Here is a 121,896-nt window from a genome sequence, read left to right on the forward strand (position 1 = left end):
TACACAGAGGCTTATTTTCTCTGCCTTTCGGGCCAGGGGTGTGCTCGTAAATTGTGCAGTCGACGACACATTTATCCCGCGGGCGGCTGGCGGTGTGAATTTATGGCTGCACCCCCTTCCTGGCTGAGGCAGGACAGGGGCCGGGATACCTCTCAGGCAGGAACCTCCAGTCCACTCCACTGGGCTGTTGTGGGGCCATGGGGGCAGGGGCTGGGCTGGGAGGGCTTAGGAGTGCTCCCAAGGTCTGGTCTTGCACAGAAACCCTGCAACTTCAGGGTGCTTGGGGCAATGAGAGGCGAGGCCACTCTGCCTGGGTGAGGGCTGGGGGCACAGTGGCTGCCCACATGCCAGAGGCATGGAGGCCCAGAGCCCAGCCTAATGTCCCAGCCTCCATGCCCCCTTCCAGTCGGCTTCTCATCTTCCCACCTATGAAAGGGGACAACTTGGATGCCCCAGGGACAGCAGGTGTGGGGGTGGCTCCCCTCAGGTGCTGAGTCAGCCACCCACTGCCACTAGGCCCACTGGGAGTATTGAGATCTGGGGAGGACTGTCAGAAAGGGTGGGGGCCTCGAGGGCAGCTGGGGCTGCACACAGGGAAGAGGAGCGGAGATACTGTCGAATCAGAGCAGAGAGCCCCTCAGAGCTCACCTGCCCTCCTCTGCCTTGTAAAGATGGGGAAACTGAGGCCCAGGGAGAGCAGAGGTCCCAGGTCACATGGGTAGGATAACAGAGCCTCAAGATCCTGGATTCCTGCTCCCTAGTATGCAATAAGGGGGGTCCTAGGCACACCCCTCCCCACGGAGCTGCCTTTGTCCTGCAAAGTCTGGAGGTGGGGCCTCCGGCTGAAGCCTCAACAGGGAGCTGATGGAGCAAATTGGCAAGCTGGTCCCATCAGGGCCACAGCTGGGGCCTGGGACCTGGCTGCCTCCCCTCCGTCTGTCGGTCTGTCTGTGTGCAGGGTCGGGTCTCCAGGGGACCCTCTGTCGGCTCTCAAGCTCCCTCCCATCTCGGCCCCAGCCCCCCCTCACCGCCCGCTGTCAGGATGAGCGATGGCCATGCCCCTCCCCGGCCCTCAGCCCCAGGCCCGGTTCCCGCTCATTAGCCACTGACACTGTTTGCTTTCCCGCCATGGACGCCCACCCCGTCACAGGCCATTTCTCCCGGCGCCCCCCACCCCTGAGGACCTGCCCAGGGGTCCAGGGTGCCGGGTCGAGGGGACTGCCGGGTGCCAGGCAGGACCTGCATTATGCTCCCAGAGCAATGGCCACATGGAGTGCCGGCCCCACCCTCACCTGCACCCCAAGAGACGGGGAGCCACGGGCCACCCTGAGTCTCCCATGGCCCTGCCCACATCACACAGGCCAGACACAGCCGCTGTGAGACTGGGCCGTGCCTCGCAGCTTGGATGGCTTGGTGCTGCACACACTGGGAGGCTCTCTGATGACAAGTACCGGGCCCACTGCACCCACCTCTGTCTCTCTTTATCACTGCCCCTATTTCTGTCTTTGTCTCTCTCCTTGGTCTCTGCCCCTAGCCCCATCCTGTGGAATGACCACTGAGCCAGCAGCCCATTCAGAAAGTACATCCCTCACCTGGAGCCCCTCTGTCCCCTCAGGCAGCCCCAGTACACAGCCTGGGGGGTGGGTCCTGAGGCAGCAGGCACCCCTCCCTCCTGCACCACCCCCGCCCCCAATATGGCCACAGCTGGGCGGCATCAGGGCCCGCAGGCCAGTGGCAGCCAGTCCTTCACTTAAAAATGTGTTTGTGATTTCGGCAGCGAGGCAGATAACGGTGACGAATGGCCCGCCTGCCCCCCAGGGCCCTCAGCCCATCTGGTTTGACTTTGGCCTGTCGGCAGTGCCCTTGGGCCTCACTCCTGCCCTCTGGCAGTGCCCTCCGAGTGAAGCACCCCTCAACCTTTGCACACTCTGGTCCCTTTGCTGGAAATGCCCCTCCTCTCCACCCATCTGTCCCCCCATCATGGGCTCCCCTGGCTATGCCCATAGGAGCCACCCATGCAACACTCGGGGTGGCAGGCCCTGGGCAGTGCTGGGGTTTGCAGGGTGGGGGAGGGCACAGGCCCAGCAGGGAGGGGGCATGCCTTGCCTGGGCCCTGCATCCCCTCTGTCTAGGAGGGAATAGTGAGTGCCCACCTGAGGCCAGAGGGGCCGAGGCTAAGGTGACGGAGTGGGCCAGGACCGAGAGAGGTGGGCCAGGACCGAGAGAGGTGGGCCAGGACCGAGAGAGGTGGCCCAGCGGCCAGGGCAGGGCCTAGCCCTGTGAGACAGCCCATGTGGTCATTGTCAGGAGGAATTTCTGACAGGGCTCGGGACCCTCCTGACCATCGATTATCCAAGCAGGAGGAGTGGCTTCCGGGTCCGGCTGTGGGCTCAGCTGGGAGGTCACTGAGGTCAAGCCCGAGTGCCCCTCCTCCTCCAGTCTCCCCTTCTACTCCCTTGGGGCTCCCCAGTTGGGCAGAGGTGCCTGGAAGGTTGCTCCTGCCCAGTTTGAATCCTGGCCAGCTACCACAGGGAGTGGTCAGGGGTCCACTAGGGACTGGGGCTCATGCATTCCTTAGCACAACTTCCCAATCAACCCCTGCGTGCCCAGGTCACAGACGGAGTCAGACCTGGCCCTCAGAGAGGAGATAAGGAGAGGTGGGGGTGCTTAGAGCTCCCCTGGCCCATCTCAGGGGTTGGGGAGGGGCTTGTGTAGAGGGAGGGCATTCGGGCAGGATAGAGGAGGCAGCCCTCCCTGGGGGTCTGGGGTCGCCTCCAGGAGAGGCACTGCTCCATTCCCCACTGCACCCTCCAGGCCCACTCCCTGCCCTGTGGCGAGGACAGCTGTAGGGGGAGGGGAGGGGCAGCGCCGTGTCAGGACTCCCACCCCCTCCTCCAAAGCAGGAAAATCCCTCTCCGTTAGTATCACATTGTTGAGAATTAACTTTGTTGAAATAAAAATTGGTCGTGGTATTAACTCGGCCTCGAGGATTTTCTCTGGGATCCCGGAGGCCGCAGAGGGGTCAGACGCCCATTCCCAGGGCCAGCCGCTGGCTCGGGTTTCGGGGACTCCAGCGACCTCAGATCCTTGGGACACGGTGCCTGGTTCCTCGGGATTGAGGGAGCCACCCCAGCCCTGCCTTCTACAGCCCCGGACACGAAGGAGGACGGCCCAGACAGTGTGGGTCTTAGGCATCCATCTGTGCCCCTCCCCCATGTCTCCGTGTCACTTGCAGCCATGGCTGTTGAGCCACAAGATGCCCCTCCCGCTCCTCAGGGGTCTGCCACGGCCTTAGTTTCCCCACATGTAAAATGGGAGCTTCACCCCAGCACAGGGTGTGGGGGGCCCTGGGCACAGACAGACAGCCGGATGCTCAGACACCCCAGAATCCTGGGGGAGGCACGGGTAGGGACAGACCCACCCAGGTCTCTCCAGAGGGCACCAGGTGGCCACACAGGCACTCGTGGCCTCAGCACAGCCTCGCTGGCCACAGAAAGAAGTTGGCACCCCCGACTGTCTGCCAGCAGGGCGTGGGCACCTGCTCCCAAGGAAGCAAGCAGAGAGCCCACGCGTGCTGCCAAGAAGGGACGGCAGCCCTCAGACGACACGATTCCACACAGACAGATCCGCGCAAAACTGCTCTGAGAATTGCTGGGGTCCCGCCCCCCCGACATGGTCCCCGCTGGACAGGGGGCGTGAGCACTGCCGAGTTCCCACGCCCCCACTCTGGAGTGTGTATTCCTACAGAGGGAGTGCCCACGGACACAAGCACAAGGGATGGAGGTGGGGCCTCCTCAGGGCCTGCGGGTGGCTGGTCCTGCGTCCCGGTAGCCAGGGGACAGGCGAGACCTCCCAGCCGGTGGTCCCCTGGAAGCCTCCTCTGCCCACATCCCAGGCAGTCTGTTTTCGGGGGTGGGGTACAGCCTGGGAACGGGCTGGTTCGGGGGCCTGGGAACGAAGGCAAGGGCCCCTGGCGGGGGATGCACCAGTGGGCCCAGCTGTTGCTGCCTGGCTCCAATTCCCACTCTGCACCAAGGCCTATCCCTGGGGCCAAGGCCGGTGGTCTGCCTGGGAGGGAGTGAGGGGGTGTGGGGGCCATATCTTCCTCCAGTCAGTGGTCCCTGGGCAGCAGAGGTAGGAGAGAACCGCCTTCGAGCTGAGTGGCAGAGCCCGCAAGCAGGGGGTGCTCTCCTGTCTCCCCAAGCCCAACCGCAGCAGGTCCCAAAGCCTGCTCCAAGCATGGAATCACCCTGAGGCCCCATCCCCTCACCCAGCACCCAAGCCCACCTCCTCCCTGGGCCTGTGTTGGCGGACCAGGGCCTCCATTATACACCATGAGCCTGGCGCCAGCCCAAGCCCTCCAGGCCTCTGCTGTGGCTGCTCCTCCTGTCGAGGGAGCCTTTGCACCAGGGCCATCCTAAAACTCCTACTTAACCTTCAAGACCCCATGCAAGTGTTCCTACCCCAGGACCCCACCCCGAATACTGGGCCCTGCACCCAGCTGGTGTCATTCTCTTTACAAGACTCCTGATGCCCCTCATCTGGCACAAGGCCGGACACCAGAGTGGGGGGTGCACATTTCCACCCCCAGGAGCAAAAAAGGCTGACTCCTCAAGGAGGCCTCCTTCCCAATGCCTCAGTTTCCCCATCTGAACTGTCCTTGGCTGACAGTATCCATGGTCCTATGGGAGCAAGTCTGAACTCTGGGCAGGAACCAAGGCCAGTGTTCTGAGCAGGGTGGAGGGACCCTGAAGAGGACAGGCCAACTGGGGGCTCCTCCAAAGCAGGAGAGTGGGTGCCCAGCCAGCCACCCCACAAACATTTGGCTGGCTTCAGCTGAGGCCAAGGGAAGGCAGAGCTGCTGGCAGGGTGGGGGCCAGAGCGGGATTCTTCTTACTCCTAAAATCCCTCCCGCCTGCCCAGCGGGCCCCGAGGGAAGCCCCATGATGCGGGAACCTGATATTTTAAGACTTAAAGCAAATGTTTCTGGAGCCCGAGCTGGGCCTCGGCGCCCGCCCGGGCCTTGTGGGGGCAGGGCCAGCGAGGAGGAGAGGACCCCTCCCCTGAACCAATCCTGCCCCTCCCTGGACTGCAGTTTCTGGTGACAGGAGGCAGGGGCAAGGCTGGAACCCCTTGGGCACCTTGAGGTTCCCCGAAACCTGAGGGTGGGGGCCCCGTTGTCGGCTCTCCGCTCTGCTGGTCCCTCTCTCGGCTGCCAGCACCAGATGAGGCTCACCGGGAGCCCTGAACCCCTCTAGGGCTGGCTTTGCCTGACCCAGAGCCCAGGGATACTCCCTTTCCTACCACTAGCAGGGTGGGCGTGTACAGGTGCTGCTTTTGAGCCACTGGCAGGAGCCACTTGGAGCTCAGAGCTGACACCTGAAGCTTCCTATCTGAGAGGACAGGAGATCTGGGACTGACTGGCGATGTCTGCCTGGGGTGTTGCAGGATTCCTGCGCTTGGAACCGCAACAGATGGGATCTCGCTCTGTCGCCCAGGCTGGAGAGCAGTGGCACAATCACAGCTCACTGCAGTCTTGAACCACTGGCCTCAATGGATCCTCCCACCTCAGCCTCCTGAGTAACTGGGACCACAGACACACACCACCGTGCCTGGCTAATTTATTTTTTTATATTTTGTAGGTGGGATCTTGCGATGTTACCGAGGTTGGTCTCGAACTCCTGACCTCAGGTGATCCTCCCTCCTCAGCCTCCCAAAGTGCTGGGATTATAGGCGTGAACCATGGCACCTGGCCATGATAGGGTTTTTTTCTCTATATATAGAAGGGACTCCCCATCGCTTGGACCATAGGGCAGCCTGACGCTCAGCTGAGGCTGAGTGAAGCTGGCCTGGGCTCAGGGGCATGAGTTCCAGGCTCCAGGCCCCACACTGGGACTCAGTGGTGCCACCTCCTTCTGGGAGCCTCCTTGGGGGCCTTTGAGAGCAGGAGCATCACAAGTGGAGGGGTGACTGGGTCAGGGACAGCAGAGCAGGGAGGCAGGGGCCGTGTTGGGCAGTGAGGAATTAAGGCCTAATAATGAAGGCCGTATCTCCAAAAAATGTTTCGGAGGCAGGGCCATCCGGGCCCAGCTGGGAATGTGGGGGTGTAGGGGAGAGATGTTCTCCAGGTTCTCCCAGAACAGGCCATCCTAAGGACCCAGCCAGCCCAGTATCCAGCCCAGCCCTCCAAGCACTTGGCACCAAGGCCCTTGTCTGCTCTCAGCTGGTGGGGCTGGGCCAAGCTCCTACCCACTAGCTGACAAGCCTCCTCTGGACCATCTCCACATTTTACAGATGGGGAAACCAAAGGCCAGGGTGGAAACAGTGCTTCCAGAGAGCCTACAGCTGGCCTGGCTGTGTGGACCCTTCCTCACCACCCCTGAGGTCCTCCTGCCTCAGTCTGGAGGAGGGACGGAGCTCTGGCCAGCTGTTTGGGTTCGTGCAGACCTGAGCGTGAGTCCACCTCGGCCATGTCCCGCCTCCAGGCACTGTCTGCTCACCTGAAGCTCTGGCTGTCTCATGGGGCCTTGGAGGGTGTCACCACCTGACTTTGGTCTGCTCCTCGCTGGTCCTACTGCCCTGGTGGACTCCTGTGCACCCTTGAAACCCAATGGAATCCTGCCTAAATCGTGAGCCCAGGAATGCCTCCCACTTCCTAGCTCCAGAGCAGGCACTCAGCAACCCTCCCCTGACGGGGAATTCCTTGTCCATTGCCCCCAGGAAACCCACCAGCCCCCGCCTCGGGCAGTCCCAGGCTTGGCCCCGCCACTTACCTCACTGGACAGTCTTGGACTCATGCTGTGAGGACAGACACATGACGTCACACCGCCTTAGTTTCCCCAGCTCTGAAATGGAGATGGTAAATGTTGGGTGGGTGTTAAGGTTGGGTGTCCTGAGCTGCCCAGAGGAAGGGCAGCTGGCAGGAGAGCTAGGGGTGGTGCCCACCCTGGGCCTCTGCAGCCCCACTTCCCACTTTAGGGGCCCAGATGCCATCCGCAGATCCTTGGTCCAGCCTCTCACTAGGCCTGGAAGCCAGGCTGCTGCTGTGGGTAGACTCCTGCCAGGCTGTGGGGGCTGGGGAAGTGTGCCCAGCGGTGGCTGAAGCCAGGTTGCCTGGGGAAATCAGTGCTCCCCAGGGGGCCTACTGCTGCCTCCAAGGCCCCATAACACCCCTGCCCACAGCTCCACCCAAGCCCCCATTGCTTTCCCTCAGCATTTTCTTTCATCCTTTGGGCCTCGGTTTCCCCACATGTGTCTCGGGAAATGACAGATGGCAGATTTGGAGGCGAGGAAAGGAGAGGGTATCCAGGCACTTTGTTAGGATTGAGGTGGAAAGAAGAGGTGGTCAGTGGAACATGGGGCGCCAGGGTGGGGAGGAAGGCCGCAAGATCCCCATCTGTCCCCTCCAGAGGCAGAGTGAGGTTAGGGCCTCGCCAGACCAAGTGGAGGAGCCAGGATTTGAATGGGGGGGCAGGACGCCGCCATGTGGGTGGAGGCTCCTTGTGCCTGGGGCCTGAGTGCTGGCCACCACCTGCTGTCTGGCGCCCTCTCCAATCCGCACTGGCCCTCAACCCCTGTCCCGGGCTCTGGTTCCCCACCTGTCAGGTGAGGTCCTTTTGAGCCCACGGCACTAGGGCGGCCTGGGTGGAGTCCCTGCCCCCTCCCAGCCTCAGGCAGCATCCCAGGCACACAGAGCTTGCTTCCCAGGCCTTTTTGAGGAAGGTCAACGGCCGAGAACTAAGGCTAGGGATCACCGGAAACCTGTCCCATCCTCGCCCCCAGACCCTCTGACCGCAGAATCTCCTGTGGGGCTGCACCCTGGGTCCCCTCCCAGGCCTGTGACCCGGCCAGAGGCTGGAGGCAGACAGGCTCAAAACCAGGCCCCCTACTCAAAGCCTGTGGAAGCCCGTGAGATGTCCCCCAGCACCCCAGGGTGGAGCTCACCCACCTGTCCACAAGCAAAGGCAGGCGAGGGCAGGAGGTGGCAGTGAGGCCAGGCCCAGGGATGACCTGGCACTAGGCCCAGCCCCTACCCACAGCCCCCCTCTGCCCATCCCCAGCCCCCTGGCCCAGCTTGGGCACCCAGGCTCCAAACCAGAAAAACTAGACGGAGAGCAAACAAGCCCACGGTGCAGACTCCCATGTCTAGTGGACCAGTGTGGGCAGGGCCTTGGAGCTGGGGTTCTGCCCCGGCAGAGCCCTGAGAGCCAGGGCAGGAGTGATAGCCCCGTCCAACCCTGAGTTCAAGGCCTGTCCTACCAGGCACCCCACGTTGGCCCTGTGCATCCCTCAGTGGAGGGGGATTTCCACCCGCCAGCCTGCAAAGTGAGCACTGCCATGCCAGCTGCCCCAGATGCCACAGGCTGCTTCTGGGGAGTGGGCTTCTCATCACTAGGGGTGTGCAAATGGTGCCAGCAGCCACGGCAGGCTGGCCGGGTAGGACTGACTCCCCAAGGTTCTGTTCAGAGTCCCTGGACCCAAGACTCCAGAGCCTAAGGCTCTGGAATTCTGTCCCCTGAGATGGTGACATGTTTCACAGTGGGCACAGTGGTGTGCACGTCATAGGGGCGGGACAAACACCTGCTTATTCAATCAGCACACACCTCAGTGGGGTCCAGGGGTGGCTGGGTGCCTCAGGCTCATTGCCCTTCACCCTCCCCTCCACCAGCCCTCCCCATTCCCTCTCTAAGGGTCAGGCCGACCACTGCAGCCTGCAGTGCCTCACACAGGCCTCTCCTCCCCAGGAGTCGCTGTTCCTGCCCCAGGACCCTTGCACAGGGTCACCACTGGAAACCGGGGAGGGTCCATCTCTCCCAGGTCTGCTTGGTATTTTCCAGTGTATTCGCAGATTCTTAGCATGACACTTCCACTCGGCAGAAAGGACAGGGAGAGAAGGCTGTGCTTTAGGGCGACGGCAGCAGGGCCAGCTGGTGAGAACCATGCACAAGGGTGGCTGGCAGAGGGATGTGACATGGGCTCCCAAACAGGCCAGGGGACCTGAGGCCCAGGATGCCACCTGAGAGGCTGGGGAGGGCAGCTGAAGGAGGGAGGGGGCAGGGACTCCCCCCGGGGCCAGCCCACCTGCTGTTCTCGCAGCCCTGGGCCCAGTGATGTGGGGCTCAAGGGGGCCTCACCTGACGGTCAGTTGGGGAGCTAGAGGCCGGGACAGGAGCTGAGGGCCAGAGGGGACTCCGGAGGACACTGGATCAAGTGCCATCAGCTGGGCTAGTTGAAGAGTTTTGTGAGGGTTTTTTTTTGTTTTTTGTTTTTTGTGTTTTTTTGCAGGAGGGGTGGAACAAGGACCAGCATGCAGGGCAAGATGAGGCCTGAGGGTGGAGGGGACAGAAGAGCCCTGCCGGGACAAGGGACAGAGGGACATCGGTTAGGTTTGGACCCATGCACAAGAGCTCAGCCACGCTGCCAGTGCCAGACTGGCCCCCCTTCCTGGGGCGTGGCAGCACATTCAGTCATGGGCACAGGCAACGGCAGGGGCCAGGGCTGCCTCGAGCAGGGGAGGCTGGGCACCCAGCTGTCCTGTGAGGACACACCACCCCACCCTCAGACCGTGCCACTGGATACTCACATGACCCAAGTCTGGCCGCTTGCTCACTGGCACCCCTGCCAATCATGCTGACCTTCTTCCCACTAGCACCTGCTGGGAGCTGACAGAGGTCTCTATTCCCAGCGAGGCGCCTGCTTAGGTTATATTTAGGCCACAGGGGTGGGAGCTGGGCCTCTGACCCCCACCATGCCCAAGCAGGGGCAGCTGGGCTGACGCCGTGGGTTGCTCACTGCCTGCAGGGCCCCTCCCTCCAGGCCTTGTCCTCTCATCCGTCGGCCATGTGCAGGCTGGGAGGCGCGGGTGCTGGCCATGCTTCATATGGGAAACAAGCTAGTCTGGCTTTGAGCTCCTGGCCTCGGGACGATGGGGGCTGATGGCACCAGAAACTCTAGGGAGGCCAGGACAAGGGGACAGGCCCGGGAGCTCAGTTTGGGTGGGGGGCTGGCGGGAGGCCCAGCCCAGCCTTTCAGCTCCAGAGGCTCAGACGTGCCATGAGGTCATTCCCTCCTGGGAGCTCCCAGAGCCCTGCCCGAGGGGATGCTGAGCCCCAGGCCCTTCCTGCCCAGCCGGGGCTGGATCCCTCTTTTCCCTCCTGCTGCCCAGGCAGGATGTTTCCAGGGAGGAAATGGCTCCTGGGAGGCCACCCCACCCCCGCTGGAGTCTAGGGCCACTTCCTGCCCTGCATGGGCCTTGGTTCTGCCCCCAGTCTGCCAGCCTGGGCCAGACCCCAGATTTCCTGTCCCTACAGCATGGAGAGGCAGAGGTGTCTCGGCCTCAACCAGCCTGGGAGGCACAGTCGGAACCTCCTGGACCCCAGGACCTGAGAACTTCCCCCTGGAGCCCCACTTCCCTTGCCCCACAACCCTGGTCAGAGGGAGGCACGACCTGCCCTGCCCCCATGCCCAGCCTTCCCCAGCGCCACAGAGCCTCCTTCAGATAGGTTCCGCTTGGGCACCAGCTGCTGCTCCACCACGTATCTCCATGGGGCCCACGGGCCTGGGCCATCCCCAGCCCACCCCAGGAAGCTGAATGGCTGCATCGAAGCTCCCTTTTGGCTACAATCCTGCAGGGCTGGCCTTGGACCAGCGGGCTAGCCTGGATCTGATGGGCCCTCCTAGCAGAGGTCATCACCCGGCTCCGTGGGCAGCCCCATCCCCAGGGGAGGTCAATCAGCTCAGTCCTCACCCACCCTATTCAATGGGGCTTCCTGCCGACCCCAGATCTGGGTGAGTGTCCTGGTCACCGCCCCCTCGACCACCACCCCATGCAGCAGGAAACACGTAGCTGGGGGGTTGTGGGGCTTCAGGACTGGGATTGGAGAGGCTGAAAGCAGGGCTCAGGGCTCTCGGCGGAAGTGGGGCCTCAGCCCACTCAGAGGTCCAGGAAGTGGGGGTCTCGGAAGCTTCCTCTCGGCCAGACGAGCCGGAGGGTCAGAGGCCTGGCCGCAGCTGCCCCTTCCTCTTCGGCCAGCCAGCTGCTGGGTGGCCCGTGCTGCAGCAGGCCTCAGGTTGGGGAGCTGGGTGTCCTTCAGCCCCCGCAGGTGGCCAGCATCAGGACCGGAAGGCTCTGAATCAGCCTGGTCTGGAGGTATGGGCAGCTGTGGGGGCCAGTGGACAGGTGTAGCAGAGCTCAGGGCGCACAGCAGAGGCCATCTCAGCCTGGGCCTGTGTTCCCTTCAGTCAGACCTCTCTCCAGCCTCGGCTTGCCCATCTCTCCAGTGAGGTGACAATCCCGGGCCTGACCAGACAGGCTGACCAGGACAGAGAACCCTGGGGCCTTCTAAGGCCACTGCCATGTGGGCCGGGTCCTGTCAGACACCCCCAGCCCTCAGCCCCTGACCCATTTCTGTTCATGCCCTGGCCCTCCTGCATGCCCACCCAACCCCACTGGAGCTCAGAGACCCGGCCCCTCCAAGGCCTTTTCTCCACAGCCAGGATCAGGCCCCCAGATCTGGTGCCCCATCAGTCCTGCAGGTACACCTCTCCACAGAAGAAGCCCAGACCCAACCCAGCCTGCGTGAGCCCTGCTGGGGGGCCTGGGCCATGGAGGTCCCCAGCCCCATGCTTCAGGGGACTGCAGCCCAGTCAACCCAGACTGCAGAGGTGTGAGGAGGGGGCTCTTGCCCTTGGCAACTGGCAGGAGCTGAGGAGGTGCCCGGGAGACCCCATCCTCACAGATGCTGTCATCCTGGCACATCCCTACCTGCAGTGGGGACCTGGACAACTCATGGAACCAGTGGGAGCTGGAGGCTCCAGGGATTGATGTGCTGGGCCTCAGTCCCTATGGGTCCCCACTGCGGGAGTGTCTCAGAGTGGGATGAGGAGTCTGTGTCCGTGCCTGGGCCGAGGCCTGGACAGGCCCCACCCCCGGCCCACACATGATGGGCGGTCGTCCATCAGCACAGCCAGCCCCTCTGGCCATCCATCACCAGCCAGCAGCCACAGGAGGAATGGCCTGTTTGTTTTGCCAGCTCCGTGTCACTCCCTGGGGCGGGGGCTGGAGGAAATGGCCATTTTCTGCCTGGGCGGGCGGGTGGACAGCAGGGGTGGGCAGGGCACCAGGGACAGGGATGTGGCAGGACCCTGGCTCATCCCGGCCCTGCATAGATGCCCACAGCCTTGCCCTGTTCTGTGCCTCAGTCTCCCCTCTGGCATCAGGGTGAGTGACACTGGGATTTTCTGACTGTTCCCATGGCAGCTCTCTCCAGCTGGGTCACTCACCCCTGCCCCTTGCCACTGGGTAGGGTGGGCTCAGGTGTCAGCTGCCACCAGGTGGGGGGTCCCCCTATCTGAAATCCAAGATGCTTGATGCTGGCTGTTCTTATAAACCATGGGGGGAGGCTCTGGGGCTAGGTCCAGGCCATAGGCCAACTGTTGATTGGGGTTGGGGTGGGGGCTGTCAGGAGGTCTGAAAGGGCCTGGGCACCGATTTGGAGACTTCCAGCCTTAAGATCAGAGCAGGGGACAGTTGGGGCCATATTAAAAAAGGTAGCACGTGTAGAATGAAGGGGGAGACATCCTGTACCAAGAGGCTGGTGTCCAGACCCCGGGACTGTGTCCTCAGCACCTGCACAATGACCCTCACTGCATCCTCATGGTAGAATTTGCAGATATGATGTAGAGGTGTGCGTATATGTGTGTAAAGGGATACATGGCAGGTATAATTTGCTGACACCATGCTAGGGACTCTACAATCATTTTCTCACTTCTCACAACACCTACAAGGCTCTGGGGAGTCAAACTGGGATATTTCTTTTACCACTGCAGCCTCAGACCTCTGCCCTGGTCCCTGATCCAGAACACAGTCACCCCACACTCCCCTGGTCCTGGGCTAGCAAGGAGGGCTGTGGAGGAGGCAAGCAAGCTCCAAAGTGCAGCACTGAGGCCGGGGCGGAGACACTGAGAGTCCGAAGGCACCTCCATCCCTAGGAAGCAAAGCCAGACACCCAATTCTGGAGTCAGAAAAAAGCCCTTCAAATTCCATCCCTGCAGCCCAGTGTCCCACCACCCTCAGGGGAGAAGGGTCGCTTTGCTCTCCCTGGGGCACTGTATTTGCTTACCTCCCAGGCAGCTCTGATGTTGCATAGCTCTTTTTCATTTAGGAGCGGTGACTTCCTTCCCGAAATTTCTTCCCTTAGACCTGGGCTGCTTCCTCTGACCCTGCACAGCCCTGCAGATGTTTGCAGGGTATCGCCCTATTTTATCTCCCTAGACTGAAACATACTCTGTCCTGAGTTAAGACTCTGGCTGGTTGTAGCAGACTTTAAGGAAAGAACTTAATTGCAAAAATTCACTCTAAGTGTGGGCGTGACTAAGACTCATTGTGTCTTGAATGTGAAGAGATGGATAGGAGGAGCTCGGGGGTTAGTGACATTGAGGCCACGTGAGGGAACTGTCGTGAACACTCAGTTGAAGGGTTCTGGATTTGGGAGGCTAGTGAACCAGTCCCACCAGTGCAGGGCTGACGGCCCTGTGTCCAGAGACCCCCAAGCCCAGCCTGTTCCTTGAGCCAGGGCTGCCGTGCCTCTGCCCAGCCTCCAGCTCACAAGGGCTGGCTTAGCGGGATTCATGTGCCACCCCCTCGGTGACATCTGAGACCATGCATGTCTTGGTTGTGCCTTGTTGCTCCCTGCTGCTCTACACAGGGAGACAGGCCGGCTGGTCGCCTCGGGGGTTATCTTCCCTGGCCCCCAAAGCCCTGGTGACCCTGAGCCTGACCCAGGGGGAACAATGACACAACAGCAAATGCCCTGGGGCGAGTGCCACCCTGACAGCCCCAAGGAACAGAGAGAATCAGCAGGGTGCAGGGCTCAGCAGGTGCAAGGGGAGAAGGCTGGCTTATCTGGTGGTGCGGACAGGGCACAGGGCCGGGAGGGAGGGGACAGGTGGCCAGGGGCTCTGTCTACATGCTAGCCACATGGGGGTGTGGGTGGGCACTGCAGAGAGGGGCCCTGGTCATGGGGTCCACAGGAGAGCCAAGCCAGCCTAGAGGATCCAGGGATGGCCCAGGTGCTCCTGCCCCACCTGTTCTAGGCCAGCTGTGTCGGGGGTACTGCCTCGGTTTCTCCAGGCTGGGACCTCCACTGCAGTGGGTACGTTGGACACTCAGACCAGCCCCAGGGCCTGGCAGTTCCTGGTGAAGACAGAGACAGCCCGACGCCCGTCCACACCCCCGCCCAGGATGGGGTGGCTGCTGGGTCACTCGGTCCTGGCAAACACGCTGGAGGGAGGGGCTGGATTGGCTTTAGGGCACCGGCAAAAGCTCACATCCGTCTGTCTGTCCACCCAGAAGAGCTGGTGCCAAGCACCCACTTAGCAGGACAGGGCAGCCCGTGCCTCCACACTGCCCATGCCCCCTCCTGTCTCCCAGGACGTCCACACAGGAGCCACATGTGTCCTGGACCCACGCCACCCCCCGCACTGTCCCTCTGTTCCCTGAGCTGGGCTGGCAGGGGAAGCTGAGGTGTCCAGGGATGGCCAAGGCCTCCTCCCTCCCCCCTGTACCCCCTAGCCCCACTGGCATTACCTCAGAGCAGACAACAGCTTAGTGGGGACCCAAGTGAGGGGGTGTCAGTGGCCCAGGCCCTGCCCTGCCCAGTCCTCAGGCAGCTAAGAGAGCAGGAAGGGCCCAGACGACACCCCCACAGACACATGCCAGCCCCTCCGGGTGACCGAAATCATCTCAGTAAAGGCAGATGAGGCCAAGCGAAAAGGGATGGGTGGAAGAACCGGCTCCGAGTCTCAGCCCACAGACACTCGGACACTCGTCGGCCCGGTAGGCAGGGGTTCCTGGCGGCCTCAGGCTGTTAGGCCCGGCCCCCTCCCGCAGCTGTCTCCAGCTCCCACCTCCCCTGCCCACCCCCCAGGACTCCTATTTCACTGAGGAGATTAAGACCACCTGGCGAGAACCCCTCCCACCCCTCCCCTCTCCCCAGCCCTCCCTCCTAACCCTGTCGGTCCCTTGAGGTGCCCTCCCGGCCCTGGCCCTCCTCTCCCATCCCCACGTTCCTCCACAGCAGCCTCCACGCCCTGCCCTGCCCTGCCCTGCCATGGGCCTGAGGATGTCCCCACCCGCTCTGATGGCCACCTCGGGTCACTTCTCCTCAGCCCATACCCTGGCCTAGCCCCCACCCTGAGCTTCCAGTCCCTCCAATCCTCACCCTTCATGTCCCCCAGCCCTGCATAGATACAGGCATCGTCACCAGCCACGGCAATGGATCCCGTCCACCTCCCACCGGGCCACTCCAGACCCAAATTCAGCACTGGCTGCAGCCTCCTGCCATCCTTGCTGGGTCTCAGGAGGGAACCGGGCCAGCCAGGTGCTGTCTGGGACTGTAGGCTCTGAGCCCGGTCCCTGCTCAGTTCCAGCAGCCAGTGGGCCAGGGGTGCTCAGCTGAGGACCCCCACTCCATCCAGCCTGCCATGGGGCAGCCAGCCTGGCCTGATGCTGGCTCAGACAGACTCATGAGGAATCTGAGCTCTGAAAACCGCAGCTCCGAGCTTGCCTGTTTGTTTGCTTTTGAGAAATTCCAACCTGGTTCAGCAGAGCCTTGGAGGAGGGAAGGGATTGTCAGGTCTGGGGTGGGGCTGGGGCAGGCTTATGGATGTGGGGAAACCAAGGCTGAATCTGGGCACAGGGACCCAGTGGGGAAGCCAGGAGAGGGTGCCTAACTGGGCCTCCTGGGGGATCCAGCTGTGATTCCCCCTCCCCAAACCTCACGCCAGGCCTGGAGGCTCCACAGGGGCTATGGAGGCAACAGCCACCCTACTCACAGTGCTGGGAGGACCTGCGGGGCTGGGAGGGGCCCAAGGGGGCCCTGCAGCAACAATAGTGACATCAGCTGGGGAGCTGCAATTGAGGGCCCACATGTGCTGGCTCCATCCACCCATGGGGCCTGCAGCATTCTCCCCACTTCTCAGATAGCATCACTGAGGCTTGCAGAGGCCAGGGTGTGTTCCCAGACACAGAACCCTGAAGGGTGAAGCTCACTCCTGGACCCAGCTCCTGAGACTGGGCAACATCACCACCCTGGTTCCTCCCTGTGCAGAAGGGCCCAGAGTACAGGCGTCCTGCCGAAGCAGTCCTGTTCTCCTTTGAAATGAAATATTCCCAGCCTTCTCACCAGCTCCTTCCCCTGGGAAGGCGGGAGACCAGACAGGGTTGGCAGCCCCCAGCCCTGCATCGCCACCCCGAGCAGGGAAAGCTGCCTGTGCAACTAATCTCTCCAGACCCCGGTCCCCCTCTGCCCACGGGCTTGGGGATCCTCCACAGATCTCAGCAAAGGGGTTCCCGTGCTAGAGCCTTGCCCATCAGGGACACTCCCCAAAACCTGCCCCAGCCTGGGCAGCCCACCTGCCTTTGGCCCCAGGTCAGTGAGGGCGCCCCAGGTCAGTGAGGGCACCTCAGGTCAGCCCCCACAAGCACAGGGGGAGATATGAGCAGGGTCTGCCCAGAGCAGTGGGCAGGGAGGCTCAAATGCCAGCCTGGGCACCTGGGCACAGTCCTGGCCTAGAAGGGACAATCCAGCAGCCTTGGGGGCTTGGCCAGGGAGCAGAGTGGACCGAGAGGCACAGGGTGTGGGGCCAGTCCTCCCCTCCACTGAGACAGGATTTCCACACAGTCTCTCCCAGCAGTCACACTGGGATGTCACAGTGACAGTATGGACTACTTGAATCAATTGAGCATTTAATGAAAACTGCAAGTGTGATATATTTGACTACTTTAAATGCTTTAAGCATCTTTAAAGAGAGATACAACATATCCAATGTTTACGGGAGCATGGCCTCGTTAGGACCCATTAACAAAGGTGCTGAGGTCACTGGCTTAGTTGTCATTCCTCATTGCCTCTGGCCCTGTCCCCAGAGCCTTCCTTCTCAGAGCTTCCCAGGGCTCATTCACCACCAAGCAGGGTTCAGGGTTGGGGTCTGAGCATGGAAAGTGGCCTCCCAGGGAGTTCCACCCAGAAGGTTCTCTGTAGACCGATCTTGTCTTGAGAGTCTCTTCCAGTACCAATGTCCAAGGAAGCAGGCTGGCCAGTCGGATGCCATCATCCGAGTGCATCCCCTTCAGAAATGACCCAGCAGGAGAGGACTGAAATATTGCATTCTTCCTTCCTCACACAGCAGCAAACTTCCACAGTGCTTCGCCCAAGTCAAGTCAATCCAAGGCACATGTGAGCATCGTCATTATTGCAGAAGGGTTACAGTGGCCACTGTGAGTGATAAGCCTGCACATGTGTGCGCCTGTATGTATATCTGCTACACGTGCAGTGTGTGCACACTCTCTCACACTGGTGTCTGTGTTGGTGTCTGCTATGTGCATGTGTGTGCCCATGCTCACGTGTGTCTATGTACAGAGGTGCATGCATGCCCGTGCTCACGTCTGTGTACATGTAGAGTGCCCATGCTTGCGTGTCTGCAGGCAGTGTGCATGTGTGCATCTGGGCCCAGTCCGTGTGTCTGCGTGCAGTGTGCCTGTGTGTGCCCATGCTCACGTCTGTGTGTCTGGTGTGTGCATGTGGACACATGTGCCCATGGTCACAATATTGGTATGCTCACATGTGTAGGCATATCTGCCCACACTCCCATGTATGTGTGCCTGAGTATGAACATGGTGTGAACACACACATACACTCATGCTCATGCTCACGAGTATGTGTGCACGTGGTGGTGTGGGTGCTTGAACATTGGCAAGTGGGAGCTACTGTCCAGTCAGGGTTCCCTGCTGCCCAGAGGAACTGGAGGGGCCTGTCTGCACGTGTCCATCTTCTGGCCACTCGCCCTCAGCCAACACTCCTCCAGGGTCTTTTGGGACAAGTCCCTTCCCCTGGCAAGTGTGGCTCCCCCTGCTGGGGCCACAGAAGGGAAGGGGGCTAGCAGGGACTGGTTCCTCAGCTGGCCCCCCAGGCTGAGATCCAGCCACCTCACCAGCCTGCACATAGGTCTTCCAGGGTCTCAGAGCCTCACCTCTGCCTGGCTGCACCTGGGGTGGAGGGGCTAGTGTGGCCAGGAGATGGACAGACAGATGGACAGCCAGCTCCCCATGTGGCTGGGTCCTCCCACCAAGTGGGCAGCTAAATCAACAGCCTCAGAAATTGGAGAGGGGTCCAGGGCTGTGCTGTCCATCAGTCTGTCTGTTTGTTTGTTTGTTCTGGAGTTGTGGGAACTTCCAGTCTGCAGGGAGTCCTGGTGCCTGGCGAGGTTGGGGGGCAGAGGGTGCCATTACCCATCCGGCCCAGCCATCCCTCTCATCATCTCCCCACATCTGTCCTCCTGGGAACTTGGCCCAGAACATCGCACCCATAGTTGCGGGGGGACAGCTAGGCCGGGTGACAGGAGGTTGGGGGCCAGCTGTATGCGGCTGGCTGTGCAGACCCTGGCCCGTCCCCTCCCGGCTGGGAGGAGGCTGGTGTCACAGGGCTGTGTGCTTCCCTGTCCAGTCTTCTCTCCACCCATTACCCCATCCCATGTCTGCCTCTCTCAGGGTCTCGCTGTTCTCTTTGTCAATCCTGCAGTCATTTGTCCCCCAGGATCCAGGCACTAGGACTCTCAGGAGGGTCAGACCCTGCCCTGGGACCAGGGAGCAGATGGTGCTGGGACCTAGGAAGAGTCCCAGGGGATGCTCTGGGCCGGGTGAGGGGGCCACACCTCCTGTCATCCTGTCCAGTGTCCTCCCAGCCACAAGGTGTGCACACCAGGCTGTGTCTAACTCCCAGGCCTTTGCCAGCTATGTGGTCAGCCTGGTCCTGACCAGGCTCACAGGGACACCTCCTCCAAGCCCTGGGCCCCTTCCTGGGAACGTGGCTGCGGGCCTGGAGCTCCTGGGCAGGGTTCCTGCCTGCTGTCTGGCACACCCCCCAGAGCTTGGAACCAGCCAGAGTACCCACCACCCTAGCAGTTTGAGTAAAGGCCCAACACCAAGGAGAACATGTAGGGGTGGGCTTGGTGAGGACTTCCGTGTCAGGAGGCAGGCACCAGGGAGGAGAGAGGTCCAGGGAGGGCAAGGTCAAGGAGCAGTGGGACCACCTGAGCCACAGGTTGGGGACGACTCCCATTGAGACCCCAGGCTGGGTAACAGGAATGGCCTCCTTCCTCATCGCAGGCAGTGTCTGCGGTGGCACAGGAGATCCGGCGGTGGACCCAAATGCGCCCTGCCCTGGCAGGCAGGGAAGTAAACCGCTTCTGTCTCCAGCCCTCCCTGGAGGCGGACCTGGCCCCTGTTCTGGCTCTGGCTTGGGTCCCTCCACTCCAGGAGTCCCCAGCCCCCAGTTCTAACTCAGCACCCGCCCCAGAGGCTGCAAGCCCACTGCCTATGCACAGAGGGAGACAGCACTCCCGCCAACACCTCCGCAGGCAGGACCTAATGTCCGACCCCGGCTTTGATGCAGATCCCAGCTCGCTCCCGTGCCGGCTCCCGCTCCCGCTCCTCCCCCGCCGCCCCCGCCCGCGGTTCTTCTCTAGGCTTGGCGGCTGGGGTCCGACGAAGGGGCAGAGGCCACAACTCAGCGGCCCCGCGGGCAGCCCCGGCACGCGGCCCCACCCGCCCGCCTCCCAGGCTCGGGGTCTCGGCTCGTCCACGGCCACGAGGGTCGCCCGGAATGTCGCGTTCGCCGGTGCTGTGGGCCAAGCACTTTCGTGGGATGGAGGGACGATTGGGGAGCGCCCGAGGCTGCTGTGTTGGCGCCCGCCCCCGAGGGCTGGGAGTCAAGAGGTGGGAGTGGAGAGGGGAGGAGAGGGCAGAGCTCCTGGGCGCGCGGTCCTGTCCGGGTTCCGGCGAGGTTTGGGCCCCCAGCCGCCCGCCCTTCTCTGGGGCCCGGGGCTGAGCTGCTGATGGCGGGAGGGAGGACGGTGAGGGCAGCTCCTGGCGGCGGGCCTTCCCCGAGACCCCGAGGCCGCGTCCAAGCAGGCGCTGTAAGCAACTCCAGGCGGTCCATCCTAAAACGAATTAGCAGGGTCAAGTAAAGTCCGGCTCCTCAGTGCTTCCCTTTGCACGGTGCGCGGCGGAGCCCGATTCTGCTCTCTCCATACTCTGAGGCCTAGAGGAGGAGACCCCGTGCACCTCGAACCTCCGGCCGGTCCCTTCTGTGTGTATATTTGCCCCAAGTAGCCTGGGACCAATGCTGGGGGCGCAACTTGCCTGGGAAACCCAGCCCAGCCCAAAGATCCTGGTATACTGTCTGCCCACCAGGGACGCACGGGAGGTGAAGGAGGGTGCGCGGCAACCCAGCGGTGCTCAGAATTCTGAGCAGTGGGGAGGTGCTGTGCCTTTATGGATAGGAGGGGAAGGGGGTCCTGCTGGGTGGGCGTGAGGGTGCCTGTCTGAAGGCTCCCCTGAGGGAGCCACGTGTGCGCAGGGGAGGCGGAACTGGGCAGACAGATGGGCGGCCACAATTCTCCAGCGGCAGCCTACCTGCGCTAGGGAAAAAAACTTCTGGAATTAGGGTTTGCTTCACCCACAACTACGAAGACTGGGGTGGGGGGCGAGTCTCAGCACACTGGACTCCCTTGGGGCAGGGCTGAGGTGCAGCCCAGACAGCAAAGGCCGCCGCGGGTCCTCGGTCGCATCCCTCCCTTCAGCCTCCTGCACTCAGCCAAGCCTCTGCTCCCCACCCCTTACCTACCCGACCCAAGTGGAAGCCAAGCTTCAGTTTTCCGGCCTGTAAAATAGTATCATAGCTCCCATCTCGCCCCCTGCGCTGGGAGAAATGGGCGTCTTGTCTTCGCTGCGCATTGCATGCGGAGGAGCAGATGTCTCAGCCCAGACCCTAGCCTTGCATCGAGCCCTGAGGAATCAGACCCTGCGACCCCTAGCCGCGCCTCACCTTCCTGATCCACGCAAGGGAGCTCCGGGTCAGGCCTCCTATCGCGCGGGTGTGGAGGTGCGGCCGGCAGGGGGAGCGAGGAGGAAGGGAACCGCGGCCGGGCCAGGTGAGGGAGGGAGGAACACTTGCCGCGGGCCGTGCTGAGGCGCTGCGTTCGCGTGCGGAACCCGCGTGTGTCAGGCTAGGGCCATCCGACGGGCGCGCTCCCTCCGGGCTGCGGGAGGGCACGACGGGTGGGGTGGCGGCAGGTGAAGAGGAGTGCGGGCGGGTGGCGGGGTGGCGGGGCGGCGGAGCGCGGCGGGGCGGTGCCCTAGGCGGGAGGGAGGGTCGGAGGAGCCCTATCCCGCTGGGCGATGGAGGCGGTGGAGGCGGCGGCTCCGGCTGGAGGCTGGGACGGCCTCGCGCTTCGAGGGCTTCCGGGCCCCTTTAGCCGAGGGCTCCTGGAGGGTCCCAGCGTTGAGCAACGGGGTCCGGGGGTCCGAAATCAAGCGAGTGAGTATAGGCAGCCGGTGGGGTAGGGTCGGCCGACGGAGCGGGCTGGGTGGGGCCCCTCACCTCTTCCCGTCGCCCTTCTGGTTGACCAGGGTTTCCTCCACCCTGACGGCCTCTTCTCTGCTGTGGCAAGCTGGCCGCCCCTGCCTGCCTGCAGGTCCTGCTGAGGCACGAAGGGGTTAATGGGGGCTGGAAGGGCTCTGCTCCTCCCTACAAACCTCAGGCACAGAGGTCTGGGGACCTCTGGACCGATCCTTGAGCGGCTGACCCAGAGTCTCCAGGAGGCCCCAGGGTTTTTCACTTTCACTTCTCCCTCCTCCATGTTGGCCTCACCCACAGGCCCCACATCTGGCCACTGCCCTGAGGTGTGTGCAGATGTGCACAAGACACAAGCTTGGGCATACCCTCAGGCTGGGGCACATGCAGGAGCCCCACCCCCATGCCCCCACCGACCGGCCCAGGCCTCTCTGGGTGCAGGCTGCCAACACAGGCACGTCTCCTGCAACACTACCAAATCTGCGGCCACCAGCATCCCTACCACTCGCCTCCACTGGACTGTCCTTCCTGCAGGAGCAGCTCCTGGGGGCAATGGCTGGTCCTGCTCAGAGAGGAAGGAAAGGGGCCTGGAACCAGCTGGTCCATCCCCACACAGCACTCCTCACTGGACTTGTCCCTGGGTCCCCTCAGTGACACTGAGAGGCACAAGTCATTGTCACTGTCATGGCCCAGAATGACTACTCAGGGCAAGAAAAATGCACTAAGGACAGCTTCCCTTTTCTGACATGGCCCACAAAGCTCCAGCTACAGGCGGCAGGGGTTGTGGGGGGCAGGACATGAGGCACCCCATACAGGCAGCAACACACACCACATACCAGACAGGCAGCACTATTCGTATACTCACCCACTGCGGCCCTGGACTCACATGCGTTCCTGAACCTCAGGCCCAGGGCCAGCCTCCCCACTGGCGCCCAGCCCCCCAGCCCGTTATTGGGCCTTCCCAGTTCCCAGCCAGCATCCTCTCCAGCCCAGGGTCTGAGGTCCTGAGATCCTAAAAACCCTGGGAGAGGTTGCCTGCCTCCCACTCCCATCCTGAGCACACACAAGCGAAGGCTGCAATGAGGTTGTATACAGAGAGGCCTTGCAAACAGTGGCCCTGACCACCAGCACCAGGGAGGCTCCAGCAAGGCACAGAGGCTCCAGCAAGGCACAGAGGCACAGAGCTGAGGTTGACACCCAGCTGGAGAGGCCCTGTACAGGAAAGCCATGGGTGCGCTGAACTGGTTAGAGGAGACCCTGGAGACAGTAGGTGGGGAAACGCACAGGCCAAGTCAGGCCTTGGCGTCTGGGATGCCTGGGCCTAGAAACCAGGCTGAGCGGCGGGCCTCGGCCTCACTCTGCCCAGCCTGGTCGGGCCATAGAGCTTCTCCCGGCAGGCAGGCTGGCTGCTGGGTGCCGGGGGGCAGCATACGACCCAGTGGCCTGAAGTTCTCCAACATGTCCTCGTGTCCTCGGCTCCCTCGGCTGGCCAGGCTCCGCCCCCGGCCCTCCCTGCGCCCGGCCGGTGCGCAGGGAGGTCGGAGGAGCGGGCACTGCCCACCCTCCGGATGTATAAGCGTCCTGGCCAGAGGCGGGCGGTGCGCGCAAGTGCGCGTGACGCTCGGGCTCGCGGGCTGCGCAGCCTGGGCAGCGTCCCTCTGCTGGGGTCTCCAGCGACGATAGTGAGCCAACTTCAGGGGGCTGTTGGGCATTTACTGGGCTGGGTCCTGTCCTGCTGCGCCAAGGAACAGAGGACGCTGCGGCCCTGGGGCTCCTGTCAGTGGCCGGTGCGAGAGCCCAAGCTGCCCTCTCCTCACCCAGGTGCAGGGGCAGCCAGGGAGGAGGTGGAGGCGGGAGGGGCCAAGGGCAGGGGCAGGGCTGGGCTCCGGCAGCCACTCGGTGCTTCATGGGTGCCCTGCCACCTCGGGCTAGGGCTGGGTGCTGCTGGCATAGACACCTCTCCTCGGGGGGCTGTAGAAGCTGACGGTGGCTTCGCTGCACAGAGGAAGGCCGTGCCTTGGCAGGAGCAACGGGATGTTCAAGGGGCGTTGGTCATGGAGGTCCCTGGGAACGGAGGAAGGGGGCAGGGAGCTTGGAAAGCAAGAGGGCCCTGCACTTCCAGGGTGCTCCACCCGTCTGGGCCCCTCGGCTGCTACCAGTCCCAAGTGGGGGGCCCATGACGCCATAATCCTCTGGGCCAGGGGCCCCTGGCTGTGAGTGGCACCACAGGCCCCCGCCCCCGGACTCCGTGGGCTGGGCTGGGCGCGGTGCGGCTGGGCACACGCAGTCGGAGGCGGCGCCGGCCAGGCCGCCGGGCGCCTATGGACGCGCGGAGCCCGCTGTCTCCCCGAGCCAGTGCGTTCAGCATCGCCTCTCTGGTTGCAGCCGAGGCGGCGGAGCGCACCGCCCACCAGGGCTCAGGGTCCTCCGACCGGGTGAAGCTTCGCTGGCTGCCAGGATCCCCAGCAGGGATGCACTTCAGCACCGTCACCAGGGACATGGAAGGTGAGCCTCCAGGCCGTGTCTACACTGGCCCGCCCGCCAGACCCCCTGCCTCAGCTGCTGTGGGGCCCGAGTGCAAAGTAGGTGGAGGCAGCTCTTGGTAGGGTGGGCTCCAGGCTTCTGGCTGCGATTCTGGGGCACAGAGGAAGAGCCGGCATCTCGCCCAAAGCCTGTCCCCTCACCAGCCTGGGGGCCCAGCTTGGAGATGGGCACTCAGGTATACACAGGCCCGGAAGAGGGCGAGTGAGGCTGGGAAGGAGAGCAGAGGTGGCCGTGAGCCTGGAGAAGGGGGGAGGAAAGTTAGTAAGAGAGGAGAGAGCGGGAGAGTTTCACAGGAGAGAAAGCCTCGAGGAAGCCGTGGAGACGAAATTGAGCAAAGGGGAGAAAACACAAAAAACCCAAAGAAGAAGGTAGGGGAGAAACAGAAGGACACGAAAAGGCAATAAAAAGCAAGAGCGAAAGAGAAGAGAGAAAACGGAGGGAAAATTTAAGACAGAAAGTGAAGTCATAAAAAAGAAAAAAAGGAAAGACTTTAGTTTTTATTTTTTTAAAAAAGAAAAACATAAAAAACAAAGGACATACAAAAATAAGAGGAAAGGCGCCGACTAAAAGAAAGACAAAGAATGATTAAAAATAAAGTGAAAAGGAAGGCGAGGATGGAGGAAAAGGGGAAGAGGCGGAAAGTAAAACAGAAATAAAGAGAAACTACAGAGATAGGGGAAGAAAAAAAGATGATCGGGAGGGAAAATTTAAATGAGGACGACAAAGGTAAAATAACAAATTAGGAAAAGAACGTCTGGGAGAGAGAGAGGAGAAACGCACGCGGGCGGGCGGCAGAGCGAGGGCCGGCCGACGGGCCCGGCGCACCGGTGAGCCGGTCCGGGCGGTCGGGGGGCCCCGGGCCGAGCGAGCCGCGGCGGGCGGGCTGGGGGCCGGGGAGGGGGAAGCGGCGGGGGAGGGGCGAGGGCCGGGGGAGGGAGCGAGTCCATTGTCTCGGCGCGGGGGTGGGGGGGCGCGGGGCGGGGCGGGGCGGGGCGCCTCCTCGGGGCCGGCCTGCGGTGTGGGGCTGCGCGGCCCGGGGCGCACGCAGCGCGGCGCCCGCCACTCGGCCCGCGGCGCGGGGCAGCGCTCAGCTTGGTGGCGGGGGCGGCGGCGGCGGCCCGCGGGTCATGATCTCCGCCGTGTCCAGCCCGTGGCTCACGCAGCTCTCGCACTTCTGCGACGTTGCAGCCTTCACGGCCAGCAGCCTGAGCAGCCTGGGGGCCGCGGGGGGCTTCCCGGGCGCCGCGTCGCCCGGCGCCGACCCGTACGGCCCGCGCGAGCCCCCGCCGCCGCCGCCGCGCTACGACCCGTGCGCCGCCGCCGCCCCCGGCGCCCCGGGCCCGCCGCCGCCGCCGCACGCCTACCCGTTTGCGCCGGCCGCCGGGGCCGCCACCAGCGCCGCCGCCGAGCCCGAGGGCCCCGGGGCCAGCTGCGCGGCCGCAGCCAAGGCGCCGGTGAAGAAGAACGCGAAGGTGGCCGGTGTGAGCGTGCAGCTAGAGATGAAGGCGCTGTGGGACGAGTTCAACCAGCTGGGCACCGAGATGATCGTCACCAAGGCCGGCAGGTCAGGGCGCCCCTCCCCACGCCGCGACCCTCCCCACGTGCTGCCGCCAGGGCTGCGGGCCTCCCCGCCTGATCCGCGCGAGCGGGGCCGAAAGCCGGGTCGGGGGCGCGGCCTGGCCACCTGCGGGCCCCTCTGGGCCCCGCTGCCTCCTTCGCTGTCCGCCGTCCCGGCTCCGGCGACAGCCGCCCGGCGCTCCCCTCCTAACACCTATCCTCCGCCTGGGCGGGAGGAGACGGCGCGGGCCGCACGGGAACGGCGAGGAGCCCCGCGGGACTCGCCCGCCCGCCCCGCAGCCCCAGGACGCCGCGCGGCCCAGAAACCGGCCCGGCTTGGGGCGCACCCGGCTGGGGGCAGGCAGCGGCGTCCAGGGGGCCTCGCCGCCTGAACGACTCCTAGTAAATCCCACCTCAAGAAAACCCTGGTTCAGTTCTGGAGTTCAGTCTATGCGGGCAAGATAAAGAGCGGCAGCCGGGCAACTCTCTGGACACTTTCAGGAGAGGATTACCCTTAAAAACAGCGTGCACTGTTGCGTGGAAGTTGCTACCCAGTTTCCTTCAACCTAGATCCCCATAGTTGTGGGGCCTGGCTCTGTAGCCAACGGCCCGTCACCTCCCAACCGGCCTGTATTTGTTTTAAAGACCAAGAGACAAGGGGAACAAGTTTTGCAGATGCACCCGATTTGACCGGTAGACAAAGGCGGGTGCCGGGCTGTGTCTAATGTACACACCAGCTCGGAGTCCGAACAGCCAAGGGGAGCTCAGGGCCTGTTTGCAAAGCCTTCTCGTGGTTTCTGTTTCCCTGCTGCCGGCGTCCTTCCTGAGGAACCTGGGCCTGTGCTCTGCTCCAGCTCTGTGGTTTTTTTCCAGGCCCTCCTTGCTGTCCCCAGGCACACAGGCCCTCCTGAGGACAGCGGCAGCCCAGCCTCTGGCTCAGGCCAGCCCGGCAAGGGCCTTGTCGGCGCTGGGCTTCACCCGGGAGCCCACGTCCCGCAGCACCCTCCAGCCTGCAGAGGCTTCGGGTGGGGGAGGGAGCGGGCCTGTCCTAGAGGCTGGCTCCTGGCATCTGTCTTCTGCCCACCGCCTGCAGGGAGTTGCTTGTGAGGGGAGGCAGAGGGGACGGCAAGTGAGGGCCAATCCTTGTGTTGTCCTGAAGGGCCCCACGGCCACTACTGCTGTGCCATCATGTGGGGGCAGCCCATGGCCTACACCCGTCCAGGCACTGCAGAATGTCCTTTCAAGAGCCCTGACTGGTCACTGAGCCAGGGTCCAAAGCGGGGGAGATTTGAGGAACAGGAAAGACACAAACTGAGTCCACTCTGGGTAGCTGCGTCTTGGGGTTATGTGTCTTAAGGGGAGTGGAAGCTTGCCCTGTGCCCTGAGGAAGGTGGGGAGACTTTTATCATGGGGCCATGATAGAGTGGGGCCCTGAGAGTCAGGGGAGGGAGGGCTCTGAGCCTTGGCCTCACTGAGGGGATTGGGTAACAGCCGAAGACCCAGCTAAAAGGGCAGCGGGGACGCCTTGAACTCACACAGGACTACCCGGTTTCACTTTGTTGGAGCCGGGAGCTGCTTCGATCAAGCTGGGGAGGCTCTGCTAAGGGCGCACGTTAGGCACCCTGCTGCCGGCCGAAGCTGGGACCAAGAGGCCAAAAAGTCAGCAAGGGCGAGGCCGGGTTTATGTAGGCCAAGGTTGCCGAAGGTGGGGGCTCCAGCGCTGGGCCGGCCATTTCTGTGTCCAGGAACGGCCCAGGAGGCTCCCCTGCTGCGCCAAGCTCCCAGTTGAGTAGGGGCCTGCCCAGATTAGAGCAGCTAAGCCAGGAAAGATGGAGCCCAAGGGCTGGGACGACACAGCAGCCCCCAGAGGCTGGAGGGAGGGGCCGAGCAGAGGGGCCGCCAGCCCCAGGCAGGTCAAGGGGGGCTGCCTTCCACCAGCTAGGGTGACCCAAGGCCTCATCACCCCCAGGCGGATGTTCCCCACCTTCCAAGTGAAGCTCTTCGGCATGGATCCCATGGCCGACTATATGCTGCTCATGGACTTCGTGCCGGTGGACGATAAGCGCTACCGGTGAGCAAGTGGTTGTAAGCGTGAGGGACCGGGAGGGCACCCTGGAAAGTGGCGGGTCTCCGCCTGGTGACCCAACTCCAAGGGTCGTCTGCACCATGAAACTCTTTAGGCACCTGCGATGCTGCCCGATCAACCCGCTCCCTCCTCCACTCCCATCTGACCCCAGACCCACAACCCTACTCCATGCCCTCTCAGAAGCCGCCTCTGGAGCCGCAGGCTGCAGACAGCTCTTGCTCCCCTGGGCTGGTGTGGCCCTAGGGTGGTCAGCCAAGTACTCAGCCCCGGACTTCTTCAAGTCTCCCTCTCCCAGGAGGCCGGCCTGAGCGCCTAGTCCCCTTCCCCCATCCCCAGGGAACTCTGGATCCTGGAGCTGGGCCGGAAAGGTGGGGTGGCCAGGAGAGATTATGCAGGGCGGGCCTCAGCTGCCCGGACAATTAACAGCAATTAATAAAGAGAACGCGCACTGCCTTGTGCCTGAGGCCCGGCAAGGCCAAGTGTGGGCTCCCACCGCAGCGGCACCGGGGCGGGAGGACCCGCATCCAGCGAAATGAGATGGCAGGAGCCCAGCCTCCCCCTCTCGGTGCCCCACGGGGTGTCCAGTTCCTTGATTGTTTTGAGTGTTGGGGTGGGTGGGAGTTCTCTGTTTAGTCCATAGTCCCCCTCGGAAAAGCTCCCAGCACATGTGGCAGCAGAGGGTTCAATCCCACAGGTGGGGAAACTTCTCAAAGGCACTTTTAGGGTTCGCCCAGCACACGGGTCAAGGCCCTCTGGGTTCACCTCCACATGCACGACCCCACCCCGTGCCGCTCCAGGTACGCCTTCCACAGCTCCTCCTGGCTGGTGGCGGGGAAGGCCGACCCTGCCACGCCAGGCCGCGTGCACTACCACCCGGACTCGCCTGCCAAGGGCGCGCAGTGGATGAAGCAAATCGTGTCCTTCGACAAGCTCAAGCTGACCAACAACCTACTGGACGACAACGGCCACGTGAGCGACTGCCTCCCCAGGCTCCCAGTGTCCCCCAAGGCCTCAAGTCCCGAGGCACCCGCCTGTCCCTAAGAGGCCTGTAGAATCCCCAGGCCCCCGGCTGTCCCCAGGCAGCTCTGGGCTGTCCCCGAGGAGGCCCTTTAGAGTCCCTGCGAGGCCAGAGGCTGAGGCGGAGCTTGCGCAGTGCTGGTGTGCCGATGAGGAGAGCGGCCTCTGGTCAGGGGTCGCACAGCCTAGTGGGCCTGGGCCCTGGGAGAGGGGTCGCCCTCCTTCTCTCACCCCACTCCTGATTTTATGCAGGAAGCTTTTTTAATGGAAAAGATGGGGCCCTGCAAGGGGGCTGGAGAAAGAGGCTTTATGGAGTCCAGGCCAGTGAGGTCGCTGGGCAGGCACCTAAGGAAAGAGAACCTAAACCCAGATCTTTTGCCACTTGGAGCTCATTCCTGGCAGTTGCCAATGGGTCACAGCCTCCTCTTGGCCCAGTGACCCAGCCTCGTCTTGGAGTTAAGGGTTTTGCCCAACTCATCCAGGAAACTCATTGCCAACTCAGACCTCAGCCCATTTCCTGGCTCCCACCCCAGATCCTCAGCCCAGCCCGACCGCTGGAGCTGATTCCCCACCTTGTCTTCCAGATTATTCTGAATTCCATGCACAGATACCAGCCCCGCTTCCACGTGGTCTATGTGGACCCACGCAAAGATAGCGAGAAATATGCCGAGGAGAACTTCAAAACCTTTGTGTTCGAGGAGACACGATTCACCGCGGTCACTGCCTACCAGAACCATCGGGTGAGGGCCTGTGGGGAGGACCTGAGCAGATTCAACGCCTCTGGAAAAGCGGGTGTAATTTTCAGTTGCCGTTTGGGGACAGTGGGTCCGCTTAGACCTGCAGGCTGTGGTCCCAGTGGAGCCCAACCCAACTGGAGCCCTACTCCCAAGGGCCTCAGGCAGCCCCCTCCCTCTCGAGGCTGGCTGGCCCAGCCTCCTATCAGCTTGACCTCTCCAGCGGCAACTGTCACTTCGTCCTGAAAGTTTGTTTTCCGAACCATTCCGGAAACTCCCCATCAGGGGCCTGATCTGAGGTTTACCCAGATTCCTAGGGAACCCGCTCTGTTCCCCACCCCCCACCCCACTGCACGTGGGGGGTGGTGACCACATTCCCGTCCCAGCGAGGAGCACAGGGCCTCCATCCCCACCCACTTGGGGGACACCAGAGAGGGGTTCCCTAGTGAGAGAGGAGGTTCCTCAGACCCCCGCCCCCCTGCAGGAGGGAGCACCAGCTCCGTAGAGGAGGGGCAGACGTGGACTGGTTCTTGTCGGGGCAGCAGAAAGGCCCTTGGTGCGCTTCTCCTAACACTCCCCTATCCTCCGCCGAGGTCGGGTGGCCCAGGCTGCAGGGCTCCAGCGGCTTGCTCACACCCACCTCCCTGCAGATCACGCAGCTCAAGATTGCCAGCAATCCCTTCGCGAAAGGCTTCCGGGACTGTGACCCTGAGGACTGGTGAGTGTCCTCCCCCGAGAGAGTGAGCGCCGGGCGCCTGGCGCAGGCGCCGCCCTGATCCGCCTCCCGCCCGCAGGCCCCGGAACCACCGGCCCGGCGCGCTGCCGCTCATGAGCGCCTTCGCGCGCTCGCGGAACCCCGTGGCTTCCCCGACGCAGCCCAGCGGCACGGAGAAAGGTAGGGTCGGGGTCGTGGGATCCGGGTTCCGGCCCTGTGCGCGCTCTACCCCGGGCCGGCGGCCTCGCCCGACCTCGCCTGCGCCCCCGGGGCGCTCCAGGCTTTCGCGCCGGTTGCACAACGGCCGCGGCGGCGGGCAAGCGCGCACTCGCCCGCCCGGCCCGACGGCTGCGCCCCGCCCGCCGCCGCCGCCGCCCGCAGAGGGGCGCGGGCCCCGGGGAGGGCTCGGGGCGCCGGCGACTTGGGGTCTCGGGCACGCTGGCACCGACTGGTCGGGGAACACCGAGGACGGCCAAGAGCCTTCTCTCCGCCAGGGCCTCGCGTGGGGCGTCGGAGCTCCTCGGCGGCCCCGGCCGGCCGCGCTCACTCCTCGGCCCTCTCCGCAGACGCGGCTGAGGCCCGGCGAGAATTCCAGCGCGACGCGGGCGGGCCAGCAGTGCTCGGGGACCCGGCGCATCCTCCGCAGCTGCTGGCCCGGGTGCTAAGCCCCTCGCTGCCCGGGGCCGGCGGCGCCGGCGGCTTAGTCCCGCTGCCCGGCGCGCCCGGAGGCCGGCCCAGTCCCCCGCACCCCGAGCTGCGCCTGGAGGCGCCCGGCGCATCGGAGCCGCTGCACCACCACCCCTACAAATATCCGGCCGCCGCCTACGACCACTATCTCGGGGCCAAGAGCCGGCCGGCGCCCTACCCGCTGCCCGGCCTGCGTGGCCACGGCTACCACCCGCACGCGCATCCGCACCACCACCACCACCCCGTGAGTCCAGCCGCCGCGGCCGCCGCCGCCGCTGCCGCAGCCGCCGCGGCCGCCAACATGTACTCGTCGGCCGGAGCCGCGCCGCCCGGCTCCTACGACTATTGCCCCAGATAACGCGGGCCCTGTCGCGCTCCCGCCCCGGCCCTGCACAGCCCCGAAGTTCGCCGGGCCCGGCCACCCTGCCCCAAGGGCCAGCAAGGAATACGTTCCCCCAGCCCCAGGGGCCACCGCGGCTCTCCCCTTTCCCAGCCTCGAAGCCATGGGGGCCCCCTCGCCACCCCCCAGCCCCTTGGGCTATCGAAGTATCCGGTTCCCCAGTCCCTGGAGCCACCGCGGGTCCTTCCCCGGCCCCGAGGGCCAAGGGGGTCCCCGCCCGCCAGTGCCAAAGCGCCCGGTCGGAGGCGGAAGGAAGTGATATTTATTGTTCTCCCCGAGACCGCGTCGCCCGCGGCCCGGCCGGCAGTTGCAGTGTAGACAACCCGAGAGCCCCGCCTGCAGGCGGTGTAGATACGTGTAGATACTGTAGATACTGTAGATACCGCGCCGGCGCCGACTTGATAAACGGTTTCGCCTCTTTTGGAAGCCGCCTGCGTGTCCATTTATTTGTGCCCAGTTAGATCGCGTTGGGAATCTTCGGGACAGCGAGCCCGGGCTAGCTCAGGGCCCTCAGGGCCTCCCCAGCCCCAATCCCTGCCGACTGTAGGTCGGTCCCGGTCCCACAGCGCCCTGTCCGCCACGCCCCCTGCCCTCTCCCCGCCCCATAGGGGCTCCCACTGCCCCTCCCCTCTCCGAGGCCCCTCCTGCCAGGCCTGTGCACTCCCCCCACCTTCCCACCGTCCCATCTCATCCCAACCTCCCCAGGGCTGGTGGTACCGCCCAGGTGTGCATCCTGCCTTTTTACTTAAATTCCTCCCACCTGCAGTTGTCCCTATTCTGGGACTTGGGCCTGCGCCCTGGCCTGTTTTCGGGACAGATGCTTGTGCTTTTCCATGGAAGCTGGGAAGAAGGGTCATGACAGACACTGCCGGTCGGTGCTGGGAGGGGGAGAAGCCCCTGACCGGGATGGGGTCATGGAAAGACAAAAACAGGCAGCACTGTTCTGCTAGCATTTCCCCTGCCGGCCTAGCCCAGGCCCGCATGTTCCCTCCTTAGTGACTTTATTTGCTGTGAGTGTCCCTACGGAGTGACCTGGCCAGGGGGCACAATGACAGTAGCCATGAGTCATCTTGAGACCTGTGTATGAAGCATTTTTCCCAGGCCAGGTGGCTAAGGGACCTCTCTCCGTTAACTCAACACCAGGGATGGGGCGAGAGGAACTCTTTGATCCCTCCCTTCCTGAGCGCAAGCAGGAAGGGCTGACAGCCGGTCAGCGCCAAGGCTGCTGACTTGGACACAAGATGAACGGGAAGTGCACGTGGCCGAGGCTCTGTCCCCCACCTCCCGTGCCTGTCCCAGTGTGTTTGTGGCAACTGCTGCCTTCTAGGCCACTCGGCTCATCACCCCACGTGGTAGCGGCAGCCTGAGTGCCACCTCTCCGAGGGCACAGCCAGGAGTTTCCAGATGTCCACCCTCGCGGACCTGTTTTTCGTATACATGTTTGCTCTGGCGGCGTGAAGTGAGTGGGGTCTTAGTAATTGAATGGCAGGAACCATTCCCAGAGGCCAGTCTAGGGTGGGAGGGGGTCTCCAGGGGCCATCCAAAGCCTCAAAGGGCATCTAGCACCAGAGTGTGAGGACCTCTGCAGCATCTGCCCAGGCTCCGGGAGCACGGCTTTGGAGATGCATTTGGGGGGACGGCTGTGGATGCCCATTCCCAAGTCCTGATCCCCACCTGCGTGAACTTGGGGCAGCCATTACCCATGTGCCCCACGGTGGGCGGGGCTTTGCACTGCAGAGGGCCTCCCTCTCTTGCTGTCAGAAGGCAGCCATTCCGTACTCCACATCCAGGATGTGCGGAGGGGCTGCCATTCGAGACCTCCGCCTTGGTTTTGTTCAGAGCTAAAGGGAGGAAAAGCCCTCCCCTGACCAAAGAGCAAACACAGTGTTTGTAAATGAGGGTGGGACACACAGCAATGTGCAAGGACCCTGGGTGTGCAGCAAACTGGCCTGTTACCGTGCCCCTCCTGTTGGGATGGCCATGCAAGATGGAGCACCCAGCCGTCCAGCAGGGCCGCTGGCCATCCGGGGCTGTTCGCATTCTTTTTTTTTTTTTTTTTTTTTTTTTTTTGAGACTGAGTCGCGCTCTGTCGCCCAGGCCGGAATGCCGTGGTGCGATCTCGGCTCACTGCAACCTCCGCCTCCCGGGTTCAAGTGATTTCTTCTGCTTCAGCCTCGGAGTAGCTGGGACTACAGGAATGTACCACCATGCCCGGCTAATTTTTGTATTTTTAGTAGAGACGGGGTTTCACCATGTTGGCCAGGCTGGTCTCGAACTCCTGACCTCAGGTGACCCGCCTGCCTTGGTCTTCCAAAATGCTGGGCTTTCAGGCATGAGCCATCACACTCGGCCACACGTCCTAATGAACCAGGATTCATTAAACATTCAGGTCCTCACTGGCCCCATTCCAGGTGCTCCGTGGCTCACAGGCCACGGGGTCACCACACTGCTGCTGTTGCTGCTGAGGGCACTCCCACGCTGGGCAATGGCCCCCAGAAGTGTGGGTTTCCTCCCCTCCACCTTTGTAGATGAGTTTGTGCATCTGAGAACTTCTTGTAAATGAGAGCTCGCAGGCCGGCGCCTGGGTGGCAGCTTCCGCTGGCTGTGTGTCTGCAAGACTGGCGCACGCCGCTGCTCACCGTCCCTCATGTGCTCAGTCCTCAACCAGTGCCCAGTGATTGCCTGCCCGCTGCGGGGGCTGTCTGGCTGATGCCCCAGCCACTACCGTTCCTGTGGAGGTGACGTTCCCATGGGCAGCTGCCCTAAGGCCTGGCTTCCAGCAGCTTCCTCTGTGACAGCTGTGATCTGAACGTTCACCCCCAAGGTGATGGTGGCAGGAGATGGAGCCTTTAGGCGGTGATTAGGTCACGAGCGTGGAGTCCTCATGAGTGGGATTAGTTGAGTGCTATGCTGCTCACAGACCTCCAGCCTCCAGAACTGGGAGAAATAACTGTCCATTGTTTATAAGCCACCGGGCCTATGGTCATTTGTCCTAGCTGCGCTACTGGACTGACAGTGGCCGTTCTTCCGTCTCCTTCTTGTTCCCTGTTTTAGGTTCCCCGTTGAGCACACCTGCCCTGCCCCTTCTGTAAGCTGCTGTGATGGGCAGTATGGTGTAGGGGATAGGGGGCTCGTCCCACCGCTGTTCCCCCACAGGCTCCCCCTCAGCTGTTGGACTTCCCCCAAACATCCTCCTCCAGGTTCCCTAGCTGGTCCAGAGGCCCCGTTCCCCTCCCCTAGCCTGGCTGCAGACGTCCAGCTGCCAGGACTCAGGAGGACGAGAGACCAGAAGGGCCCCCAGACTCCTCACTCCCAAAAACTCTCCAAAAACAACAGATGCACAATGCAGGAAATAGATAGATTCTTGACTAAGCGGGGGTGGGGACCATCCACACCCCCTTCACACCACTGCATCCCACAGAAGGGTTCTAGGACCCCAGGGCCTGGGGGTGCAGCTGGACGATCTTGCAGTAGCCCCGCTCCCTGTTTTCAGAGGACCCCCCACGGCTGCCCTCTGCAGCATGTGCCCCTTTGTCGAAGGGACAATGGGCACTCCACTGCCCAGAGAGGCTTCCCACCCAGGAAAGCACTGGAGGTGCAGAGGCAGGAGCATGCGGGGGCTTGGCTGCGGGACAAGGCGAGTCTGTTTGGTGGCACCTTGAGCTGCGGAGGAAGACAAGACCCTGGCCTGGTGGAGATGAGACCCTGGCCTGGTGGGCTTCAGGCCCCACCCTGCGGCGCACCCTCCAGCTGGGGAAGTCCATGGGGTGTGTGGGATCCATGCGATGACAGTTGTGTGAGGCTGAGGCCCTGATCTCCAGGTGTGCCGCAGATCAAAGCACCCGCATACCAGAGAATTCCACGTAGCCACAGTTGCCAAGGGCAGAGGCAGCCTCACCTCTCACTGGTGGAGGGAGAGTGATGGGCAAGGAGCTGCTTCTAGGACGAAAGGGATGGCTCCAGTGTGGCAGGCAGTGCAACCCAACCAGGAGCTGGGCACCAGGGGAGAGCATGTGGCCCGTGTTCCAGAGACTCTGTGTTCCAGAGACTCAGTTTTCCCTTCAGCTGTGGTGCTGACCTCCGCCCTGTGTGGAGATGCTCTCTGTCAACAGTGGAGGCCTGTGTCAGCCATGGGCACGGGGACGTTCATTCCTGCTTCTCTCCTCCCTGTGGGTTCCAATGAGGCGGTGTGCTCGGGCAGGGTCCACAAGCATCTGCACCATCCTGCCTCTCCTCCTTGCCAGGCTCCTTCACCCCCCGCCCTGAAGGAGCATCCTGCAGAGCCTGGCCAAGGAGCAGGTGGGGGCATGGCCCCCCAGCCTGGCATAGTGGCACCCAGGCCTAGGGAGGGCAGGATGAGACCTTTTTCCCTGGTGCTACCTCACACATTTTCTGGATTTCAAAAAACACAACTGGCGCCTTTGATTCAATTCCCTTTCCTGCTTGTTGTACTACTTCAAACCAGATGGGCTCCTCAGATGAAACTCCGGAGACTCAGTGTCTCTCTTTAACCGCTGCCAGGTCTGTGTGTGGGAAACAGCAGAACCAGAAATATTTTGCTAAAACCAGCCCATGTGGGGGGAGAGGCTTAGGTTTTAATAGCAGTAATTAAATTATCTTCTTAATTATAAAGGGTGATGGCATTGTCAACATGCTTTATCTATCAGCTTTCAATTGCACAAAGTAAGCACGTAATCCTCTCCTCCCGGCCCCACTGGCATCCTCTGCTCTGTGGCCAGCCCAGGCCCCCTTCCTGCAGTGCAGACCCCCGGAGGCTTTGGGGTGCATCTCCCCATTTCACCAATTCTGAGGTGCACAGGATTTTTTGCCTGCATTTCAACACCTCTGAAGTTGGTACTCTCTTATTCAAAGTGGGGGGTCTCAGCCTAACTGAAGGATCTTGGCTGCACATGAAACCATGGTGCAGTGGCAGTTGCCAGGGTGCTGCAGTTGAGGCCCATGTCTGTGCGCCCACTGTGGCCTTGGGCAACGCTGGGTGCCAGCATCTTGCTCTGGGTGACTTTCTTGCAGGTGGTGACTCCGGCTTCTGTCTCCAGCCCTTACAGTGGCCCTGTCCTTCCAGGACCTTACTCTTCATTCACATCATTTCTCAGGACACTCCTCCCTGCACATCCCTAGTCTTCCCCATCTCCTCTTCATTCCTCTGTCATTCCAGCCTCAATTCCTCTCAACAGTTTTTTTGTTTGTTTTTTGAGATAGAGTCTTGCTCTGTCGCCCAGGCTGGAGTGCAGTGGCACAATCTCAGTTCACTGCAACTTCTGCCTCCTGGGTTCAAGCGATTCTCCTGCCTCAGCCTCCCAAGTAACCGGGATTACAGATGTCCGCCACCACGCCTGGCTAATTTTTGTCTTTTTAGTAGACATGGGTTTCACTATGTTGGCCTTTTTTTCTTTTTGAGACAGGATCTTGCTCTGTTGCCCAGGCTGGAGTGCAGTGGTGTGATCACGGCTCACTGTAGCCTTGAACTCCGGGGCTCAAGCCATCCTCCAGACTCAGCCTCCTGATTAGCTGGGACTACAGGCGTGTGCCACCACACCCTGCTAATATTTTGTAGAGACATATGAGTCTTGCTATGTTGCCCAGGCTGGTCTTGAACTCCTGCCTCTTGAACTCTTGGCCTCAAGTGATCCTTTGGCCTCAGCCTCCCAAATTGCTGGCATTACAAGCGTGAGCCACTGTGCCCAGCCCTCTTCTCAAATAGTTTTTTTCCCCCTCCATTTCTGAATTCATCCTTTATCTCAGAATATGTTTTCTGGATTACTCCCCAAGACAAGCTTTTTTTCTTGTGACGTCATCACAGAACGAAGATGGTGACAGCAGCAGGGCCACAAAACAGTCCCCAGTCTACCCAGCTGCTCATGGCTGTGGTTTGGACCTTCAGCCATGAGGCAGTACGTCTTCCCAGGGCAGGGTAGGGACCTTCACCGCGGGGCTGGGTCTCAGGAGCTGCCGGGCGCCCTTCTCCAGCCCGCCTTTGTGATAAGGGACAGAATCGGGGTCACTGGCAGGACACAGGTCCCCTTCCCTGTCGCCTCAGGCTGGTGGGATTCCTGCACTCGAGTGCTGCTGGGGCTGCAGGCGAGGCCTGGGCTACACAGGAAGCCCGGGCACCGCAGAGTGGCCGCTAGCTGGTGGCATTGTTCCTCCACGGATTCAGAGCTTACGAGCACGGGCGTTGAGCTGAGGCAAAATACGGAAACAGCCACTTCCATGCAAATAATCACCCTTCTGATAACAATAAGTCAAGTCTCAAGGGACTAAGAAAAACAAGCAGCTTTATTAAGATGCAGCTGACCGATCTGAAAGCCTGCCTGCTCCGCCACCTCCTGGGAGAGCCTGCAGGGCCCGAGCTCTGGGGACAAGGGCTGCTGCTCAGGCCCCAGAGGAAGGTCTAGGTGGGAAACGGGCCGCCAGGAGGTGGACACCAACACATAGGAGCACATCCCAAGACACCCATCACCCTGTGTGGTGGGTGCTGGAAAGAAACAGCCTAGTTATGAGAGAGACTTGCAACTGGGGGCACCCTAGCACCCCACAGAGGCATTTCCAGGTGGCCCCTCCAGCTTGGCTGTGTGGGCTTCCTTGGAGGACCCTCCCTCCAGGCGGCCAGCCAGAAGGGGCCATCTCCAGGCAGGCACCCCCTTCAGGAGAGCCCATGCCCAGTCACTGCCTGGGAAGCTTACTGCAGGGCTGGCCCCCACCTGCCACTGTCACCTCCTGACCTCCACCTGCTCTCCTGGGTCCTCAGGCCTCACACAGTCCTGTCCCTCTAACAGGTGACTGCAGGATGGAGCCCCAGGCATCTCGGCACCCTGATGCGGTCACTGCCAGGAGGGGAGTGGTCTCAGGGTGGGCCAGACCCCTGGACACCAGCGTGGTCTCCTTCCTGAGCTGCCGAGGGAGATTTGCCTGGCAAAGCCCACCTGGCCCCTCTGCCCTCAGCCGCCGAGTTTCCCTCCTGCAGTGGGAGGTTTCCCATGACTGGAGGGAAGCAGTGGCTATTCCAGTAGTAGCTGTTTCTCATGCACAGGTCTCTTCCCCAGAAAGAATTTGAGCTGCAGGACAGAGATCCTATCACATGTATACCCAGAAGGTGATTCAAGGTGAATATTAAAGACTTGGACATCCATTAGGATGATGATGATTTTAAAAAACAAAAACAGAAAACAACACGTGTTGGTGAGGACATGGAGCCCCTGGAAGCCGTCTACACTGCTGGTGGGACTGTAAGATAGTGCAGCTTCTGTGGGGAACAGTGTCATGGGTCCTTGAAAAATTATACAGTTGTTAGGGAGAGTGAAGCAGGAGGACTGCTTGAAGCCAGGAGTTCAAGACCCGCCTGGGCGGGCCCAGGCACCTGTAGTCCCAGCTACTCGGGAGGCTGAGGCAGGAGGATCGCTTGAGCCCAGGAGTTCCAGGCTGCAGTGAGCTACGATCACACCACTCCACGCCAGCCTGGGTGACAGAGCAATATCTTGTCTCTAAAATCAATTAAAATTCTACATAGAACCGTATGTTCCAGGAATTCCACTTCTGGGAAAATACCCAAGAGAACTGAAAGCAGAGTCTCAAAGAGGTATTTCTCCACCCATGTTCATAGCAGCATTACTCAAATAGCAAAAGGTGGAGGCGAGCCGAGCGTCCACCGATAAGTGAACGGATCAACAAAATGTGGTGTGTGTGTACCATGGAGTATTATCCAGCCTTAAAGAGGAAGGGAATTCTGTTACATGCTACAACAGGGATGAACCCTGAGGTCCTTATGCTCCGTGAATTGAGCCAGTCACAAAGGACACATTTTGTACTGTACAATTCCACTTGCATGAGGCACCTCAAGTAGTCAGATTCAAGAAACAGACAGGAGAATGGGGATTGTTAGGGACTGGGGGAGAGGAATGGGGAGTTGGCGTCTAGTGGGGACAGAGGTTCCATTTTGCATTCATCTGGAGGTGGACGCACAGCATCGGGAATACACTTAATGCCACTGAATTGTGTACTTCAACATGGTCACAATGGCACATTCTTTATTTTTTGTAGAGACAGGGTGTCACTGTGTTGCCCAGGCTAGCCTCAAACTTGGGTTCAGGCTCTCCTTCCACCTCGGCCTCCCAAAGTGCTGGGATTATAGGTGTGAGCCACCACACCTGGCCAAATTTGTGGGTTTTTTGGTTTTTATGTTTTTGAAACAGAGTTTCTCTCTTGTCACCTAGGCTGGAGTACAGTGGCGCGATCTTGGCTCACTGCAACCTTTACCTCCTGGGTTCAAGCGATTCTCCTGCCTCAGCCTCCCAAGTAGCTGGGATTACAGGCACCTGCCAACACACCCAGCTAATTTTTTCTATTTTTAGTAGAGACGGGGTTTCACCATGTTGGCCAGGCTGGTCTCGAACTCCTGACCTCAGGTGATCCGCCCACCTCAGCCTCCCAAAGTGCTGGGATTACAGGAGTGAGGCACTGCGCCCGGCCAAAATTTGTGTTTTTAAATGTATGTTTCACAATTTAAAAATCCTAGATCATCCACAGTTTGCAAAGGCCACTGCTATCCATCTTGGATTGACCAATTCCCTACCTGCCTCTAAAGCGGTGGTTTTTTAACAGGAGCAGTCTTGCCCCCTGGGGTGTTTGACAGTGCCTGGGACACTGGGTGGGGGTGCTTCTGGCATCTGTGGGTGGAGGTGGGGTATGCTTTTCACCTCCTGCAATGCACGCTCGGAACCACAGGTCCGGAGCCACGGGGCTGCTGTGGCGAGGTCTTCCCACATGGCCGCACCCTGTCTGAAGGAGCTAGTGGTGGGGCCCCGAATATTCTGAGGCCAGGAGTTCCCAAGTCCCACCTGGCATGAAGCGGTGCCCCAGGGCCCTCTCCGCACTCCTCCCCCTGCCCAAGTGGGCCCAGACTCCCCAGTGAGGCCGCATGGCCTGGAGTGCTCGCCTGGAGCCTGAGGGGTCTGGCTGCTGTGAGGTGGGCTTGGAGGGTGGCTGCCAGGCTGTGCTGGAGAGGGCTGGGCATCAGAAGGCTGGTGACAGCCTTGCAGGGAGACGGAGGGTTACCGGAGCCATCCCTGGAGGTGGCCCCTCCAAGTGCTCGGGTCCCAGGCAAGTCCCACCGGCTCCCGAGTGGAAGGTGTAAGCCACATGGGCATAGGTGGGAGGGAGTTCTCACCACCCATGGCTGCTAGTGCCCCTGAAACCACCTGGAAGTCCCAGCGGCTTCCCCAGGGACAGGCAGTGCTGTGGCCCGTGTCCACCCCAGCTCTGGGGCCTGTGCTCGTGGCTCCGTGCCTGCCCGTGGTCTCCCTCTCTCTCAGGGGTGGTTTCTCTGTCCCTACCCAATATGGTGCTCTATAGCTTTCCTTAGGATCCTAGCTCCTCAGGAGGAAGACGTGTGGCCCCCTGCTCCAGGAAGGCCCAGTCCTCCCTCACTGGGGGGTGGGAGGGTAAGGCAAAAGTGCCAAAGTGTCCATCCCATGAATGCAAGACACACAGTGCCTGCTCTAGAAGAGCTCATGTTCCAGCAGGGAGGGACAGCTGACACCCAGGGGCCTGCACGGGGTGGAGGGCTCTGCAGAGGCAGGATCACCTCGGAGATGGGTGCAGGGGACCTCGGGCCACCCCAGGGCCAGGCCTGCTTGCCCTGCTTAGGAGCTGGGTCTCCCACTCAGGGAGGGAGGGGTCATGTCTCAAGGGCAGCCACTGGGCCTGAAAAGCAGAACCGCGTGTGATCAGTCTGGGTGGACAAGACTTCAAGAGAGCACGCCTACCCTCAAGGGATGGAAGCAGAGGCTGGTAGCCGACGTCCATGCCAGCCACCAACTCAGAGCCAGCACACTACCCACATGTGCCTCTGCCAATGAGTGGATGAAAAGCAGCGACCTACAGATGCCGGCAACCTGGATGAGTCTTGACTTTATCTCACGGAGGGAAGGAAGCAGGCTCGGGAGGCGCCGTGCCGCGTGGCTCTGTTTATAAGCTGTCTGGGAAAAGGCAAAACCACAGTACAGAACACAGATCAGCCAGTGCAGGCAGGAAGGGCCAGCACACGGGGTGGGAGGAGCTTCCTGGGTAACGCTCAATCCCATACGCTACGGAGGGCGCATGTTATTGAACATTAAGTTCTTTTTTCTTTAATTTTAATTTAATTTAATTATTATTACACTTTAAGTTTTAGGGTACATGTGCACAACATGCAGGTTTGTTACATATGTATACATGTGCCATGTTGGTGTGCTGCACCTATTAACTCGTCATTTAGCATTAGGTGTATCTCCTAATGCTATCCCTCCCCCCTCCCCCCACCCCACAACAGTCCCCGGAGTGTGATGTTCCCCTTCCTGTGTCCATGTGTTCTCATTGTTCAGTTCCCACCTATGAGTGAGAACATGTGGTGTTTGGTTTTTTGTCCTTGCGATAGTTTGCTGAGAATGATGGTTTCCAGTTTCATCCATGTCCCTGTGAAGGACATGAGCTCTTCATTTTTTATGGCTGCATAGTATTCCATGGTGTATATGTGCCACATTTTCTTAATCCAGTCTATCGTTGTTGGACATTTGGGTTGGTTCCAAGTCTTTGCTATTGTGAATAGTGCTGCAATAAACATACGTGTGCATGTGTCTTTATAGCAGCATGATTTATAATCCTTTGGGTATATACCCAGTAATGGGGTGGCTGAGTTCTACTCTTATAAAGAGTGTGCTGGCCTTTCCCACACCTTCTCGTCTGTTTTGACCCATTCTGGGTATCAGTCCTTTTCGTCTTCCCCTCTCCATCCTCTCTCAGCCCCTTTCACTGGGTTTCAGTGTGCTGGGCACAGGTTCAGGGTGTGTTGTTACTCTTATTTTATTTTATTTTTTTTTGAGACAGGGTCTCCCTCTGCCTCCCAGCCTGGAGTGCAGTGGTATGATCATGGCTCAAGGCAGCCTCGACCTCCTAGGCTCAAGTGATCCTCCTACCTCAACCTCCCGTGTAGCTGGGAACACAGGCACGCACCACCGTGCCCGGCTAACTTTTAAGTTTTTTGTGGAGATGGGATTTTGCCATGTTGCTCAGGCTGGTCTCGAACTCCTGAGCTCAAGTGATCCTCTTGCCTTGGCCTCTCAAAGTGCTGGGATTACAGGCGTGAGCCACCACACCCAACCAGGATTTATTACTCTTAACTAGTAAAACAGCACATTCCTGCTCCTTATTTCAAGAGACAGGATCTTGCTCTGTCACCCAGGCTGGAGTGCAGTGGCATCGTGATCAAGGCTCACTGCAGCCTCAACCTCCCAGTCTCAAGCAAACCTTCCTCCTCAGTCTCCCGAATAGCTAGGACTACAGGTGTCTGCCACCACACCTGGCTTTTTTGATGTTGTTGTTGTTGTTAGAGATGGGGGTCTCACTATGTTGCCCAGGCTGGTCACAAACTCCTGAGCTCAAGTGATCCTCCCGCTTTTGCCCTCCAAAGCACTGGGATTATAGGTGTGAGCCACTGCACCTGGCCATTGCCCCTTATTTCCTTTCTTTCTTTCTTTTCTTCTTCTTCTTTTTTTTCTTTTGAGACGCAGTTTCATTCTGGTTGCCCAGGCTGGAGTGCAATGGTGTAGTCTCAGCTCACTGCAAACTCCGCCTCCCGGGCTCAAGCAATCCTCCTGCCTCAGCCTCCCAAATAGCTGGGATTACAGGCATGCGCCACCATGCCTGGCTAATTTTTGTATTTTTAGTAGAGACGGGGCTTCACCATGTTGGCCAGGCTGGTCTTAAACTCCTGACCTCAGGTGATCTGCCCACCTCAGCCTCCCAAAGTGCTGGGATTACAGGCGTGAGCCACTGTGCCTGGCCTGTTGTTCCTTATTTCTAAAAGTAGGTAAGGGGGGGCCGGACACGGTGGCTCATGCCTGCAATCCCAGAACTTTGGGAGGCTGAGGCAGGCGGATCATTTGAGCCCAGGAGTTTGAGATCAGCCTGCCCAACATGGTGAAACCCCATCTCTACTAAAAATATAAAAGTTAGCTGGACTTGGTGGCAGGCGCCTGTAATCCCAGCTACTTGGGAGGCTGAGGCAGGATAACTGCTTGAACTTGGGAGGTGGAGGTTGCAGTGAGCTGAGATTGCACCACTGCACTCCAGCCTAGGCAACAAGACTCCGTCTCAAACAAATAAAATAAATAAAAGTAGGTAAGGGGGAGATCTGGTTCCCTGATCTGACGTCTTTCCTTGGGGTCACTGACTGTGGGAAAGGCCTGTGCTGGGCTGAGGTGGGACCTGGTGTGGCTGTGGAGGCCGTGTCTGTGTCCTGTGGGCGGCTCGGCTCGTTGGGAGCTGCAGTCCTGTCCTGCCCTTCCATGCGGTTCAGACACTGGACATTTGTGCAGTCTCATCTGCAAGAAAAGAGAGGCACCTCTGACATGGTACTTCATCCACTCTCATTGGATGGAGTTGTCACCCAGGTGAACATGTCCTGAAGGACAAGGAAGTGAAAGCTGAGACGTCCAGGAACACACCAGAGAGAGAAGTGGAGCTTCTGAGGGATGCAGGTGGCTGTGTGAATCTGGGGCTCCCCTGCCCCGCAGAGTGCCAACCCTTCAATACCCAGGGCCTGGTGGCCGGGAGGACCGCAGGTGACCGTCTTTGTTGAATGCTGAGGCCGGGCCATGGGCACATGGAGTTGTCGTGTTTCCCTTCACTTTGGTTCATGTTTGAAATTTCCAAAATTAAAAAAACAGTGACTTGTTCAGTAAATTCCAATACGAATAAATTGCATGTTTTGTAATAAATACTTCTCCATAGAGTCACATTCCCAGTTGATAAATCAAAACTTGTTGGATAAAACAAAGTAAATTTCTCCTGACATTTAAACATTGACTGTAAACTCATTATAAACACTTCTAAATATTTAATGAAAACTACAAGCTTAACATATCTGATCCAAAAATGCCTTAAACACCTCAGTACAGACACCCACACACTATGAGGATGATTCCCTCAAACTGGTTCTGAAAGCAGTAGCTGTGCTTTTCTCTATCACGTTCTTATTCTTTCTCCGACGTGCTCTTAGCACCCTCCTGGGGATTAGCATCCAACCCACATCACTCGGGAAAAGCCCTGGCCGGCGGCTCCCAGGCGGGGGCACCACGGTGAGGCCAAGTGCTGCTGTCCAGTAAGCCTGACTGCCCCCTCAGGCTCTTTCCCTTCACATTTACTTATTTATTTTTTAAATCGACATATAAAATTGACGTATTTATTGTGTAATGTTCTTACCACAAAAATGAGAACTATGTCAGGTGATGTATTTGCTAGTTAGCTAGACTTAACCAGGCCTTTAGTTTTCAGTTTTTAACATTGAGGGAAAATACACGTAAATCAAATTTACCATCGTAGCCCTCTGTAAGTGTACATTTCAGTGGCATGAAGTCCATCCACATGACTGTGCAGCCATCACCACCAGCCATCTCAGAACTCTTCATCTCAGAAAACTGAAACTCTGTCCCCATTAAACAAGAACTCCTCATTCCCCTCCCCTGGCAGCCAGCATTCTACTCTCTGTCTCTATGAATCTGACTACTCTAGGCGCCTCATGTAAGTGGAATCACACGGCATTTGTCTTTTTGTGGCTGGCTTAGTTCACTGAGTGTAAGGACCTCAAGGTTCATCCGTGTTATAGCCTGTGTCGGAACTCCCTGCCTTTATAAGGCTGAACACTATTCTGTTGTATGTCTGTACCACGTTTTGTTGATTCATTCTTCTGTCAACGGACACTTGGGTTGCTCCCACCTGTTGGCTGCTGTGAGTAATGCCGCTATGAACGTGGGTATAGAAATATCTTTGCAGCCCTGCTTTCAGTTCTCTGGGGTATTCTGCCACAAGAGGAACTGCTGGCTCATATGGTAATTCTATGTCCAGGATTTTGAGAAATGACCACACTGTTTTCCATAGCTGCTACTCCATTTCTACATTCCCACCAATAGCGCACAAGGGTTCAGATTTCTCCACACACTTGTTTTCTGTTTTTTTTTTGTTTTTTTTTTTTTTTTTTTTTTTTTTTTGAGATGGAGTCTCGCTCCGTCGCCCAGGCTGGAGTGCAGTGGCGCGATCTCGGCTCACTGCAAGCTCTGCCTCCCGGGTTCATGCCATTCTCCTGCCTCAGCCTCCCGAGTAGCTAGGACTACAGGTGCCCGCCACCACACCCAGCTAATTTTTTGTAGTTTTAGTAGAGACGGGGTTTTACCATGTTAGCCAGGATGGTCTCGATCTCCTGACCTCGTGATCCACCCGCCTCAGCCTCCCAAAGTGCTGGGATTACAGGCATGAACCACCGCATCCGGCCCTGTTTTGTTTTTATTTTTGGTGTACCCATCCTCATGGGTGTAAGGCAGTATCTGTCTCATTATAGTTCTGACTTGCATTTCCCTAATGGATAGTGATGCTGTGCCTGCTGGCTACTCATACATCTTCTTTGGAGATATGTCTACTTAAGTCATTTGTCTATTTTTTTTTAATTTTTAATTTTTAGAGACAGGGTCTCACTATGTTGCCCAGGCTGGACTCCAGCTCCTGGATTAAGTGATCCTCTTGCCTCAGCCTCTTGAATAACTGGGTACATACCACGGCACCCAGGATGGCCCATTTTTGAATCGGCTTTTTTGTTGTTGTTGAGTTTTAGGAGTTCTCTATATATTGTGGATATTAATCCCTTATCAGATATATGGTTTGTAAAGATTTTCTCTCAGTCTGTGGGCTGCTTTTTTACTCTTTTGATGGTGTCTTTTGATGCATACAACTTTTAAATTTTCATGAAGTCCAGTTTGTCTATTTTTTTCTTTTGTGAAATGTGCCTTTCGTGTCATATCCAAGAATTTATTGCTAAATTCAATGTCATGAAGCTTTTGGCCTATGTTTTCTTCTAAGGGTTTTATGGTTTTAGGTCTTAATTTAGGTCTTTGCTCTATTTTGAGTTTATAGGGTATGAGGTGGGGGATCAAACTGCATTCTTTTGCATTTGTAAATCCAGTTTTCCCAACATCATTTGTTAAAAAGACAGTCTTTTCCCCCATTGAATGGTCACCACATTAAAAATCATTTGGCCAGCCAGGTGCAGTGGCATGTACCTATAGTCCCAGCTACTTGGGAGGCAGAGGTAGGAGAATTGCTTGAGGCCAGGAGTTCAAGACCAGACTGGGCAACACAGTGAGACCCTGTTTCTAATTAAGAAAAATATCACTGGATCATATACATGATGGTTTATTTCTAGGCTGTCTATTCTATTACACTGGTCTTTACATCTGCCTTTATGCCAGTACCACACTGTTTTGATTACTATAGCTTTATAGTAAATTTTGAAACCAGGAAGTATGAATCCTCCAAGTTTATTCATTTTAAGATTGTTTTAGCTATTAAGGGGTCCTTGAGACTCCATATGAATTTCAAAATGGCTTTTTCTATTTCTACAAAAAATGTCATTGGGATTTTTGAAGGGAATGCATTGAATCTGTAGACTGCTTTGGGTAGTATGGATATCTTAACAATGTTACGTTTTCCAATCCATGAACATGGGATGTATTTCCATTTATTTATGTTTTAATTTCTTTCAGCAGTGTTTTATAGATTTCAGTGTACAAGTCTTTCACCTCCCTAGTTAAGCTAATTCTTAAGTATTTTATTATTTTTAATGCTGAGTCTCTTTTGATAACAAAACCTCTTGTTATGTTGAGGAACTCTTTAGCCCATCTTTTGTATTTGCTTTCAGTTTGTGACACTTTAGCATCTCTTCCTGAGATAAGCGATTCTTTGGGTTTCATGGATGGGAGAGCCCATTGCATTGTCCTTTCATTTGGAGATATTGCCTGGTGTGTTGGGACAAGGAAGGACTAACCTTCCTTGTCAGTGTCTTATCACACCCGCAGGGCTGAGTGACAGGGTGGTCCTGGGCAGGCTGCCTGTGGCTGTGCAAGCTGAGTGGGTGCACACTGGACTCTTCCCACCTACTGATGGTGTGTGAGGCTGATGTGCATGGATTCTAGCTCCTTCCCTGTTTCTGGGGCCTCAGCTGTCTGTGTTCACTCTTTCTTGCTACGCAAAGAGAAACAAGGACAAGCCTTATTTGATAAAGGCCACAAACACTTTGACCTTCCTCCACCCAGTGTAGGGATCTGTTTCCCCTCTCCTGGACTCCAGGGCTGGTCACAGAAGGCTCTGGGCTCCAGCCTGGCTTGCTGGACGTGCTCTTGAAGCCCCCAAGTAAGAAGTCTGAGTCCCTGAGACCACCACACTGCAAGGACACTTGAAGGTACTCAGGTTGGTGGTCCCCACTGTGCCCAGCCCCTGAATGAAGCCAAGGCTCCAAGCACCTGAGTGAAGAGGCTGTGATGGAAGTGAATCCTCCAGCCCTGGCCATCACCCCATGGAGTAGACAAACTGCTCAGCCCAGCCTCTCCTAAATTCCCGACCCACGGATTCCACGTGCCCAGAATGGCTGTTATGCTGCTCTGTTTGAGGTGGTTTATTAATGTAGCAAGAGATAATGGCACCAGGATGAGGCCAAATGACTCGATTTCTCTACACCCCACATTTTACAGGTTTCAGAGCCCAAGTCAGGAGGTCAAGTGTGCATGCAAGAGGTGGCAGGGGACAGATGTGCTGCTGTTCCCAGGCCATCTGCACAGCTGGATGGTGGAAGCAGTTCACTTAAAGGCCATGAGTTACTCGGGAGGCTGAGGCAGGAGGATCACTTGAGCCTATTAGTTGGAGGCTGCAGTAAGCTATGATCATGCCACTGCACTCCAGCCTGGGTGACAGAGTGAGACCCCCACTGTCCCTGGTCTCTTAAAAAAACAAACAAACAAACAAACCAAAAAACAAAACAGCTTATGAGCACCTCCTACTAATTTCCTCAGCTTAGCACACCCTGTGGCCGTTGTCCCCATCGTCCGTGGCTTCATCCCTCAACTGATGCTTTCCTATGTGGACTTCCCGGCCAGTGCTGTGGGACCTCCCCTGTAGAGCTGGCTAGCCTCATGGGCTGGGCTACCCGTCCCACTCAGCAGTGGCTGCCTGGCCTCCCCTCTGTCCCTCCTGCCCAGTTCCTAATGGGCCTCCCATAAAAGCTGATGCGTGGGAGCCAAGCCACAGCTCACTGACCTGGGGAAGCTGACAGAGTGACAGAGGGTCTCAAGGACTCTCCACCCACAAGGCGGGAACGGGGATGCTGGCAAATCTGGTATGAAGGTTGAGACCCCGAGGAGAGGCAGGCCTGGGGGACCGTGCAGCAGCTGTGCCCACCTAGGACCACAGGGCTGGTGGGGCTGGCGGCTTGGTAGAGGGCAGGTGCACAGCAAAGTTTTCACCGGTGCCGGCTTGTTGTCTTCCATGCTGGGATTTCACATGAAGTTCTAGCTAATTGAGTATAAGCATTTCTAAAGAACCCCCGGAGGGTTGTTTTTCTTTGTGCAAACACTCCTTTTGTGCAGAGGGTATTCTGTGGCTTCTTGGCAGAGACACAGGTGGGAAACACCTGATTGAACATCATTGCCTGGGGAGTGGAGACACGCACAGCACGTCAACATGGAGCGCCCAGCAGCGGCGGCGGGTCCTGGGCTGTGCTCCGGAGCCCTTCCCGGGATCATCTCCCAGCATCGGCTGACCCCTCGGTGTCTACGTGCCAAGCCCAATCTGCCTGCAGGGACACCCACTGCCAGAGGCGGAGGCAGGTTCTCCTGGTCCCAGACCCAGGGCCGTCTGTTGGCCTGCAGGTAACACGCAGAGAGGAAGGAAAAGGCTCTAGGCACAGCTGCTTGTCTAAGAGGGACCCTGTTGGCGGCGCAACGCTGGGTGAGTGCTGCCCGCCCGCGGATGGGGTGCTGGCCGAACCTACCTTGTAAAGTGGGGCTGCACAGAGGTCAGCACATGGTGGCGCCCACCGTCAAGAGGGGAGGCCCCTTGGCACTGGAGGCAGGGCCTCACCAGGCAGACGTGCCAGGGCTTGCGTCCCTGCACACAGCTGCCCGCCGGCCAGTGGAGTGGGACCTGCTGCCCCTCTGACAGCTCCTGGTAATCAGAGGGGCCCACTCCACCTGCACCGGAGGCAGTGGCTGGGAATGCTGGAGCATACGGCTCCAGCCACTCAGGATGCCACTCTGGGCCGTGAAAGTTACTCCACAGAACACCCCAAGGCTACCCCTGCTGGCTGTGAAGACACCACCAGGTGGACAGTGCCCAGGGCTGGGGCTCACAGCCACGAGAATCTGGATTTGAACAGAAAAAGCCCCCAGCCCCGCTGCCACCCTGACGCAGCCTTGTGGGGCCCTGAGCAGAGGTCCAGCCACGTTGTGCCCGTGCCTCGACACATGGAAATTCTTCCAATAAGAACAGGATGGTGGGCCGGGCACAGTGGCTCAGGCCTATAATTCTAGTGCTTTGGGAGGCTAGAGGCGGGAGGATCGATCGCTTGAGCCCAGGAGTTCGAGACCAGCCTGGGCAACATAGCGAGACTCCTTCTCTATAAAAAAAAATAAAAAATTAGCTGGGCATGATGGCGTGCACCTATGTGGGTGGTCCTGAGCTTCTCGGGAGGCTGAGGCAGGAGAATCGCTTGAACCTGGGAATCAGAGGTTGCAGTGAGCCGAGACTGCGCCATTGCACCCCAGCCTGGGGGACAGAGTGAGACTCTGACTCAAAAAAAAAAAAAACACCCCAAAAACACAGGATGGTAGAACACACCTACCTGAGTTGGCACTGAAAATGGCAAGAAATGTCCACCGTTGTTTCCAAACACCAAGTTCTCTCTGGCTTGAGAGGCCTCACTGCTACCCAAGAGCATTATGGAGGAAGATGTGGAAGGGCTGCCTCTCCCAGTTGGTGGGTTGGCCAGGGGCATGATGGCAGCGACCAGCCATGCTGCCAGGAGTCGCCTCTCAGGTTCATCCCAGGAGCTGCAAGCTGACCTTCGTGTGCTGCCTCCAGGCCACCCCTCCTCCCCACTTAATGCTTTCACTGCTGGCTCTGTTGGCGTTCCTGCCAGCCTACAGGAAGCGGCTGTTTGCTAGGAAGAGAACGCCAATGTTCAGGTGCATCTTTTCCAAGCTGGATGTCTGGAGCTGAGACTCTGTTTCTTCTTCTGTTGTGGGGGTTTCAAGGCTGGTCAGACGCATGGTGATTCATCATGACCCAGGTTCTGTTGACACAAAGGCCGACCTGTCCAGAGCCACATGGCTCTGCTGTGGACACCATGGAGCAGCTCAAGAGAGGAACAGGACCAGGAGGGCTGCACTGCTCTTGGCCGGCTCGGACCCCAGCACCGGTTCTGCTGCTCTCCCAGGCAGCTCAGCCAGGTGAATGAAAGTCCTGGGCCTGCCCTCCACAGGACGTCTATAAGGCCTCAGAAGCTGGATCTGCCTGGCAAGGGGGGCCCTATCTGCCTGGCCACCCAGATGCGGGCACGTGGCCCCGTTGTGCACTGGAGGGGTGAGGGCTGTGTTAGGCATGCAGGACTCACGCTGTCCCAACTCCATCCCTGCACACTGAGATTCAGAACAAGATGTGCCTGGACACTGCTCAACGCCACATGGCCTGGGGCAGGGAGCTCAGGGCCAGGCTAGGGGGCAGCCGCCTGCCATCCACCCTGCTTGTGCCTTTGACTGAAAGCACGAGGGCCAGGGGCCAACTCAGGGTCTGTACACCCTGCCCACAGCTCTTCATGGCCTCTAGGTAAGACACCAGCAGGCAGTGCCACTCGCCAACCTCATGCTGGCACGCACATCTGGGCCCTCATGTGGGATACCCACCTTGTGGCTGTGGGATGTAGGGAGTTTTGTAACTACAGTGATGATGCCAAAGATGACAGGGACATAAACAGGGGAAGGGGTAGAGGCCCAGAACCCTCAGGGTGGGAGCTGAGGCGGGGCAGATGTGCCTTTGGCAAGGCTGTCAAGGACATGCAGGGAAACTGCAAAGCCAATTCCCACTCCACCTACCCTGCCGCTGTCATGGGGATGTCAGAACCTGACACCTTCCCTCGCTGTGACAGCCTGTGATGAGCACCCAGGGCACAGCTCCCTCAGCACCTGCAGTCACTGCAGCCTAAACCCAGGACCCTTCCCCTCCCTGACACCTCAGTGATATGAAAATACCTCCCGGAGTGCCCTACGCATACTGGCGGCTATAGGACACTCGAGGAAAAGCAGCAGGGCCCCCCTCTCCAAAGGTCCTGGGCACCTGGTGGCCACCCTTGTCCAACGGAGCCAGGCCAGTACCCGAGCCAGGTGGTCTCCAAGCTTGGGCCAGGGGCCGCTTTCCCGGCCAGCACTGACATTCCCGTTTGATGGAACGGTCCCCATGGTACCTCTGACCAACAGAGAAGTGTGGTCACAGGACTCCTCGAGGACTCCGGGCCCCCCAGCAACCATGTTCCTCATAGTGGGGTTGGGGAGGCACGGCCTTGGGACCCCCTGCAGTGGGTGCACAGGTCTCACTGACAAATCCAACACCCCCATCCCCAGGCCTTGGAAGCCCTCCTCGGCCGTACCCCACAGCGGCTGGCCACGTCCACTTCACTCAGTGCAGCCACCCTCAGGCTGTAATCCAGCCCCCACCCCCAGCCCGGCACTGGAGCCTTCCTGGCCCCAAGCTGCAGCGCCCAGTCCAGCCCTCCGTTTGGCAGGTCTGTTCCAGGAACTCCCCTGATCCACCCCTGCTCCGGCCACCTGGATCCCACACCCTTCCGATCCGTCCCACACACATTCAGATTTCTGCCTGGAAACCTGGAAATGCCATGTGGTCCTGCAGGAGGCTGGTGCCACTCTCAGGGTCACCCTCTGTATCTCATCCTGGGGGTCTGCTGGACTCGAGTCTAGTTCTAGGACTAGAAGCCCAGGTGGGGGTCCCAAGGAGCATCGGCAGGGCCTTGCAGGGCAACTGCCTCAAGGGAGGCCACCCCGGGCCTTCAGCTAGAGGGGCTCTTCCGGCAATCCGGGCAAACACAGGCGTTTGTGGTCCCAGCTTCTCTGGATCTGCCCATGGGCCCCACTCCAATATTCGGGGTCATGGTTCTTTCCCAATCAACACCCGCTTTTAGGAGGAGACGACCGGCCAGGCTGGGCCCGGCTGCATGCAGTGTGAGGCTCTGGCTGCTAAGTCCTGTTCTTGCTGTGTTGTGCCCTGGGGGCCACCCTGTGTGCAGCTGCAGCTGTGACTGTGGCCTTGGCCACTGTGAGGCGGTGCTTGTCACACTCCCTCGCTGCTCTCGTGCCTTCTGCCCAGCACTCACCTGGAGGCGCACCCTGTGCGCCTTCCCCACTGCACCCTCTGTGGGCAGGCGTGCCCTCCCGGATCCCACATCTGGCCTAGCCCTGTGCGCTGCAAGCCCCCCTTGCCGTCCCTCACAGGCACCTTCCTCTGCTTCGCTCTTTAGGGAGTTCAGTTACTTCCTGATCCTGATCCTGGCCTCAACCTGTGTGTTGGGAGCTCCTGGCCTCCTCGGGGTGAGGGGTCATGTGGACATCGACGCAGCTATGGTTGGGGCCTATCATCTCCTGAGGCCTGGCCCAGGAAACCCACACTCGGGGTGGCCCATTCAACAGCAGGTGTGAGGGTGGGGCTGAGCATCCTGCCTGGTGGGGGTCTGAGGGCACTGATGCTAAGTGGGGGACCAGGGCCTCCTCAGGGAGCTCCCACCTCAAGCCTGCAACTTGGCAATGGAAATTTATTATAAAATACCCTCAGCTGGCAACACAGCAGGCCCAAGCCAACGTCTCCTGCAGGCCTCGGACGGCCAGGGCTCTGGCTGGCCCCCAGAGTCACCGTCCTGTGATGAGGCACTCCACAAAAGGAAATACCAACCTCGTGAAGACAGCGGGGACTCCATGGTCCTTGGGCCATGACTTGCTGGTCCTCAGAGGCCCTTGAGGTTTCAGGCCGAGGCTGGGGCCTGATGCCCACCTCCCTGCCCGCCCTCCTCGTCTCCCGGGAAGGGAGTGGGTGAGTCATGCGCGTGGGTAGAGTGACCAGAGGCTGATCCGCTGATCCTTGGAGCCCGCGGCCAGCAAGCCATCGGCGGTGAAGGCCACGCACTGGACAGCGGCACTGTGGAAGGCCAGCACGGCCAGCGGCTGCATCGTCCGCCAGTGGAACACGCGGATGCGGTGGTCCCAGCCTGCGGTGGCCAGGATCTTGCGGTCTGGCCGGATCGTGACCTCGGCGATCCCGGGATTGGTGAGTTCATGAGTCCCACGCACCTGTGAGAGTGGGGAGAGGTGTTAGGCCACTCCTTAAGCCCACAAGGCAGTGCTGCCCCTGGTGCCCCACCTGCAGCTGGAACCAGGAGAGACGCAGGCCCACAGGCCCGGGATGTGAGGGCCACACGCTCCCACCCAGCTGACCTCCCACTCTTCCTAAGGCCACGATGGGGGACTCCAGCCCTCCCCTCAGAGTGGTCTTCGGCCCTGCCCTGCTGCTCCTCGCACCAGCTCTGACCGACTCCTTCCCCAGTCAGAGAGCAGCAGAGACAGGGAGGTCCCAGCTGCAGGAGAGGGGCTGGGTCCCGGGGCCCCTCACCCCAGGGAAGCCACTGCACCCTAGTGCCTAGTGAGAGGCCACGTCCCGGGCTTGATGGCAGCAGAATGCTGGCACTCCTCCCAGAAGAACCTCACAACCACCCCAAAGCTGACGAGGGTGAGAAATACAAACTCCATTTTCAGCAAAACCATGAGGTATGTGAACCCCCAAGCTCGACAGGGCTGGGAGCGCTGCCAAGAGCAAGACCCAGTGGGGGGTTGGCAGGATGACGGGGGGACAAGGGGGAGACGCCCTGGAGGCGGCAGGAGCCACACAGTGTACCTTGCCCAGTGGGGGCAACATCCCCGGCTGGGTTCTGAGAGGGGGTGGGGCACTGCACGAGACCCGGAGCCACACAGGCAGGTCCTACGTGCACGGGGCCGTCGGGGTGCTGGCCTCTTCCTGGGCCGAGCGTCCCACACTCAGCGCTGGGTGCACAGGAAGCCTTCTGCCCGGACCCCTCCCTGACATTCTTCTCCTACAGTGAGTAGGGAGCTGGGAGGTGGGGGGATTAGTGCTGCCTCTGTGGCCACCGCACTTCTTGGTTCCACAGGGCTGTCCCATGTGCTGCAGGGCATTTGGCACCTCTGTGCCCACACACTGAATGATAGAGCCACTTTGCCACCATGATGACAAGCAACAAGGGCCACTTCCTTCCAAATCAGCCCCATGCACTGCGAGCTTTCCATCAGCACCCTTTTCTCTAAGGGCCTCCTGATGGGGCCACGCTGCCCTCAGTTGAGAATTGCACACCTCTGCAGAGATAGCACAAGGAAAAAGGAAGAAGAAACAGGAAAAACAATGGCAACATTCAGCAGAGGCCAGTGGAAACTGTCACCAAGCAGTGCTGTCATAAATTAACAAAAGAAAACTTAATGAATTAAGCTCTGGCTCTGCATCCACTCTGTAAAACCAGAACCCAAAGCAGCAGAATGCAGAGGTGGAAGCTGACCTGGCAGAGTGCAGGGGAGAAATGGAAGAAAAACTCAAAGCAATGAAGGAGAATCAGCAGCAGCAGCAGCGACTCTAACAGGACAGCCAGACACAAAAGGCAGCAATGACAGAAAATGAGCAGAATGCGCTGGGCATGGTGGCTCATGCCTGTAATCCCAGCACTTTGGGAGGCTGAGGTGGGAGGATTGCTTGAGTCCAAGAGTTTGAGACCAGCCTGAGTAAAACAGCAAGACCTCCATCTCTGTAAGAATTTTTTAAAAAATTAGTTGGGGGTGGTGGCATGTGCCTGTAATCCCAGCTACTCGGGAGGAGGCTCACCTGAGCCCAGTAGATGGAGGCTGCAGTGAGCTGAGATCACTGCCACCGCACTCCTGCCTGGGCGACAGAGTGAGACCCTGTCTCAAAAAAAAAAAAAAAAAGATACGCTCTAATAAAATTATTAGACTTCATAGCTAAAAAACCTTTGGTGGCCAGACAAAAAGACCGTGTTGATGAGGGTGCTGTTTAGGCCGTCCTCAGAATGCTCCACAGCCACATGGGTGCCAAGGGATGACGGGGTGATGCCTGCAAGGCTGAGGAGGAAAGCGAGGTCCAAGTATTTTATATCCAGCCAAACTGTCGCTCAATTATAAAAAGAACAGACCAACGTTTCTGAACATGTAAGAACTCAGAGAATCCTGCACCCATAAGCTGTTCTTGAAGGACTAGAAGATTAACTCCAGTCTCGTAAGAGATAACTGGAGAACTGCAGCAAATGGTCTGGCAGGGAGCACTGGACCCACTTGCCTATAGGATCAGCTCTAAGACAATATGGGGATTACAGCTATGGAACCGGTTATATAACTCACAGAAATATGGGAGGCACTGAGAGAGATGGGATGGTTGTTAAGTTCACTGATTTAGCTCAGCTTTTGTCCTTTGGGGCCAAAGATATAATAGTCAACCTCATCCCCGAGAGATTATCTGAGAACCCCCCACCATAAGGAATGACAAAAATAGCATTATTTCCTTCTCCTCTCCCACCTCACTGTAGGTGCCTATGTTTCCTTGTATAGCTGCATAAAGTAAAAAAAAGATCTAAATATACTCAACAGGCTGAGTGTGGTGGCTCATGCTTGTAATCCCAGCTGCTTGGGAGGCAAAGACAGGAGGATTGCTTGAGGATGGGAGTTTGAGGCTGTAGTAAGCTAAGATCACACCACTGCACTCCAGCCTGGGCAACAGAGTGAGACCCTGTCTTTAAAAAACATTACAAATTAGCCAGGCGTGGTCGTGTAGTCCCACCTACTTGGGAGGTTGGAAGATCATTTGAGTCTAGGTTTATGATTGAATTTCAAAGTGAAATCTAAATCTATGCTAGGTACAAGGGAGATGCCAAAGGAACTCTTGGCAAAGATATACTGGGAAAATGCAAATAAGAACAGGGTAATCTGAATAATAGGAACATTTGAATTCAGGGCCAAAGCATTAGGTAAGATTATATAAAAGACTTAACAATGATAAAGAGTACAATTCCCAATGAAGAGCCATATAATCCCAGCACTTTGGGAGGCCAAGGCAGGAGGACTGCCTGAGCCCAGGAGTTCAAGACCAGCCTGGGCAACATAGAGATGCTGTCTTTACAAAAAAAATTTTTTAATTAGCTATGCATGCTGGCATGCACCTGTAGTCCCAGCTTATTGGGAGGCTGAGGTGGAAGGATTGCTTAAGCCCAGGAGTTTGAGGCTGCAGTGAGCTGTGATCACACCACTGTACTCCAGCCTGGGTGACAGAGCAAGACCTTGTGCTCCCCACCCCCCAAAATAACTGTAAATATCTGTTTAGCCAGTAAACTGACATATCATCCATAAAGCAAGAACAATAGGAAAGTGTCTGTAATTGAGAAACTGGTACCAGACTAGTCTTCTTGCTGTAAACAACCATAAAAAGTGGACAAAATACACAAGGCAACTGTTTACAGGCAGGGAGCACTAGGCAGAGAAGGGCAGCTGATGAGGTGGGCTTCCCAAATGCCCCCACAGCTCTCTGCCTGGAGATAATGCCATGAGCATGAAGTCCAGGCAGAACATAGTGGTCACATTAAGCTGAGGAGGCAGAGATCATAATCTGCAGTAGCCAGAGGGCTGAAATCCATGGGGCAAGGCAAAGGAACAGAGGGAGCTGAAGATTGTCTGAGGGGTCCCTATGAGTCTTGTGTGAGGGCTGGACTGCGCATGCTCACGGTGGACTCCACAGGGCTTACCAGAGCTGCACAGTTAAACAGAACAAGTTCAAGAGGTCAACAGTGCCGGGGGTCCAGTCAGCCTGAGTGTGAAGACTGTGTGACAGCCTGAGACCAGCTGAGCTACCAGAACGGCTTCACTTCAGGAATAGGATTTTATCTTAGAGTATGGCCTACCCTAGATCTACCAGAACAAAATTAGAAACCAAGCCCTGACAAGGTCTGCAGGAGAGGCAGAGTTTGGAAGTTGAGTTCCACCCCACTTAACAAGCCTGGGAATGAACTTTCCACAGACCTGCCCTAACAAAGCCAAAAGCCAAGCCTGCACAAGCTCAAGGTGAACAGTCAGTAACTGAACTCCATGCCAGAATGAAAGCAAACACTCTTCAGAGCAAAATAACAGAACCCAGAGATTCAGCATGTATCATTTACCATGTCTGGCACACAAACAGCAAATCAGTAGACATGCTAAGAAGCAGGAATATATGACCCATAGTCAAGGGGAAAAAGCAGTTAATAGAAACTGACCCCAAAATGGCAGAGATGTTGAACATATCAGATAAAGACTTTAAAGAAACTCCTTAACTATGTTCAAAAAATGAAAGGAGCTCTCTCCCACCGCCCAAGATGCCAAAAGGAAAGAAGGCCAAGGGAAAGAAGGTGGCTCCGGCCCCTGCTGTCATGAAGAAGCAGGAGGCTAAGAAAGTGGTGAATCCCCTGTTTGAGAAAAGGCCTAAGAATTTTGGCATTGGACAGGACATCCAGCCCAAAAGAGACCTCACCCACTTTGTGAAATGGCCCCACTATATCAGGTTGCAGCGGCAGAGAGCCATCCTCTATAAGCGGCTGAAAGTGCCTCCTGCAATTAACCAGTTCACCTAGGCCCTGGACTGCCAAACAGCTACTCAGCTGCTTAAGCTGGCCCACAAGTACAGACCAGAGACAAAGCAAGCGAAGAAGCAGAGACTGTTGGCCTGGGCCGAGAAGAAAGCTGCTGGCAAAGGGGACGTCCCCACCAAGAGACCACCTGTCCTTCGAGCAGGAGTTGACATCGTCACCACCTTGGTGGAGAACAAGAAAGCTCAGCTGGTGGTGACTGCAGACGACGTGGATCCCATCGAGCTGGTTGTCTTCTTGCCTGCCTTGTGTCGTAAAATGGGGGTCCCTTACTGCATTATCAAGGAGAAGGCAAGACTGGGACGTCTAGTCCACAGGAAGACCTGCACCACTGTCACCTTCACACAGGCGAACTCGGAAGACAAAGGCACTTTGGCTAAGCTGGTGGAAGCTATCAGGACCAATTACAATGACAGATACGATGAGATCCGCCGTCACTGGGGCGGCAGCATCCTGGGTCCTAAGTCTGTGGCTCGTATTGCCAAGCTCGAAAAGGCAAAGGCTAAAGAACTTGCCACTAAACTGGGTTAAATGTACACTGTTGAGTTTTCTGTACATTAAAACAATTAAAATAATACAAATTTTCCTTCAAAAAAAATGAAAGGAAAGTGTATTCAAATAATTACCCAAAAAATGGTCTTGAGTGAGCAAATAGGTACTCTTAGCAGAGAAATGGAAATTATAAAAAAGAGTCATAATAGAAAATATAGAACTGGAAAGCTCAATACTGAAATGAAAAATGTATTGAATAGGCTTAACAGTAGATTGGAAATATATATTTTTTAAAGTCAGTGAACTAGAAGACAAATCAACAGACATTGCCCAATCTGAAGAGGAGAGAAAAAACGACTGAACCAAAACAAACAGAGCCTCAGGGGGCCATGGGATGCTATCAAACTGTGTACTCATAGAAGCCCCAGAAGGAGGAGAAAGTGAAAATGGTCAAGAAGAAACAGTGGCTGGATATTTCCCAATTTTAATGGGAAACACGAATACATAGATGAAAAGCTCAGCAGAACCCAATCAGGACAAGAAGAAAAATCTATCTAGGCACATGATAGTCAAACTACTGAAAACCACAGATAAAAAATAATCTTGAAAGCAGCCACGGAGCAAGACATATTACATGCATGGGAATGATAGGATATCATGAGTTCTCATCAGAAACAATGGAACAACATCTTTACAGGGCATGAAGAAAAATAAAACTATCATTCCTAAATTCCATAGCCAGGATTCTGTAAAAATGAGGGTGATAAAGACGTTTTTTAGATAAACAAAAGCTAGAGAATTTTTTGCCAGCAGAATTGCACTACAAAAAAATGTAAGAAGATACTTGGGTCTACAGGATGAGCACCAGAAATGGCAAAGGGGTGAGTAAATATAACATGTTATGTTTTTTATTTCTTGTAAGTTTTTTTTTTTTAAACTGATGATTTAAAGGAAAACTGGCCAGATGCAGTGGCTCATGCCTTTAATCCCAGCATGTGGGATTGCTTGAACCTAGGAGTTCAAGGCCAGCCTGGGCAACATAGTGAGACCCTGTCTCTACAAAAACTTATCCAGGCATGGTGATAGGTGCCTGTAGTCCCAACTACTTGGGAGGCTGAGGCAGGGGTTTGAGGGTGCAGTGAGCTGTGATTGCACCACTGCACCCCAGCCTGGGTGACAGAGCAAGACCTTGCCTCAAAGAAAAGGGAAACTAATATTGTAAGGTGCAGTTTTGAATGTGTGTAGATGTCAAGTAGATCACAACAGTCACAGAAAGACAAAAAAGGTGAGTAGAAGGTATTGCACCAGCACAAGGTCATCATGTTTGTGAGGCGGGATGTGAACAACACTGATTCTAAGGAGACTTTGAGAAGGTTGCACACTGTTGGAGTGCAACCACTTAGGAACAAAAGTGGCAAGAGGTCTAGCTAAGAAGCCAAGAGAGGAAACAAAACAGAATACTAAAAAATAAATATTTGATTACCACAAAAGAAGGTAGGAAAGGAGGAAAAGTGGTCAAAAATGGAAGTGACAAGTAGAAAATAAGTATAGAGGTGTTAGACTTAATCCCAGACATGTCAATAATTACAGTGAATGCAAACAGACTAAATGCACCAGTTAAAAGGCAGAGATTGTCAGAAAGCATCACAAAGCAAGACACATCTGTCTGCTAAAGATGCTTTTTATTGGGAGGCCGAGGCAGACGGATCGCAAGGTCAAGAGATGGAGACCATCCTGGACAACATGGTGAAACCCTGTCTCTACTAAAAATACAAAAATTAGCCAGGTGTGGTGGCGTGTGCCTGTAATCCCAGCTACTCGAGAGGCTGAGGCAGGAGAATCACTTGAACCTGGGAGGCGGAGGTTGCAGTGAGCCGAGATCACGCCATTGCACTCCAGCCTGGTGACAGAGTGAGACTCCGTCTCAAAACAATAAAATAAAATAATAAAATAAAATAAAATAAGAGATGCTTTTTAAATATCAAGAGGTCAGGACAGGTTGAAAGTAGAAGCAAGGAGGAAAATGCAAAGGGCAAACCTAAGAAAGTCGATGCTACTGTTCAGTATCAGACAAAGCCAACTTCAAGACAAAGAGCATTAACAAGAGACAAGGGACACTTTGTGCTGAGAAAAAGGCTCTGCACCAAGATGAGGTGACATCTCAGCGCCTATACACCCACACTCAGCCCCAGAGCTTCAAAGCTCATGAAGCAAAACTGGCAGAGACAAAGGAACAGGCACGTTGCAATCACAGTTAAAGATTTTAAGAGCCTTCTCTGCGTAACTGGTAAAAAAAAAAAAACAAAACTAGACCAAAAGATTGGTAAGGATATTAAAGACTGGAACCACGTCCACTGACCTGGGTCAGGCTGACGGAAGGCTCCACCCCACAACTGCGGAACACACGCTCCTTTCAAGTCCATGTGGTGCACTCCCCGAGACACGCCATGTGCTGGGCCAAAAGCAAGCCTCCATAAATTTCTAAACACTGCAATTGCACTGCGTGCATTCACTGACAACAGAATTAAGCTAGATTAAAGATATAGCTACAAAATCAACGAATATTTGGAAATTAAATAACACACCCCCACCAAGGAACCTACAGATCAAAGAGAAAATCACAATATTCTGAACTGAATTAAAATGAAGACACAGTAAGTCAAAGCCAATGAGACTGAGTCACATGGAAGGTAGCCAGGCTGGGAGCTGAATTCTCAGCAGCCCAGGGAAGTGGCAGGACCTAGACCCATGGCCCAGCAGCTGCTGCTGCTCAGAGAACGGCCCCTCGGCATCCAGGCCCGTGCATCAGAGGCCACCAGCACAGCCACCAAGAGGCCCCTGCCTGAGGAATCCCTAAAGGGTGCGCTTTTTGGCTTCCAGAAGGAGGTCTTGAGATGTAAGAACACCCAGGGCAACGCTCACACACGAAATGCAATCATTGATGTGAGAACTGGCTCCATAAGAGATGTGTCTACGCCTGGAGGGCCAGGAAGGTTGGAGGTAAAATGATTAAAATGTAAAGGCTATAAAGGGAAGTAGTGACCAAAAGAAACCTGGACTGAGCCATATTAATAGTTGGAAAAATAGGCTTTGGGGCAAATGTCCTTTCTAGAGATGATGAGGGGGAATGAAGAAAAGACCTCATTCACCAGGAAATCACCATTTTAAACTGGCATGTTCCCAGGCCAGCTTCAAAGTGCATAAAGCAAATACAGACAGGCCCCCAGCAAAAGGGAACAGGACAGGCCTCTCTGCGCCTGCTGGGGACCATGGTGACCTGCAGGATGACTTAAAGGGCTAAGAATCAGTGGACACACGGGCCTGGCGCTCACGTGTGCAGCGGGGCATCTGACAACCAGCACTGCCTCCCTGGCACATGTGCAATGCTTATGAAAACTGGACGGCCCCACATTTCAAAGAACTAATATCATTCAGACCTTGTTCCCAGACCACAATGTTAATTAAGTTAGAAATTGAAAACTAAAAAATAACTGGGGAAAAAAATCAAACATTCAGAACCATAAAAACATTCTAATTAACTCAGCAGCCAGAGAACAAATAAAAATGGGGTCTTTGTGTCAAATGAGGAATATGGGGAAAAAATAATAAAAATGGGGTCTGCCTGGAAGTGGGGGGAGGAAGACAATGTCTTCTTGCACCAGGGAGCCCAGCTGGACAGTCACCTGTGGAAACAGGCTCCATGTGGGGCTGGCAAGGGAAGGCTGAGTGCCGATGGGCTGTGCACCTGACCCCAGGCAGGGCAGCAGATGCAACCCAGGGGACATGGGATGGAGGGAGAGCATGGCAAGGACAGAAACAATGAACAGAAAGATAGAAATGCTCAAGGACAAATGCATACAAGACTGATCAGGAATAAAGCAGGGACGGAGCTTTGAATGCGGCAGAAATTTAAACAATCATCACAAGCAGTCCAAAAAAGGTCACTAGGAATACAACCTTCAGGATTTGTATGCCCACAGACAAATTCCTAGAAAAATTCCCCAAATCAGGAAACCTAAATTAGTCCACAAAGAAAACAACCTGGGCAGAGAAAATAACTGCCCAGTAATGGTGCAGGCGAAGACCAACCTACAGTCACTCACGACCCCCCACCTCCACCGCCCAAATGTGTCCATCCATCGGGAGAAGAGGGAACGCTCCCCACCAGCTCCCTGAGCCTGGGGCTCCTGTCACTAGGCAGGTGGTGGGAGAGGGAGGCCCAGGTCCGTCTGTGGCCCTGGGCAGTTCTGGCCCAGCCCAGCAGAGTGGGCGGAGCACATGTCACACACGGGAGGGGGGGCGGGGGTGCAGGCGGTGATTTCAAGACTTTTCCCTGAGATTCAGGGACAGACTGAGGATTTTAGTTGTTTTAATGTTTAAGAAAACTCCAACAATGCAATGAACAGATTCAAGAAGAAAACCTGTATGAGTCGGAGAGATGCAGTGAGATCATTTAGTGACATCAGGCACCCATTCAAGACCCAGATTCTTTCCCCAGGAGGGGTGGGAGGAGCCTCGCCTGGCGAGGAGATGCCACCAAACAACCCACAGCCAGCGCAGCCCTCACCCTGGCCTGGGATACCACCGCCTGTGCCCCCGACACTGCTCTAGGCTCCTGGCCAGTGAGGTAGGCGCCTTGCCATGCCCTCAGCCACCTTGCCGTCCTACCTCAACACCAGCTTGTCTCTCAAGGCCAAGCCCCTGCAAGCCCATCATCCTGCCCTTTCAAGGCCTCTCCAGGGCCCGGGGCCCCCCGGTTCATGGACTTACCAAGGCCTGCAGCCCTGACCCCTCTCATGGCCCCTCCCCTCCCACCGCGCACTGTAACCAGCACAGTCCCAGCACATCCCAGACGCTCTGCCTGTCCTCTACCTCTCTTGCCTGGCAGACCTTGGCTCTGGGGGTCTCGGCGGTATCCTGCCTGTGCACACACAAGCAGCTGAATGTGCTGCAGCACGACACACAGCCATTGGTTGGCAACCGCAAGCCCAGCCTGGCCTCAGTGTCCAGAGCACCCGGCCTTGGCACTGCCTCCCCTCCCTCCACACCAGCCCCTGCCTCCCCACTTGGCTCCCTGTGACCCGGCTGAGGGGCTGTCAAGGCCAGCACCTGCTGCGCGGGGCCGTCAAGTCCAGCACCTGCTGCGCAGGGCCGTGAGGGGATGCTGGCATGTACCTGTCATGCGTGTGGGGTTCGCCGCCTGTGCTTGCAGACCCAGGAGCCCCTCCCCAGCTCTCAGGGACCAGAACACAGTGGCCCAGGGAAGGAACTGGCGGCTGGGAAGAACAGGAGGCTGATTTGACGCCATCGTCACCCATTTCTCTCCTGTGACCTCTGCCCTAAGTCAGTGGTAGAGAGGGAACACCAGGCCGCACGCCATGGGCCTCACTGGAAGCCACTGGGGCCTGCTCAGGGCCCTCTTGATAGGAATTTGCTGGCAGGTCCTTCCCAGGGAGAAAAGAGCTGCCAAATGCCTGGAGCCACAGGCGTGTGGGGAGGTTTCCGTAGAAGTCCTGACCAGGGATCTTCACCTGTGGAGGCTGAGATGCCCAGTTCCTCCTGCCCAGCTCCTGCCCAGCAGCCTGGCTGTGCCTACCCACCAGCCAGGCGGCCACTGCCTGCAGGGACAGGAGCGACCCCACACCCACCTCAGCCATTCTCAGAAAGCAGTGACAGCATCAAGGTAAAGAAAACCAGGTTCAAGGACCAGCTTCCCGCAGGAAATGAGGATGATGCGGGAAGCCTGGTGTGGCCTCCTGGAGAAAGACTAGGGCCTGCTCCAGCCCTGTGTTCCTGAAGAAGAGGAGGACTGGTCCTGGCCCTGAGTGACAGCAGCCAGGGCCCTGCACTACCGTGCTCCTGATGGCAGATGGAAACATGTCCACGCCCTGCACAAGCCTCTCCTCCTGATGCGATGCACGGGGAGCTGACCCGGGGCCCTTTGGCCTCCCTCCTGGCTGCCCAGCAGCTCTGCTACTGCCCTCTAAAGGGAAGCCTCTGGCAGATGGCGCAGCAGCCACCACTGCTGTGCAGATGGGAGCGCAGCTGGGACACCTGGCCGTGTCTTGTGGGAGAGCCACGGTTGGTCCACTTCCCAGACCAGGGCTGCCTGGGGTGGGGGAGCCTCATTATTACTTAAAGGCCTAAGAATATGGCTGGCTGTAAATCAGTCCCCACTTCAAGGCTGTGGGCACTACCCCAAAATGTGGGAGGGAGAGGGCCTGCGTACCACCTGTATCTGATGACAACACAGGCTCTAACTGCGACAGCTGACGGGAAAGCCGCCTCAGCAAGGCAGGCTCAGGGCTCCAGTCACCACTTGACCCCGAGGCACCCTCAGGTGGTATCCTGATGTGGGCAGCCTCCTCGTCACCACCGTGGCCCCTGGCCAAGCCCCAGCCTGGACCTGGGCCTTCCAGGAAGGATCTCTGGCCACCAGTGGCTCTCGTAGCGCATGACCTCAGGTGCCAGGAATGCGTGGCGCGGCGAAGCCACCATCTGGTTCCGATTACCCATGCTCTGCTCCGGGAACCTCATTCGCGTCTCTACTCCCAGCACCCGCCGGGGGGAGACTGATCTGGGCTCATCAGAGGCTTCGGCAGGAGGGTGTGAGGGACACACAGCCGTGCCCACGTGGCTCTCAGCCAAGGAGTCACAGTGCAGGCGGTGGGTGAGGACACCTGTGGGTGCTGAGGACCTTAGGTCACCTTGCTTGCTCCCAGGTGGCAAGAACGCTCTCAGGCAGCTCACCTCCAAAAGCGCCCCCACAGGCTTTCTCTGAGGCTGGGGCTTTACAGAACCTGCGATCTCCAGGGCCTCTAGGATCAACGTTAAGATGTGACATTGGGCAGAGGGTGGCGCATCAGCCTCTCCGGCTCCCTGTCCCCTGTTCCTGGAGTCGCCTGTCCCCTCCCAGGCCTCCTCCTGGCCCATGCAACACAGGGCTCAGCAGGGGGAACGCCTCTCCTTCGATGTGCACCATGGGCCGATGCCCTGCCCAGCACGCCACAGCCACGCCAACCACTCCCTGTTCCTGGTTCTCCCTTCTGCTCTCACTTTCCAATTCATTAATACCTGGTCCCCCTTTTGCTTTAACTTTTCAATTCATCAATCCGGTCAAGTTCATCTCTGGACTGGAACATGCCCCATAAATTACAGTCTTAAGTTCCAGCAGCTGTTTCCCAAACACACCAGGAGAGACGAGGCAGATCTGGGCCTGGACGGCAGGAGGGCCCCTTCCTGGGGTCCTGGGCACAGAGGTGGAAACTGCAGAGAAGAGCCCTCCGGGGGCTCTCAGGGAAGCTGTCTGGGTCTTCAGCCCTTTGCTGTCAGGCTGGTGAAGGACAAGCCAGTGCCAAGTGAACACTGGACCCCATGGGGGCAGCCCTGCAGGATCCCTGCCAGGCTTGAGGAGGAGGGAGGGAGTGCGAGGGAGACGCCCCTTCCAGACATGCAGACCCAGCACCCAGAGTGGCTCAGCCTCCCAGCGCCCAGAGCAGCTCAGCTTCTAGCTGCTAAGAATGGGCATCATGATGATGACACATCCACCCACCACCCAGGCCTGCTAAGCCTTAGGAGACCCTTCCTTCCGGGGAGACATGAGAAGCTCTGCCGCTTACATCAGGGCCTTGTGCCCCCATCCCCAGGACAGCTGATGGATGGGTGATGGATGGACACAGCTCTCCTGCAAGTCTACCATGTGCCCGCACAGGTTGGTGATGCCCACAGGGCACTGGGGCCGCTCACAGAACCCTGCCCCTCTGTGTATCCTGGTCTCACCAGGGCATGTCCTTCCGCAGCTCTACCATGTGCTTCAAAGACTCTGGTGGTGCCCACTCAGGGGTGGGCCTGACGGACCCGAGGTGAACCCTCCCCGCCCCACAGGGGCCAGGGCTGGGCAAGCGTGAGGCGCAGCAGGCTTGCTGGGGCTGCCGGCAAGGCTGCCCTGCCTGGGGGGCCCGAGGAATGCCCTCTCTGTGGCCTCCTGTTGTACAGACAGCCTGGACCACAGCCCTACAGAGAAGGGCAGCCCCAGGCCCTGTCCTTGGTGAGGCTGGGAGCTGTTGCTGCTTCTGCCAGTAGTCACCTCACGGGACATGCAGCTCCCCCTGGAGGCCCTTCACCCACTAGACTGGGCAATCTGACCACTCGCTGGCTATGGGTCTCAGGCTTCCAAGACTTCTGGTGAATGGGGGCTCCTTGTCCACCCCCCAGAAGCCAGGATGTACCCAGGCCACACCCAGCACCTCATCTCCCATGGTCTCTGCAGCCCCTGAGACTTGCACCAGAGTGAGACCTGGACAGGAGACTCCCCTTGCCCCCACCAGCCTGACCTGATCCCTCCCATCCCAAACAGGGCCACGTGTAGGCCAGGCCACCCTGGAGCCACAGGCCCAGACAGGGACACCACGGTGCCCCTCGAGCCATGCCAGCCAGGAGAGCCCAGGAGACACCATGGGAAGATCTTCAGCAACCGCCAGGTGGCCCTGAGGCCTCCCAGCCTTCCTGCTGGGCTTTCCTGCTGCCCGTGAGCAATGGCCTCCCTCAGGCCAGCTCCAGACCACCACAGGGGCTGCAGCTCCTCGCAGTTTTCCACACTGGTTTTTTTTTTTTTTTGATTAATCAGTTCCTTACTGACCAAATTCCTCTGAGTTTTCACAAAGGGGTTTGAGTATTCCTGGACTCTGCGTGCCTTTCTCTAGATGGACAAGATGTGACGGCATGAACCCGAGGTCTGGGCGAAACCCAAACCATGTGAATGGTCTGCCAGCGCCCACGCCCCCTTCTTCCTGCGCCAGCCATGGACAGCCCCCCTGCACCCGCCTCCAAGTGATTAATTAGCCAGGGATCTGCAACAACTCCTCTTCATGCCTAAATATTGTTTCAGCCTATCAGACTGTTAGTGCAGAGCAGGATAAATGAGACCCGGGGCCCGGCGCACTGACCTGCAGGGCTTGCTGCCCGTCCAGGCTCCAGACAGCCAGCGCCTTCCCCGCGGAGCCTGAGATGCCCCTGGCCTTCTGGGAGTCAAAGTCAAGGTCCATGACGGGCTCCTCATGGCAGGCGATGCGGCTGCACATCTTCTGCTCAGAGACGTCCCACAGGACCACCGATCCATCCTCATAGCCGGCCAGAAGGAGTGGGCGGGAGCTGCAGTCGGCCTGTGGGGAACAGCAGAGCAGTCAGCTCCTGGAAGGACCCTGACTCCAGTGAGTTTCGGGGAAGAAGGGGCTCTGGAAATTCCTGCCCCTCCTGCTGGCTGGGGCTGTTTCCCATGTCTTCCACGTGGCTGCCACAGCTCAGAAGCTCTGCACCGCCAGTGCCCTCCCACACAGCCCCTGGATGGCTGATGCTGTCAGCATGGGACTGGCACGGCTGCCTTTAGGGCACCCCAAGGACATAGGGGCAGAGGGCAGAGAGCCAAGCCCAAGGCCTCCCACTGCTGTACCACTTCTCACCAGCCCTGCAACCTGCATGTGCCCACCCTGGGTTCTGCCCAAAGGGGTGATGCTGGGCACCCACCAGCCACTGTGAGTGCTGCCGACCCTCTCCACTTCTCCCATGCACAGGGACCTGTCCTCCTGCCTCCTTTCCCCAGGCCTAAGATGTGTGGCCACCACTTACTGGGGCTGGTCACCTGTCTAGAGCCGCCAGCCAGAAGAAACCGTGAGCTCCATCTCCATGAAAAATGAACTCTCTGTGCTTTGTCAGCGTGGCTGCCGAAGCCCCTGCCCCTGAAGCCTGGTGCGAGCCGCCCGAGCTCTTGTGATGAATGAGGGCGCGGGTCAGAGGGCTCCAAGCCCTGGGCAGACACCTCGTTTGTTAAGCCTCTGGAATAATTGCAGGAGGAGAGCACTGCAGGATTCCGCATCACCCTGGGGACACAGCCGTCAGTCCCCGGCACCAAGAATGACAGCCCAGAGAAACCTGGCATGGCTGAGCAAGGAGACCTGGGGGAGCCAGAAGGCACCAGGGCGTGTGCCTAACAAAGGGATGCTGAGTCCTCAGACACCACAAGGACCAGGGCTCGCTGCATCAGAAGGCTGGTGATGGGAACCGGGGTAGCCAGGCCCGGAGCCCGAGGCCAACTGCCCTGACCTGGAGGGGATGGCCATGCCAGGGACAGAAGGACACTCACTGTGCCCTGCAGGATGTGGGCATGTGAACCCGAGGCCAGAGCTGGTCCAGTGGTCCTCATACATGTCCCTGGAAAAGACTTGTAAAACCACTGGGTTCTAATAACAGAGTTCACACAGACAAAACTGAGAAGAGTGAGGCTCCAGGAGGAGGCAAGTGGCGGTCAGTGTGTCTTCTCCCGGGGCACCTCCTCCCAGGCCTCATCCCAAGTCATGCCCCGCTGCCAGAGTCCACATTGTCCCTGGGAGGCAGGGCTGCCCCAGGGCCCCGAGTGTACTCAGCCCCCTGCCCCTCCCTGCAGAAGTCCTGGCCACGCTCCTGCGTGTGCTGTTTTATCCCTGGGAGGAGTTCCATGTTGGCACCTTTCAGATCACCTGCTGGGAAATGAGGCGTGCAGGGACCCACAGTACTTTCCTTCCAAACATGGGCACCATGCCCTCTGCACAGAAGCTCCTTGCAGGCAGCCCTGGCTCCCTAGAAGGGCCTCCCCCTGGTAAGTGGTGTGTCTGAACTCACAGTGGGTGAGGGCCAGGCGAGAGCAGCGGGGAACACTCTGCATCCCAACCAGGAATGCAGGCCAACCCCAGAAGCTGACTCCAAAGACTCTCCTCATTGGACCCACTCCCCTCAGGCAGCACTCTGTGGTGGCACCTGTTCCCAGCCTGTGCCACCCTCCTCCCCGGCACTTTCCTCCACTGCAGGAGCTGAGACTGCTTGGGGCTGCTCCCATCACCGATGTCCTTCTGGCAGTCTCAGAGCCTAGAGCCTGTGTGAAGCCACTGCCTCTGAATTCAGATGCCATGGCCAACGCAGGGACTGTGTGTGTGACTGACCCGCCTGTCGTGGTGCCACAGGGTGGCTGGAGCAGAAGCCAACCTGGCCTGGAGGGGCTTGCCCTGTGGTTGCCAGCCCCTGCTATGCCCCTGGTCCCTGCAGCCCCCTAGTGACAGATACCACAGGCCGGGCAGTCCTCTTGTGGCTGGAGCACTTCGGTGCCCACAGCCTTGATGCTGCCTGACCTCTGCAGGGGAGAGGATCTGAAGTCTCCTGGACCTGTTCTTCTCTGCCCCCTCCCTGCCCGCAGATGAGACCTGGAGGCCAGGCCTCATTCTGCACCCCTCCCATTGACTGGCACCCCCAGAGGGACACAGCAGGTCGGGGGCTGTGGGAAGCCCTCCATGCACCATACCCCAAGAAGCAGGGCAGGGCTGGCTGGAGTGGCCCCTGCCCTGAGGGCTATGCCAGTGACTGCCTCAGGCTTGACGTAGGTCCTGACCTTTTATATATTAATAGCAATTATTCTTATGTTGCAGGTCAGCTGCTTAGAGGAGCAAAATAAGAATATACTAAAAATTAAAAATTAAAAAAAATTTTAAATAAATAAAAATGTGATTGCCCCCAAAAAAAGAAAACCCTCAATGTTTCAGAAAAAAAAAAAAAAGCAAGTCAGGCCACTGTGCCACAATTGGATTGATAAATTATAACCTGACCCTCAGGCTTGGGGATGGAAAAGGGAACATGTGGAGTTAATGTCGGCTTTTCTTAGCGGAATGCTTCACGCTGGATCTCCATCACCAACAGAAACACGATTTGTCCTCTGTCAACTACATTAATTACCTTAACAAGTTTGTACATCCCTTTCTACGCATTTTTCTGTTGGAATTTTACAAGATTGTGCAATGACCCACGTTTCCCAAGGGGTGGAACAGGAGCCGTGCAGACTCGGACACCCTTCCCCAGGACCTGGATGCCCTGCCCACTGCCTGCGGGGTTGCAGCCTTGGGGGGCGTTTTTCCTCCCAGCGGAGCCCCTGTCAAGCCCTTGGAGGAGCCTTGTGTGGGCACATGGAGCCCAGTGACCCAGGCTCTGCTGCAGTCCCTGTGGCCCGGCTGTGAGCCTGCTGGCGCCGTTTCATCATCTCAGGTGAGCCTCCCGGAAGCCACCCTGCCTCCTGTGAGGGCTTCTCCCCAAAAGGCCACAGCCACAGAAGCAGCACCACAGGATCAGTCCACGGGAGACCCCAAATTCCAAGTGAACCTTCTCACTCAAGAAACCACAGGGGGAAGCTGACTGCAGTAAGGGGCGCCCACTTTCTGGTCACGTGGAGAGAGAGAAAAGCTGGGGGCAGGGACTCTGGGGGTACCCATCCTGGTGGGCCTTGCAGGGCATGCAGATGCCCACAAACTGCACAGGCCCGTCCAGTCTCGCTCTCATGAGGAGGTCAAAGAGGCAGCGAGCCAGAGTCACCTCCCGGTAAAGGCCCAGCCCAGGGCAGTTCTCAGAGCCAAACAGAAAAGGAGGGTGCCTGGGCCGGGCGCGGTGGCTCACGCCTGTAATCCCAGCACTTTGGGAGGCCGAGGCGGGCGGATCACGAGGTCAGGAGATCAAGACCATCCTGGCTGACATGGTGAAACCCCGGCTCTACTAAAAATACAAAAAATTAGCCGGGCGTGGTGGCGGGCGCCTGTAGTCCCAGCTACTCAGGAGGCTGAGGCAGGAGAATGGCGTGAACCCAGGAAGCGGAGCTTGCAGTGAGCAGAGATCGCGCCACTGCACTCCAGCCTGGGTGACAGAGCAAGACTCCATCGCAAAAAAATAAATAAATAAATAAAATAGAAAAGGAGGGTGCCTGGCATGACTTAGGGCCTGGGAAGAGTGCTGCTGGTGACCCCTTACCGTGGGCTTCCGAGGCAGCTCAGGGCTGAGGGGCTCTTTGCAAGTGAATGCACGGGATCACTTGCTCTGCAGCCCTGGACATGAGCGGCCCCGAGGAGGGCAGCTACACCTTGAGCCAGTGCTGGCCTGAAGGGTGATGAGGGAGGAGACTGGCCTCGAGGAAGCTGTGCTGCATGGAGGCAGCTGGCCCAGAAGAGTCCCTCCCAGCAACCCCGACCTGTGCCCCGGCTGATGCCTTCCAACCCTGTCTAACCACAAAGAACAGTTGAGAAGGAAGGAAATGTTCATGGATCAGAAATTCCAAATGTGGCCTCAGGGAATGTCATTGTGTTAAGTCCACTCCTGCCTCTAAGAGGCAAAGAAGTAACAAAAATCAATCCTAAGCAAAGCGGGGGCCGTGCAGGCTTGCTGCAGTTAGTCAGCGTGGCCTGCCCTGCCCTAAGCACGGCCCAAGTACTGAGGCGCTGGCAGACCCCACTGTCCCCTCCTCACCGCTCACTGGAGGGCACCACGAGCTGCGGGGTGAGCCCACCGGAGCTTGCAAAGGACGAGGACCTGCTGCCACTGCTGCTGGCTGAAGCCAGGCCTCTCCTGGGGCGCTGACAGGAGGCCCCTTGCAGCAGCAGGAAGCAGAGGGCCGTGGGGACACTGAGGCAGCTGCACAGGTTCCCTGCGGCAGGGGGGTGGGGTGTTGCCTGAGTGGCTTGACGATAAATCAGATCCTGAATGGAGCATGACTCATGGCCGTGGGTGTGGCCGGCAGGGCGTGGCTGGTGCACGCGGGGCCTTACCTGCCACAGCCGCAGGCACATGGGCATGCCCAGCTTGGCATCTGCCTTCGGCTTCAGGGCGCACACTGACGTCTTGGATGGCATCTCCAGAATCTGAACCTGACAGTAAGAAAACAAGTTGATTTGGGCCGTCGCCAAGTCGAGTCTGCGCTATACAAACAAGAGACACTTAAGGCGATTAGCCAGGGCTGCTGTGAGTTTCTGTCTGCTCCCCTCCCCGTGGGCACCTGGGAGCCCAGGCTCCTAATTAGGCTGCATGGGCCCTTGCAAAACGCTCTCACTGTTCCCAGGTCACCGCCTGGCAGCTGCCCCAGCCTCTCCCGACGTTACCGTGCACGCTGAGCAGGAGGCTGGTTCACTGGCCCCTGACAGAGCCCACCGATTCTCTCTCCTTCCTGGTGTAGGCTTTACATACGAACCAATGTGAGTGATCTCAGGCATAGCCATGGTTCTAAGACTCGCCCAGGAGCACCTAGGGATTTGCCACCCACTTGAGAAATGAATGTGATGTGCGTCCTCTGAGGGCAGCTCCGGGAAACCTGGCTCCCCCACCTGGACACCCCGGTGTCCCCTGTGCATCAAGGCTGCATTCCACGTCCCCTGAACACAGGCCAGGGCCCCCCTACACCTGGGCTGGGAGATGTGCCATGCCGGCTTGTGGGGTGTAGGCTCGCTGGTCACACATCTCCTGAACAGCCAGGTCAGGGGATGGCCGAGGCCACAAGCAGCAGACTGCCAGGTGGTTCTGCTGGAATCCAGGTCCGCCTGCACCCTCTGCCCTAGCTCTGGGAACTGGGGAGGCTCAGCCAGCACTGAATTTCCCCAGGTACGAGCGAGAGCAGCTCACTGGCCCCTGACAGAGCCCGCTGATTCTATCTCCTCTGTCTGCTTCTCCTTCCTGGTGCATGTTTTACATAGGAACCACTTGGAATGAGCTACCGATAACACAGCAATAATATCAATGCACAGCCACCTTGGACAGAGCCTGGCATACATGGGGCATCACCCAGTTTACACACAAGGAGTCCAAGCCCCTGAGGCTGGGGGCTCTGAGTAGGCAGAACTCATACCAGTTGGTCCAGCGGTCTCTGGCCCCTCTATTCTCCTGAGCCAGGCAGAGGGATCGTGTCTTAGGGGCCTCTGCCTGTGTGGGTGAGAAGCTTGCTGCCCTCACTAACCCACACAGAACAGGCCCGGGACCCCAAGTCTGAATCCCAGATCTGCCACAGGCATGCTGGGGGTGTGCTGAGGTCACCTCCGGGCAGGGCAGAGAGCTGGGCCCACAGCCCGGTCCTTCCGGCTACAGAGACCTGCTGAGGCGCCCACCTCCAGTACACGGACCAGGGCCACGGCGCTTCTTGTGCAGGCTGCTCTTGCCAGGGGCCCCCACAGCAGCTCAGCCTCTGCCAGCAGGGCTTCTGCTCCACTCAGCACCAGGAGCTTAGCCTCTGACAGCAGGGCTTCTGCTCCACTCAGCACCAGGAGCTCAGCCTCCAACACAGGGCTTCAGCCCCACTCAGCACCAGGGATGGCTCACAGATCTAGGCCCCACACAAACGCATGCACACACACATGCATGGGTAACATGTACACACCTGCACACACAAATAGAGCCTCCTGCCCATCAAGCCCAGAAACCAGGGGCCTCAGGGGGAGCCAACCATCTGACGAAAGGGGCCCCCGGGGAACAAACAGAGCAACATAATGAAGAGGGCAAAAAAGAACTCAGTAATGGGAGAGGTGATTATAGTCAGGAACCAAGAGGCTCAGTGACGGTGAGACCAGGCCTGCGAGCTCTGGGGAAGGTTGTCAAGCCTGAACTCCAAAGCCGGCCAAAATGGTAAGCAGGAGGGTAAAACAGAGGTCTCCGTGGACACCAAGGATTCCTTGCGGAAAAACCGCTCAAGGAGAAGCTCTAACAACATGGAAATATAGGAACATTGATGTCCAAAAACCAAGACGAGGTGCCACTGAGCCTGGCACAGAAGAACGTGGAGAACCCAGGAGAAGCTGGGGCGGGCTTAGCCGTTCTTTGTCTTCTGCAAGTAACAGCAACTCCGGGACAGGGTTCCTCCTCTTAGAATCAGCATGGCCACTGAGTGAAGAGCTAGAGACAGCAGGGCGGCCTGCAAGGACCAGAGTTATGACCCATGTGCCACCTCTGTGATCCCAGCTAAGGGAGCAGCGGCAAGCTGTCATTGGGTGTTGCCACCATTGTCCCTTTGCTGTTTTCAGGAAGGGTCTGTGAGAGCCACCGTCAGGGCTGTGGGGAGGGTCTGGGAGGGTGTAGACCACACTGCCTGGCTCACTCCCCACATTTCCAAATGATACGGGAGAGGGGCAGGGAAGTGCTGGGAAGGGAAGTCCCCTGGCAAGGGCTCCACCCCTGGGCCTGTCCCTATAGACCTAGGTGAGGACAGGCACTCCTGCCTTCGCACCCAAATGCTGCATTTCCCAAGACCACCCTGGCTCACCACACCCCCATTCTGTGCCTTTAAAAACCCCCAAGACCCTAGCAAGCAGAGACACAAGTGGCTGGACGTTGAGAGGACGTTGAGGGGAGCACGGTGGTGGAAGAGCACACCGACAGAGGCTGGCATGCTGGCAGGCCATCGACCAGCGAGCGGAATGAGGTGGAATCTGGCCGGGCAGTTGGAGGAGAGCCCAGGCCACCCAGCAGCCCAACTCCAGGGGAAAACCCTCTCCCTGCTGGCTCCCTCATCTGCTGAGAGCTACTTCCACTCAATAAAACCTTGCACTCATTCTCCAAGCCCATGTGTGATCCAATTCTTCCAGTACACCAAGGCAAGAACCCCAGGATACTGAAAGCCCTCTGTCCTTGCAATAAGGCAAGGGTCTAATTGAGCTGACTAATACAAGCCACCTATGGACAGCTAAACTAAAAGAGCACCCTGTAACACACACTCACTGGGGCTTCAGCTGTAAACATTCACCCCTAGACACTGCTGTGGGGTCGAAGCCTCACAGCCTGCCTGTCTGTATGCTCCCCTAGAAGTTTGAGCAGTGGGGCACCGAGGAAGCGAAACACACTTCCATTGCACGCCCCGGGAGGGGATAAGGGAACTTTTCCCGTTTCATGACCTGTTTTCCCCATATTAAATTGAGAAGTTTTGTTTTGTTTTAAAGTCAGAGTCTCACTCTGTCACCCAGGCTGCTGCCATCACAGCTCACTGCAGCCTTGAACTCCTGAGCTCAAGTAACCCTCCCACCTCAGCCTCCCCAGTAGCTGGGACTACAGGTGTGCAGCCACCAGGCCCAGCTAACTTTTTGCAGAGATGGAGTCTCACTGTGTTGCCCAGGCTGGTCTTGAATTCCTGGGTTCCTCCTGCTTCGGCCTCCTGAGTAGCTGGGACTATGATTTCCTACTTTTTGCACTCCTCTGTGCCAGATTTCTTAAAATAAGATCTGTTCTTCTTGTCGCTATATCAGGAGGATGGGCTAGTTCCAGCAGTTAATGGGGTGGGGAGGTAGGGGACTTAAGCCAGGGGCAGGAGGAGCCGCCCTGAGCACACCTGTGCCTCTGTGGGGTGGGGAGGGCTGCAGAGGAGGCAGGCACTGGCTACACAGCCTACACGGCCATACACAGTCCCCAACCAAGGAGGGCCTGTCTCAATTTGGGCTCAAAAAGACCCCTCTGGGGACAGTGAGGGGACATCAAGGGCAAAGGACTTGAGCAGGCCAGTGAGGGCAGGGGCAAAAGACGGGGAGAGGAGGGGTGCAGTGAGGGCAGAACCCAGGGCAGCCCTGATGCCCCACTCTGGGCACTGCAGGAGGGAGCAGGGGTGGCAGCACCTTGAACCACATCCTGGGTGCAGGGGAGCGGTGAGCCCTGGGCCTGAGCACCAGAGGTACACACCACGTCCACCTGGCCTGGGTCCTCAGCCCGGGGCTGTCCCTGCCTGCGCCTGTACTTGGAGCCTCCTACAGACACCCATGAGCTTTCCGCCTGGCACCTGACTGCAACTTTTGTTTCCAGAAGGAAAAATGTTAGGTTTGGGCAAGTGTGGCCACCCAGCCGGCCGAGTGGGGTGGGAGTGCGGCTCCCTGGGCGTTGTCTGGGTGCAGGCCAGTGAGGCTTTCTCCCGCCCAGTCTGACAGATTCCAGGTGGGAATGTGGAAAGCAACTGTTTTCCCAGGATGTGCGAGGTCCCCAGACAGGCTGCCCCGGGAAAAGACATGCTGCCCCACAGGGAGAGCTGAAAGCCAGGAGGAGGGTTAGACAGCCTTGAGCACAGGGGACGTGTGGCCGGGGGCAGCGCAGGCTGACCGAGTGCTGGCTGGCGGCCTGGGGGTGGCTGAGACCAGCGCATGGAGCACAGCAGGCCAAGGGAAGAGCTGACTCAAACTCCTGCAGCATTCCTGTGGGTCTGTAGACCTTGGGTCCCGGGGGAGGAAGCACGCCCCTCTTTCTCACATAAATACAACTTGTAACAGGTTTTTTGGCAGATTGGCAAGAAAAGTGTATGTAGCTCCTAATTGGTTATTTAAATGCAATGAACAAATAAATGCCTGTTCCTATCTCATTATTTCTGTACTGGATCTGCCTGAAGACAGAACGACTCTCCTTGGGCAGGGGCCAAGCCCAGCTGTGCGTGGGGGCCGTCCTGCCCAGTATCAGCCCCAAAGACTGCCGGGGTACAGCGAATGGGGAGGACTCGGCAGTGGGCATGGACAGTAGCCCCCACATGTGCGCCCCCTACTCCATGGTATGTCCTCCCCATGCCCCGCCCTCGGGCCACCATGCCCCACTCACCAGGTGGGACAGTCGCCACTCAAAGGCTCTTCTCTGATTTCCCTTCAGCTCCCCCAAGAGCTGAGCCTCCAGCCACACCCTCCTCCACTATGACACCCTCCCCGCACATCTTGGGCACCCCTCCCTTGGCAGACCCTGCCTCCTGTGCCACTGGGGGTGTGGATACCACTGTCCAGCTGGGCCAGTCCTGTGTTACCAACACCTCTGGTCATTCTGGCCTAAGCTCCACCTAACAGTGGCCTCCCTGCTTGGTGATCCCCCCACCCCCTGGGTGTTCCCTAGTTCACCTTTCCCGTGAGGACTGTGATCACCACCTTGTGCCTGCACTCACCCATCCCAGCCCTGGTTCTGTGCCCTGAGATACCACCCTCCCTGCTGCCCTGGCTCAGCCCTCCCCAGGCCTCCAACTTCACCAGGGACTTGGTCTCTCTCCCACCGCCTCCTGCCAGCTGCCCCGGAGCGTTCCTCCCACTTGGGTCTAAGGTCCTCAGGGCCTGAGCAGTCTCTCCCCTGCCGTTCCTGCCGGCCTCGGGCCTCCATGCTTGGCCATCACACGCCACTGTCCTCCATGTGCAGAACCATGCTGGGTGCCCAGGCCTCTAAAACACCGGCCCCTCCCCCAACGCCTCCTGATTCTCCCACTGCCCTGGGAGGATGGCTCATCAGCAAGGCCACCCCAAGGGGACAGGCCCAGGCCTAGCCGGCTGTGCATCAGCCCCAGCTGCTGGAGCTGCTGTCAGGTGGGCGGCTCCATGGAGTCCTGTGGGTAGGCGCAGGCGCCTCCTAACCAAGTGCAGAGGATGAGCACAACTGTTTGGAGAACATGGGGCCTCAGGCAGGCTGGCTCTCACCTCGTCACTGCCCTTCCCTGGCACGGCAAGCATCCAGCGTGGCTGGCCCCCGGCCAGGATGCTGCTCCGGCAGAAGCCCACACTCTCCAAGCACACGGAGTCTACGACAGCGCTCCTGCCCTCCGCGAGGTCCCACAGGCACAGCTTCAGGTCCCGGCCCTGACTGCCAGACAAAGAGGAGACAGGCCTGAGACTCCCCTTCACAAGTGTCAGCTCCCATGGCCCCTGCAGCGGAAGGAAGGCAAGGCCATGTTTCCAGAGAGTGGGTGCCGTGAGCTTGGATCATCGCAGGTCGGGAGCCTCAGCTTAGGAAGGGCCTCACCGCTCTGGAATTGACACTTGAGCCAGCACCAAAGTGCCCGAGGCCAGGACATGCAGTGGATCAAGGCTGTGGACCGATGGCTGTCCAGCGTGGCCCCGGGGTGGGGGACACCAACCCTGCAGTGCTGCACAGCACAGAGAGCAAACTTCACTGTGTGCACCCTAAAATCAGCAAACACTCAGGGTGCCAGGACCCCAGGAAGGACTGCAGACTGTGACAACGGGGAGAACAGAGGGGAGCCAACCTGAGGCATTTTGGGGTAGTGCTCATGACTAGATGCTTATGAGGTTAAAGACAAAAATAACTGTGCAGAAACTGTTCCAGTGGGTGAATTAGTTTCTCAGAGGGGTGCAGGTTACAGTTCTGAATCCTCTCCATGTGTACACCTGGTAGAACAGATGAGGAAACCAGTGGTGGCTCACGGGCCCGGGGTCTCACCAAAGGGAGATGTGACAAAGAGGCACAGGGGAGACATGGGCCGGCGGAGTCGAATTAGAATTGTAAAGTCAATATGAGCAACGAGTGTTTGAGCAGATGCACAGACAGAAATGAGTACAGACGGGTGTGTAAGCACAGGTCAGCGGGCACCCAGGCGTCTCCCGGTGCTGTCCACTGAGAACACCTAGAAGCAATGACCACACCTAACCCAAGTCTTGGTTTCTTATGCTGTTCTCCAAAAACAGGAACCAGGGCTCTGGAGAAATGGCTGAGTCTGGGATGGAGTGGAGGAAAACCAAGAGGAGTCTCAAGCATCCTGTAGTGCCAGGCAATGAGAAATGCTTCAAAAATAAAATAAGGCTGGGTGCAGTGGCTCAACGCCTGTACTCAGCACTGTGGGAGGCCAAGGCAGGTGGATCACCTGAGAGGTCAGGAGTTCAAGACCAGCCTGGCCAACATGGTGAAACCCCGTCTCTACTAAAAACACAAAAAAATCAGCTGGGTGTGGTGGCACGCGCCTGTAATCCCAGCTACTTGGGAGGCTGAGGCATGAGAATTGTTTGAACCCGGGAGGCAGAGGTTGTGGTGAGCCAAGATTGCACCATTGCACTCCAGCCTGGGTGACAAAGCAAGACTCTGTCTCAATAAATAAATAAAAATAAAATAAAGACTGGGTGCTGTGGCTCACACCTATAATCCCAGCACTTTGGGAGGCCAAGGCAGGAGGATTGCTTGAGCCCAGGAATTCCAGATCAGCCTGGGCAAAATAGTGAGACCCCTATTTCTACAAAAGACACAAAAATTGGCCAGGCATGGTGGTGCGTGCCTGTAGTCCCGGCTACTCAGGAGGCTTAGGTGGGAGGATTGCTTGAGCCTGGGAGGTGGAAGCTGCAGTGAGCCATGATCGAGTGACTGTGCTCCAGGAGACCCTGTCTCAAAAAATAAAATAAAAATAAAAAAGGATCGGGGATGTCAGAAGGACACGGACTCTGAAGCTGGAACAATCTGAGAAATCAAATAAATCATGGTGGTATTAGATTTTAGCCCAAAGAAAGAAGTAAATCTGCATGAGCCCATCCTCATGAGTGAATGTGTATTATGTATCAGAAAGAAGGAATAAACCTTCCTTCCAGCTTCCTATATTCCAGTTAAAGTAGAAATCTGCCATGGCTGGGAGCGATGAGGGAAACGAGAATACCCCAGTAACAACAGGTGCAGGCAGAGTCCACAGATGGATGCTAAAATCAGCGGCAAAAGGGTAAGGGTCTCAACATGTTGCCCAGGCTGGTCTCAAACTCCTCGGCTTAAACGATCCTCCCATCTCGGCCTCCTGAGTAGCTGTAACTACACTCCCCAGATGTTAGTAATTACTGCAGTGGTTTTAACACAGGGCCACACATCCTTGGCTCTCCTCCCCCCAGGAGGTGAAGCTTCCTTTTCCCTTTGCATGTGGACTGCAGCTAGTAAGCAAAAGCTATACCTTGACAGTGGAGTCAGGCAGACACTTCCTGCCCCAGTGACCAGGGTTGTCCCCCCCAAGCCATGGGCCATCAGGGACCCATGTGTTCAGCATGGACTCCGGGATGATAGGATGAGAAACCTCACTTCTGTGGGTTTCTTCCCAAAACCCATCACCCCAGTCTTAACCTGAGAAAATATCAGACAAACCCAACCTGAGGGGCATTCTACAAAACATCGGGGCAGTAACTCTTCAAAAGTGTCAGCTAGGTGCAGTGGATCACACCTGGAAGGTGGAGGTGGGAGGATTGCTCGAGCCCAGGAGTTCAAGACCAGTCTGGGTAACATAGTGAGACTCCATTTCTACAAAAAATTTTTTTTAAATTAGTCAAGCTTGGTGGCGTGCACCTGCAGTTCCAGCTACTCAGGGGGCTGAGGTAGGAGAATTGCTTGAGCCTGGGAGATTGAGGCTGCTGTGAGCTGTGATCACACCACTGCACTCCAGCCTTGGTGACAAAGCAAGACCCTGCCTCAAAAAAAAAAAAAAGACCAAAATGTTGAGGTCACAAAAATAAGTGATCACACACCAAAAGGGACTAAGGAGACGTGACAGCTCAGAGGATCCTGGAGCAGAAATGTCACTGGTGGACAAACAGAAGAAATTGAAACAAAGTCTGGGTGCCAGTTATTATCATGCACCCATGCTCTGCCAGGAGGGCCGTGCGGTGTGCGGTGTGCAGTTGCGGTTGTGGTGTCCACGCCACAGAGAATTCAGCACCACAAAGGCCGATCTGGGCAACTCGGTCCCGTCCAAATCTCCATTGGGGTTTTGGAGAACCTGCCAAACTGATGTCAAAATGTACCTGGACATTTGGAGCACAAAGACGTGCACAGCCCCCGTGGCTCTGCTAGGCGGCAAGGCTCAACATGACACTGCAGGGAGGCCGAGATGGGGGTGTCCTCAGCATGGGGAGGGGCCAGGGCCAAGGGAGGGGAGGTGTGGCTGCACACCATGCTCATATGGAGGGAACCCATGTAAGCCCTGTGGGGAGTGGAGGACTGACTTGTTTTTCCAGGAACTTTAACATTTTTTTTCTTTGAGACAATATCTTGATTTGTTGCCCAGGATGGAGTGCAGTGGGGTGATCACAGCTCACTGCAGCCTCAAACTCCTCCCTCAGATGATCCTCCCACTTCAGCCTCCCAAGTAGCTGGGACTACCAGCATGTGCCACCACACCCAGCTAATTTTTGTATTTTTTGTAGAGACAAGATTTCACTATGTTTCCCAGGTTGGTCTCGAACTCTGGGCCCAAGCACACCTCAGCCTCCCTAAGTGCTGGGATTACAGGAGTGAGCCACTGTGCTCAGCTTAACTTTTTATTTTGAATCAGTTTTGAACTCACAGGACAGTTGTGAGAACAGCACGAAGACCCCCTATGCCTCCTGCTGCAGTGGCCTGCTTCTCCCAGCCCCTCCTAGCCCTGTGCACACAGGTGAGCCTCTCACCAAGAACTCCACCTTGTCAACACCGCATTCTGACCAAGGGTGAGCCCCAACAGCCCACAGCCATCCTGGGGCGTCGTGGCCTGTGTGGGGCCTCGCGGGGCCCCGGCTGCCTCTGCCCCCTGCATGGCCCCTTCTCTCTCCCTGTCTCTGCCTCTCTCTCATGTCTTTGCACTCCTTCCTTCCCTGGGGACGAGGCCCAGGCCCATATTCCTCAGATGACACCAGTCGTCATGCTGCGAGGCACACGATGTGACCTGCCCACCATCAGGGGTGTCAACCCTGATCGCCTGGTCAGGACCCATAGTTTTCAAAGGCTCATCATCCCTAATTCTGATCATTTATTTTAGTGCTCAAATTGGCCCAGGCTAATGGGAGTCCCTGCAGGCTGGCTCAGAATCCTCTGACGTGGGCATCTGCGAGATGTCCAGACCTAGAATCTGCCATCTCCCGGGGAACCCTCACTCAGCTTAGGACACACAGGCATTTAGAAGCCAGGACCTGGGTGTCCACCTGCTCACTGCCAGAGTGTGCCCCAGCCACCAGGCCCCTCCGCACACAGGCGAGGGAACACACACATGCCTCACACGCATGCACACAACACACAGTCACACACACCACACACCTCATACACACCTCACATACATACACACCACACAGGCACCTCACACACACACAACTTACATACACAAACCTCACACACACAACACACAGGTTCTTTCTCACCTTCCCCCTTCTCGTGTCTGTAACTCTCCTCTCTGGGCAGGGACAACCCTGGCCTCTGTTATCCTGGAGATGTTCACTGACATGCCCAACAAGCAAGCCTGCCACCTGCCCTCACCAACCTCCTGGCCTCCTAGGCTGCCGCTGCTACACCACCCCCTCAACCCTGCTTCTTTGACTGCCTGGCACCCCCTTCCCACCCCATCCAAGGGGCACTGAGGTGGGGGAAGGCGGGACCGCTGGGTACCCACATGGAAACACAGGGCCTTCACTGCACACCGTAGTGAATTCCAGCTGAACCATGGATCTACAAGGGACAACAGTAAAGTCCCTGGGAGACATGGAGAGAGGTCTCTCGGACCTCGGTGCAGGAACTCCCGGCAAGACACAAAGGCACTCTCCATAAGGGGAAAGCCTGGCAGACTTGAATCAACTCCATTAAAATGAGTAACTTTGTTCATTAAAGACACCATTAGGGGCCAGGCACAGTGGCTCATGCCTGTAATCCCAGCACTTTGGGATGCCAAGGTGGGCAGATTATGAAGTCAGGAGATCATCCTGGCCAACATGGTGAAACCCCATCTCTACTAAAAATACAAAAATTGGCTGGGCGTAACAGCGCATGCCTCTTATCCCAGCTACTCGGGAGGCTGAGGCAGGAGAATCACTTGAACCAGGGAGTCAGAGGTTGCAGTGAGCCAAGATCATGCCACTGCACTCCAGCCTGGCAACAGAGCAAGACTTTGTCTCAAAAAAAGAAAAAAAAAAAGTAAGAAAAAGAAAACAGCGACAGCTGACTGCAGTTACATGCAACACACGGAGCTCACGGAGATAAAAGCTGAGTGAGAGAAGTCACACACAGATGCTGCTCCTTATGTCTCCACGCTTCCAAAGAAAAAAGCAGACAAAATAGTCTATGCTTTTCAGAGACATACATTCATAAATATAGCAAAAATGAGGCATGAGGGGCTACCTCCTGGGGCATGAGGGGCTATCTCCAGGGAGAGCAGGTGGCAGCAGCTCGGGGATTCAGAGGCTCATGGGCCCTGCGCTCTACTTCTTGACTGGAAGGTGGTTGCTCAGGTGCTCACTCAGCCGTAATACAATGCTCTGAACACTTGTCTTGCACTCTTCTGTGAGTACATTATACTTCACAAGAAAAAAGATTAAAAAACACCCTGCCGAGGTGGCTGTCGAAGGCACAGGTGTGTCCTTGGCATGCGGGAGGCTGAGGGCGTCCTCCCACCTCCCATCAACATGAAAGCCATCACTTCCTTCAAGGGCCACTTGGAGAGACTTGGCTTCCAAACACAGCTGAGCGCAGGCCGGGTGACGGCCCACAGGCTCTAGTACAGTGCAAACGCACCTGGCACTCCACACCTGCAGTTTCCGTCCACAGACCCCCTGACCCGTGGCTGGCTCTGCCTGGGAAGCGGCCACTACAGCACCATCCCAGCAGGAAGGGGAGGTGCCCTCGAACGTCAGCTCCCAGACTGCCCACCAGGCCTGGCACAGCTCCTGTCTGCAGGACAGCCTGATACCACAAGGCACCTACGCAAGGGACCACCAAGGGCTACATTGTGGCTGAAACCTCAGGAGGACACTTACGAACAGCAGCTCCTGATGCACATGGCCTGGTGGGGTTCTAGAAATGAAGTCTACTCTGACAATCAAAGACCAAACCCACTCTGAGGCCTCCTGCACCAGTGGTGAGGGATCTGGGTCGGCTTGGCCAGAATGCAGGCATGACCACACGGGGCTCTGCAAGCACACAGGCTCAGGGCCTCTGCTCTTCAGGACAACCCTGGTGCCTTCGTCACCTGCAGCCATCTCCCAGGTGGTAGGCACTGCGTGAGTCTAGCACAGACATGTTTTGCAGACTGGTGGGGGCCAGACAGGCCTCCTTCTCCAGGGACTATACTCCACAGTGCCATGAACCAGGCACCGAGTCCAGAGCAGGAGAACAGGCCTGTCCTTCTGGAGTTCTGGGCTGTGACGGTGATGGCACGGAGTTCCCTGAATATGACGCAAGGCAAATCCCAGGACAGCAGCAGGCCCGTGCTCAGGATTCCTGGGCTGGTGGCAGCGATCCCCACACAGGGGCAGATGTCACTCTGATCAAGGACAATAGCCTGCTCCAGCATCCAGGCAGCCCAAAGGAGGACTTGTTGTCAGCCCCCTGCAGGCCTTCCCTGTCCCACCATGCCCTGTCCCTCCCACTCCCCATGGGAAGCAGAGAAGCCCCTCACGCACCTGCCCCTGCCTGCTGCTTCCTGGCCTACCTCCGGCCTGGTGTCTCAGCCCCATCACCTCCACAAGACCACGGGGGCGATGTCAGAACACAGCCCTGGGCTAACCCTCGGGGGCTGCCCCTCCCTGCTCTGCTGCCAGCTGCCCAGCATCCAGCCCCACTGTCCTTCACCGCACTCAGAGGCAGGCCCTCCAAGGCCGCAGCACGTGGGGTCTCCCCCACCAGGACTGCCAGGCCCTCTTATTCCTCCGCCACCTCCTGCTTACCCAGCAGCTGCACCAGCGTGTGAAGCAGGGCCCTGTGAGCTGGGTAACCTCAGGATGAGGCTCTGCCACCCATGCAGGAGGATGGTGCCACGGCCACAGGAGGCCAAGTTGTAGAGGGGCTGTGGTGACTGGGACCTGGGCCCATGGGATAGAGGCAGAGGCTCATCTGAGGAGGGGCCTGGGCTCAATGCGGACCCCCGGCCAGGGCGAGCTCTGCTGAAGGCACAGGCTGACACTGCAATGGGGACACAGCCATCGCCATACGTTCACTAGGCTCTTCCCAGCAGGCACCTGGCCAGACAGCACAGCAGTCACGGAGGGTAGGGTCACACTGTCTCGGGATGGACTAAGGCCTCGTGAACCATGGGGGCACCCAGAAACCTGCCCTTGTGCTAAGCACAGGCTAGAACAGTGGGGTCTGAATACCAATGGGGACAGGCCACCTCTGTGGACCCTTCCTGCTGGGGTACAGTCTGGACAAGTAATCCCTAAGTGATGCGTAGGGGACAGAACACACACGTGAGCTCGGGGCCCTGAGGGAGGAGACTGCAGGGGTAGAAACCACAGGAGACACTGCAGGGGGGACCAGGTGGGGAGATGGCCCTCACTACCACGCCCACTTCAGAAACGAAGAAGCACACTGCTGTGGGATGGCACTACACACCCAAGCCCGGCGCCCCGCCCCTGGCCACTCAGCCACCATCTTGCCAGCCACATAGCCGTATGTGGCACAACATCAGGGGCTGGGTCCTCTTGGGAAGAGTCAGGCGCATTGTCATAACCTAGTGAAGGGACACACATGGCCAGGGCTCAGCTGCCGGAACACCCAGCTCCTAGGGCCTCCACCGGCACCGTGTGTGACCTGCCATGCTCATGGCACATGGCCCAGGCAGGATGGGCAGTGGGCAGGGAGGCCCTCCTTGGGACCACTGCCTGCATCCCTGAGCCTGTACTTCATCCCATTCCCTTCCTCTCAGCAAACGCCCTCACCCCTGCCCAGTTTCCCAAGCCACGACCCAGTGCCCTTGTGAAGGCCCTCCCACCAACTTGCGCCTGGGCTCACCTCAGATGTCACCAGCCCTGGAGCTCTGGCCTCCTCACCTGGCACCTCCTGGCTCCAGCTTGGAGCATGAAGGGTCCAGTGGAGATGGTGGAGATGCAGAGGCAGACCTGCCCGCCTCCCCCCGACAAGGGGCTGGACCTGCACACCCTGCCCTTGCTGCGGACCCTTTGCTGGCCCCTTCTGGTTCCCCCACCCCATTCTGCCCCTCAGTGGGGGACACCAGAGCCTCCATCAGAGAGTTCCTGACTCCCCCGAAGGCCACACCTGGCTCCTGCACCTTGGAGACCCACCTGAGGAGCTGGCGCCCCTGGGGCAGCGTCTGCAGCCAGGTCACACACTGGCCGCCGTGGCCATCCAGGGTGGTAACCGCTCTCCGCGTCTGCAGGCTCCAGACGTGTACCAGGCCGCTCTGAGACCTGTTTCAGACAAGCCGAGCAGGGTGTCAGGGGGCAGAAGGGTGTGCTGAATGCTCTGGGGCCAGCCTGGAGGCCACATTGTGGGATGCGGGCATCTAGGCTGGTTGAGCTGAAAAGCCAACAGCTCTAAATATGAACTAAGGGCCAAACTGGCAAAGCACTCCTCGCTCCTCTTCCAGAGAGGGGACTGGGGGACCCTCAGGAGCCTCTAGGGGTAACTCAGGCAGATCTGCTTCTCTGGAGGTAGGGGGAGCCATGCCACAGTAATGCACGCTGGGTGGTCGTGCCTGCTCCTGCGTCTGTAACAAAGAGTGTGTGTGTGTGTCCCTGCCTCCCCCAAGGGACAGTGTGTCTGCTGGTGGGTGCTGAAAGGTCAGCAAGCCTGGGTGGCGAGCAGTCCATGCCCCTTGGCCAGCACCCTCAAACAAGTGCTGGGCTCCTTGCTAGCTCACGACCTCCTGACTTGGCCCTGGGTGGCCTGGGGCTGGGGCCACAGCTACTCACCCTGAGAAGAGGAGCGGGCGCCCCTGAGCCTGGGCTCCTTCGCAGAAGTGCAGCGCATGCACCGGTGACTGGGTGCCTCGGAGGACAAACTGGGGGTCTGGAGGTGGCGGCGGGCAGGGGGCCGTCATGCTGAGTAGGATGCAGTTACCTGGGCACCAAGGGAGGGCGTGTGAGTGACCGCGTCCCTATTCCCACCCTCTAGGAAGGCTACTCAGGCACAGGGGTGCTTGAGACGCTGCCCCTGCTCATTGTCCCTGGCCCTGTGCCCCTCCTGGGAGAGGTGCCACTGCTCCCCAGACACTGATGAATGGCCTGTGGCTACAGAGGCACCAGTTCCCTGCACGGCGGTGAGCCCAGCAGAGAGCACAGAGCTCACCCTTCCCCCACTGCTGGGGGAACTGGGAGCCCCATGGATGCCAGCCCTCCTCGCACCGTGCCTGTTGGCCTCTGCACCTGACTGGTGCACCCGCTTGGGCCCCACCTGAGCCATCCCTGAGTGGGCACAGCGGCATCCAACACTTCCTCGGCCACTCTGGCCTCCAGGGCTTCCTGTCCACCACTGGCTGTGCCCTCTGGCTCCCCAGATCCCAGCGGCCACACCAGTGCTTTCCCACTCTGGCCATCTGCATGCCGGGACGGCCGGTCCTGCCACTGGGCTTGGCTGAGTCCTGCCCTCTGTCCAGGGCTCACTCCAGTGTCTCTCTTGGGAGCCACCCTCCCTCCCTGCTGGCAAATCCAGTCTCCCTTCTTCTCTCCTCCCTGCTGCCACCTCTGCCCATGGCCAGCTCAGGGATCAGGGGAAAAGAGGCACACAGGGTCCCGGGGGCTGCTAGGAGGAGCCTTCCTCTCACATCTGCTGGGCCCCAGGCCTGCCCCGCCACAATTTCTAACCACTATCACCACCCTATAAGGCGGCAGCACCCCTTTTACTCTTGGGGAAACCGAGGCAGAGAATAGTCACTGAGCTGCACCAGGCCCCTGGCGCTGAGGCCTGAAGTACTCTAGGGCCTCGTGGCAGCACTGAAGGGCACAGTGGCTGGGGCAGAGTCGCCATGCGGCTCCTTAGGAGAGCTGCGGTCACAGATGAGCAGCTGTTCCCCAGACCACTGGGCCTGTGGGGGAGGACTGCCGGGCCACCACCCACCCAGAGAGGCTTCCCGGGTCCCTGCCGAGCCCTTCCAACCACTCAGACCCACAGGGCCTCGCACTCCACCTCAGCCCCACAGCTGGCTGCTCTGTGGGGTGGCCCTGGAGCCAGAAGCGACCAGCTCCATGTCTGTCTGCCTGCAGACCCTGAGCTGGGCTAAGGGCTCAGAGGGAAAGGCCAGGAGCAGACCACTGGGTGGCTGGGGCAGCCTGTCACAGGGGGCCTTTCCCACTGGGCTCTGGGACAGTGGGGCAGGCCCCGGCCCAGCCACCTGCAGCCTGCACACAAGGCAGGGAGGATGGCCCACGGCAGCCACAGCCAGCAGAGGGACTGGGGCCAGTAAAGGACCAGGGCAGGGGAGATGGGAAGGACTCTTCAGAAGGGGCTGGGTGGTAGGCGGATGGGGGTGCAGGTTCAGAGGCAGGAGTGCTGTGGATGTCTGGAGGCAGCTGTCCAGGGTGTCCCTTCAGCAGCACTGCCACCGCCAAGCCCTGCCTCTCCCCTTCTGAATACACGCCAGCCCTCTCCTTACTCTCTTCAGGAGAGGCAGCAGCAGCCCAGCTGGGGCAAAGGTTCAAAACACCTGAGAAATGCCCCTGCCAAGGTGTCCTGCAGAGTGGAGGGTGGACAGCAGCCAGTGCCCAAGCGGGCGGCATGGGGGAGGGCAGGAGGCCTGGGAGGGGCCGGGCAGTGACTCCAGGGCGCAGGTCCACCCTGCCTGGCGAGAGACCTTGGGCAGCCACTCTACCTCCCAACCCTGCCTCTCTCAAGGGGTTCCGAAGACAATGCGGAGTTCCCTGGGATATCCTTTACTAACTGCCAAGTCCCATTTTTCCTTTTCTGTTTTGAGGGGGATGAGAGAGGTTTCGTCCTCTCTCACCTTTGGCTGAAAGCCAACTGATCATGCCCAAACTTAAGGGTGGCTTCCAGGGAGGCAGAGGGACCGGACCCCACACTGCTCCCAAGACCCACGGCCCCTGCTCCAGCCTGTGATGGGGAAGACTCCTGAAGACGCAGCCAGGCCGGGGGCTGGAACAGCTGCCCTCAGCGGGCTGGCTTGGAGGACAGTTCTCAGAAGCCACTGCCTGCTTGTGCTATGCCTGCCAGGTAAGAAAGGCAAGCTAGCCAGGGGGACAGGAAGGCAAGGCCCAGCTCCAAGAGGAGCCAAAGAATGCAGACCCGGCAAAAGCACCTCCACCTAGCAGGAAAGCACCGAGTCCAGGATGGAGGGTCCCTCCCATGACTCCAGTCCAGGAAGCAGAGCCTGACAGGTCACCTCTACACAGGCTCCCCTGTGCAGTCCAGGCACGAACACACATTAGACACACGCTATGCACACACATACACACACATGCACATGGTGCACACCGACACATGCAAAACCCACACATAGGACACATATGCCTACACACACATGTTCACACACCCATATGTGCACACACACACATGCACACACACAGGCACACACTCATACCTACATACACATACACACATGCAGACTCAGACACTCAGGCACAGGCACTCACGTATGTGCACACACAGCACAGAGAAGCACACACACAGACAGCACGGCGGCCTTGGGCGGTGCCAGCTGAAGCCCGGCCCCCACATGCCACCTGCCTGGGGCCTGGCGGGAGTTTCCAGAACCTCACCAGCAGAAGGCTCATTCTCAGGTGATGAAATCAAGTTCTCCTCTATTGTTTCCCCAGAACTGCAGGGAACAAACCCGTCACGTTGTTACAACAACCAAAACGCACAGGCCAAAATGATGCATCAGCAATTAAGGGCTCCATCATTTCAAGTAATTAAAATAAATGCTTTATTTGAAAACTAATTAATTCTAGCTACATATTTTTCCCATGACAATATCCTAGGATTGCTTGATTTATGACATCTAATTATTCTTTATTAATCTAATTGAGAATCATCACGTTCCCCTATCTTGCCTGGCCCCAGGCTGTGGAGCAAAGGCCGCCCTTGCGCAAGGCCCGTGTGCGCCCAGCTGTCCTTGTGGTGGCCCCGGCCCAGCCCCGGCCCTGTCCTCCCGGAGGCAAAGGAACAGGAAACTTAATCCACAGAGCACAACTTTGGCTTCTGCCTGCTCTTCCAGGTGTCAAAGTGAGCCACATTCTTTGAAAAATGAAAGGCAGTCTGACACAATTTGTGTAACTCTAACAGCCCTTCCAGAGAAGCCACAAACACCCCTGAAAGCCCCAGGGAACAAATGGACGACAACAGCATCTGCCTGCAATGCGCCACCGCGGAGGCAGCTCGGCAGGCCCCAGGGCTCTCCCAAGAGGGGTCCAGAGCGCTCCTCTGGGTGTGGGGACCAGTGGGTAGGTGCAACTGGCAGAGAGGTCCACAGACACCCCACTCAAGGGAGGCAGGGGCAGGCCTGCAAATGTCCTGCTGGCGCAAACCCGCCCACACCTGCAGGGCCTTCCTCCCTACAGATGAAGCAGGGCTGCGGCAGTGGCTGGAGCCCATACACCACAGGTCCCTACCCAAGACATTCTCGGGCTCCTGGGGGTTCATGCCAGACAGGCCTCAGCTCAGCCTGGGCCCCCGCCCTGCCCTCGGGCTGCACAGCCCTGTGCTCAGTCCCCTAGCCCTTTTGTGGAAATCAGCAAAGAGTACCACGAAGTGAGCCAACGTGGGGAGCCACCACCCAGAGAGGCCACTGGCACCACCCCTGCCCACCCCAGCCCACCAGGTCCTCCCTGTCCCATTGGGCATGTGATAGCACAAGGACAGGCCGCACAGGCCGCTGGGAGTGCCTCAAACAGGACCCTCTGCCCCACTGCATATCTCACACAAGGGCATGGAACTAGCTCCAGCATCCCCTGAGGAAGCTCCAGCCCATACTCAGCAAGACTAAAGACTAGGTCAGCACCCCTTTACACCAGGACGGACACCCTGGGTGGCCCTCTCCCAAAAAACAACTAAAGATGTTGATAAAAGTTTCTTAGAAGGCCAGGCATGGTGGCTCATGCCTATAATCTCAGCACTTTGGGAGGCCGAGGTGGGAGGATTGCTTGAGCCCAGGAGTTCAAGACCAGCCTGGGCAACATAGGGAGACCTTGTCTTTACAAAAAATAAAAATAAATTAGCCAGGTGTGGTGGTGTATGCCTGTGGTCCCAGCTACTCAGGAGGCTGAGGTGGGAGGATGGCTTGAGCCCAGGAGGTCAAGGCTGCAGTGAGCCATGATCGCACCACTGCACTCCAGCCTGGGGGATAGAGCAAGACCGCATCTCAAATAAATTAAATAAAATAAATAATTATCTTAAAAAAATTGTTTTAAACACAGCCAGGCACAGTGGCTCAGGCCTGTAATCCCTGCACTTTGGGAGGCCAAGGCAGGAGGATTGCTGGAGGCCAGAAGTTCAAGACCAGCCAGGGCAACATAGTCAGACCCCATCTCTACAAAAAAAATAAATAAATTAGCTGGGCATGGTGGTGGGTGCCTGTAAGTCCAGCTACTCAGGAGGCTGAGGTGGGAGAATCATTTGAGCCCAAGAGTTCCAGGCTACAGTGAGCCACAGTCACACCACAGCACTCCAGCCTGGACAGCAAAGCAAGACCCTGTCTCTGAAAAAAATCAAAATCAAAATCAAAATATTAAACGCATCACTAAGTTGACAAAAAAAAGTCTGAGCTGCCAGAGGCCAAACACTAAGTAAAAGTGCAGCCTCGGGAGACCTGCCAAGCCTGCCTTGAGGGCATTTGCTGCACTAGTGACCTGGATTTCCAGCTCTGATGGCCTCTGGGGTGACAAAAGGCAAAGCTTAGGGCCCTCCTATGGTGGCTAACCTCCTAGGAGAACCCCAGTAGCTAGATGCTCAGTGTTAGGCTGAGCCAGCACTAAACCTACACCCACGGATGCCAGAAAAACACCAGTCCTCAGGTTTCAGCCCTAACTCACACCACCTTGAGAGATCCCCCACACTTCAGTCTGTCTTCTCAGAAGGAACCCACCTGCAACCCAGGCCTCAAGGAATTCACTTTAGAATAAGTCCTAAGAAGTGCAAGGTTGTAGTCAAAAATCACAAAAGTCAACAAGGCACTGTAAGTGAGAGTCATGAGAGGCAACAAAAAACAGAACTAGACCCACAGAGCAGAGCACTCGGGTATATAAGGCAAGGGTGCTTAACGCTCTTAAAGAAACAGAGAGGGAACTGCAACTACAAGTAGAGAGCAAGGGAGATGAAACATCATCACACAGATCCGAAAAAGGATCCAACTTGGTGAGAGGTGGTTGGGAAACAGGAGATGTGTGTTGTGCCAAGGTATTACTCTCCAAACTGTTTACTGATCACAAAAGGAAAATGTGTATCTTCAATGGAGACATCTGGCTGTCACCACTTTCACCACTGAGAAAAGCTAGCACTGCCAATAATGAACAAACTGGCATTGCTTATCTCCTGATGTGATGCCACAGACATGGCACCAACCTTGTGTGTCCCTGCCAACAATGCTCAACCTCAATCCAGCCATAAAGGAAACAATCAGACACATCCAGGTTACGAGACACTGGGCAAGACTACTAGCTTGGACTCATCAAAAAGGTCAGCATCAAGAGAAACAACCAAAGGAAAACGCCGGGTAACTTCCACATTAAGAGACCAAAGGGGCATGATGACCAAACATGACATATGAACCTTAGATCCTGGCTCTTAGATCAGATCCTGGATCAAAAAAAAGGGGGCTATAAGGGACATCTGGGGGATCTTTGTGGGTAATCTGAATATGGACTACAGATAATGGGGTGTTATTAATTTCCTTGGAAGGATAACAGTATTTTATGTAGAAGAATGTCTTTATTCCTACGAGATACATCCGAAAGTATTTAGGGGTGAAATGCTATAATGTCTACAATCTGCTTTCAAATATTTCAAAAAAATTCTCTCTCTTAATCTCTACCTATCTATGTATGAATATATAGGCAGAGAAGTAGCACAAATGTGGCAAAATGCTAACAACTGGTGACCACAGGTGAAGGTGTACAGGTATTTATTTTACTACACTTGCAGCTTTTCTGTAGAGTTAAAACCATAAAAGCATGCCAGAGGGGTGGAGAAAGACAAGTCCACACTGGACTCGTATCCAGAATATCTAAAGAACACAGAGGTCAACAGAATACAAAAGCAAACACCAAAAGAAAAATAAGCAAAAGGCTCGGACAGATATTTCACAAGCAACGTAAATGTCCAATAAATATATGCAAAGATGTTTAACCTAATTAATAATCCTGGGAATGCCTGTCAAAACTACAATGTGATATAATTACACTCTCAGCAGATTAGCAAAAAATTAAACAGTCTGTCAAATGTTGATGAAGACAGAGGACAACTGGAACCTTCTACCATGCTAGAAGGAGCGCACACGGAAACGACCACTTTGGAAAACAGTCTGGCTCCATCTTGCACACCGTATGACTCAGCAACCCTACTCTTAGATAAACACCCTGAAGAAATTCTCACAAGTGTGTACAAAGAAACTCACACCAGAATGTTCCTAGTAGTATTGGGTATAATAACAAAAACCAAAAACAACCCAAATGGCTAGCAACTGCAGAAAGGAACACATTGGGTAAATTCGTACGATAGAATACTCCACAGAACTGAAAATGAATCAACTCCAGTCTTACATGGATGAAGCTCAAAGCCATAATTCTCATCAAGAGACATGAAGGGAGTCAAAACTGAAGTCACAGACAGAAATAAAATGTTCACAACACGTATCTGTTCAAGGATTCATTCTCAGAATTTACTCCTTGACTCAGAATATGTCACTCAATAAGAAAAAGAGTGTAACACAAAGTAATTCCAAAACGCTAAAATTAGAGATGGGCAAAAAGGTATATGGGGCAAACAGAAACAATAAGAAAGTAGGGGTTGAAATACTAATAGCAGACAAAGTTGAATTCCAGCCAAAAAGCATTAGACTTGACAAAGACAGATAGTTTTTAATTCTTCATTGCAGTTTACAAAATGTAACAGTTTATTGCCAGGTGTGGTGGGCTCACACCTGTAGTCCCAACACTTTGGGAGGCTGAGGTGGAAGGATTACTTGAGGCCAGGAGTTTGAGACCAGCCTGAGCAACATAGTCAGATTCCATCTCTCAAAACAAATAAAAATTCGCTGGGCACAGTCGTATAGTCCCAGCTATTTGGGATGCTGAAGAAGGAGAACTGCTTGAGCCCAGGAGTTTGAGGCTGCAGTGAGCCGTGATCACACCACTGCATTAAAGCCTGGGTGACAGAGTGAGACCCTATCTAAAAAAAAAAACTATATATATAACAGTTTTTAATATCTATATATAATACATAATTAATCTATGTAACAGTTTTTAATATCTATGCACTATATAACAGAGATACCACCTCTATAGAGCAGAAACGACAGGAGATGCAGAGTCACAGAAAGAAGCCTACTAATGATTGGAGAATATGACATACTACTCTTTTTCTTTTCTTTTTTTTTGAGACAGAGTCTTGCTCTGTCACCCAGGCTGGAGTGCAGTGACGTGGTTTCGGCTCACTGCAACCTCTGCCTCTGGGGTTCAAGCAGTTCTTGTGCCTCAGCCTCCCGAGTAGCTGGGACTACAGGCACACGCCACAGTGCCCGGCTAATTTCTGTATTTTTAATAGAGATCGGGTTTCACCTCATTGGCCAGGCTGGTCTTGAACTCCTGACCTCAGATGATCTGCCCATCTTGGCCTCCCAAAGTGCTGGGATTACAGGCATGAGCCACCGTGCCCGGCCATAACATACTACTCTTAGTACAAGTCAAATCACGTGGACAATAAGTAGGCAGATAGAAGATCCAAAAAATACAACCAACAAGGTAGATACTACAGATCTATAATGGAACTTTACACTCTCATAACAGAGCCTACCTCTTCTTCTCAAGGGTACATGGGACATGTATAAAAATTGACTGTATATTGGGTCACAAAGAAATATCAGTAAGTTTCATAAAGAAGAAATATTTATAAATAAAATTCTATGACCACAGTGCAATTAAATTAGAAATTAATAAAATAAAAAACAAAAAGGTCTTATCAAATAGAAATTTAAAAACAACTTTTAGGTGAAATGGGATAACTGAAACCACAAAAATTTTTTTTAAATGAAAAATACTATGTACCAATTTATGAGATATATTTAAAGCTCTGATCAGAAGAAAAGTATAGACCAATACCAGTTATGACTATCACACAAAAATAGTAAGTAAAATATTAGTAAACAAGACCCAATATCACATTAATATACAGTGATCAAGTGGAATTTATCCTAGAAATGCAAGGTTGGTTCAAATAGGGAATTTATGAAAGCCATATACCGTATTAATAGATATAATGAGAAAAAGCATGTAATTATCTACACAGATGCTGAAAAAGCCTTTGACAATATTCAATGCCCATTTTTTATTAAAATACGTAAACAGACATTGATGCATTTCTTAGAGGTTAAATATATATATATACATCCCCCTTGGTCCTAAATCCAACATATTATTTTATGAAGAAATATTGGGGACATTCCCACTAAGATCAGAATGCCTGCTATCTCTACTACCATTCGACATTGTAGTGGCAGTATAAGCCAAGGCAATTAGTCAAGAAAAATTAAGTAGAGGTTTATAATTGGAAAAGAAGACATTAAACTATCTTCCTGTTGAGTATAGTGGTACATGCCTGTAGTCCCAGCTACTTGGGAGGCTGAGGCAGGAGGATTGCTTGAGCTCAGGAGTTTGAGGCTACAGTGTACTATGATCACACCTGTGACTAGCCATTGCACTCCAGCCTCGGCAACACAGCAAGACCCCATCTCTAGAAAAAGAAAACAAAACCATATTCCAGATTATATGATGGTATACATGGAAAGCCATAGAAAATCAATGATAAAACAGATTCAAATAATAAAAAAAAAACTTCAACTGGTAGCAGAATGTAAAACTAACATAGAGAATTCAATAGTCTCTATGTTATTTGTATACAATAACAATAAAGAGCACAATATTACTTGCACAAAAATAATAACCAGTTAGAGAAAATTCCCTTTATACCAAAGAAGATAAAATACTTAAGAATAACTTTAATAAATAAATATGAAAAACCTACATGAAGAAAATGTTAAAATTCTCTTGGAAGACACAAAAGTAGATTTGAACAAAGGAAAAAGGATCCTTTGTTCTTGGTTAAGACAATTCAACATCAACATAAAGATGTCTCTTCTCCCCAAATTAATTTATAAATTTAACACAACCCCAACGGAAACACCAGCAAGCTTCTTTATGGAGTTAGAGAAGTTGATATTAACACTCACTTGGATAAACAAAAATGTAGCATGCACAGAAAAACATGGGGAAAAATTAGCTGCAAAGGAGCTAGCCCTATCAGATACTAACAGGTACTCAAGTCTTTAGGATTAAAAGTATAGTACTCCTGTATAGACAGATGGATCAGTGAAATAGAAAGCCTAGAAATAAACCCAAGTACGTGTGGAAGTTTAATACATAAAAGAGGTGGTATCTCACATCACTGGAACAAAAATGGTTAACCATATAAAATCAGATCCATATCTTACAGTGAAATACACGAGCATAAACTCCAAGTGGATCTGGGATCCATATGTAAAAAATAAACCAAGCACTAGAAGAAAACATGGAAGAACTGCATTATTAACGTGGTTGTGGAAAAGGTTTGTCATGACTCAAAATTTAGATACAACGCCTGTAATCCCAGCACTTTGGAAGGCTGAGACTTGAGGTCAGGAGTTCAAAACCAGCCTGGCCAACATGGTAAAACCCCATCTCTACTAAAAATACAAAATTATCTGGGTGCGGTGGCAAGCACCTGTAATCTTTGTACAGCTACTCGGGAGGCTGAGGCAGGAGAACTGCTTTAACCCAGGAGGCGAAAGTTGCAGTGGGCCCAGATCATGCCACTGCACTCCAGTCTGGGTGAGAAAGTAAGACTCTATCTAAAAAAAAATAAAAATAAAAAATAAAATGGATAATTCTGACTATAGAAAAATAAAAATTTTTCATGCCTGTAATCCCAGCACTTTGGGAGGCTGAGGCAGGAGGATCACAAGGTCAGGAGATCGAGATCATCCTGGCTAACACGGTGAAACCCCATCTCTACTAAAAATACAAAAAATTAGCTGGGTGTGGTGGCAGGTGCCTGTAGTCCCAGCTACTTGGGAGGCTGAGGCAGGAGAATGGCGTGAACCCGGGAGGCGGAGCTTGCAGTGAGCCAAGATCACACCACTGCACTCCAGCCTGGGCGACAGAGTGAGACTCTGTCTCAAAAAAAAAATAAAAGAAATAAAAAGAAAGACAAAAATTTTAGCATTTGCATCTCAAAAGAAATTTAAAAATTAATATCTTTAAAATGTAAATAAACTTTTCAATATTAAGGAAAGGCTAAAAACTCAATAGAAAAATGGGAAAAAGAGATGAATAGACATTTCAGAAAAAGCTATGAAAATGGCCATTAAACACATGAAAAGATGTTTAACCGAAAGCTTACTCATAGAAAAATGTAAATTAAAACTACAGAAAAGCTTCTTGTTCTGGCAGGATGAAGTAAGCTCATTACAGCCTCTCTCTCAGGCTGACTGCAACTCAAAACTCTGGACAAAATATAAAAAGCAACTACCTAAGGCTGGGCACAGTGGCTAACATTAATCCCAGCACTTTGGGAGGCTGAGGTGGGAGGATCACTTGAGGCCAGGAGTTCAAGACCAGCCTGGGCAACATAGTCAGACCCTGTCTCTACGAAAACTAAAAAATATTAGCTGGGCTGATAGCGTGTGCTTGCAGTCCTAGTTACTTGGGAGGCTGAGGTGGGAGGATCACTTAAGCCCAGGAGTTCAAGGCTGCAGCGAGCTGTGATTGTGCCACTGCACTCCTCTCTGGGCAACAGAGCAAGATTCTATCCCGCCCCCCAAAAAATCCCAAAAAACAATTATCTGAAAACAGAAAAGTGGGCAACAGCAGCCAGCCGGGTTTTGGAGGAAAGCAAAGCTTAGGACAGTGACCTACACAGAGACATGTTTCCTAGGTTATTCGTATGTGTGTTTTGGGGTGCTGCCCTACAGTTGGCCCTGGTTGCAGAGCTACCAGGCAGCAGTGGCTAAAACTTGGATAAAACTCCAAATTTCTAGATAGAGATACAGAGAAAAAGGTGCGCTACGGCCCCAAGAATGTGAGGGGAAACCCTGAAGGTTTACTGTCCCCCTCTCTCACGGTGCTGCCCCAGGGATGGCCCTGCACACAGAGCCCAGGGGAAAGTGACTCAGAGAGAAGCTTGTCTTTCTGGTCAGGGGAACCAAGGAAAGGGAACCCTGCAAGATGGCAAGGGGGGAAACTACAGAGTGGGGAGAGCTAAAAAAAGTTCCCCAATTCTGTGAATAAATACACAGAAGGCTCAAGCTCACCCCTGAGCTGTGTATACACAGGGCAGACCCAAAGCAGCACCAGCTGTAAGAAGGGAAGTAAACCACCACTCCAGTCTCAGGCTGAGCCCTGGGTGGCTGATGTGCGAGACAGAACCAAAGCAGCATGTCAAAAGCTCTGAAAATAAAAATGAGATTAAAACCACAGCCCACGGAGGGCGAGATGGAGCTTGTGCAAATCTAACTGGGTTGACTGCCTGCTAGCGCCAAACTCAGCTCTCTCTGGAGGACCTCACACACTATTCAACCCAGGATATGTCTAGGATATCATCCAAAATTATTCAGCATACAAAGAACCCGGAAAATGAGACCAACTCTCAAGGGAAAAGGCAATTTACAGATGCCAACCTTGAGAAGATTCAGATGTTGGAAATATCTGGTAAAAATTTTAAAGCAGCTTTATGATTATGCTGCATGAGGCAAAAATAAACATCCTTGAACTGAATGGAGGGAAAAGAACTCTCAGCAGAGAAATAGAAATTATTTTTTAAAAAACCAAACAAATACGAATTTCAGAACTGAATAATATCTGAAAAAAATCAATAATGGAATGGGAGATGACAGAGTGACATAAAGTGGGCCAGGCGTGGTGGCTTACATCTGTAATCTCTGCACTTTGGGAGGCCAAGACGGAGGATGGCTTGAGGAGTTCAAGGCTGCAGTGAGCTATGATCGTGCCACCGTACTCCAGCCTAGGCAACAGAGCAAGACCCTGTCTCTAAAATAAAATAAAATAGGCCGGACGCGGTAGTTCACACCTGTAATCCCAACACTTTGGGAGGCTGAGGCAGGTGGATCACTTGAGGTCAGGAGTTCGAGACTAGCCTGGCCAACATGGTGAAACCCTGCCTCTACTAAAAAAATACAAAAATTAGCCAGGCATGGTGGCGGGCGCCTGTAATCCCAGTTACTTGGGAGGCTGAGGCAGGAGAATTGCTTGAAACTGGGAGGCGGAGGTTGCCGTGAGCCGATATCATACCACGGCACTCCAGCCTGGGCGACAAAGTGAGACTCCGTCTCAAAGAGAAAAATAATAATAATAATAATATAAATATAAATATAAAATAAAAGATTGAGTAAGTGAAATTATTCAATATAAGATCAGAAAGAAAAAAGATTGAAATAAGTGGTTAGCATAGCAGGGACTTGTGGAATAATAGTAAAAGGTCTAACATTAAGGGCAGTGGCGTCTGAGAAGTGGAAGAGAGAAACAGATTTGGACCCAAAAATTAATTGAATAAATAATGCCTGAAATTTCACAAACTTAGAGAAAGACAAAAGCACATATGTTTAAGAACACGATGAACCATAAACGAACCATAGGATAAATTCAAAGAAAACCATATTGAAACATCATAAACTGCTGAAAAATAATAATGAAACCATGGAGGCCAGAAGGGTGGAACATCTTTGTTAAAGAACTGAAAGAAAACAACTCTATATCCAGCAAAATATTCTTTGGGGATGAAGGCAAAATAAAGATTCCCAGACGAGGGCAAATGAGAATTTCTTGCCTACAGATCTGCACTAAAAGGAATGCTAAAGTTCTTCAGGTTCAAAAGACATGATACCAGAAAGACATGTGGAACTTCAAGAAGGTAGGAGGAGCAATGGTAAAATGCGGTTTTATCACTTCAGTAAACATGTATGATTGTTAAAATTGTATTATCTGTTGAGGTTTTCAATATGGCAGTTATAACATAATGGAGGAGGGTAAGGGACCTATGTGGTTGTAAGCCTTCTATATTTTATTTGAAATGGAAAAATATTAACTCTAAGAAGACTGTGAAGGGTTAATTAAGTATGTACACTGTCATCCCTGCAGCAACCATTAAAAACATAACACAAAGAGATACTGCCAAAGTTCCAACAAAAAATCAAAACAATGTTTTAAAATACCTAAATAATTCAAGAGAGGACAGGAAAGAGGGGATAGAAGAAAAAAAAAGAAGAGAAGAAAAAGAGAAAACAACAAAATAGTAGACCTAAATATAACCATACCAATCATTACAATAAACATAAATGCTCCCAACATGCTAATTATAAGACCCAACTATAAGCTATAAAAAATAAAAAGGTGAAAAAGATATGCTATACAAATAATAAATTGCAGTGGATATATTAATATCAGGCAAAGTAGACCTCAGAGTGAGGAATATTATCACGGACAAGAAGAAGATACAATGATAAATGGCATCAATTCATAAAGAAGACACAAAAGTTGTAAATACTGAGCTAATAAGAGAACTTCAAAATGCATGAAGAAAAAACTGATGGAACTGAAAGTAGAAATAGATAACTACATAATTATAGGTGGAGACTTAAACTCCTCCTTAGTACTGACTGAACAAGTGGCCAGGAAGTCATACAGAAGACCTGACTAATACTATCTACCTACTTGACCTAGTTGACATTTATAGAACATGCCACTCAGTAGAAAAAACACATTCTTCTCAAATGCACATGGAGCACTCATCAAGATAGGCCATATCCTGGGTCATAAAAGAAACCTTAAAAATGTAAAAAAAAAAAAAAAAAAAAAACCTCACGCCTGTAATCCCAGCACTTTGGGAGGTCGAGGCAGGCAGATCACGAGGTCAGGGGTTCAAGACCAGCCTGGCCAGCATGGTGAAACCCCACCTAAAAATACAAAAAATTAGCCAGGCATAGTGGCGCACGCCTGTAGTCCCAGCTATCCGGGAGGCTGAGGAAGAAGAATTGCTTGAACCCGGCTGGCGGAGGTTGCAGTGAGTCAAGATCGCGCCACTGCACTCCAGCCTGGGCGACAGAGCGAGACTCTGTCTCGGAAAAAAAAAAAAATGTGAAAAAACAAAGTATACAAAGTATGCTCTCTGATCATATGGAATTAAACTGGAAATCAATAACAGCAAGATAATGAAAATCTCCAAATATTTGGAAATTAAACAACACTGTTTTATATAATCAATGGGTTCAAGAGGAAGTCCCAAGGGAAATTAGAAAATATCTAAACTAAATACAAATGAAAACACCACATATCAAAACGTGTAGGATGCAGCTAAAACAGTGCTTAGAGGGAAATTTACAGCATTAAATACTTACATCGACAAGAAGAAAGGTCTCCAAATCAATGACCTGGTTTATGCCTTAAGATAACAGAAAAAGAGGACAAAGTAAGCCCAAAACAAGCACAAGGAAGGAAATAAGATTAGAGCAGAAATAAATATTTTTAAAGAATAGTAAAACAAATGAGAAAATAAAGCAAGAGGTCGGTTCTTTAAAAAGACCAATAAAACTGATAAATCTCTAGCTGAACTGACAACAATAAAAAGAGAAAAGAGACAAATTATAATAATTAAAGAAGGGTTATCACTACAGACACCAGAAACATTAAAAGGATAAGGAGATACTATGAACAACTCAAATAAATTCAAGCTAAATAAACCTAGCTGAAATGAAAGTTGGAAGACACAGACTATGTGAAGAAAGAGAAGACCTGAATAGTCCTGTATCAATTAAAGGAATCACATTTTTAGTTTAAATCCTTGGGGAAAAAAAAAATCAAAATTCCAGCCCACATGACTTTACTGGCAAATTCTACCAAACATTTAAAGAAGAAATAACACTATTCTACAAATTATTTTCCCAGAAAACAGAAAAAGAGAGAACATTTCCCAACTAATTTGATGAGGCTAGCACTAACCCAATACCAAAACCAGACAAAGTTAGTAGAAAGAGAAGAAAACCACAAACAAACATATTTCATAAATATAGACATACAAATCCTCAAACAAAATAATAGCTTGCTGCTTAAGTCTCAAGTTGGGGAGGGAAAAACAGCAAATCTAATCCAACAGTGTAGAAAAAGAATACACTGGAGCCAACTGGCATTTATCTCAGGAATGCAAAGCTGATTCAATATTCAAAAATCATTCAATGTAAACTCTCATGTTAACACTAAAGAAAAACCACAGGATCATATCAGTTAATATAGAAAAGGCACTGGGCAGAATTCAACATCCATTCATGATTTTTAAAAAAACCCTCAGAAAGCATAATCCATAAGATAAAAAACACAAATTCACCTTCCACAAAATTAGAAACCTTTGCTCTTGAAAAGAGATTTTTTTTTTTTTTTTTGAGATGGAGTCTCGCTCTGTTGCCCAGACTGGAGTGCAGTGGCACGATCTTGGCTCACTGCAAGCTCTGCCTCCTGGGTTCACGCCATTCTCCCACCTCAGCCTCCTGAGTAGCTGGGACTACAGGCGCCCACCACCACACCCGGCTAATTTTTTGTATTTTTAGTAGAGACAGGGTCTCACCGTGTTAGCCAGGATGGTGTTGATCTCCTGACCTCGTGATCCACCTGCCTCGGCCTCCCAAAGTGCTGGGATTACAGGCGTGAGCCACCACGCCCGGCCTGAAAAGAGATTATTAAGAAAATGAAAAGATAATCTATACAGATGGGGAAAAATATTTTCAAATGATGTATATGGCAGATAATTTATATACCAAATATATAATTTTCAAAATCCACAAGGAAAACACATTCACAAAATAAAACAACTAAGAATGGGCAATAGATTAGAACAAACACTTCACCAAAGAAGATATGCAAATGGCAAATAAGGACATGAAAACATACTCAACATCTTTAGTCGCTAGGAAAATGTAAATTAAAACCACAATAAAATGCCATTACCTACTTATCAGAATGGCTAAAACAGAAAAGACTGACCATTCCAGTTGCTGGAAAGCTTATGAAGTAATTGAAACTCTCATACACTGCTGATGGGATTATAAAATGGTACAACCCCTTGGGAACAAAGTTTGGCTATTTCTTTAAAAACCAGTCCCATACTGGAGACAACCCAAATGCCCATCAACAGCAGAAGAAACAGAGCTATATCCACACCTGGATATATCCATCCTTGACAATGACAAAGTAGGAAGTACTGATACATGCTTTAATGTGAATAAATCTCAAAATAATCATGTCAGGTGAAAGAAGCCAGAAAAAGAGAGTAAATTCTGTGATTCTATTTATGCAAAATTCTAGGAGATACAAACTGACCTATAGTGACAGAAAGCAGATTAGAGGGAACCTGGAGAAGAGAGGTGCAGGGAGGAGGAAGGGAGGGGCATGCAGAGAGGCAGGAAGATACTTTAGGCACAGTGGGTATGTTGGTTGTCTTGAGTGTGGGGATGGCGTCACAGACGCCGCACTTGTCAAACTGTCCACTTGAAATATGTGCAGTTTATTGCATACGCAATTTAATTGCACAATCTATTTTTGTGCTCATTAAAGGAAATGCAAGAGCAACTAAACAATCCAATTAAAAAGGCATAAAAGATTTGGCCAAACACTCCACCTAAAAAGATGTGCAAATAAGCACAAAAGGCAACTCAACATCATAGCCATTAGGGAAATGCAACTTATGCCCATAATGAAATACCACTACATACCTACTAGAGTGGCTAAAATTCAGAAAAAAACTGTCAAAACCAACAAAACCAAGTGCTGGCAATACTGTGGGGCAACTGGAACCCTGTTGGTGAAATGCAAAATGGTGCCCACACTCTGGAAAAGAGTATGGCAGTTTCTTATTTATTTATTTATTTTTATTTATTTTTTTTTTTGAGACAGAGTCTCGCTCTGTTGCCAGGATGGAGTGCAGTGGCATAATCTCAGCTCACTGCAACCTCTGCCTCCCAGGTTCAAGCGATTCTCCTGCCTCAGCCTCCTGGGTAGCTGGATTACAGGCGCCTGCCACCACGCCCGGCTAATTTTTGTAGAGACAGGGTTTCACCACGTTGGCCAGGATGGTCTTGATCTCCTGACCTCATGATCCACCCGCCTTGGCCTCCCAAAGTGCTGGGATTACAGGCGTGAACCACTGTGCCCAGTCCAGTTTCCTATGAAATTAAATATGCATTAACATGTTGCCCAACAATTCTACTCCTAGATAAGTATTCTAGAGAAGTGAAAACTTATATGCAAACAAAAACCTGTACATGAATGTTTATAGTAGTTATAACTAACCACCCAAGACAGAAATGTGAAAAATATAATCTCCTAAAACAGAAAATAACCCAAATGACCATCTATGGATGAATGGAATACTATTCTGCAACAGAAAGGAACAAACTATTGATAAATGCAACAACGTGGGTGAATCTCCAAAGAACTGAGTAAAAGGCTACATACTATTTATATGGCATCCTGGAAAAGGCAAAAGTATAGGTACAGAGGACAGACCAGTGACTGTCATGGATCAGAAGGAGGGGGAGGGGATCACTGCCAAAGGGCAGCAAAAGGCAGGGTTTTGAGAGAATGAGCAGTTTTCTGTGTCCTGATTGAGGTGGTGTTGACACAGACATGGGTTAGGACTCACTGTAAGTGCACACAATAATAAAGATAATAACAATAATACAGTAGTTCCACCTTATCTAGGGGGGATGATGAATGATGATGATGAAAAGTATCTAGGGATACTTTTCAAGACCCCCAGTGGATGCCTAAAACCATGAATAGTTCGGAACCCTATATACACCATGTTTTTCCCTACAGTGTACATATATACCTACGGGAAAGTTTAATTTAAAAATTAGAGACAGGCACAGTGGCTCATGCCTCTAATCCCAGTACTTTGGGAGGCCAAGGCAGGAGGATCACTGAGCCCAGGAGTTCAAGACCAGCCTGGGCAACACAGGGAGACCCTGTCTCTACAAAAAATAATTAGCTGGGGCAGGGCGCAATGGCTCACACCTGTAATCCCAGCACTTTGGGAGGCCGAGGCAAGCAGATCACCTGAGGTCAGGAGTTCAAGACCAGCCTGGCTAACATGGTGAAACCCTGTCTCTACTAAAAATACAAAAATTAGCCCAGGCGTGGTGGCAGGTGCCTGTAATCCCACCTGCTCAGGAGGCTGAGACAGGAGAATCACCTGAACCCAGGAGGTGGAGGTTGCAGTGAGCCAAGATCGTACCACTGCACTCCAGCCTGGGCAACAGAGACTCCGTCTCAATAATAATAATAATAACAATAATAATAATAAGCCAGGTGTGTTGGCGCATGTCTGTAGTCCCAGCTACTCAAGAGGTTGAAGTGGTAGGATCACTTGAGCCCGTGGAGTTTGAGACTGCAGTGAGCTATGCTCACACCACTGCACTTCAGCCTAGGCAACACAGCAAGATCTTGCCTCAAAAAAAAAAAAAAGTATACTATGATAAAAGTTATGTGAATGTGGTCTCTCTCTTACAATATCCTGTTGTATTGTACTCACCTATTTTCAGACCGCAATTGACCATGGGTATCTGAAACCTCAGCAAAAGTGTAGATGAGAGGGGAGCTAGTGTCGTAATAAAATGCCCATGAGTCCACACTGAGGTAAAGAAATGACTAAATAAACAAATCTCCCAAACAGAAGAATTCCACTTTATGCAGACACTCTACCATCAAGGAGGAGTAGATAACTCCCAACCGTTTAAATATGGGTTATGCAGTGACTCCCTTCCTAAGAGGAGAGTACGGAAAGGAGAGAGAAACAGCCACTTTACAGCAGAAACACCTGACAGATACCGCCTCCGCCAGGTGATGACGCTCAGCATCAGCAGGGCTAGGTCATGCTGACCACACGTGCCACTGACATGATAGAAAATCCAGGAATGGGCCAGGTGCGTGGCTCACACCTGTAATCCCAGCACTTTGGGAGGTCGAGGTGGGTGGATCACTTGAGGTCAGGAGTTCGAGGCCAGCCTGGCCAACATGGTGAAATGCCGACTCTACTAAAAATACAAAAATTAGCCAGGCATGGTGGCACATGCCTGTAATCCCAGCTACTGGGGAGGCTGAGGCAGGAGAATCACTTGAACCCGACAGGCAGAGATTGCAGTGAGCCGAGATCGTGCCATTGCACTCCAGCCTAGGCGAAGAAGCGAAACTCCATCTCAAAAAAAAAAAAAAGAAATAAATAAAAAGAAAATCCATCCAGGAATGGCATTCAACCTTTGTGCTTTTCTTCCCAAAACCCTTAAGCTCAGTCTAATCGTGAGAAGAACACAACAAATCCCGGTGGAGGAACATTTTACAAGAGCCTGACCAGTGCTCCTCAAAACTTAAGGTTATCAACAACAAGAAAAGTCTAAGAAGTTGTTCTGGCCAGAGGAGCCTGGGGAGACAGGAGAGCAAACGCAGTGTTGGGTTCTGGATGGGATTCTGCAACAGAAAAGGACATTAGGGCAAATTCAGGAACCCTGGGTGAAGCCTGGACTTCGGTCACTAACAATGCATCAATCCTGGTCCATTAGTCATGCGCAGAGCAAGATGCTGACAGGAAAAAGGGCTCAGAAATGCGTCCGTGCACAAGGTTCACACTCAACCACTGCTCTTGGCCACAGTCTCACAGGTTATGTTTCAAATAAAATATATTGTACAAGATTCTTGTGCTATTTTTTCTTGTGTTACAGTTAATGGTATTTAATTTACACTAATGTATTATGAAACCTCAATTCCTGTTTCTGGCTTTGGAGTCAATTTCTATCTCTACTCAAGGTGACTTAAACAGACTTAATGAGCCTAGGCAACATAGCAAGACCCCCATCTCTACAAACAAATAATTTTTAAAAATCGGCCAGTTATGGTGGTGCCCGCCAAGATAGTCCCAGCTATCTTGGTGGCTGAAGCAGGAGGAGAGGATCACTTGAGCCCAGGAGGTTAAGGCTGCAGTGAGCTATGATCACACTACTGCACTCCAGCCTAGGCTAAAGAGACCTGCCTCTAAAATAAACAAACAAAACAGACTTAATGTCAACTTTTACACGCTTTTCCCATTCCAAATAATTTACTATCTTATTTTTGCCCTAATATAAATTCATCAACAGTGCCCCCTGGTACAAGCTAGTAGTCATTCGGTTAAGCAAATGAGCTGATGACTTTTATGACCATCGTTACTTCCAGAAGGTGTCCCCAGCCAGCTGGGGACAGAAAGAGCACTGACCTAACCACTGTTGCGCTTCACCAGCCCAGCCCACCTAATTTCTCTATGAAGTAGCACAGCCGTTCTAGCAGGAAGATGTTGAATTGGCTGGTCCTCCAGGCCAGCAAGAACATGAAGCCAAGGCCATGAGGCCTGAGGCAGGCACACAGGTGGCTGGTGAATGGGCTCCCTCCCACCTCCTGCTCATCGGGCACCTCCCAGGCTACACCTGGAACCAGAAAGGCACTTCCTGGACAGGCCTGTCCTGAGCAGAGACCTCAGTGTCATCCCCTGCCTTCCTGGTGAGGAAGACAGCAGTAAGGCCCAGAATCTCAGAACTGTCCGCTGCATTGCAGCCTCAGCCAGCAACCCTGATCTCCCAAAAAGCCTCACACACACCACTCCAAGAAGCTGCATCAGACACAGAGCCCTGGGCTATCCCGGTCAGTTCACTGGCACACATCTCAGTGCTGCTGCTTCAAACCAGGAAACTGAGGTCTAGACACACCGTTCCCCATCTCTGAAATGCAGGGAGATCAGCGGGGAGTCAGTGGGGGCAGTCAGAGACTGGCCCCCAACAACCCTTCTCAGTCACTGATGTCTGCCCACCAAGGCCTCGGGGGCCAGGATTGCTTCCATGGCCTTGGCTCTCGGCCCAGGACGGGGGTGGGAGCAGCCTGGTGAGTAATGCCCAGGCCCCCAAGAGGTGGTCCTGCCATAAATAATGCCAAGGACACATCCCCCTTCAAGGGAGGCCAGACCTGCCAGGGAGGGCTGCAGAAAAGCTGCACTCTAGCTGCAAACAGGAAGGGATGAGCCTGCTCAGATGGTGAGGTCCCTATCCTGTTACCTGCCACTCACGGCCACAAAGGACCAGAAACTCTCCCTGGGCAAGGAAAACATGCTGCACCTCCCTGTTTGGACCCACGGCTACCAGGGCCAGCTACTGGAGATACCAGGACTCTGCTAGTGTCACCTGGCCTGGGAAGGACCTAAGCAGCTCAAGCTGGCCACACACCAGCCACAGCCCTGGCCATGGCCCCCACCTGCCCACTCCCACTGCAGCCAGCTCCCTGTCCTGAGCACGGGAAACAGGTCTACCAGCACTAACTCAAACTTCACAAAGAAACCATTTCTGGAATGGGGCTCCGTTTGGCGATTCGGAGTCAAAGGCGCACTTCATAGCTCCTTTCCAAATCCCGTGCATTGTCAGGCCCTGTTCCCCTTTGAAGCCTCGCTGAGTGATTGAAGCGTCTACTTTCTGAGGGGCAGATAGCACTGGGCTGGTAATCTGACTCTAAGCCACGGGATAAAGGTAGTTTGTTTCCTCTCAGCCCGTCTGTCAACACCTCCTCAGTAATTAGCCCTAATTATTACAGAGGGCCAGCCTCCCATTCGGTTATTAAATCAGAAATAGTATCACGGCTGGGCATCTGTCAACGCCCCGACTGGCGACCTTCGATTCATTGAATCCTCTGTCAGTATCCGCCTTTGGAAGCGCCCAGGCGGGCAGGGAGGCAGCGGCTTCAAAGATGCAGATCCCAGGAAGAATTCCGGGGAGGCAGGGAGGCAGGGAGGGCCGGTGCCCAGCAGCCCGATGGCGAGGGGGAGCCAGGCACCGCCCCCCGGGCAGCAAGTGCACAGCCCAACCCCAGCCATTTCCCACCTCCCAGGGCTGACCGATGTCAGTCTCTCTGTGGCGGGGAATAAGGTATGCCCCCCAAGAACTCCTTCCCTTGGAGAAGAAAGCACCTCCAGGCCTGCATCAGGCATATCCCTCTCAGGGAGTGGCCCTGACTGACAGCTTGGCCTGAGGCCCACAAAGCCCTGAACCAGCTCAGTGCAGGGAGGGGAACCCGAGCCCCGGCTGCCCAGAGCACTGGTAAGCTGGCAAATCTGCAAAGCAGAACTCAGATTCCAGCCATAGACACGATTTCCATAGTGGAGATGAGAGTGCTACAGTCCTGTAGGCCCTGACGAAGGACAGCCACCCATCTCCCTTCTGGGTCTGAGTCTCTTCTCCATCCTAGAGAAATGGTCATTTGCTCTGCCACAGGGGCCTTCTGCTCTGGCAAAGCACCTCCACCCTGCTCCCCTAGGGGAGAGCTGCCCCCCAGCAAGATTCACTGCCTCAGGCCAGGGGCCGGCACTGACTTCACCTCACTTGGGGCAGTGGCCCAGGTGCCCCAGGGCTGGCCACCAGCACTTCTCCAGAGACTGAGACCCAGAGTGCCCCACCCAGGACTCCTGGCCTGCAGTGAGCCAGGTGGGGCCCAGCACGGTGCCTACATGCTGAACCCCACCAGGTCTGTGCCTCCCCCTTCCAGATAGGCCCTGCTGCGTGTGAGGGAGGGTCCCAGAGATCACTCACTTGTGCTGGGGACACGCCCAAATGGCACGATTCGTTCCCGAGCAGAGACAAGCAAGTTCCTCTAGACAGCCCACTGCAGCCTGTTCTCCCCCGAGGCACTGCCAGTCCCTGCTGGGTGCTCTGCGAGCACTTTGGGTCCTCGTGGCCACCAACCACCCACCACGCTGGCAGGGGGAGTGGGTCTCATGGAGACAAGGACATGGGTTAGTTTTCTTCCTTGGGGATGCCTGGAAGCCTCATGGCTGGGGCATGAGGAGTGACCTGCTGGCCAGCTCCACAGTCAGCAGGGGCGCCAGGCAGGCGCTGAGGCTGCAAGTCAGACTTCTCCTTTGCACTGGGATACGGGCTGCCTCAGCTGAGCCAAGAGGAAATGCCAGCGTGAGGAGCCACCAGGCTGCAGAGGCAGGCAGGATGGGCAGGCGGGGTCTCTCTGTGAGCAGGCATCTCACGCTGTGGCTGGGGATGTCTGTCGCCCCAGGAGCGGGTCCCAGGAGCCTGGCAAGATGGCAGGAAGGAAGCCTGACTTGGATATTGTTAGCCAGCCTGCCCCAGGCACTTACGGGCAGAGGCAGGAACCCAGCCAGCAGAGGGGACCGGCCTTTTTGCCCCGGGTGAACACACGGAAAAGCTCGCTGCTTTACAGGAAGCGTGACATTCCCATGCACTAGTTCAGCCTCTGCTCAGAGGCCTGGTTCACGTAGGCCAGCTGCCGATCCCATCAGAGAGAGACAACACTCACAGAGGGTGCAGGATGGGGACCAATCCCCTGGGGCTGGTGCCCCTGGCCTCGGGGATGGGGATGTGCCCTGGAAACTTGGTCGGAGCTGGAGGAGGGGTCCCTAAGCAAGCTGGGGCTGACACTTTCTGACAGGGACTTGCCTGTGTGGCTCCTCCTGTGGCGGAGGCCACCTTGGGTGGAAAGGGGAGGTCCCCTATCACACACAGGTGGTGGTGTGGCCAGGTGTATGTCTCAACTCCCAACCACCCAGCTTCATGCAGTCAGCTGTGCACATGCTTACACATGCATGCCAGCAATGTGCTTGCCCACATCCACAGACATGCAAATGAGGACAGAGGCCAGCCTCCCACTTGCTCTGCCCTGTGGGTGCTGCAGGTGGACCCCTCACTGAGGGGCCCCCCTATGCACAGCCTGTGAATCAAGAGCCCTGGCTCCACAACCCACAAACACTCCCCAGTCCCCTGCAGTGCTCAGACACAGAGGTGAGGTAGGCAGCGTAGGCACAGCAGGGGGCAGGGGAGTCAGATGTCCTGTGCACCCAGCTGGCAGCCCCACCAATAGGGACACAGAAGAATGTGGCAAGTGCATGAGCACCCATCATCCACAGGCCCCAGCCCTGTGCTGGGGGTGGTTCCTGAGGCCAGGAGGAAAGGAGCCGGCCAATGAGAACACCCCACAGGCCTGGGCTCTTCCTTGGCCAGCCCCTACCCACCGTGTCCCTGTAATAGAGATGATGTAGCCCAAAGAAAAACTAAGGGAGCAATGGGCCCTGCCATCCTGGAGAGCAGGCTTGGCCAGGCTGTCCAGCAACAAGGCACCACCGAGGCCTGCACCAGGAGAGTGTGAACACTGCTGGGGCTGGGCAAGGGCCATGACACCATCCTCGCTGCCTCTGCATTTGTGATCCAATGTGTTTTAAAACTTGCCAAGACAACTTGAAGAATGGGGACATGGAGGGTTTCCCTATGACATAATCAAGACTTAAAAGCTAGAATAACTAGTAAGGGACAGATCAGACCAGAGAGCAGGCGGGTAGGCCAGGCACGGCTCATGGGTGGCTGCAGCCAGGCTGTGAGTTGCTGCAGCCAGCAGCTGATGCTGAGGCAGGCTGGTGCCCTATGGAAAAAGGTGAAATGGGATCCCCTGTTGGTCAGGACATAATAGGTTATGCTGTGGAAAACACAAGCCCCAAACTCAGTGGCTTCACACATCAAAAATTTATTTCTTGCTCATATTACATGTGCATCGCGGTCGGCAGAGGGGCTCTGCTCATCACAGGCTATCAAGGATGACAGCAGACCCCTCCCTTCTGCCACAGTTACACTTACAGGTGGACTCAAGGTTGAATGTCAAAGGCAGAAAGTTACAACCTGGGAATACAGGATAATGCCTTTGTACCCCCAGGTAGGGAAAGATTTCTTAAGTGAGAAACAGCATCCCATACAGCACAACTGGGCACTGCCTACTCAACATCCAAGGCTTGGCCATCCCTACTCCTCAGTATGGGCCCCAGAACCCAGGGCCTGGGGGACTCTGCACACAGGCATGTGGAGACCACGGAAGCCTGCCCAAGATAGCGCTGCCAGGAACAGCAAAGACAAAACCAGAGAAGCCTATCACGGGCACCGCTGTGGGCAGAACTATGTCCCTTCAATATTTTTATGTTCAAGTCCTAACCCCTAGTACTTACATTTGAAGACAGGGTCTTTAAAGAGGTAATTCAGGGTTAAATGAGGTCATGAGGGTGGGCCCTGATCCAATAGACTAGTGAGCTTATGAGAGATTAGGACACTGACACAGACAGGGACACGGCAAGAAGATGGCTATCTGCAGGCCAAGGAGCGAGGCCTCAGGAGAAACCAACCCTGCCCACACCTTGATCTCAGGCTTCTAGCTCCAGAATCATGAGGAAATGTCTGTTGTTTAAGTCCCCTAGCCTGCGGTCCTTTGTCAGGCAGCCCCAGCAGACAAACAGGTATGTTGCCCTGGGATGGATGCAGGCCCCTCCCATCCTCCCATCCTCAGCAGCACCAACCAGCCCCACGCTGGGTGGCTGCTCGTACTTCTCCACACTGAGCACCCCAGCCCACAGGATGATCAGCTGCTGCCGTCCTATGGAACTCAGGTGTGGCTCTGTGGCTTCCTTTGGCCACGGAAATGGAAGTGGGGTGACACACATTACTTGTGGCCTGCTGTGGCCTTTCCCCTGCCTCAGTGAGCATGGAGAAATATGTCCAGGTAGGCTGTCGTCAGCACAGGTCTGACAGGCCCCAGCCACGGTGGCCCACAGGTGCAAGCAAGAAATAAGCAGTGCCAACTGTAGCCGCTGCGCTGTTGGAGATCTTTGTTACTGCAGCACAATCTGGCTCATGCTGACTGATCCTGCAGGGTAACAGCTTTATTTGCCTTGCTCCTTTATTGCTGGATCTTTGGGCTTTTCCAGTTCTGCTGTTCAAAAAACAGTGACACCCATGAGGTGGGTGTTAGATGGCCCAGACCCCAGCCAAGGCACTGCATGGGCATCATTCTCATTCAACCCTTCTAACCACCCCATGAGGAAAAACTGTGGTCACAGCTCTAAAAGGTCAGGTAAGGACCCTCAGCTCATGCGGGGAGGGGAGGAGGCAAGGCCAACCTCCAGTCCCTGCTCTAAACCCCCATGTAGTGGCACCGAACCATGACCACCCCTGGCAAGAGCCTTCATGCACCTAGCAAGTAGTCACAGCATGCATGTGCCTAGAATTGTTATGTGGTCAAATTATATTATTGTGTATTCCCACCAATAGTATGAGAAGGTCCACTTCTCCATACCTCCACAACTCTGGGCATCTAAAACTTTTAAAATCCTGGAATCATAGGCAAAAAAAAAAAAAAAAAAAATTCACCCATATTTTCCTCTAGTACTTTCATAATTTTAACATTGAAATCTTTAATCTGGAATATGTACTGGTATAAAGAGTGAGGCACATACACGGCTTTACTATTTTCCAGAGGGCCAACTGCTTTTACTGAATAATCCATTTTACCCTCGTTAATTGGAAACACCTCTAGCATGTACTAAATTTCCATATTTATTTGGCCCTGTTTCAAAGTCCTCTATTCTCTGCTCATCTGTCCACATCTAAGTGCTTTAACTATTGTGGCTTTAAAAAATATTCCAATATCCCATAGGACCTTATCCTTAGTACTTCCTATTTTAAAGTTTTCCTTGCAGACAGGTACTTTAAATACCATCTCACAGCACCCATCATGTCCTATCTTCAGGAAGTAAAATCTCTGGGTATTTCCAAGGGAAGTGAAGGACTGACACCATGATTAGAAAGCAGAGCCAGCACCATGGCCCGTCCCTGAGCATGTCCAGCAAACCCTGCCAGGCTCTGCAGCTCCTGAGCACCCCGCCTTCGGGTCTGCCAGTGTGTGGGGGCCAGAAGAGAAAAACAACCCAGGGAGAATGCCTCCTCTCCTGGCCCTTGGTATGCCTCCTTCCCCCAGCAGGAAAGCAGCTTGGTCATCGTCTGTCTGAAAGCAGGTGCTGCAGCAGCTGGCAACAAAGCCACTCTGAAAGGAGCTGTGTGCACTGCCTGTCTGGAAGGCCATGCCAGAGTCCATCGTTGCCTCCACCCTACCTGTGCAGGAAACCTGGACATCACCACTTCGAGGCCCTACCTTCCTTTCTGGGCAGAGCCCAACCACAATAAACAGGACCCGTTTTAATTAAAAACCAGGTCACCTGGACTCTCCCATGGACTCTCAAGCCTGCCTAGGTGGATGCTGCATGACTGGCCCTCAGACACACGGCAGACCATAACTCACACACTCCCAGGAGCTGCCTGGGTCCCAAGGGCACAAAAGCCCCAAAGCCCCAATAGGACAGGGTTCAAAAGCGAAGGCAGCAATCCCAGGCTGGAGTATCCACTTCAGGTCCACTAAAGGGAGATGGGGAAGGTGGCCTGTCCAGAAGCCTGTGGGACAGGGTAAGGGTCAGCTGGGTGACTAGGCTGTCCATCCTAGAGAGCAACTCTGGGTTCTACTGCCAGACCCACAGGTGAGCCAGGCCACAGTGCACTGGAGGCAGGCATCAGGGAGCAGTCTGACCCAACCCACAAAAGGGGGGCTGGGGCCTGAGCCATCGGACGGAGGGCAGCTGTGTGACCTGGCACAGAAGCATGGGGCTGGGCCAGGACATCCAGGGACTTCTCACGTCTGACCAGAATCAATACTGAACATGGGTTTCTTCTGCCAGCTCACTTGCTTTGCTACCAGGGCTATACCTGCTTTCTAAAAATAGCTTCCCACCTATTTCCAAGGTTTCCAGTTGTTTTACCTACAAGGTATCTGTGCCCTGAAATAACTCACACATAAAACCATCTGAACCCAGAGCCTTTTTTAGTGATAGTTACCATAAAATAATCTCAACAATTTATATTTTTCTAAATAAGGTTTTTGGTTTTTTTTTTTTTTTTTTTTGAGATGGAGTTTCACTCTTGTTGCCCAGGCCGGAGTGCAATGGCGTGATCTTGGCTCACCGCACCCTCTGCCTCCTGGGTTCAAGTGATTCTCCTGCCTCAGCCTCCCAAGTAGCTGAGATTACAGGTATGCACCACCACACTTGGCTAATTTTGTATTTTTAGTAGAGACGGGTTTCTCCATGCTGGTCAGGCTGGTCTTGAACTCCTGACCTCAGGTGATCCACCCACCTTGGCCTCCCAGAGTGCTGGGATTACAGGTGTGAGACACTGCTCCCGGCCAGTTTCTGAATAAGTTTAATCAGATGCTTGCTAATTAGTTTTTCCTAAAATAGTTGGCTGTATTTCCAATTCACATTTCTGCTTTTTCTTCCTACTTTCCAGGAAGGTGTTGTTTTGTTGTTTTCACAATTGTAAACCTGAAAGGGACTTGAACTTCTTGTCCAAGCACCAGAGTGGGCACACACTGCACACACTGGGCGGCTGTACCTGCCTATCCTGTGGTAAACTTGGCTCCAGGAGCTTCCAAGCTCAGCTTCCACTAGAAAACCCCTCCTTGTGTGGAACAGGTCTTTCTTCATTCCAATCCTCTGGGCCTGGGGCCTCACAGCTCTGGACTGCTGCCTGGTCCTCACTTCACCTACAGCTCTCGGAAGTCAGTTCTCCACCTGCAGAGCCACCCACCCCCTACTCAGCCCCACCCAGCTTCTTTGATCAGACCCTTGGACCCTCAAAGCCCCTGCCAGAAACCACAGCTGCAATGCTGACCTGGAATGCTCATGGCCAGGCCTCTGCTCCTGACAGAATGGGAAACAAAGACTTGCTGGTAGGCAGCCACTGCACCACCTCAGCCAGTAATCCAACACGTGTTTAATGAGCACCAATTGTGTACCAGGCCACAGAGCTGACTAAGACAGAGCCCCTGTGCTGAGGGTCACAGTCTGCCAGGAGGGAGATCTAAGTCATTTACACACTAGGGCTTAAGTGCTGAATCCGCAATGCATGCCAGTGCGGAGTGAGCAGGGGATGGCAGCACAGCAGCAGGGAAGAGGAGCCAGCTTCAGAACACCAGGCACGATTAGAGCTACAGCGTTAACACACAAAGGGCGAATGCCTGCAGCTGAGCCTGGCAAGGGGCTTGCATCCCACCTTCCTGCATCCAAACCTCCCAGCTGCCCAGAACTGCTGGTAAACCCACAGGAAACATCATTCTTTGCCAAGATGCTATCCCACTCATCCCCCAGAATCAAAGTGGCCACTTCCTCCAGGCAGCCTTCCTCACATCCCAGCTGGGACAGAAGTCACAGGGAGCAGAGAGGGTGGGGCTAGGGGGACAGACACAGAAACCCCATACAGGAACGAGGTCCCAACCGGGCAGACGTGGCAGACCCAGTTCAGTCCCAGCCAGTGTGGAAGACACCAAGGGGGGTATTTTATGGGGGTGGAGGTGACAAAGATGATGCAAGTATCTGCTGAGAGTTGATCTACAAAACGACCCCCTCGTGGGAGCAGGCCTGGGTGAGACGGCACTCCCAGAAGACGGGCAGGGATGCAGCAGAGAGCCAGCAGCAGGGAAAGGGCACAGGGCGGAGGTCAAGCTCTGCTGGAGTTGGGGGAGCTGGTTCCGCTCAGCGCAGAGTCCGAAACAAGCGCATCTTGCCCAGCTATGGGGTCTGAAGTCATCTGGGGACACCACTCTGCTCTGACTGGGGATTATGGGGCACTCAAGCCACACAGGCCACTTCATCATGAGGGGCAGCATTGTTCCCACCTGGGCTGTGTTCAGAACCCAGGAGAAAGTGGTGGCTCTCCTGGGGTCTCCGGGGCCTCCACCACCTCCTGTGGGGTACCTAAGGATACCTCCTGGTCTCCCTCTTTCTCCAAAACCTCCTCCTCTGTTTTCTGGGGTTTTGGGCCTCCTGGATGAGCTGGGTCTGGTCTCTGGGCAGGAGGATTAGCTGACTCCGACAGTCTAGGGACAGGTGTGGGGGCTGCCTCCTCTGGCTGGGAAGAGGCTGGTTCCACAGGACCAGGCTTGGAGCTACATGCAGAACTGGGCAGGACTGGGGGCTCCTTGGGCCCAGGGGTGCTCTCCTTGGTCAGCTGCTGCTCGAGCAGAGCACTTCTGGATACAGAGTTGGACCCAGACGCAGCAGGGGTGGCCATGGCGGCTGGTAAAGACCTGGGGGCAGTACCCATGTTGAGTGCCAGGCCCTCTAAGAACCTAGCTAAGTATTGCCTCACCACAGGCAGCTGAGGGGCCACTGGCAGCTGGCTGGAGGCCAGGGGCAGGGGACAGGTAACCACGGCATGGTACTCAGCAAAACTGTTCGGGTCTTGAACAACTTCCTTGAGATCCTGGCAGAAGAGCTCGTAATCGTCAGGCAGGGGCAGGTCCCCATCAAGGTAGGGGGCTGCCCAGGCCTGGGCTCGGCCTGTTAGGCGCCTGAGGATCTCACAGACACGGCTGATGTTGTCCTGATAGTGCTCAAAGTGGAAGGACATGTAATCGCCCAGCTGGGCCAAGAAGCGGTCCAGTAGCCACGGGGAGCCATCAAAGGTGCCTGGGTCTGAGCCTGGCACCCAGCAGAAGTCCACCCTGTGGGGTCGGGAGCTGGGCATGTGCCCAGCTAGGGGACCCCTTTCTGCAGGTTTACCGCCACAAGTGCCACTAGGTGTGCTCTTCTGCTCCATGGTCGTTCGCACACACACGGTGTCCCCACAGCAGGGCCGCTCAATCCAGGGATCCACAAGGGGGGTGTATGCCACCCCAGGAGACGCCTGGTCCATCTGCTGCCATGGATGTGCGTTGGCATAATTGGTGGCTGCCCAGATGGGAATGCGAGGGCCCTGCTGACGGCACCGGCCACGAGGCATGCTGGGAGCAGAGGGGAGAAGAGAGGAGAGCCAGCACTGGTGGGTGGTGGGGGTGTGGACAGACGTGGCTTGCACGACACAACAGGACAGGGATGGCTGAACAGGGCGTGGCAGACCCGCACTGGTCCAGGCAAGTGCTGAGGATCAGGGAGCTGACAGCTGCAGCCTCAGGAGAGCTGAGAAGAGCTGAGAGACTATCAGTCGCAGGCCATCATCCGAGGCAATCTGTCCAAAGACAAGGTGGGGAAGAGCAGGAACTAGGCCTAACCATCACCCACTGGACTGGTGGGAAGAAGCTACAAGCGGGCAACCCTCTGGTACCCAACTAGGAGCTTTGAGTGGAAGGAGGGGCCCAGGGAGCTGGCCTGGGAGGTCTGAGGTGGGCAAATGCTGCCTATGACATTGCAAGGGCAAGGCAGAATGACAGATGCTGTCAATTTCAGAAGAAAAGGGGCCAGATCAGAACTGTCAGGAAATTTCAGGATAGCAATAGTAGCAACCTTTCACTGAGTGCCCCATTTGTGCCACCTCCCCCACAGGAGGTTGGTACTAGCATTGTCTTTGAGGCACACAGTGGTGAAGTAACTTGTCTGTAGCCACACACCAACCCATAAGTGGTGGAAGCAGCAGAAACTGGCTGGAGAGACCAGAGGCTTAACTACTATACAGCACGCGATTATAAACTACATTTGTCTGCTGAGTAGGCTCTAGCCGCCCCAAAAACTCTGAACAACGCACAGACCGCGTCGTCATTAGGTTCTTTTACATCCCAGCACCAGGCACACAGCAGGTCCTACCTGCTTCCCCGACAGAGCAGTGAGCCTGCTATTATCTGCTCCCTCCTGACCCCACATGCTTTCCAAATTCACCTCTCACAACTGAGTGCCACCTGCAGGCAATGCCACCCCCACCCACAAACACCACCTTTCCACAGTCCCCATCCCAGCCACAGCAGAGCATCCCAGCCCCCCCCCATTGTAAAATCCTGGAACCCCACTTGCTGTGTCTGCTCCCGCCACTCCAGTCACTTGTGCCCAGGGTCTGGGGAGTCCCAGTCTGATGGCTGGACCTGCCCCTCCTTCTCCACGCAGCAGTCACCTAGGAGGCTCCAGAGCCAGCAGCCAGTTCTATTCCAGTGCAAGGAGCCCTCCTGTAGGGCTCTTACACTCTGCAGCCTAACTCTATCTAGCCCCCTCCCCAGTCTCTCTGCAAACGGAGGCCCACTCACGACCTCCAGGAAACTCTCTGCTTCACCCCACACACAAACGCCACCGGCTCACTGGGAGCACAAGGCCTGCACACACCTTCATCCCACATCTCCTATCTGCTGGCCATCCCCCCTCAGGGTGAGTTCCTCCAGGTACCTCCCAGGGTGGCCTGCAGCACTAGAACCTGCCAGGGCCACTGGCCCTACCTCCACCACCCAAACACTCTGGAATCCCTCAGGTCTGACCCCCCTCTGGGGGGGGGGTCTTCACCTGAAAGCCCAGCCCATGACCCTGGCTTCCCACCTTACTGCAGGAATATACTAAGGCCTGGACGTGAGTCGAGTCCAGTCCAGTCCCTCACTGAGCTCTAAAAAAGCAGTGACCCCGATCCAGGGCCCAGCTCCCACCATCAGCTAAGGTTAGGTATCCAGGTTGCCCACAATGACCACACCCCATGCCCAGGAGCCACAGTGTGCTACCCAGATCTCTGCCTTCCCTTCTTCCCAGTCCCCCACCCTGCCCACTCACCTGCGCACCTGTGTCTGCAGTCTGGGAGAAGGCTTCCCTGCACCAGCCAGCCAGGCCTGCTTTGGGCCTGAGCCTTCCTAACCCTGGGCCGCACTCACCATTTTGAGAACCTTAGCCCTCCCACGCCTATCAGTCTGTTGGTCCCCCTACTCTTCTCCCCACACTGCCTGGCATAGAAGACTTTCGGCCCTTCTAGACTGGACAGCACTATCCTAAAGGGGCAGGTACCACGGCGCATGTGTGTTTGCCCCCACAAGGCCAAAGGCAACACCTGGAACGCTGGAGCCATTCTCTGCTCTGGGGAGACCCAGGGGCCCCAAGAACAAAACCTGCCCAAAGCCTTAAAGCAAGCTGAGTGCAGACGACTGCACCGCCCGCCCCCCAGCAACCGCCATGCAGGAAATACGAGCTCACAAGGCCCACGGCAACAAGAAGCCCACCCACCTGAGGCTACGCGAATCGCCCGCGAAGAGGGTCCTGGGATCCGTAGCCAGAGACCGTGGGACGGGCCTCCCTCTGAGGGCGAGAGTCCAGGCGCCACCTAGAAAGTGGAGAACGAGATCGGCCGCCGTGAGGCCAGGCAAGGAGCGGGCGCGGCCTCCCGAGACTGCGAGAACGGCCCAAATGTCTCCAGGTGCCCCCACAAACCCCCGGCGCGGACCGAGAAACTGAGGCCCGCAGACCGAAGGCACTGCGACCCAGGCTGGGGCTCCGAGTGTCCCTCTGCGGATCAGAAGTCGGGAAAAGACGCAGGGGCGCAGCTCCAGGCCCGCGAGCACGGAGTTCAAGCCGGCCGCCCGGGCTCCCGCCTCCACACTGACCCTCTTGCCGGAGTCGGCAACGCCTGCTCCGAGGAGCGCCGCGCAGCGTCCAGAGACCGATTACATCGCGCAGCCACGCCCCCAGCGTGCGCGCGGCCGCCGTGTACGACCCCGCGCATGCTCCCGGCACGCTCCACGCGCTCCTCCCATCCAGGCCGCGCCTGCGCTGTATGCCGTGTGGCCGCTGCCTCGCAGGCTCTCCCGGTCCCTGCTGGCGCGGCAGTGCCGCGCGGTGGGTGATGGGAGAGCGCGCCCATTCCCACGCCGCGCCAAGTGCCACGGGATCAGGTGGGGCCGCGTGTACAGGCGCGGGACGGTCGGGCCAAAGCTGCCCCTCATGATCCCCAGCGGACGGTGCCCGGCGGTCCCTCAGATCCGGGAAATCTGCACCCGGGTGTGGCGTAGACCGAGGGGCCGATGCTGCTTCAGCCCGCCGTTACTGCCCTGGCGTCAGCCAGACACTGGGGTGCTGCTGGGCGTCGAGAGGGCTGCTGCGGGGCCGGGCTAAGCCTGGGGGGCTGCAGGTGTCGGGGTGGATGTGGGCATAGCGGGGCTGCTGGGCGTCGTGAGCGCCCTGGAACGGCGTGCCCGCGGAGTGCCTCTCATCACTCATTGCCAGTGCGGGGAACCTTGTTAGGGCCCGGTTCGACGTAGCTGCAGGCTGGGCGCCAGAGGCAGGGGGCAGGCAGTCCGAGAGGACCCTCTACCTGCATACCTGGGGGCTGCAGGCAGGGCCTCTGGGCCTCCTTGTTGTGGGTATAATTGTGTGCTTCCCGACTCAGGCCGAGGCTGGACCCGGAGACGACAGCGAGGGCAGGCTACCAAGCCCTCCCCACAGGGCCGTGCCCAGCCCAAGCCTGCCGAGTCAGCACCCAGATCCGGGGACAAGATAGGTGAGGATGAAGTGGTGCTCTTCTCACTTGCACAAGCCGTCCCACGCCACCTCTCCTCGGCTTCACGGTGCCTAGAGAAGAGGTGGGAGAGGGTGCAGGCGCCCCAGCTCAGGATCTGATGCCTGTGGGCCAAGGACCTGGATGCAAGCCAGGAGTCCTTGGGGCCACAGGCAGGCAGCCGGATTCACCCGGAAAGTGACGCTTCTCAAGGGGAACACACACGTAACACACCAGCTCCCTTTCTGTCCTGGTCCAGTGACTCCTTTCATGAAAGCTCTCTGAAATGTTATCTGCATTTACACCCAAACTCACTCACTTTGATCCCTGAAACGCGAATCAAAGCTCACATTGTACCTTCCCTGGGTCTGTGGGGCTTTCAGCAGCCTGGGCCAAAAATAATAAAAGTGGCACCGAGCCAGGAAACGCCTCCTTGAAGTGGGAATGAAACTTGGATTTTTTTCGGTTGTATCTTTCCTAATTGACCTGATAATTTAAACTTCCTCCCTCAAGGGAAAGGTGGGGGTTCCCACAAATTCAGCTTACCTCAGCCTCAAGGCAGCTCAGTCTACAGCTCAGTGCCCATCAGCAGAGTGGGCAGTGGGCCTGTGGAAGAAATGAATCCAACTGAGCCAGAAGAGGCCTTTTTTGGTCCATTTTTTTTTTCTTTCAGGCCCTCTCCTGTGTATAACTGTCATGCACCGCATAACAACGTTTTGGTCAACAAGGGACCACATATGTAACTGGTCATCCAGTAAGCTATAGTTATTTTATTATTGAAGAAAGAAAATTTTTAGGCCAGGCGCTGTTGGAGGCTCATGCTTGTAATCCCAGCATTTTGGGAGCCCGAGGCGGGCAGCTCATTTGAGGTCAGGAGTTTGAGACCAGCCTGGCCAACATGGTGAAACCCTGTCTCTACTAAAATACAAAAAATTAGCCGGGTGTGGTGGTATGTGCCTGTAATCCCAGCTACTTGGGAGGCTGAGGCAGGAG

The 121,896-nt window shown here is 55.6% G+C and overlaps 3 protein-coding genes and 1 pseudogene across 6 annotated transcripts; 2 read left to right on the forward strand and 2 right to left on the reverse strand.

The window, feature by feature from the left end:
• Positions 1-25,015: 25,015 nt before the first annotated feature.
• Positions 25,016-43,813, forward strand: TBX1 (T-box transcription factor 1). 2 transcript variants are annotated; one of them, XM_034948966.4, is made up of 7 exons: positions 25,016-25,518; positions 27,481-27,582; positions 28,395-28,566; positions 29,199-29,354; positions 29,999-30,066; positions 30,143-30,243; positions 30,630-31,576. In XM_034948966.4, the coding sequence occupies exons 1-7, from the start codon at positions 25,082-25,084 to the stop codon at positions 31,106-31,108; spliced, it is 1,515 nt and encodes a 504-aa protein (XP_034804857.2). In that variant the 5' UTR covers positions 25,016-25,081; the 3' UTR covers positions 31,109-31,576. The 2 variants fall into 2 exon arrangements, with proteins under 2 accessions (XP_034804857.2, XP_034804858.2); XM_034948967.3 differs by lacking the exon at positions 30,630-31,576 and adding an exon at positions 43,597-43,813 and having other exon boundaries at positions 25,036-25,518.
• Positions 43,814-45,143: 1,330 nt separating this feature from the next.
• GNB1L (G protein subunit beta 1 like) lies at positions 45,144-120,055 on the reverse strand. 3 transcript variants are annotated; one of them, XM_034948969.3, is made up of 9 exons: positions 120,014-120,055; positions 119,637-119,733; positions 101,128-101,171; positions 86,432-86,579; positions 85,802-85,927; positions 77,486-77,648; positions 71,861-71,959; positions 67,202-67,417; positions 52,828-53,373 (listed from the first exon to the last, which is right to left on the reverse strand). In XM_034948969.3, the coding sequence occupies exons 4-9, from the start codon at positions 86,557-86,559 to the stop codon at positions 53,122-53,124; spliced, it is 984 nt and encodes a 327-aa protein (XP_034804860.1). In that variant the 5' UTR covers positions 86,560-86,579; positions 101,128-101,171; positions 119,637-119,733; positions 120,014-120,055; the 3' UTR covers positions 52,828-53,121. The 3 variants fall into 3 exon arrangements, with proteins under 3 accessions (XP_003814100.2, XP_034804860.1, XP_063459148.1); XM_003814052.5 differs by lacking the exon at positions 101,128-101,171 and having other exon boundaries at positions 45,144-53,373; positions 120,014-120,048; XM_063603078.1 differs by lacking the exons at positions 119,637-119,733; positions 120,014-120,055 and adding an exon at positions 102,348-102,440.
• Positions 57,486-58,356, forward strand: LOC106634238 (large ribosomal subunit protein eL8-like; annotated as a pseudogene).
• Positions 111,316-119,733, reverse strand: RTL10 (retrotransposon Gag like 10). The gene is made up of 2 exons (XM_008966660.6): positions 119,637-119,733; positions 111,316-117,681 (listed from the first exon to the last, which is right to left on the reverse strand). The coding sequence occupies exon 2, from the start codon at positions 117,454-117,456 to the stop codon at positions 116,362-116,364; it is 1,095 nt and encodes a 364-aa protein (XP_008964908.2). The 5' UTR covers positions 117,457-117,681; positions 119,637-119,733; the 3' UTR covers positions 111,316-116,361.
• Positions 120,056-121,896: the final 1,841 nt, after the last annotated feature.

This window comes from Pan paniscus, chromosome 23, assembly GCF_029289425.2.
Source record: "Pan paniscus chromosome 23, NHGRI_mPanPan1-v2.0_pri, whole genome shotgun sequence".
Classification (NCBI taxonomy): domain Eukaryota; kingdom Metazoa; phylum Chordata; class Mammalia; order Primates; family Hominidae; genus Pan; species Pan paniscus.

Excerpts from the sequence above, each read along its gene's own strand:
- GNB1L (XM_003814052.5), bottom strand. The coding sequence starts at position 86,559 with ATGACGGCCCCCTGCCCGCCGCCACCTCCAGACCCCCAGTTTGTCCTC. Across the intron at positions 77,649-85,801 it reads CAGGGGCGCCAGCTCCTCAG|TCAGGGCCGGGACCTGAAGC; the intron begins GTGGGTCTCCAA and ends TTTGTCTGGCAG. Across the intron at positions 67,418-71,860 it reads TGTGCCTGCGGCTGTGGCAG|GCCGACTGCAGCTCCCGCCC; the intron begins GTAAGGCCCCGC and ends TGTTCCCCACAG.
- RTL10 (XM_008966660.6), bottom strand. The coding sequence starts at position 117,456 with ATGCCTCGTGGCCGGTGCCGTCAGCAGGGCCCTCGCATTCCCATCTGG.
- TBX1 (XM_034948966.4), top strand. The coding sequence starts at position 25,082 with ATGATCTCCGCCGTGTCCAGCCCGTGGCTCACGCAGCTCTCGCACTTC. Across the intron at positions 27,583-28,394 it reads GTGGACGATAAGCGCTACCG|GTACGCCTTCCACAGCTCCT; the intron begins GTGAGCAAGTGG and ends GTGCCGCTCCAG. Across the intron at positions 30,067-30,142 it reads GACTGTGACCCTGAGGACTG|GCCCCGGAACCACCGGCCCG; the intron begins GTGAGTGTCCTC and ends TCCCGCCCGCAG.